The sequence below is a fragment of the Ischnura elegans genome, chromosome 5 (genome assembly GCF_921293095.1).
Source record: "Ischnura elegans chromosome 5, ioIscEleg1.1, whole genome shotgun sequence".
NCBI lineage: Eukaryota > Metazoa > Arthropoda > Insecta > Odonata > Coenagrionidae > Ischnura > Ischnura elegans.
In genome coordinates this window covers 54640254-54784432 of record NC_060250.1, presented here as the reverse complement: position 1 = coordinate 54784432, position 144179 = coordinate 54640254, and the positions used below count along the sequence as shown (strand labels likewise).

The window sequence follows — 144179 nt, the reverse complement described above, 5'->3', positions numbered from 1 at the left end:
TTGATCCAAAATTTTTGAGTGATGGCGGAATTAATCAGAATAAATGAATCCCTCTTTTTCCCCGCAAGCTATTTTCCGCGAGTTTTTTTTTCCTCCCGACTAAGCCTCCCAATCTCTCCTCGGTAAAGGATTCGCCCCTTCCCCAAAACCTCTGATCTCTCACATAGATTACCCTTCACCCTACTCATTTTTTCCATCAAAAAAAAAAGAAGACATAATTTTTATTATATCCTTTCATTTCTCTCACTCCATCTCTCCCTTCCTTCGCTGCATGAGAACACCAGTTTCCCCTTCTCGGGAGTTTATTCAACACAACACCGCTCGAATAGGAAAGAGTCAGACGATTTTCCCTCTTCAAATCCCATTTTCTCCCGAAACCATATAATACTCTTGTTTTATTGACAGATGTTCTCTCTTTTTATTCTTCTCTATCGCTCCTCCTTTCTCTTTGTTTTACTCCGCAATCTTTTTTACATATTATTTACTCTTTTACGCCATCAACACGAGTGGAGAATAGAAAAAAAGTCAACTTATTCATGCTATTATTTCCTCCGACTGCGTCGTTACAATCTACTTAACGAGACGCACTGGAATGAATACGGAGCAATAGGCATACTACATTTTTAAGTCCCAAGGGAAAGAGGTTTTCATTATAATTGCTACATAGTTCGACCCTCTTTTTCTTTTTTACTTCTCGCAAGCGTCTCCATTTCCTTTTGTGCCTCAATTTCGTTCCCTAAAATAAGTGACTCATGACTGATCTCCAGACTACCGTCAGCATTCAAATGAGGTCGTAGAGGACATTTTCTAAACACCAAAAAAAAACAGAACTTGGAAAAACTTAGAAGCCATACTAAAACGCTATTCTGACATAAAATAAAATTCTCCAAAATATTTGATTAAAATTCCAACCTCTTGGGAAATACAAAAGAAAGTTCTTCTTAAAAAATGAAGAAAAGATAATGCAAAAATAATTGTCGGTTAAATAATACCAATTATTCAAGTAAAAAAATTCTGATACGGAAAAATGACGACATGAATTCGAAGGTAAAAAATTAAGGAATAACATAAGCTTTAAAGGTGTAATAAACTCCAATGGACGCGAGGAAAGACAAGGTATAAGAACATCTTGCGCATATCAAAGAGCTAATGGATGAATAAGCCTCGGTTCTTCGATGCATAAAACTATATTCCATAAAAAAGACTATATAATTTAATGATGAGAATTTCGATGACGTAAACATATTTGCGAAAGATAATATCAAGCAAATGTATGGTTACAACTGAGGCGTTCTCCTTCTCCCCCTTTCAATACAAGGATAAAGACTCAATTTGAATTTTAAGATGATACTTCATATTCTGTATTAATTAATAATCTTAAATCTCTACATTTGGCATATCCTTGAAAACGAGACGCCAGCTCCTTTCTAAAATTGATCGTAATGGAAAACTAAATGTTAACCTTATAATAACATTTATACTCGAAAATGAAAAGGAGACTTCGTTGAGTTCCACAGATTTATTTCGTCCGTACTACATGTTTCGAACCATAGAGGTCATTATCATTTGTTGTACTTGACAATGACCTCTTCGGTTCGGAACATGTCATACGGACGAAATAAATCAGTGGAAGTCAACGAAGTCTCCTTTTCATTTTCGAATATTAACTTCCACATAGTTGAGCCTAATACCATTGAACGAACGTTTATACTTCAAAATATGCTTATTTACCAATCAAAACAAACAAACGATCCCAAAAACGAATCATCAATTAAATTATAAAAGACGTATTCGTACCGAGCACATTTGAATCATCTTTTTTCAAAATAAGTACCGTTTGATACCCAAGGAATTATATTCCTACTGTGACTTTGCTCTCCCTTGCATATGGTACCAAAATAAAATAGCCCCCTATGTGTCCTCTTTCATGTCCTCCAAGGAGTACATTGCCTAACTTAAGAGCACCGAAGTTAGACGAAAACCATTGCGCTAGGCAAATGGGAACCCAATGTTTACACGGCTCCTCCACAGTAAGTCAACAAACTGAATAAGAACGTTCTCCAATGGATGAGTAGAGAGAACATATTCTTGCCATGCCAATTGAAACCTCATGTTTAAGGTTTGCTTTAAATCATCAACGTGATTATTGCTATTATTTCTTTTTTAAGAGCGCATGACGTGAATCTAACATTTTCCTTCGAAATAAATTTATAAATTGTAATGACGGCCTCGATGGCAGCGCGTCGCGGCGGGGTAAAAATTCCCCGCCTGCCAAACAGGAGGTCGCGGGTTCGAGTCCCGCCAGGGTAGGTTCTCCCTATCTAGGGCATGGTTGTTCGCGTACGTGTAATTGCTAAATATGTTGAGTACCCCGATATGAAATGGCCAATATGAGCTGTATTCGGTAGTTTGGGAATATAATTTTTTTAAATAAATAAAAATTGCAAAACTTCGACCTTTTTATGCATGGGAAATATTGAATTGAAAGCATGAACATTTATGTTGCCCATCCGATTACACGTGGCAAGCCTATAAAGTAAAATTGATCTCAAACGAATGTTTTCCGGACTTGATAAAACAAAATAAACAAAAATAAATTCTTTTAAGGAGATGTAATTATTGAGCAAATGAGTAAAAAGTAAGAGCCATCATATTTTATCCACACCCATATTTTCAGGCATAAAATAAAAATTAAAAAAATATTATGTTAATTTTTTGAAGAAGAAGAAAAAGATAAATATTGAATCGGCCGAAGTCGGCACGAGATTTCAGGTGGCTTTGTAAGCATTCTGTATTTCTTCTGTATCTTCTGTATTTCGTTGGTTTTTTCAAACAGATGTCGCACAAAACCGGTGCACTTTTTTATCGTTTAAATAATTAATATTGTGCCTGAGATAGGTGCAGGTTAGATATTTCTTGAATTACTTTATTAAATGGCTAAGAATGGAAAAAAACCTATTGTTTCCAACATTAATATGAACATCATAATTCACATAGATGAACATTTCAAAAAAATTTAATTGGTATAATAATCGCTTGTGGACAAAATCCGGAAGTTCCCTCAATTTGCTGCATTTTTTCGGCGGTTGACAATCAGCACTGCGACCGCCTTTCACTCTCTTTCATAAATCTTGAATCTTTACACTTAATACTTGAATTAGATTTATATTTTGATGAATGTGATTATCTCAGGCTATCTCTCACTTCAAGGAATTTTCCTAATTATTGTACATAAAAGCCAAAGCTTGGTTATTCGAGATAATTTAAAAAATACAATGAAACCTGCATCAAGCGACCACCGACGGTTCAATTGAAAAATGGTCGTTTTGAGGGTTGTTCGTTTGTTAGGGGTGGGGAGGTCTGGATGGGTTTTATCATTTAATACATATAATAGCTAACATAAATGTGGCAACATTGAAAAAATGGCAAAATTACGGGGCTTAAGAATCGCTGATAATAATAATAATCGTTATTAATCGTAAGAAACGATTATGTTAAATATTTTAACGGATTCGCTGTAAATATTTATTCGTAATTTTAATTTCACCGTTTTCATTCGCTGAAAAGATGGAAATTTCATTCGAGTAAGGGGTGGTCTTTGAATATGGGTATTTTATACCGCAATCGTATAAATACCACAATGCTTCGCCCGCTATAATTGGTTCCGTGCTTCGTTGGTCATTATAGAAGTGTTCGTTGAGAGGGTGATATATCCCTGATTTATTAATAGGTGATACATATGTATGAGGAGAAATTACGAGTAATTACCAAGTCTTCGCTAATCGATCAAATAGAATTCCGATACCATAGACGCCCTAAAACCTGCAGCACTGAAAAAATATTCCCAATCAAAACTTCATTTTTCTCTTAATGCGACAATATCATACGTGCCATAGTCCTTTATGAGAAGGAATACAGGATATTGATGGCCTCCTTTCCTACCTTAAATGCCTTCGGCTACGTTCTCGTAAGGAGGACAGAAATAGCCAGATGGAGGATGAGAGAGTTCCTCCATTCAAGTCGGATGGTGGAAGAGAGCTAGAGCTTCCTCGCGCGAAGGACTGCTTTGATCCCTTGCGTAAATAAAACCCAGGGAGGCCCACCCCAACGAGTGACTCATTAAATACGCCGAGGGCAGACTGCTAATGCCTGGAAGCTGCTCAAGTGATGCTATTAATAATGCGGCGTAAGTTTTGAGCAAACACACGCTTATAGTCTTCAGTCAACCTGATCGTTAATAAAGATTTGTAGGCTGGTGATTGGGACATTACTACAGCACGATTAGGGGTGAAGACCACATTTTTTTCTTAATACTTCATTTACGCGTAAATATAACCGACTCGGTTCCAACCACGGCTGGACCAGAAAGGCTATGAGAAACAAAGAGGGTGCGGAACCTAGGGCTACGGTGTTGAAATACTTATTTATTAGACTTACTATACGACACAGAAAAAAATCATCCCTAGAAAATTAAAGCCACTTCATCGGAAAAGTATAAAGCCAACTAGCAACATAATCGCGACATTAATACATTTTGCAGAAATAAACTGGCTTTTGCATATATAATCCAAGTGAATTTTCTCCTTTATTCCCTCAAATATAACCAAGGTTATCAAGTGAAGTAAATTCTTAATGAAAATTATAGTTATACGATTCGGGTTGGTCAAACTATCACACCTAATTCCGACCGCTGGTCCAAGAACTTTTGTTTGTTGCCTTTTTCAGGATGTAACTCTTGCGTCAGCCGTATCTGGTTGAGTTATACTTCACTTTCTGACTAATATGAAACGAGTGCAGTGGTAGGTGGTTGAAATAATCTCGTCGCGTGATATGGTTCACATTTGGGAATAGCAGACGGTTTTACCGTAAAACTGTAAGTGAATAATAGTTCTATCCCCACAATAAGACTACCGCCTTACTCCCTTCGGGAGAGCCATCCGTTACAGAACCATTAAAAATAATACTTGGAAACATTCAATAAACTATAATGTAATGCATAGGTCGTTCAAGTATTACGTAAGCATCCCTACAGTAGTGGGGCCAATGCATTTGCATACAATTTCTGTCAAGTGGGAGGGGGTATATGACATTGCTACATAGGATAATACAGGAAGGTCTCACCATTGAATAGAGGATCGCTCAATGCGATGGTATTTGGAGGAGGCGGCCAACCACCAAGGTCAGTTGCGACACGAGGGACTGGTTGGGTGAGATGGATAGAGGGAAACCCGGCGTCGGTATCCTAATCCTAACGAAAGGCGCCAAGGGGACCCCGGCCTAACGTCCCATCCGACGGACGGTGTGCTGCGCTTGAACTCCTCCGGCAGCCTCTGAAAAATCTCCCCCACCACCGGGATTTTAACTCGGACCGACTGCGTAGTAAGCCTAGCCACCAAAAATAACTCAATCTCCAAGTTTGCTCGAGTGGAGCGTATTGTGGAGCATGCAGAACGACCAGATTATTTACAGCGTTACGCGTACTTACAATCATATATTAATACTCGATAATGCTACACATGTACTTTTATAGTACTATTTTTATAATAACTCAATAGATATTGCTAAAAACACTTCAGAATACTATATAATCTATAAAAAATATTTAATTTTCTTTATCAAGCAATTGTAAAGAATGGAAAAAAATTACGTAAGGAAGTGTAAGGAGTGGTGGGGTTCAGAAAATTCCTACGCCCTAAATTCGCGATGGCTGGAAAAATATGGTGAATGAGAGAATCGGACAAAAATATTTACCAAATTAGTTATTAATTTAGATTTAATCCCAAGTGACCAAGCAGCCATAGGATAAATAATTCATTGAGAGCACGTAAACCTGTTGCAGCCGCCAAAGAGATACCTGCTTTCCGAGCAATCCTCTAACCGCTTCACAAACTAAATTAAGGTTATTAATGCATCAAACTATCTCTTAGGGAGAGTCAGAACGCAGCACGTTTTACTCCCCAAGGGTTATCAAATTAACTTAATTCCCTAACCTCAAAGTCCTCGGTTTTAGACACAGGCACCACATTGCTACGAGTGAAATGGACTTACCTAATCCGAGGCAAGAAAAGGTGAAGGGAATCAAAATCGCATTACACATTTGCATTTACCGAGAAACGGTTTGTCGTCCATTGTTCCATGTCGGTCGCTTTTCGTCATCAAAAATCTATCACCCACGGTCTGGGCGGGGATATGACCTCACCTGCCATACCGAAAGTCGCGGGTTCGAGTCATGTCTAGATAGGTTGATCCTATCCAAAGGTAAAACGTGTGCGTTGGTCTATTATTAATTATTTTGAGTAAAAAGACCTCATTGAGCTGTTTTCTAGGGTGATTGAGATTTAAAAAAAAATTGTCTATAACAACCAGGGTCGAAGAAAATTGGTCGCTTTTGGAGGCGGGCTTATGTAGGTGGGCTAAAAGATGCTATGTTATCAGAAATGAGACAAAATAAGACGAGCCTTTAATTATTTTTTCTAAAAGCTACATGATTATCTGTTTCGAGCTGAAAATGTTTTCCTTAGTGAAAATATGTCGCGGGTGTAAAGCGGAAGCCAACGAATGACAATAGGGTGGTTTCCTATTATTTTTTTATTGCCTAAATCGAAAGATTATTACACCTGGAGAACGTATTTCACGCTTTTAGATTTTTATATGACGATATCTATTTTTCGCGATTAAGTGAAAAATGAAAATTTTCAAGCGCGCGAAAACGCGACGCGTAAGTAGGAATGATGGGAAAAAGTTCGTGCGACGCATTTCTGGTTCCCCCTCCCGCCTTTTGAGGTGACCTTGATCGAGGCTCTGAGCGCTGATAGGACGCAGGATGCTAGCGGGTAGCTGAGTACCTTGCTGGCTGGTAGCGCTTGGCTTAAAAAAGGTTTATTAATACCTTATCAAACGAAGAAAACTTTCCGACCTTAGCCAGTTTTAATAGGTGATTATTAAGACATGTTTCCCTGAGCTCTGTGCCTCATGCATGCATTGGTAACCTCAGACGATGTATAACTCCTATCCTATCGTGTAGAAACTAGGTCCCTGTGACGTCACGTGGAGTGGAATCGCATGGGCGCCAATCGAGCCTTTTTCAAATGAGAATAAAATTTGACCCTTGCCATTCGTCTAAACCGGTATTTCAAAAACCAAATAATTTGTGTATTATGAATACACTAATGGTGGGTAACGAATCGCAATCAATGCCTTTCGTTTTCTTTGATGACGGAAACTACCCTATTCCTTTTAACAATACATCAACGGAGTGAACCATTTTGACTATGGCATGCCGTCGTTCTCGGGAAAAATATCATTTATTTCCTGAAAACATTCGCCCGCTAAATACCTGCCTGCACAAACCTACAGATCTTTAAAGTGGATGAAAATCACAAAAGGCCAAATTCATTAATAAAAATTGGTGAATTGAGTGAAGGAATGAACTTCACTAGCTCACTCCGTCGTTCTGGCGTTAAATCTAACAAAAAGTAATAATTTCACATTGATATTTCATATTGCACCAGTGGCGTAACTATGGGGATGAATGAGAGGATAGATCCCCCCAAATCCTTAGAGAAATAAAAAAATATTTAGAGCTATCGTCTAGTTTTGGCTCAAAGTTAACGATCATTTATTAATGATGTAAAATGCATTTTCTAACATGTTATTCCTCAAACATTTTCCGCTGTCCCCCTGCTGCCTGGAGGGTGGGTGGCTCGCCCCTCGGTGACTCCTATCCCTCCCCGAAGCATATTCCTAGTTAAACCACTGTATTGCACTATGAGTATTTCATCATGCAGAATATGACTCGTGGAGGGATTGCATCAAGACTACATATAATTGAACAAAAAAAGTAAATTACAAGATCACAGTTAGGTTTGACATATCCAGCTGAGTTTTCTAAAGCATGCTTTCTCATTTTCACGTTGAAACTGGAGCTGAGGTAGAGATTAATGATTCCGACCTTCACCTCAAAAGTAGCCCGAATCCACACTCTTTTATTCCTTCGCGAAAATTTTCCGCGTGTACATAATCTTTGATATTCCATTTCGTCCAAAAAAATACCTATCCCTTCTCACTTCATTCTGAATAGTTCCTGTGCTATTGAAAAGATGCTAAAACTTTTATGGCAAGTAAGATCGGTTTTCCTGAATTGAAGTGACTATCAACGATGCGGTATTCCACAGTGTAAATAGTTTATTTCAGGAAACTACTTCTCGCTATTCAAGCGCTTCGTGAATGAACCTCACAAAAAATAGGTGGCTCGATAAAAAATCCACGAGTCACATTCAAATATTAAGCTGGAAAGCGCGTACTTCTTTCTGCGCACTAAAATCCACACTAGCTCGAGTAGTTTTTTTCGACAAGAAATTTAAGCACATGCAAGAAGCGCTGCCGTCGTTACGAACCAAATATGGAAACGGCATTAGTCGTAGAAAAGCTTTTACCTTAAATTCAAAACGTTTTCGGAGACCAAAAAGTTTTCTGGATTCCATTTATGCACAAGGGAAGCCAGACTCACAGTCGTCCTTCGCGTGACGCACTAAAAATTGCAGACGTTAGTGTTGAGAAAGATCCGCATCCACACAAAGAGACGGATCCACATGTTCATGTCTGAGACAGTGGGCTTTTGTTTTGGGGCGTTTTCAGTTATATTGATTTAGACCACCCAAACAGAGTGCGAAGAATAGACGGCACTAAAAAGATACATATAAATTACCAAATGGTGCGACACCTTAGTGGGAAGAAGTCTTGCTTTTTCAATCAGAGAGTATTTTCAAAGGTTTGAACTAAGAATTTGGTTGCATTTTTCTGGGTATTACAACCGGGTAAGTTACTTAAGGCGGCACTTCCATGTCCCTGTATATTATTGTTCCTCCGCAATTGGGTCAAAGTTATACCACTACAATGAGAAACTACTACGGTAACCATAGTTATCTCCTTCAAGAATATTTCTGCTTTGATGGCGAAGAACGATTCGTAATATGTTTAAATGGAACCTGGGTAACTGGAGTATCGAGGTCTCTCTAGTCTCCAATCTTCAGAGTTAGTATGTTATTCAGATGACGAGCAACGCTAAGGGGCTCGAAACGTGAGTTACCACATTCTTAGTCACCCCCGACCTTTGAAAACTTGAGAACGATTCATCTAGTTGATTCAAGAGTCAGACATAAGACCTTTCATCAACTTAGCATGAGTTTGGATTACATATTCCTTGAGAAATCTATTTACAGAAAACCCAAAGCCATCTCTAATATCCGCACCCGACGCCAGTAGAATTTTTTTCGCTGTACGCAGGAACACTTGTAGATTCCTGCTGTGAAATAACAAGAAGGAAAATGGCATACCATTCGGTGGAAAAGGCTCGATAGTGTGATTATTTCAAAACATGTGCTTAGATTGCCACATTTTAATTTTACTTACCCTTGCTCCAATTTTCAATATAGCCAACATTTAATAAAAGAAATATTTTTTAAAGATTTTATTCATGAAATACTGGAATCAACTATTTGGGCGTTTTAAAAGGGTTTTCAACAGTGTAATTTGGCTCATGGTAAGCGAAATAACGAGGGCCGAATTTTTCATAGTATCAGGGTTAAAATATTACTTTGATGATCTTTAGTCAGGGTAACACATTACTTCATCAGAGTAAGGTTACGGACTCCAAGCTGCCGGTGACTAGGAACCAAGACCGAGTTTGACACCTCCGTAAAATTCATATGGCTAATTTTCTGGGAAAGGAGATTTATTACGCCAAATAGGAATTGATTTGACTCGGGTAGTGACGGCACAGCTTCCATTATAGGACGCCTCAGTCCCACTCAATCAGTTTCATTTCTTTTCATGCTAAAAACTGAAACCTTGAAATTTTCAGGTTATTAGACCCTTTTCAACATCAATCTGAACCTAAAACTTAAAAAAATATTCACAGCATTTTCTCAAAGGAAAATATTTACGCATTTGATACACGGATAAATGTTGACAGGTATTTAATATAACCACCCAACAAATCACAAAAGCTTAGCATAATTAATAACGAGTAAAAATTACGAAAACAAGACTAAATACGGTTAAATACACCAAAGGATGAAGTTCGCCATGAAAAAATATTTGACTTAGCCGGGATTCGAACCCGGATCTCCCGGTCAGGCGTGCTACCAGTTACACCACCAAGCCATCTTCTCAGAGCGAACTTCGGGATGGGTTTTACCGAACAAGATGTTGACGTCACAAGTCCACACTGTGGCACATGTGGCGAGGGTCGTGCTTACTAAGCCACTGTCGGGGAGAAAAACCCTTATTTTCCGCTGGTCTGCGGCGACGATTTTCAAAGTACTGAAGGAACAAGTGACTTTGTACGCAGTCACGCGCACGGGTGCAAAGTTAAATACACCAAAGGATGAAGTTCGCCATGAAAAAATATTTGACTTAGCCGGGATTCGAACCCGGATAAGTCAAATATTTTTTCATGGCGAATTTTCATCCTTTGGTGTATTTAACTTTGCACCCGTGCGCGTGACTGCGTACAAAGTCACTTGTTCCTTCACTAAATACGGTTGTTTTGTACCACGGCCAGAAGCGCCTCCACAGAGCCCTGATCTTTATCAGTTGAAGCCTCTGCTTTGCCACTCTTAACAACGCATTTATGCGCAAATATCCAGAAAGAGAATCAATCTTTCTCATCAAAGAGTTGAGTCGATAATTTTTCACCCTATCATATTAGCCAAATTATTTTGATTGAAACGCAAATTTCGGCTCACGGAAAACGGCTTAAATATGACTCGCTACCTGGCGCCACTGCTCGTAGAAATTTCCTCTCGCTCTGCGTGAAAGAACCCTTGTAAGTTCCCGCTCGTATTGAGCCACAGTTGGGAGAGCCAAGAATTTTCTCCTGGTAATAGGGGACGCATATTGGAGGGATGTTGTTGCGGGGAGGAAGGGGGAAGGAGGGGTGTTATCGCTTGAGGGGAGAGGGTTGGAGGCTGGATGAGATTGAGATGGGTCCCTCTAGAGGGAGGGAGAAGACGCCAGGATGCTTTAAGAGGAAGCTGGGGAGAGGGGGAGCTCCCTAAGGAGGAAGATGAACGTCTTTTCTCGCTCCGGCATTGAGATCATAAGACCGCGCTCGCGCCCGCGCCTTTCCCCATTCAACACATCGTAAAACTCTGGGAGGAAACGGGCGAACATTAGGGGTCAGAGGAAAACAAATGACCTCGGAACGCTGCGTAAAGATTGAGGAGCACGAGCGAATGAATTAGTGTTGTTTCGCGAATTTGCGAAGGAGGTTGAAGGCCGAAATGCCAGTTATAGGCCCGCCAGATAGGTATATCGTGGTATCGGGAAATAAGTTCAACAGATTCAGGCTTCAATTGGTGGAAGTTAGACATATTTAAATAAATAAAAGAACGTAGCACTTTTCCAAAAGATGTTTTACTGCGTACAACGCGTTTCGGCTCACTGAGGCATCATCTGGTACAAGACACTGCAAAGCATTTGAAAATCACCTTTATACCCTTGAGAAAGGGGGAAGGTTGGGGAGAATTTGACATCTTTAAAGAAGGGGGTGGGAACAGGCGTACCGAGTAGAGACAGTGGGAAAAGATACAACTACGGGATGTGGGGAACCCACGTTGGAAGGAATGCTCTAGTCATAACTGTAAAATAAATCGGTATATATCACGATATTTAAATATACCGGAAATCTTATATTGAGTTTGAACATTTGAGGTGGATGAAATCCGTTAAACGTCTTATTAAATAATACCCGACAACAAAAGAGAAAATAAACGCGTCCCTTGATAATACCACAATAAAATATCGGATATCGGATAATAAACATGGAGTATATAGATATTGGATAATAAACATGGAATATCGGATAGTACTTATATCGTGGTACTATCTATTATAGATAGCAAATCGTGATTAGCCGATAAAGATTGTGTAATCGGTTGTTATCTGGTGATATTTTATCAGAAGGCTTAACTTTTTCGGAGGCTTTCCTTCGAATTTTATGGTGACTTTATCAGAGCCGAAATGACATTAGTGATCTGCCTGTTATTATTCGTCGTCAACTATTGATATTCAATACTATCGCACATGGATATTTAATTTCAATATCGTCGGGGCTTACCCAGTGAGAATTAAAGTGTATCAACGTAAATGGTGTTCGATCTAAATAAATTGAATTTCCACCATGTGGGTTTTTATAGCGGCCAATGGGCAAGTTTGAGTGCACTTTTACAATAGGAGGATGCGAATATATATATATAAGATTGACCGTTTTTCAATTTGAAGAGATGAAATTTTTCACGTGGTTGATAACCGAGTTTGGTCACCCATACCATTCAGTTTTAGAACTCAATCGTGGACAGATTCAGAAAATATTGAGCCTCTTTGACTGGATAATTCAAGACTGACAGAACGGAAATAAGAATCGTTTCAAATAACATTCCAATATTTATTTAATTAAGTATTCCACCGATGTAGTTATATTTCCATGGAATACTTAAGAAGCATTCTGACAGCCTCCCCTTCCTTAGCGTACTTCTCTCTTCAATTCACTGTAAGGCCTACCATTCCATCTAAAAATCCTATTCTCTTCCTTCCTCGCCCTCGTTTACCCAACATTTTACACTCTAACACTGTTACATTCCGACACCTGAACATATTTAATCCTTTCTTCCGTACATATTTTGCAAATCCCTGGATAATGACAGGTAGAACTCAAATGTAACGTAATGTGTACCTTGTTGGATTTTGAAACGGAGCCGAGTTAGCCCCAGGACCCCTACGAAACTTGGTAGATTACCGATATCATAAAGTTCTAGAACGGTGAGCTTCAATAGAGGACTAAAATTACATCCGTTAGATGGGAATCCATGAGCAGAATGCAGTCTCATCCCCTCTCTAACTCTGAGGATCTCCTGGTGCATCCTTAATTACCAAACGATTGAGGTGTCTCAGTTTGAAAGTTTTCCTTGCTTCGCTAAAAGTTGGCCTGAAGTCCCCTACCGGCGCACCAACGTTGAGATTACCTAAGTAGTTGAGGCTGCGGGATAGCATCCGTTTCATCGGATAGCGGCCAGCCGGAAGGCTATCATTTGTCGGATGCCCTCGAGGGGAGTACGGAAGTGACCATGGCCTCGCCTTATCGGTAGAGATTGAAGGTAGTTGCGGGTTCTGCTCGGGTGGATGAACATGAGGTTGGGAGCACGATAAATCGCTCATTATCAACAGCGAGGGATGCTGCATGAACCGGCAGCCTAAAATCTCAACATTCTCTTTCCTTTACAATCTACGAACCAACGCATTCTTTTGCTAATGCGCGACTCAAAATAATCAGATCATTATCATCGAAGGGTTATCTTTCAACTTTTTAGTTATAGACGCTTACCTCTTATTTAGCAATTGACAAAAAAGCACAACATCGCTTTCCTTAGTAGCTTCATCGGCCAATATGACGGGAAGAGTTCTAACAACGTCTCGGCAAACAGGTACATACTAGTTATTCTACATCCTCTTAGTAAAAAAGATTTTGCCAAAGCCCAAAAAAAGAAGACAGACTGACCTCGATATAGAATATATCTTCATCTGCATAGCCTCGAAAGCCGCCTCAATAAGTGTGTGGCAGGGGTTATTAGGACACCAGCCGTTAGAAAAATTTAATTTAATTTAAAAAAAGGTATGCGTTGGAGACATTTGACTACCGACTCCAACTTGGTATTTCTTAAAGGCTTTCACTAATCCGGAGAAAAACGAATGCCTATTCCTATCCGTTCGGAAAATATCTATCGCATTATATCTTATCGGTGGAACATAGACAAAGGGTTGAGGGAACACCTCAAGGATAGTCCTTTTTCTCACGGGAAGGTAATAAAATTCACTCACACTTCACTTAACCGCCAATATCTTCAAAATCCTTCCTTTAAGCAATAATGACAACGCCCCTAGATATTGCACAGCAACAACAGCAATGAAAAAATGGATAGGGAATAAAGCTGGGTCTCTCTCAATTTTCTACCGCAGAAAGAATTCGTTTCCCTCACTTTATTTTCCCTCCCTCTAACATCACTTGAGTTCACCTCCTCACTACAAAAGAGAATTATCAAAGAGCAAACGGCTGCATCCATCAAACACAAAATCCAGGCCAAGGATTTCCAAGAAAAAGGAAGAGTTTGGAAGAAGAGTTAGCAAGCCGGAAAATAAGAGTGAGTAGAAGACTTGAAGACAGCGTCGAGCGGAAGAAGAAGAACACCGTCGAAGAAAAAAGTAATGCAGAGGCGTGAATCGAAATTTACTGGAATATACCTGCAAAATCATTTCATAAACTGCATTGGGTTGTAAAGAAAGGCAGAATCTTCTGCAGTTTTCCACCGTGCTCGTTGTTTATAGTGACAGCAGTTTTGACTAAACAACGAACGCGGTTGGAAACCCCAGAAATGCTGGTATTCATCGAGCAACACTGTGGAGGCCTTCGCACCGACTGAATTGGGTTGTATTTTATTGAACCACAAATTCAGAACACTAAAAAGTTCAGTGGTTCCACGAATACATCTAAAATAATCTAATTACATCTCATAATTTCTTATGACAAATCAGGTGTTGTAACACTATGATTATGGATTATAATTTAAGATATCAATGTATCTCTACATATGAATTCATTCAACGACAGCACACAATGGGGTATAGCCACGAAGAACCCTTTATTCTACATGTGCTAGCGTAAGTTCAGCCTTTCCTTAAAAAATGAGCTACTGTAAAACTATGATTAAGAATCATATTTTATGATAATAATGTAATTACAACTCATGAATTCCATGCAACGATGTCAACAATAGGGCGTGGAAACAAAGAACCCTTTAAAGTAGTGTAGGCAGGCTTCATAGAATAAAGACAAATCCGTCCCATTGTGATAAAAAAGGTGAAATTAATAGGATATAAAATGAACCCTGAAATAACCTTAACCCTACAAGACTCCTTTGCCCAGAAAAAAAGGGAGGATGAAAAAATGCACATCCCCGTACCATTCTCTCGTCGAGAACTTCCTTCCATATTCGCTCGCTCCCCTAGCGTAAACCCTGCTTCATTCCCTCACTTCAACCCCTGTCTCCGCGGCCACCCCCTCTCTTTGAGGGGGAGGAGGGACCCACCCCTGAATGCGCCCTCGGCTGCAATCGATAGCAGGATCCCCCTCCGCTTCCCCCACCCCCCTTCAACAACCTACCTTCCCCACTTTACACCAGCAGATGGTGAAGCATATCGGGCGATATGCGAGAGCAAACTCAAAACCAAATGGCCGTCTCCACCTCGCGGCTAAACAAATCATCAAGCGCGATTCGCGGCCGCAAAGTGGATCAAGCGGAAACTGCCGTCGAGAAACATTTATTAATCGATGATATCAAGATAACGATGGATAAGTTCTAACAACACGTATCTCAAAAATAGCAACTTTTCAGGAGAGCAAAAAAACGATTAATTTCTCTTACTTCTACAATGAAATTAAAAACCAAAGGTTAATAAAACTGAAAAAGAAGCATTTATTTGCTAGCAAAGACTTGTTTTTTGCTCGTATTTTATTTTTTTATTGTTATTACACTTTGCTTAAGATACCTGTCTAAAACTGGCCTAATTTGAAATATGTGTTGTTAGAACTTAGCCATCGATTTAAAGGAGATAAAATAAATAGACGCGATTCACTTCCTGATGTCCCTACTGTTGTATCCGTTTGGCTCTAATGTGCTGCCCAAATAGTTGAATTGCTCTACCTGCTAACATTTATCCCCACCGACCTTTATATCTGTTTATATTTCTATTAATATATATTAATTTATATTTCTCCAAATATTGTAACTCCATGCATGTGAAAAGCTGAAAGTATCCATCATGAGTTACACAGGTGACAGCGACAAAGATGTGTGTTGATAAAGGTAAGAGAATTAAGCGTCAGCATTAACCTATCATGAGGATATAAAGAAGATAAAATGGATCGACCGAGTAAGCAATGAGGAAGTGCTGCGAAGATAGGGAGAATACGAAAAGTCTTCTAAAATAATAAGAAAACGGGACAATTTAGTTGGTCAGATAATGAGATGATAAAAAAAACGTGGAATGACAGGTGTACGGAAAGATAGGCAAGGGATGGCCTCAAATGAGATACATTACAAAGGTTATGAAGGATTTTAAAGAGAAGAAAAGGGTTACCGTGAGTAAGCATTCTAATGCGAGAGCGGAGTGGAGAGCTGTCTCAAGCAAGCATTAGGACATAAGATGAGACTAGTTGATAGCTGAAAAAAGGATTTTGAAACTTCCCGGCGAAAAACGCAAGCATAGAAAAACCGGAAAATACCAGTATTTAAATTTAAAAAACATCATACACGGCAATTTAAAAAAATAGTTAATGAGCCCATTGACTTGATTATAATTACATAAATATATTCCCTAAAATAATGATCATTGAATGCAAACCACCCATAAAGTCAGAAACTCAGCACCTCAGATCTATAGTCTTTCTACCCAAATGGTTCAACCGTTCCTTATTCTTCTTTTTTACACAAAATACTCTTTATCATGTCCATGAACTTGCTCCCTTTGTCACCATACCCTATTTACCCACATCTTTCCCTTATCATAGACTTCATCATCTTCTCTCCCTTGAGTACACGCTCCTTCTACTCCCTTTGTCGCCTTCACTTCGGCACTTCCCTTCCTCACGAAACATAAGCCATGCATTTCCTCTCGCTGCTATTCCACTCCAACTCAACTTCCTCATCTTCCTCCACGCCCACATCTCGAACGCCTCGGGTCTATACTATCCCTTTATACACTTATAAAGGATACCGCATCAGCTTTTAAAGGTAAACGTTAAAGGAATGGCCTGATAAATGAAATCTTCTTTGGCATAAATTGATGGAAAAAATAATGGCAGAAAGGATGTCATATGGAATTATTGCTATTAGCCTTATATTAACGAATGACACCAAGGGTTACATGGATTAACATCCAATTGGATTTTCAAATAAGGATGCAAGGATGAAAAGTAACATTAGTACATTCTAATCCAGAGAGAGGAGGAACAAACTGTTTTCTATTTCCAGGAAAATTTTTAAATAGTTTTAGGGAAAAGGGTAAATTTAAAATAGTAAAACAATTACCTTGGTTTTACTCAATATACCCAAGCGATTTAAGTATGATAGCGTTGAGTTTTAAATAAGACATTGACCAGGAAAATGAACAGCCAAGCAGGAGTGATGCGTCCTCTAAAGTGATTTGTTTGCAAATGATGAACCTGGTAAAAATATGAAATTTAAGGCAAGAGTGGAAAAGAATGTTATTTCCTCATATTTTCAGTCAAAGAGTCAAGGATGAAAAGTAATATTAGGGCACTCTAATCATGGATAGGAGGAACACAAGGTTTTCCATTTCCAGGGAAATTTTAACATGGTTTTACTCTATATGCCTAAGCAATGTGGGAATGGAAGCGTTGAGTTTTAAATATGACACTGACCAGGAAAATGAACAACCAAGCATGAGTAATGCGTCCTCAAAAGTGATTTGTTTGCAAATGACGAACCTGGAAAAAAAATGAATTTAAGGCTCGAATGAAAAAGTATGTTATTTCCTCATATTTCTCCACAAGGAGGTGAAGATAAAAGGCAGTGTGAGGGCACTCCAATCCACGGAGAGGAGGAAAACAATGTTTTCCATTTCCAGGGAAACTTTAACATGGTTGTACTCAATATACCCAAGCAATGCAGGAATTAAATCGTAGCAAAGCAGTAGTGATGCGTCCTCTTAAGCGATTTGTTTGCAAATTACGAACCTGGTAAAAAAAAATTGAATTTAAGACTCGAATGGAGAAGTATGTTATTTCGTCACATTTTCAAACAAGGAGGCGAGGATGAAAAGGAATATTTAGACATTCTACTACACGGAGAGGAGGAACTCATTATTTTCTATTCCCAGGGATTTTAACATGGTTTTATTCAATATACCCTAGCAATTTAAGGATGTAAGCTTAAAGTTTTAAACAATGCATTGACCAGGAGAAATTAACAGACACAAGAAGGAGTGATACGTCCTCTGATTTGATTGCAAATAACGAACCTAGTAAAAAAATTTGAATTTAAGACTCGAGTGGAAAAGTATGTTATTTCCTCATATTTTCCCGACAAGGAGGCGAAGAGGAAAAGCAATGTGAGGGCATTCTAATCCATGGCGAGGAGGAACACAATGTTTTCCAGGAGGAAGAATGGAGAGAGGTGAGAAAAGGTAGGGATGGTTTATGGAAAGACTGAGGGAGAAGGTGAGGGAAGACACGGCGGGAATGAAAAAATATTCAGCAGGATAAAAGGGAAAATAAAAAATAATACCGCTCCGGGAGAAGGAGGATGCGCTGAGCTGTTTTCCTCGAGGAGGGTTAGGATGGGAAAGCACGAGAGAGGCGAAGAAGGGCCCCGGATGGAAAGGTTTTAGGGGGAAACAGTTTAGAAGGGAAAAAGGTGTTGAAAGTGGAGAATATCGCGAGGGAGGGAGACGTAACGCTGATTTTACCTCCGCAAAAAATTTCGTTATATATAGTCCGAGAAAAAAATAGCTTAAACACGCCCATATACATATTGCTTCTGTATTTGCGTGCGTAATCTCACCTCTACTCGCAAAACGCCTTCAGCATTTTTATTAAATTAATCAAGATTGATCGGTAACCATGAATTTTATTAGCTTAGTTACATAAATATACATTTCAGAAAAGTTAAATGCACCACAATTGAATTTCGCCTTCATACTTGGTGTATTTAACTCTGCACCCGTGCGCGAGAATGCGAACAAAGTCACTTTTTTCTTGTAGTGCTTTGATTTCAGAAAGCACGAATATTGCGAAAGAGGATGGTCAAGTCGGCCTCTAAATGTGTTGCCAACCACCGCGCACTTAAATGGGTTTACAGAAGTCGCCACTCGTGTCTCTGAAGGACAAAGTGATCCGAGTGTCACGGGGGAATAAGGTATAACTTGGTGTGTTGACCAATATTTAAATGCATAATGATGTTATTTATCAAACTCATAACTCTTCAATGCCGTTCCTTGCATTTGCAAAGACCAAACTGCAAAATATTGGAAAAAAAAGTGGATCGCAATGCAGTCATCACAGCACGGCGGCCTTTTTGAAAACCGATTAAAATGCAAACGAAGTGGCAACAGAAATCAGCCTTCTATGGGATGGAATTTGGCCTCCTCTATGTTTGAGTGGAAATTCTAGTTTCTTCTTTTGTTTAATATTCAACTGAATGTTTCTCTTTTGAATATACTAATTTAAGAAACATCGTTATAACTTGTGAAACCATCGTTAAAGAGTCATAACAATGATGATTTTGAATGATAAATAAAATTAAGAGTTATAAGAAACTTTTCATTTTTTTCGTTTCAATCCCTGATGAAGCTTTAAAAATAAATCGAAGAGTCGACAGAAGTTTCATTTTAATTATTTCAAGACGTGAACTCCAAGGTACTGATTCAACGTTAAGCATTTTTCACAAAGAGCATCAAATTACGCATCTTCAGGAGGCAATCTTCTCTAAATGGGGCGTGCAACTATTAGAGTAAATCAGATTAAGGGGGCAGGGACTACTTTTCTACGTTGCGTTAATATAAAAAATTAAAACTAATAATAGAGACTAAAAATAACTTCATACGTTAAAATATTCAAAGGAAAGGAAATATTTCTACCGACAGGAAATATTTTTTCCCATCCATTAATTTTTCATGCGATCCTGAAATAGACACGAAGAATACAATTATCTCGAAATATTTTTGCACCGAAAATTGAGACTGAAAATGCCCACAATCAAATGCTGTGACCCATTATCAAAATTCCTACATCCTAAATAAACTGAAACTTCATCTCTAAATTGGGAAATCTGTGTACCCTACCATCAGTCAATATGCTCAGAAGGAAAAAAATACGATAAAAGATACTGATTCCGGCGTAATTCGACGGATTTCTTTGCATAATTGAAGTCCTAGTCTATTTCTACACGTCTGTGATTCAACCGACCCATGTTTCATCCATATCCCTGTTAACTTTCATCGTGATAAGTCTTCTTCCATGACTCACGTTTTATCGAACATGAAAGAGATTATTAACAGACTTCATTACTAACATTCCACATGCTAAAACTTAGATAGTGTCATAATATGCGATTCGGCACATTAAAGATATGAAAACCTTTTTATTTAGACACAACTTTAAATTTATATATTTTTTAAATTTATACATTTTATATCATTTAGGCAAATATTTTATCAAATATATACACAGCTTTGAAGTTTTTATTTCAAGTCATGAAAACTGCATCTTGAGCCGAAACCTGTGTTCGGTTTAAATAAATAAGTGTGGAAATACGCAAGCACTTTTATTATATCAAAGAAAAAAAACTGTTTCATATAATTTGAACTCACTTTTCGCATTCGACGATAAGGGTTAGAGGAATATGGTTACATACTCTTTTAAGTTATTTTTGTCTGTCGTTTCGAAAAACTGCTCTTTCCTCCTTTCTCGTTGACAGAGTGAGTTTCCTTTGCGCGCGAGTGCCCTCCCTGATTGATTCCCTATCATCCCTGCGAAACACAATCCCTCCTCATCTCCCTCCGACGCGCCACTGATAACCGGCAGCAATTTGTGAGAGACGCCACAAGGCCCTTCCCTTCCACGGCGCTCCGCCCGTTTCTTTTTTTCCTTCCTTTTTCACAGAAAATATTCTCCTTTTCTTCCTCTGCCTCTCGTATATGAATTCCGCGAGAGGAATTTCTCACGCACAAAAATAATAAAACGCGAAGAGCCATCTTTATGCTTTTAGTCTTTCGGAACCATATCCTTTCTCCCTGTGAATAAACACAGCAGGTGAGTATTTATTTGAACCTAATCTCCTCCACGGAGAAGCATAAAAATTAGTGACGGGTAAAAACTGATATTTCATTGAACAATTGTCTTTGTTTTTTATCCAATCAAAACGCACCAAATTATAATCCAACTCAATTTCAAAATATATATACCTCCACTGTATTAGCGGTTTATAATCCTACTCAATTTCAATACAACTCCACTTCATCAGCGATAAACTACCGCTTGAAATAGTAATAAAAGAGAGATATCAATTTCAATAAATAATAGGTCTCTCCCCATTCCATTCCTATTAATTCGTAGTTCAGCTCAGCAAGAAACAACTTAAACAGTGAATTCCAAAACAGCACAAGTCCGTTTTGACACAGCTCTTTGTACACCTTTTGAGTTATCAAAGCCATCAAATCCACGAACAGATATACGTTACTATATGAAATGTTCATTTATAGACTAAAAAAGCAAAGCAGCAGCTAGACACTAGCACCGATCACGCACAGAAAATCTCTAGGTCCCATATGACTGTGAGCTTGTGCCGTTTCGGAAATCAATACTTCAATAAGTTCTTACTCCAATTCCTTGTAAATGAACGGACTTGCCCATAGGCGGATGTAAGACGGGGGCACGTGCCCACCCCCCCAGACCCTTCAAAAGTATGCGAGATTTTTAATAAGGTCCCGTTATCATTGCGTTCGTTTTGTATCACGGGGTATCCTTGTGCCCCATCCCAGAAAGAAATCCTGGATCCACCCCTGGAGTTGTTCACCGAATATTGTTTATTTTTTGAGTGACAGATTTACAAAAATAGAGAGAGGCATACTCTCCGTATTCCGAGCCGACGTGAGTTGATGACGCAACGTACTCCTAAGAGGGAAACATTCTCAGATACTCTTCGGCCTCGCGTAGATCGTTGTTATTTACACTTTTATGAGCCGCTCCTCCCCTCTATGAGCGGTCCTCCCTGAAAAGGTAAATGAACCGGAATTCTATTGACTTCACCAACTCACGAAAAACAGGTACCACGAGTCACGTAATTTCATTTTCAACGAGAGAGAGAGAATGGCTGAATGAGGAAGATTTTATTCTTCGTGACTTATCTTTCCGTCTTCCGAGGTTTCACGTCTGAGTGAACGACCCCTTTACGCGTGACATAAATAACAATTCGTTTAACTCGAAAGCAACCAACATTTCTAGCCACACTTAAGACAAGATTCTTTCCTATTGAAATTTTGAGTTATTTGAGCATGTAGAACACTTTATAACGGAGGAAATTGCGTAGTCATTGAAGGAGGCGATCGACAACAAACCACTATTCGACTGAAGAGAGGACAGGAAAAGGAAGGAAAGGCAGGTAGAAACCAGACGTCTGCGCTAGAAACATATGATCGCATTGACTTTCCGCTCACAACGCATTATTGATTGAAGACATGGATTCCAAGAAAGGATAATGGGATATTTCAAACATCACTATTTCTCTAAGTGGATATGCTCTACAATTCTGACTTGAAATTAAAATACTATTACCTAGTCAAAATCTCCCACAAGGCAAAATATAGAGACGAATTGGCAATTACCTGAACAAAGTCTTGAAATTAAAATGTAATCTAACTAAATCAGTTCATGGTGATGCAATAATTCAACTGTGCCACAAGTTTTAGGAAGTAGAATAAACGAATTATGGCCGCGATCACTAAAGAGGCTAATACATAATTTGTTAACAAATCGTGCAGATACAATATCAGCAGCGTAGTGAGGGGAGAGGTCCGGGGGGTCCGAACCCCCCCCCCCCCCCCCCCAACCCCGCCGAAATATATAAACTCAATAACACAAAAGAGAAAGAATTCGATACGACAAAACCACCTCCTAACTGATGAGCAGAAAAAAATATTCGTCATAAAGAGATAACGTTGTTTTCACTCCGAACAGGAAGGAAAAATTCATTTTTCAAGAGCCCTGTCACGTAATCGCTCGTCCATCTGTCTATTCCGTGAAAAAACGCCATTAATAGAGAGAGGATCTCACCAATAAGGAAAAAGGCTGCCCTTATGGGCTCTTTTGGGAGGAAGACAGCCCCATCAAGAGATTATCGCATGTCGACCCGTCGTAACACCGCCGAGGTCCCATCAGGGAGAATTGATATGAGGGTCGAGAGCAAGATAAAGACAGGTATTCGAGAAAAATGAAATCAAATCAAATCCTTAGGGTCTTTATTCCTTAAGATGGTATCCAGGAAATAATTATATAGCGTACAATAATTATATAGCGTAAAATAATTATATAGCGATAATTTTAGCGATTAATTAACTTTTGGGAGCACGCGCTGAGACTCGCTAAGTAGCTGAAGGCCAAGTGTACGGGAGAATTCACTGCTGCCGAGGAGAACCCAAAGAGAGCGTGCATTGGTTCGAATGGATTGCCTTAGTGTCGCTACAATGTACATTACCTTAGCTTCGCTACGAGTACATTACAGTGGGATACTCTAATGTGTAGATAAAGGATTTTCGTTTAAAATGAATGCAAACGATTTTGGACTCCATCGTCATTCACGCCGCAGCAGGTAGATAATTTTACCGAAATTAGTGTTTTTCCGTGATCAATATTGAAGCGTGATAAATGAGAAATTAAAAATGGTGACACTTATTTTAAGTATCGATATTTATTCTTCGGAAATAAATATTAAAATGTTACAGAGATATAATAGCAGATGTCTCAGACGAATCCGCCCAGACGTCTGCAGCGTAGTTTTTGGCCGAGGTATCTGGGAGCCTTAACGTAAAGCCTGAATAACAGGATCATTTTTTTTCGTTCCTTAGTGATAGCTCCAGAGATAGATTTTCAGGGATCAAAAGAGTGATCGCTCGACCCATCATTTTCTGAATCACGCGGTTATTCCCACCGTCCCTTTTTACATTGCTTATTCCGTTTCTTTCCGTATTTACAACTACCACTCAATCAAAATGCAATCGTGGAGGTACTATGACTTTTATCGAACATACGTTGAGATTTACTGAAGGACGGTGCCAGCGATAGCATCAGTGACGGAAAAAGGGATGTGCTAATATTAAATGATGGAGAAAGGGATAGAAAACCCATCCCTCGAGGATGGAATTTCCAACCCTCGCCATAGGCCGTTACTGCTCGCAAATTCTCCTTTGGAATGGATCGTATGCGTCACATTAGCAAACATCAGTTATAGTTTTAGGCTTAAGATTGAGGAAGCTTGTCACAATGCAATGTTCCCGGCTTCACTTCGTTGAATCACGAGGGAAATAAAAATCACTCTTCACGTTTCACACTTTGTACGTATTTATTGACATCGACCATAGCTTCGATACTTCAATAATTTTCAAGGACTTTCGATTTAGATACTTATATCATTACCTTGATAATGATATAGGTATCGAAACTATTGCCAGTATCAATAAATATATAATAGTGAAAAATGTACGAAGTAATTTTTATTTCCCTGAAGCTTGTCACAATCACTATGAAAAATAACTTGATTTAAATCCTCACTCAAATAAAAAACCAACCTTGGCCATCATTACGACCCAGACCATGTCCCCAATGCTGCGTTGAAACCCGGGTTGGTTTAAAAAAAAACTCAATCATTATATTTTTCGGGTAACACAAAGTCCAGCCAAATTCGAATCCACCGCTCGTCAGGGTTTAATATTCACGTGAATCGACATTTGAAAGAAATCATTGTAATGAGATTAAATTTCACCTTCGACTTTAAGTAATGCGTATGTAGAATATACATAGATAGCTATGCCCTTGAGGCTCAACGCTAAAGCTTTGAGGATCTACCTTAGCAACTGCGCTATTCAAATCAAATACTTATCGCAAAAACTATGTGGCGCATTAGCTGCCACAACATAGAGTAGGACTGGTGGATAGGTGTTCAAATCCCGGAGCCGGCCAAAATGTTTTGTCTCTCTCCAGAGAAAGTCCAGAATATATTCGAGGAAATTCCGGTGCGGCGTTCAAGACAGTTCGCCGCCAATATACAAGCAAGCCATCTCGGCTACCAAATCAGTCCGTATTATGAAGTGGTGAAAAACGCTCCTCAACGGCAATTTCATAAGAATTTCATTCAGCGTAGCAATTGCAACAACTATTTTATCATCATATACGATGTCTGTCGGTTTAAAACGCTGGCGGAGGCTCGGCACGCCGTCCACTCTTATCGCATCTTCCAACGCCATGATCCTGACCCTATCCTTCACCTTTAACCCATTTCGCCCGCTCACCCTCATTTCCTTTCAACCTTCCTGGCTCTTCCCGCACCCTTCCGCGCGATAAATAGAAGGCGCGGTTTACAGGGCACACGCATGAATGTAGAAGACTCGATATTTCCCAGAGTATGTGATTTACTACTGGCTGGAGAGTGGAAAGGGGGTAGGGAACCCCTTGAGCGGCAAAAGTGAAAGGAGGCTTTTCATCCCCCCGACCACTCGCAATGAATTCATGATTTCACGCACCGCCGCCGGGTTTCGTGGAGGCGCTGCTAGCGGTCTTCCCCACCCGCTGCTCCATTTTTAGGGGGCAGGCTCGCGACTGCTCCACTCAAAACAAATACTCTTTGTGTTTGTTTTTCAAAAAAATATATTCGCATCAAATGACGATATCCGTCGCGGTTATAAACACAAATTACCCCACACAGAACGCGGATAACTCAATAGTTATACTTTTAAGGTAATGCCTTGTCCAGTCCAATACAATTCCACCGCTTGGAAGGAGTTAATATTTACGTTAATCGATATAGGAAAGACATCATTACACTGCGATTGAATGTCACCTTCGACTTTACATGATGCGTACGTATAATAAAATACGTAGTTATCCTACTAATGCCCAGTTCTAGTTTAGCGATTCAATACTTATCGCGTATACTAACTTGAAACTGTTTTACCATCATGAACGATATCTGTCGAGGTCAAACAGCAATATTAGACTATAAATATTCTGATAATATATTCCATGTGTTTTTAAGTTTTTAATCTGCCCGAAAACATTTTTGTGCTTTGCATTATTAAGTCATAAGAGTATAGACTATTTAACCTATTTATGTGAGCAACCTATTTAGTGTCCCGTTTATGCATCCACATGGTCCATCGAAATGTTCCACATGGCCCAAAGTAGAAGACTTATGTGAATTGCCATTGAAAAAGACTCAGTGCAAATTGCGACTCATTCACCGTTTCCAGCCAGTAGCAGTGGGTGTTTGCACACATTGGATGCCATGGAAGTAAACAAGATTGAACTTGCTTTCAGTCAATAGATGTAACCAATCATCCAGATATGATCTTTTCACTGTTATGAATGCTAAGTAGAATGAAACTTCATTTTTTTTCCCCTTGAAGGTATGCAATCTTGGTGTGAAATAGTCGAAAACATGCTTAACTTTGTCATGCCTTAAAACAAAAAGAATAAAAATATTACCTTTATTATTTTAATTGAAAGCAGAACATTTAAACTACCCACTGAGAAATTTTAAAGAAAATAAAATGTGGCCTTTTTTAGTAATAAATTGTTAAATAATGACTAATTGTTATTGTTTAAACAAGTCCTATTTGTTTATTATTGCTTCAAATGACTTGCAAGTTATGCCAGAATGTGCATAAATGAATTTTCTTTAAAATGAAATAACAACCACTGCTTTACGGGCCATGGTTCCTTAGTAATCAGCATTTATGTGATTTTTCATTTTTTACTCTGAGGCCTGACTCTGCAATGTTCAAAGGATGGTAACTTTATAACGTTTCAGTTCCGAGCTGAAATGAAGTCATCATTATTCATCATAAGGATACTGCTTTCACATACGTAAATTTCAGAGAAATCGGTGATGGTCACCTGACATGATTTTGCACTATCTGCCTGATTTGAGATGAAATGGCCCTCGTACGAATTAAATTATTGCAGAAAAGTGCAACCACATTTCATATTAATATCTCCTTTCCGAAGAATATGCTGATAATTTTAAGTACACTAGTGCCGACGTTAAGCTACGGAAAGAGAAATTGAGATGGTCTACAGCAACGCTTTGCCACCCAACATAAAGACAGCCTCGTTCGCTCACATCCAATAGGGGGACGAGGGATCGGAGAGGAGTCCGGGAAGGAGGAAGGGCGCCCTTCTGAAGAGGGGAGCCACCCCACCGCACCCTCAGGCAGCGCGAAACTAAAGCTCATTTAAAGGAGACGTCATTCTGTCAGGGACGGAAATTTATTCGAAACGATCCGCCTTCCCGCCGGAGCAGGCCATGTTTCCGAAGACTGGGCTGGATTTCGTACCCAAATACATTGATACGCGAGTAATTGAGTCGGAAAATGAGGCAATACAGTTTAGGACAAGAATGACCACAACTTTCAAACTGATGTCAGAAATGGTTTCACACTCTCACTCACTCGGTGATTCAACCAGAAGGTTAGCTAAAATGGGTGAGAGATACGTAGAGCTCACCCCGAATTAAGACACAGGCATGATAATTCCACATTTCCCTTAGCTGTTCAATCACCCCAGAAAGCAACACGGAAGTTTTCTTCGTCGAATATACCGTCTTAATAAACGGTCCCATATAATTTAATAAAAAAATAAATATAAATAAATAAGCGAATAAATGTATCATGAAGGGCACCAAAGTAGGTGAGCACCAAATTATAAATATCTTATCATTAGAAATATACAAAATACGCAACTTACTGAATTGGCAACCTTCGCATTGAACGTTACCGACACTATAGACAATATTCTTGAATTCTACATTTTAAATAGCTAAATATTGAAACTAAGTGCAGGCTGATTTTTCACATCCAAATATAATTCAGCAACTATGACTTGTGAGCACGGACAGTTTCGAAATGGCCAGTACAAAATTATGTAAATCATAATTTGGAATATTTGAAATGGTTTGAAACAGAAAAAATAAAATTTTATTCCAAAAAAACTGTGTTTTATCAAAGAAATGGAATAGTTTTAGCAACTCAACAAGACAAATAGAGGAAAATGTGTATAAAGCAGATAACTATGGCAGAGTTTACACCGAGCCGATTGATAGAAGCTCCACTTTTCGTTTCCGAACAGAAAGAAAATGAGGAAAAAACCTAAAGGTCACTGCCGTCAACAGCATCGCCAGTCGACTGGTATTCATGAGGAAAATGGAGGCGAATAGGTGGGGTCAGATCGGTCGGTTCTGTCCCCTCCAATAAAGCATTCAAAATAAAAGATACAATACCACCGATGTGCTCTCTGAGGCACTCTCGCAGCAAATTTCTGGAAAAGAAATACCATGACGTTTCTCTGACAAATATGGGGAGGTTCACGAAGACCCGACGTACAGTGGTCCGAAATCGGAAAAAGCCGGACAAAAGTCTAGAATTGCTTTTTTTTTTAGGTAGGGACTTGAAACTTAGTATATATGCTCAAAAATAATTGGTGATCATGAAACAATCATTTTTCATAAATCCCATCCGTTGCTAAGATGACCAAACATGACCAAATTTTCAAAATCACGCCCGATATTGTATTTCTTCGAAAAAATTAAAGAGTTAAACTGCTGGTAGAGTTTTGGAAGGATTTGGTGAAATAAAAAACATTATATTCCAATAATACGGTACTTTATCTACATTTTCCATCATTTTTGAATAATTGGGTTAATATTGGTGGTGTCAAAAATGGCGAACCCTTTTTTTCTGGCAAAACATGTGAGCATTGCCAATTGCCAATTATTTATGAGAATATACCAAGTTTCGTCCCTGCCTCAAAAAATGCTATTTCGTACTTTTGTCCGGCTTTTACCGATTTCGGACCACTGTGCGACGCTGAGGGTTATGAATGAAATGGCAGATGAATGGAAATATGAGTAACTACGAAAAGAACCTTCCTCATTCAGCCATTCACTCACAACTTAAAAATGGGAAGATGCAACATTGCCACCCATTTTCCATGAGCTGGTGACGTCATTAGAGATCCGATACGGCACTCAAGACTAAAACACGAACGAACCACGCGAGAACGAGAAGTGACTAAGAAGCGGTGATCCGCTCGGCAGGAGCGCGTGACGTCTTCAACTTATCTGAGAAAGGGTCAAGGCCGCCGATTTTCCGCCGGAGACAGCACGTGAAATAGGCGAAAGATCGAACATCGGAAAAATAAGCGTCTATTATTTTTTCAAATTCGACTTCGGCCACTGATCGATTTGTCGACCCCTAATCCAATTTTTTCATGACAGCTCGACGCTTACTCCCGATAATTCCATCACGGATCTTAAATTCCCACAGATTTCAAAATTTCCCGCATAGCATCTCCCATCATCTAATATTTCAAAAAACTTCTTCATTTTTGCGAATACATACAACATAATAATATAATATTAAATTTATTTATCAGTGGAATCAAAATTTCAGGTATATTTTACATTTAAAATAAACAAGGATACATTAGGTATTCCTTTAAGGCATTTTCTGTATTAGGATTGCTCAAATTACAATACTAATTGAAAAAATGAGTCAACTGAGACCTTTATGATATGTACAAATAATAATATCGAAGTCAGAAGGAAAGGAAAGCGGGTAAGATTTAAAATTGTAAGCAGCATATGATGAGTTTATAATAGGCTAGTGGTGGCATCGAATCAATATTTTCATCGATGAATCTTTGAAAACAAGATAATATGACCGCTAATCAAATTATCGTATCAGCCTCGTTTGCAAAAAAACGACTTACACCAATGCAAATGGCGGGATGAGTTTAACCCGTGTATTCTATGTTTTTCCTCTCTTTCGCTAAATTTTAGAATCTCGGTGACATCAACAGTGGCTCCGTGATTACAAGCAAAGAGTACAAAATGATAAAAGAGAAAATACAGGGTTAATTTGGGTCTTTTTTCTCTCCTTGCGGAGATCTCGTCGAAGTGAACGATTAATTACGAAGAAAAGGTGAAGCATGTGCTGGGACAGTAGCAGACACGAAAGAAAAAGCTCATTGGCCACCGAGTCTCCTTTGTGCAGAGGGATCTGTGAGAGAAAGGAAATGTTTGTACACAGGGCCCACCTTTGAAAACGACCCCTTAAAGTCCCTTTCTCGCGGTAACTCCAGCCCACCGACGGACGATGCGGCAATAGGAAACAACTCTGCAAATCGGAAAGCACTATAAACAGCCGAAAGGAAGCCAGCGCGCAAACACAGACGATGGTGCGAATCTACGAGATAGCTGCGCCCTCTGTGGTGGGGCGAGTGGAGTTACGAGGAGAGGATGATCAAACAGATACGCAGGAAGGACTGAGATGGGATCAGTCGACGGAACATCAACTTCAACTTCCGACGCAAGAAATGTAAGATAGATTTATATTCGCATTCTCTTGTCAAGGTCGATACAATTTACATTAGCGAAGTTGAACTAGGAAGATGCATTTTACCTGCAGAGTGGAGAAAAATTGTATCACGAAATTTAAACCTTAAATAGCTGATACCAATGACATATAAGCGAAAACGCACAATTTTTAAACTACAGAAACTTTGCGCCAAGTAAATCATGAGTTGTCCAGATCCTCCGACAAAAGGGCAAACCCGCTGCAAATGGGAGCACTCGGTACAAAGTTTCTGTAGTTTTCGACCTAAACGCCATCAGCAATTTTGGTTCCTTCTGACACCAGCGGTTCAGGGTTGAAATTTCGTGACAGAATTTTTCTCCACCCTCTATGCACACACAAATTTACTTTCTCTAACTATGCCAGAAAGATGAGACTCTATGTGTGCGCCATTATCTGCAGGATCGAACTTATTATATAACGGATGCAGCTTCATGGATGGGCGAGTGGATGTATAGCTCGACTGAGTTACCGGAAGCCTCGTGAAAGCTTTGATAAGATGACGAAATAACCCAATCGGTCATACATTGAGGCGTGATGATGGGTCGATGAAGGCAATCGGCGAGGGACAAGTGGATGGGAAGAACGGAAAAGGAAGACCTCGAACAAAATATATTGAACACGTAAAGAAGCATGCGAAAGAGAAGAAATACGTAGGTGTGAAAATATTAGCTGATGAGAGAGTTGAGTGGAGAGCTGCGTCAAACCAATCTTAGGATTGTTGACTAGTGATGGTCATGATGAGACCGGTGACGCGCCTGCATTTTGTATTTTTCGGATTTCATGCGTTTGAGCAAACGTTTCTTCACTATGCCGAAACGTCTAATATGCATCCTAACACCAACCTTTGACCAATGAACTTAAATTAAAATGGAATTGCAGATTTCCTAATGCAATATCTGAAAATGCAGTACGGAAAGACTATTTTTCATTGCCGCCAGTAGGGTAAGAACAATTAGAAGGGTATATTTTGAAATATGCGAAAACGTGGATGTTCATATACTCCTACTTTCTTACCCACATGTCTCCATTAACAGGCGAGTGGCGGTTATTTTTTCAAATTCTGTCATAATCGACAATAAAAGAAAATAGGTGAACGAGCCCACTGTAGATTCATACATCCGTTTATTCATATAGCCTCTCCACCACGATTTTTGCTTGGCTAAAACCCTGTAGAGATTGAAAAATGGATTTCGATTAAAATCCATGATCAAGTTTCAAAGATCGAGGGCATCGAGATAGAACCATTAAATTAGAAAAGATTAGTCGACTAGAAAATTGAACGTAGAGCGGTGTCAAGTAGATCAATGATGATGCAGCTCCATTTGCACATCGCGTTCCAGGGTCCAACTCCATGTTGAGTATGTACATTAAGTTATATTCTTTTAAAAAAATAAACAAATCATTTAATTCATTGCAATCCGTGGAGTCAATATTCAGAGAGATCGCAGAGCTTACAGAAAAATTGACAATTGAATAAAATATTGGGATGAGGGCGATGAGTTGGTCAGCGACCAACGCAACCCATTTATTCGATAAGATGTGTTCCTTTCCATTTGTCTATTTCCATAACTTCCTTAGTAAATTTTACTATTAAAAATAAATAAACTGTGTTTTTCAGTTTTCGTATGGATATAAAAAAATTCCCTCTTCACGAAACGCCAATTACTGCGTATGGAAAACGATAAATTTGATCAGATACTCGTGAGGGCATTGCCAGGGTATTCCTTTTCCAGAAATACGCAAAAAAAAACGTATAAGACGACAATTACCATCTGTGCTAAAGATTCAAGATGGGTTAAGAAAACCTTTTTAATAAAAGCTTCATTAATCAATGTGCGTCGCTCAAGTATCAATGTTCATTATCTCCTTCCCCTGGAAAACCTGGGAAGCCATGGAATTCATAGTCTCGTATGTAGTGTATATACCATGGTGCGCCGAAAACGCTCATTTTTTATTTCGAAGTATGACTGCGAAGACTGAGGAGCACCGCAATCATCAAAATTTTCGACGGAGGATTCGACTTTTATCTGGGTAAAATTCATAGTACTTCAGAGCTACGAGGGACGCAATCCTGTCGAAATATTTTTCGCGCCACATCCCTTTCCACCGAGAGGAGACCGACTCCTATGGATTTGGGGAACTCGGCCTAGCATATTCATCTGCACCGCAGGCAATTGGTGGGGTGGCAGAATTTATCCTCGGGCGGGCGCGCGTGGGAGGGGTGGTTGGTTTCATGGAAGCAAGTCGGGCGGTGGCCGTCCGAATGAACCGAGGAAATGAAATAACCCGAAAAAGACGTGATTTCGGGGAGAGAGTGGCAATTTTTCCCTTTCCGTAGAACCACAGTCATTTCCCCGCACAACTTCCATCAAGTCCCTTGTCCTCTTTGGCGACCCTCGACTCGGCTCGACAAAAGGAACCTAATCATGTGGACGCTTGTTGGTTGGTTGGTTGGTTAGTTGTGACTGCGGGAGAAGTTCGACGACTAGAGGTAAATACAGGCCCGAAACTAGGGCGGGGCAGAGAGGGCACGCGCCCAGGGTGGCAGATTTCAGGGGCGGCATAATTTTAAAAGTTATTTAATTTTTATAATTGATTTATCAATAATTATCACTTAATAATTTATTAAACAATAATATTAATAAAACTTCTTAATAGCAAACGTACGGTGTGTAATTTCAACTATATGCATCTAAAAAAAATAGCTTAAGGATGAATTATTTTAGAGTTGGGGGTGGAGTAAAGGGGGATTAGGAAAGTAGGGGTGGCAAACTAATCTTTACCCCCCCTGACAAAACTCCTAGTTCCGCCCCTGAAAAATATACACCTATCGTAGGGAACATATTTAGGAAACGTTTTTGGTAGGAAGTAAGGAAGTTAGGATTCGTCAAGCGAGTTACGAGAAGGTCTCCGGACAAAAAAGAAACAAGTGCTACATCGCATCATTTACGCCGCACCTCGAATATACTACAAGCACATTGGATCCATTGCAGAAAGATTTGATTAGTAGGCTAATTAAAATAGAAAGGATAAAGGCGCGATTGGCCCATAACTGCCAGATCGAAAAGAGACCGTCTCACCGTTTATTAAAGTCCTTTACTGTTCCGCGAAAGAAAGAATCCCTATACCTCTAAGTCGGGAAATATATCTCTAATCTCTTGATTAATCAATTCTGTCGGACTTGGTAATATAGAGTGACTCTAAGATGTTCACCGTGACGCTCTGAAAGGTATCTGATCCCAATTAATCCAACGACAATTCGCGTAAATGCTGCGGAGTCAAAAGAAGAGAACGTAGCATTGACTCTGATAAAAAACAGCAACTTAAATACCCTTTCAAGGGCTATTAACTGCTTTAAGTTCTTTGTTTTGGGGAGGCGGTTCATTATTTTCCGTGGCGCCTACCTCGCAGCGACAGTGCACCTGGAAAAGAAAACTTTCCAATAAAGTGATACAGATTTCTGTGAAAATTAGAACAAAATATAATAAAAATACTGCATTGATTCGGGGTGCCTTGCGGGACCCCGGGGCGAACGAACCAGTACCACAGTCGTTGTGCCAGTACCACTATCTCCAGGAACCACTCCACTTGATTGAAATAGTTTTGACAGTATGATCTGCTGATTACAAAAAGTAATCTTGATCGTTCGCTCGGCGTACTCAAGTACCTACTAATACCATTCCAATGCCTCGTACGGATAGGGTAGATTTTCGCTGGGACTGCACGCGATAAAAGCTGACTTTTCCCGGAAAATCGCCAGATTCCCTGAGTTTCCACTCAGTTTTTACAGAAGACGGCAATTCTGAGAGTACTTCAGGTTTTCCTAGTTTTCTAGGCCAGCAGGCACTCTACGTAGGATTTTAGACATTCATCGATTGTTTTTAAATATTTTAAAGGCTAGTGAAATAAAAACATTCATTGAAGGGGCACCTTAGAGATCAGGGGCGGACACAGGATTTCTTTATGGGGGGGCTCAAGCAAGGCCGTATCCAGGATTTTGTTCTGGGGGGGGGGGGATACCTCGCAATACAAAACGAGCGCAATGATAATGGGACCGTATTAAAAATCTTGCATATTTTTTTAGGGTGGGGAGGGCACGTGCCCCCGTGATCCCCCCCCCCCTAGATCCGCCTATGTTAGAAATTACCATCTTTTACATTTTTCCAGGTACAAGGGGAGTGGCCATTCCCCCCTTAATCCACACTTACCATTAAGAAGAGAATGCTATACAAGATCACAAATAAGTATAAATGCCAGAACCAAGGTATTTTTCCACACCCTCTTTCATTACAGACTAATTGGAAGAACTAAAGGAGGATCCTAAAGAAACAACATAACACCAAGCAGAGAAGAAAATTAGAGACCATCAGCCAATACGTATACACGAAATTCTAGATCAACAATTCGAAGGTTTGTGTGAGATAGCAGCAGCAGTGTCACAAATGTGGGTCTAACCTAGAGAGTTATTTTCACTTATTTGTCTGAGCACCACAGAGCTCTCCAACACAAACACTCCTGGCAGTCAGTTGTTGTAGAGCAAGCCTCCTGCAATCCGGAACATCATAAAATAATAAATTACACATGGATCATTGCCTAGGATAAATTTTATTTCCCTTGGCTCAACTAGGGGGTTGTTGTAGTGAATAAAAGTAAAATAAAATCTCACTCAGTAGCGATGATGGGAACTGAATACACAAAAACTAGAAGAGACCTCTAAGAGGAAACAAGCCAAACTCAAGGATCCTGACACTGATTAGCGATACAACAGGAGGGGCAAACAGAGAACAATATAAATACTGACTAACTTCAATCAGTTGGCATTCAGATATTATCAGAAGATGGCAACAAATTTTCACATTCACCAATGATGCAGGAATAACCTCAGAACATGGATACACCACACATGGATACATAAGTTGTTTATTCGTTAGGTTTGAATGGTTCAATACTGTTATTGTGGAGTTTCTCTGGCATCTAACACCTGCTTGTCCTAGAAAATCAGGTTTATGACTACCATTTTTAAATTTCCCAAACATTTTGAGGAAAGAGGAGAATCAAATAACAGATGATCTTACTGAGAAATCACCTGAAGATAGATGGAAAAACAGAGGACCACTGGAGGCCACAAATAAATTTCAAGGGGAATAAAAGCTCCCAAAATAAATCCATGGATCACTGATGATGTGAAAGAACTCATTGAGGAAATGAGGGAGTCCACGAGTGCCAAAACAGAAGAAACGAATCAACAACAAGAAAATAAGGTATGAAGTAAGTCATGAAGCATGGAGAGCCTGAGAAATGTGGATGATGAATATCAGCAAAGATGTTCCAAATTTCCTTTCACTCATTAAATTGAAAGCTGCCTAAAGAATAGCAAGGAACCATTTCAAGGAAAATGTGTCGCACGCATCGCCATTAACAGCAATAGAACGGATTGCTTCTGACTGAAAATGAAGAGGTTGAAGGAATACCTGAAAGAGTTAGGCAATGGAAATAAATAGCCTTGCATTGAAAATAATTGAAAAAGAATGACAAGTACATCAAAGATATTAACATGGATCATCTACAGAAGGTAACTAAAATTGTAAAAAAAATAGCACAGCCAAGATTAAAAAAGGAGACAAATATCCTCATGAATTTACTATGAATAAAGGACTGACAAGAGAGGGCTGCTGTATAACCCCAACACTTAAAAAAATATATTTAGATGAAGTGCTTAAGGAGTGGAAAAGGAAATATATCTCTATAAGAATACCTTTAGGTGAAAGTATTATATATAAGTCAAGCTAAGCAGACTATAAAGTTTTTCTATTACAGGACCATAAGGAATCAGAATTCATGACATGAAAAATAATGAAAGAATCGAAAAATAAGGATCTGGATATCAGTACTGGCAATACAAAATATATTATGTATGTGTAAAGGTGGAATACACCAGTGGTGCAGCGAGATTTGGGGGGATAAACCCCTCACCCCCAGAGCTCAGAGAAAATTGTAAGTTTAATCCATTTTACTTAATTGGATTAATATTACTTATAGAATAGTGTAAGGCTTAATAAAATATTCCTCTGAAAGTCATAAAACTCACAATTTTTAACCATTCATCTTAAAAATATTCTGGGGGTGGGCCCCCACACCTACCGCTTACCCTGGTAGGTTTTATATACCCCCATATCCCCGGTATTAGTTGTGCCTAAATAGCTGTGCCAGTACTGATATCCAGATCCTTATTTTTCGATTCTTTCATTATTTTTCATGTCATGGATTCTGATTCCTTATGGTCCTGTAATAGAAAAACTTTATAGTCTGTTTAGCTTGACTTATATATAATAATTTCACCTACCCCCCCTTGCCTTGATTCCTATCTGTGCCCCTGGAATACACCAATATCATATTTTAGCAGGCAGGCAAGAAATAGTGCACAGTAAAGAGTTAAACACCAAGGGATTCAAACTGCGGAAGACAAAATGATGAAAGTAGCCAGGAAGACAAATAAACAAAACATACTATAAAGTCTTCACTTTGAAAAAAGAGGCAAAAAATTAGATGCTGTGATAAACCTGGAAATGCATGGACACAAAATTCAGAACATGCCCCAGATGAATGAAAATAGGTATCTTCCCCTCTCCCTCACAATTATTCATGATATAATTCTAAGAAGCGAGGCCCAAATACACCAACAGCTGTATCCATTGAGAGCAGTGACGTCATGGCAAAATTAGCAGTGCCGGAACGCACTTTCCTTAACTATCTTTAGAAGTGAAATATTACTGTGTTTTATTAATTACAAATCATTAGTTACATTTTATTACTATTTTTTTGTTTTGGTTAGAAATGTATAAATTAGAAATTTTGAAGCAACAAAATTGATAAAGGTGTTATTCGATTATTATGTTTTTTGTTAACCAGTGCCGCACATCTCCAATTTAGAGTTTAGACACCATCCCCTGTCCACCCATATTCCCCCACGCAAGAAGCTGGACTCAAAATTTGTAGCCTCCCACACTGACACCCAAAAATTCAGGCTTGGGATTCAAATTTATTCACTGCTACCAACCCTTCATGCACAACCCAGCCTAACCACCATTCTCCCCACCTCCCACAGAAGAACAATTGAAGACAGTCACGGGGTCAAACGAACGAGGAACAAGGACTCCATCTTGATGGCCAATTTCACAGCTCAAGACAAGAGTGAAGATGCAAGATGCACATTGTATCCACATCCTGGAATCTTTTCACCTCCCTCAAAGATACTAAAACATGACCCTTACTCCCACAAAAGACAATCCTCCTACTCTCTTACAACCCACACCAACTCTTCCCCTTAACCCTTCTCTTATAGCAAAGGAAAATAGCACTCTTATTTAAGGTCAAACTTTGTAAAGTATGATACCCTTGAGAATGTTGCCGTAACAATGAAATGCATCATGCTGGAAAAATTTCTGTGGAAATATTGTACAAACATAATTTAATTAAGTTGATGGTTTCTGGAGATACTTTATGGAATTTACTCATTTTGAATGAAAAATTAAATGGTTTTTCCACAGAGTTTGTTTACTCTACCATTCTAACCATGAATCCTATTCTTTTACTACCCCTTTCTTGCTTGCACAACATTTATCCCTGTAACTTGACTTTCAACAACCCCTCTAATTTAGCACACACTCCATCCAAAACCAGTCTCCTCCTTATCTCATCTAAAAGTTTCCTCAACTCGTCCACCATTACTTCATTATTTCTCTTCCTCTCCGTCCACTTTACCTTCTCCATCCTTCTCCCCACCCACACCTCAAATTCCTCCAGTCCTTTCTTGCCTTCCTCCCTCAACATTCATATTTCACAGTGAAAAGTACTACATGCTATCAAGTTCAGACTCTTCTCTAGCCTTTTGTTTAAATTCTAACATAAAGATCCTGTAAATAATGGAAATGGTTATTTCCAATTCATAAGTGCCTTCTTTCCTGAAACTATTCTTTCCCAGATATCCTAACTACTGGGTCTTTTATTTTTTAATGTACTATCCAAATAATTCAACTGCTGACCAGTGGCGGATCTATGTGGGGGTTAACATCATCAAGGAGGTAACCCCCCCCCCCTTGGGCATATAATTTGCACTAGATAGAATGGTAATTTTTTTCGCGCCACCACTACTGCTGGGAGATTACCCCCCCTAGTCCCTATCCTGGATCCGCTACTGTTGCTGACCAAGGGTTGAGGTTTTATAAAGAGATCTACTTTGAAAAGCAAATTGTTCAACACAAGGTGAAAATTAATGACAGAAACTTGGGCATGTAACTCTTTTCAGCCCTACATCAGACTTATCTAACCCTCCATGACATTCCCATACTGCTCCTACTACCTCACACATCCATTATTTTATTTTGCCAATCCATCTCTTCTTGCTGTCCTTTAAATCAGAGTAGATTTATCTCATCTAGTTTGATTGTAAGAAACTGTTTCTACCATTTAAGTTAACTTGTGGTCACACATTGTGTTTGAATGTAAATGGCAGGGAGGAGAGATTTTGAGATGATGACATCACATCATTTACTTTCAAGGACAGCAAATTAAAAGGTGAATTTTAATGAAGAAAGTAAGCATGAAGACACTTATTCTTGATGAAATGACATAAATTCAGTGAAACTAAGCAAAATGATGTAGATAAAGCGATGATGCAATTGGAAGATTTTTTGTTTAGGCAATGAAGATCTGAGAAAATTCTTGTAAGCAACGGAGAGATTAACCCTTCCTTCATTTACTTGGCCTTAGACACTTGAATGCTTCCAGCAATAAATTTTTCACAGACAATCTCAAAGACATATTGCTTTGATAAACGATTAAAAATCAAAAGAAAATATATAGGAGCTACCAGGGGCATAACATCAAATGAGGCCCTCATGAAAAAATGCATATTGTGATATAATTGAATTATTATGTACTTCGTTTTGAACCAAAATTGGCCCTGAACTTTAAAAAAGAAGCAGGATGAATACTACTCAAGAAAGGCAAGATTCCACACCATTTTTAAAGATGTTTACTCACTTCCACATATTTTCCATACATTTTAGATTCTCCATTCAGTTCCTCCTCTCACTACATATTCAAGTAGTAAATATGTATAAGCTTTAGAGAGGGAAAGCATAGTAATTTCTAAAAGTTTTAGGGCAATAAAATGAAATAATTGTGAAGGAGGGTACAATTGTGGCTAGAAATGAGTACACATAAGTTTCAAATTCAAAATTCAAGTGTGCTACTGAGACCAAGTGGTGGACAAGTTTAGTGGTGCCTATGGGCACAAACCACAAATTTTCTTGTTGAGTGATTCAGGAAATAGATACATATTTCATCTCTCACATTCCCTATTATGGCAAACAATCAACAGAAAGTCTTATTCGTCCTGATTCATCATTCACATCTAAAACAATTATCCCTAAAGACTCTTAATGATTTCTTAAATTTAAGATAGGTATTACACCTCTTTCTTAGTCTAGAACATTGTCTTGGCGGAGAGGCTTGCACGTTATATGACTACTAGAGCTACAGTGGCAGGATTAATTCTGAATCACTCCTGGTAGAGTTACCCATACTGGATAGGTTGAAGGGTTGGAGCCAGACAACAGGTAGTCCACATGATAGTTTCATGTAAAAAAACACGGTTCAAATGGATGAGGGAAACCCTACCAAATATCTCTACCCTGAAGCGTAAGAGTACAATCAAATGAGCCCCAGAAACTCATCAAACGGGACAGTGTTGCCCACACTAAAGTCCGGCCGCCGAGAGTTGTCCGTTGACAGCTCAGAAGAAGGGGTGGAGAACCCTTTGCCTAAACGGTTTGCAGCCAATCGCTGTCCCCCAAACGCACCTCACACCCTCGCCTAGTCATGCAACGTTGTCACATGCATATGAAGCACTGAAACAAGCCTGAATCACCAAAACAAAACTTTCCATAGATTGTCTCTCTGCTCTTGCGTGCGTTCTTAGTTCACTGTACTGTAGGTGTTGCTGTGTGTGGTGGTGTTCTGGATTGTCACTTGTGCTTTTTCCAACGCTTTTCACGAAAACTTCTCAGCGCTTTCGATGCAAGTACTTCATTAAAGTGGTTAAGGAAGGCTTCGAGTTTCTTTGTTTAACATAGTATTTCTGATTGATTTCATATTCTGTCATCATGAGCGGGAAGAAACGTGGTCATGGTGTGACACTGTCACACCATGACCACGTTTCCCAAAAAATTTCAAGTAGGTCAGCAAAGCCCTTGTGGTCATCATAATGCAAAAACCTTGCCGACACTCATCATCAACAGCATCATCAACAGGACAAAGCATGAAAAGACCAAGAAAGCAGAGAAGAAGACGGCAGTAATTAATGTAGGAACAACGAATGTGAGGACTTTGAGGATGGCCAAGCTAGAAAATATCAGAAGGGAAATGGAGAAAGGATGAATATATCTCTTGAAACTGTGCGAGGTGAGGTGGAAGTAAAGTGGGGACTATTGGTGTGATGGGAATAGGTTTTTATGCAGTGATGGGCAGGAAAGTCAGCAAGGGGTAGCTTTGGCATTGAAAGGGAAACTCAGTCAAATAATAGTAGGTATAGAACAAGTAAGCAAGAGGATTCTGGAGGTAGAAACTGAAGCATGACCCACCAACCTTGAGATGGCTGAAGAGTACATGCCCACTAGTAAGCACACAGAGGAAGAGGTGTATGGCGTAAATAAATAGCTTGAGGAAATAAATAATTAAGGAAATCCCTGGTAAGAAAAATCCGATAGTGATGGGGGACTGGAGTGCCTAAGTCAGAGAAGGTATGGATGGAAATGAAATAGGAACATTCGGATTAGGAATTCCAAACAACTGAGGAGGTGTAAATTACTCATCACAAACACATGGTAATTGTAACACCTGTAACAGAGGGCAGGCGATGGCAGACATTACCAAAAAGATGAAAGGATTCCAACCAAACAAGACAAGGTTCACAGTTGATGGACGGAATATATGGAGGATCTGTGAGACAGCAGGATGAGACCAGCGTTATTAAACACAGGGGAGGGAAGTGTGGTGGAGGAGGATAATCTTGGGCTGGGGATCATAGACCATGATATTGAGGGAACCCTTCAAGAAATGAAGGCTACAAAAGCAGTGGGTGTGGACAATGCCCTGAGTGAGCTATTAAAAATCTAGGGGTGGGTGGTAAGTGAAGGTTTTTTCAAACTAATATGGAAGATCTATGAGGAGGGGCTTTGGCCGGAGGAATTGCATGAAAACTGTTCTTACCCCACAATTGAAAAAGAAGAAAGCTTTCAAACGTTGAGGCTGTAAGACTATTTGGCTAATATTGCACACAGCAAAGGTGGTGCCAAGGACTTTAAACAGGCGAATGGAGGTGAGAGCAAATGTATATTCGGGCAATGATCAGTTTAGCTTCAGAAAAGGAAAGTCAACTTGAGATGCAAAGCGGAAATGAGGTCCCTAGTCAAGAGAAACCTAGAATATGACCAGCACGAGTAGGATAAATTGAAAGCTGAAGTAAAAGTGGGGGAAATGATGTTTAAATCGATGAGGTTCCCAGATGATCAGGCGTTGATTAGCTAGTCAGTGAGGGGGCTCCAGGCTCTGGTAGATGTGTTAGACAAGTGCTGCAAGGAGTATGGCATGAGGATTAATCACAAGAAGACCAAGGTAATGCAGTTTTGTAAAGCATCGGGAGCTAGGAATGCGAGACTAAAAGTAAAACTAGAAAGCCACAAACCTGAGTAGGTCGCAATGGTGTCATGGTAAAATTGGCAGAGCTGGAACGCACTTTCCTTTACTTTTTATGCAAGTGAAATATTACCCTGTGCGTTTCAATTATTTCAGCAAATATAGAATCAACAAATCGAAAAAAAAATTTGATTTGGTTACAAATACATGTGCTTTGAGGTACCATGACACTTCTGGCAGGTAGAGCATTCAACTATTTGGGCAGCTCATTCGACAAAAAGAGATACAGCAGTAAAGACATCAGGAAGAGATTAGTAAAAGGAGACGTTCATGAAAAGGAAATAGTTTCTGAGAGAATCATTATGTAAGAGTTAAAAGAAAAATTTAGTGAAAAGTCTCATCTGTAGTGTAGTGCTTTATGGTGTGGAAGCATAGACACTTGATAAGGATGATGAGAGAAGATTGGACGCATTCAAAATGTGGATGTGGAGAAGAATGAAGAAGGTGAAGTGGACGGAGAGGAAGAGAAATAATGAAGTAATGGTGGACAAGGAGAGGGAAATTTTAGATGACATAAGGAGGAGACTGGTTTTGGATGGAGTGTGTGCTAAACTAGAGAGGTTGTTGAAAGAGGAGGAACAACAAAGTGCTAGAGGGTAAGGAGAGGCAGCTTCTAGATGACATGTGAAGAAGACAGAAGCTATGAATGGAGTGAGTGCGGAGTAGGGAATATTATTTTTAGGCAGGATGAAAGGTGGTGGCTCACATTGCAAATTTAAGGGGAAAATCTAAGTTGGAAGGGAAGAAAGGTTGGGGAGATCACCATTATGCCTCAATTGAACCTAACTGGGCCAGCAGAATACTTTAATAATAAAATAAGTTATTGGAGGCTCATACAATTCTGGCCATCAAATGTCCACTAAAACTTACACAAAAGACCAACTTACCCAGCCCTTTCACACATCATTAAATGATGATACTGCTCATGGAATACAAAGAGTAAAAATAACGGGGGAAAAGGTTTTGAGAATATTTTAGTCAAATTTTTAAGCAATGCCATTTTTTTGACAATTCACACAAAGAGTCCACATTATGTAAATAATTAAAGCTTAATTTATTCTCTTTTAAAATTATGTACATTTAAATGCTGTATTTAGGTTATAAATAGGGTAGCAGTTGTTAATTAATACATAGATATGCTCTAATTTCATGAAATTTCCCTCTTCTGGTATCCTTTAACTTTCTCATTTATTATTTTAAACCTGTGCACAGTGGTTCCCTGCAATTCTTTCATTACTTTAAGGAGTTGCGTTGTTCAATGCGGTTGAATAGTGTAAAAGTAAATAAAAATATGGTGAAACATCTAATCTGCAGAAAAGAAATTTATGGCATGGAAATGTTGTTACTGAGAACATAGTTTGATAATGGGTTGCTGTTATTCAAGGTGGATCATAGAGAAGGTTCAGGAAGGAAGTGATGAGGGCATAGTGAGGAGAGGAAGCTACTAGAGGAGAGAAGGAGAGAGAGAGAGAGAGGGGGGGATTGATAAAGCAGGTGCTGCAGGGAGAAGGGATGCTGACAATCATATTTTGAACAAAGAAAGGAATAACCTGAGTGCTCACAGCACAGTTATTACTGTAACACAAAATGGAATTAGTTCTGATGCTGATATATAGGTGACTTATTGGCGAACCTGCTCCCGACAGTGGCAAACAGGAATAAATATGGTGTAGATATATAATGGAGAGTTTCGACATGAGATCTAGGCCTATTGCACCCTAATCTTCAGCATGGCCATAGCCAGAAATATTTTGGGGGAATACATTTGGCAAGTGGGAACATTTGACATGGTTCTTTTAGAAAGAGGATTACTTAAAACCATGGCACAAAAAATTTGGCGGCTATGTACTCCCACCCATTAAATATGTTGGCTATGGCCTTCACCCTCAAAGGCCTGGCCATTTGTGGACTAAAATGAAATAGCTAAGCATAAAATCAAAGTGCATACCTCACCATCCATATTATCCTGCCTCCCCTATTAACATTCCTCTGAAGGAGATCCACCTCAGTGTAGCCAATTATCTGTCACAAAGATATTAGTTAGGTCTTCCATGAGCAACAATTGAGAGTTGTCAACGGATCAAATTTTGATTTACACAATGAGAATGATGATTTCATCACTGAGTAACAAAAGTAGAACCAATCAGTATCATTCCAAGTGAATGTGCCATTAGCTTCATTCCTGTGAATGCTTGAGTCGTTTGAGATTCAGATGTTTTAAATGCTTTCAGCGGACAGTGCACACAGAACTATTATTTTTGAGGTAAAAATGTTATTGGACGCGGATAGCTTAAAGAGAAGTTAAAGTGAGGCTGGAAAGAGTTTCTTAAACCGAAATACATGACTACCAAACTCCATGGGCTGATAAGATAATGCCGACTGATAAGATTCTCAAATAAATGTAAGGATTATGATGAATCAAAACCAAATTGTCAAGTAAGAAGTAGGTGGATTTGATAAGAAGAAGACTTGAGAAAATTAGTTGGCTTCTAATCACATTTCTGGCAATAATGATCTTGACAGTAAGGCCCTGAAAAACGAATGTTTTTTGTATTCTATATAACTTTTACAGCAATCTAATTTTCTATAGGTTTGTTATATGGAAATATATGCAAACACTTAGGAACATATGCAAAACCTTAGGCAAATGGATATCACAATGGTGACCAACAGCACACAGCAAGTGGTGAAAGATTTTCATGGAATTTTTTTCATTTCATGGCCATTAAGTCCAACAGGGCATGAAGGGAATACCTCCATTACTGTCATTAAGGTCAAAGTGATATAGAAAATGCTATAAAAAATAAAGTTTAAATAAAATTTCTAAGCTCCTAGTTCCACGGTGACGTACAAAAATTTCATATGTTAAAGAGAATGCCTGGTATGCAGCAATTTCCAGTATGCAACAGTGCTGGGCCAATAAAGTTGTGACCCTGTAGGCCAGGGGTGAACAATTTTTTTTCAACTACTGGAGGTAGACTCTCTGTCACTAGTAAACCTAACAAGGAAAAATTCTAACCAACCACAAAGAAAGGTAAAGAATCAAATTCTAGCAGATAAAAGCTGTAGTAATCATAACTTTTCATGACACTCAATTTTGAATTATGGTCAGTATAAATTCAAATATTCCATCTCTCCCCTTCATCCCACAAGCATTGGTATTTATTATTGAGCTAATTTTTTGGGCTACTTCATTTATTTTACCCTTTCACCGCTTCTCACTCTCTGGTAACCTACCCTTTCACGTGCAGCAATGCCCTGAGCACACGGCAGGGAAGAAGCAAAGGTATGTAAGACCGAGCGAACGTATCAGGTACATTCATATCTAATCACTTTAGTGTACCACTTCTCTTTAGCATACTGCCGTGAATAATTTTTTATCACCTATTGCAGCAAAGGGACAGTTTTTCCTTTAAAAGTAGTTCAGTTACATTTTCTAGCCTTTATGACTGTGAAGGACGGGGGTGGATTCAGTAGATTCCGGGAAGTAAGGAATACTCTCAGGGAGAGGGACGATCTACTGCATAGCATTTTTTGCGGGGAATGCTAAGCTCTATAGATACAACTGAAATTTCTCTCACGTTTGGCATTTATAGCCATGCATTTGTATACACACTCCCTGTAAACATTCACAAGGATATAAAAACTATTCAACCAATAAAAATTTAAAATATTTGATAAAATTTGGGGAGGAGTCATGACCCCTGAGACCTCCCCTAAAGCAATTGATGAAGCAATACCTCACATCAATTCAAATGTTGCGAGGTTGAATTCTTCCTGAGATGGTTATTACCACAGTTAGCATCAGAGGAGGAGTTAAGTTTTATGTTGGGGGGCCGGCAATCCTGTAGGGGTTTAGGGGATATGGAAAACTCCCCAGTGGCACAAGTGGTATTCCATAACCCCACAACTGTTCTTGGGAAAATTTGTTTAAAATAGCCTCTGAAAACAGCATTCAAAGTACTATGTAATAAACGATTTTAATTTTTCCTCGTGAATACTTCTGACGAATATTTCTCGCGTTTGCAGCCAGGTTAATGCTTTTATACAAGCCGACATTTCTGGAGTTGACTTGTCTCCCATCCTCAAGGCTGTGTTACTTTATGGAAGTCCAATTTCACACACTTGTGATGTGTGTGTGAAATTGGACTTCCATAAAGTAACACAGCCTTGAGAATGGGAGACAAGTCGTCTCCCGAAACGTTGGCTTGTATAAAAGCATTAAACTGGCTGCAAACCTGAGAAATATTCGTCAGTACTATATAATACTCAAATTTATTTAAACTTTAAATGTTTTGTTTTCATTGTACTTGAATGTACAGAGTTCGCACTTTTTTTAGGACAAATTACATTTAAGTTAGGAGGGCCAGGCTCCTCCTAACCCTCCAAAACTCATCCCATGGTTGGCATCGATTTATGGGCTATTCTTTGAATATACATCTTAATTATTACAGACCAACCACATACAGACATGATAAAAATAAGCATCCTCATTACTTTTTGCTGTTAAATATGGAGCAAGAATTGCACAAGTACCTGAATTATTTCCAGGGAGTTGAATGTAATTTCTTACTAAACGGCACCACTCTGGATGAATTTCTTGCTCCAAGCACAAGGAAGAAATGCCTGCAGCCAAATGCAACTTCAAGATTATAACAAAATTCCTTTTTAGCATGGGAGCAGGACTCCATTCTCGCTACACGTTTCTGCGGGAATTTTTAGTCTTTGGTTTCTTGAAAAGGAATTATTCGGTCTACGAGGGCGTATATGTCTCCTTACATTTCGCGGTAAATGTTAAACTCAAATTTGAGTTCTAGGTGAATACTACTGCAGTGATAAATCTTCATTATTATTTCCGCATTTCGAGGACCTGTCGGCGCGCAGAATTATCACTGTCGACGCAATGAAGTTAACAGTGACTCACACTTAACAATATTAATTTCCGACAGTCGCACTAAAGTTTTCTCACTCAACAAATGCTACGTTGAAGCCTTCAAGAATTCTGCTAATAACTTATGCTAACAATTAATTCAACGATATCTACCAAGATGACAACATGTTAACCATGATGACATTAATCAACTCCCCGTCGTCACAACTATTCACCGCCACTTTTGAAGAATTTGAAAATGGCAGAAAATTACAGCCTTCAGTTGTTTCTGTCGGAATTCAATAGGCGCTTAAATGAACTACCAATATTTAAGGGCGTAATACATTTTTAAAATTATCAATGACATGGAGAATAACCTTCAAAGCGATACGCAAAAATATATCTTCTTTCTAGTCAAATCTCTCCAAGTTACATGCAATCTCTTCTGTACAGCGACGTCAAGAAATAAAATTTCAAGTTTGTCAAGTCAGGTACGCTATTAATAATATTCTATTATTTGCACACAGCTTGATCAAATTTTAGCCAGAAAGAGGAAACAGACTTGCTAAGTTATTATTATTTAATGATAGATACATTTTTCTTATTTCCTCATTATAAATATAACAAATAGCGCTGTTCCGATTATGTGCTCTAGAAGCGCTTATACGCAGATACGGCCTCCTTAGCTAGAGCCTCTACAGATGTCGTATCTTTTCCAAATAGTTTTTTGTGTGTCCGGAATTATTTTCTGCTATGCTTAAATATCCTATTATGTTCGGCTTTTAAATGTATGTTTTTACTAAGGTAAACTAGTGTTATGGAATTAACCCACATTCAAAACTATGGTGGTATATTTTCTTGGGAGGTCGAGATAGCTCGACTAAAATATTAGGTTTTGCAACCATTATCTTTTTTCAGTCCCGGCCTCTATAGCAAATTAACATACGCCCACCTGTCAAGTCTCCAAGCTGCCTCACCAGGGCCGGATTTAGGATGTGGGTGGCCCGTGGCTCATTCTGATGGGAGGCCCACTGTTTCGATGTGTTGCAATTTGTAACGCAATAACACGAAATGCAAGTTTAAAAAAATCCATTTATTAACGTCCATTTTGACGATTACGTGTTAACAAAAAGGCAACTCATTTTCACTTCGAATCTCCTCTTACGTGATTTTTTTCTGTTTTCCGTTTATTTTAGATTTACCTCTATATTGGCGGAAGCCTCATGCTTGGTGGGTGGGCCAGGGCCCTTTGCGCCCCCCTTCTTTGATCCGGCCCTGTGCCTAACCATCTTTCCCAAGGATTGGCGGCTTCCAAAAGCAGGAACAGTACATGTCTTCCCCGATTGCTTCCCTTTCACGGGCCATTTTTCGTCTTTGGTTTTGTATAAGAAATTTGCGTAAGTACCCCACCCTGATTTCTGCATTTCTTTTCCGTCACGCTTCCATAGATATGGAGATGTAGCCACAGTTTTGCGTTGGCGGTTGTTATTAGTAACCTTTCTTCTTCGACTTTTAATCGCAATTTTGCAGAGGCAACCCTTATCAAGAAGTAAAACTCACACCACGTTTTTCTTCCCTCCAGATGGAACATTGCGAGCTTTTTTCGTAACTACTTTGGATTGCTTTAACCTTGCATGGATCATCACCATCATCAGTCTGATCTGGAGTGTAGCGCTTTATGATGAGGAAATATGGACACTTAGGAAGGGGGAGGAGGAAAGATTTGATGCGTTCGAGAGGAGGGCGTGAAGGATGATGGAGACGGTGAAGTCAACAGAGAGGAAAAGGAACTATGAAGAGCTCGGAAAAGTGAGAAAGGAGATCGTATCTGAAAAACTTATGTATTTGTGTACGTGGAAAGGAAACTTCAATGCGAGATACGGCGGAGACAAAGGGTCTGGATTGAGAGAGTAATGAGCGGGGAGGGAATGTTAAAAAACCTTATCAGACGGAAGAATGTTAGGAAAGCAGGTTGAAGGGAACAGAATAGGTTTTATGAACAGAATGAAAGAGAGTAGGCCTTCGTGAGAAGTAAAACTTGGTAGGGAAGGCAAGTCTGGGTTATTTGCAAAATGCCATATACCATAGCCGGTAAGACACGGTCATAATCCGTAATTCGGTACCTTGTTCTACTTCCCTCCTGTATCTCCTTTTCGCACTCATGTGCTTTATTAATTTCATAATCATTCATTCATTTCATCATCATCATAAGTCAACAATCCCAAGATTGGTTTGACGCAGCTCTCCATTCCTCCCTCTTATTCGCTAGCCTTTTCATACCGACGTTTTCCTTCTCTTTTACATCCAGAGATGGGCAGTATCGAAAATACTTGTATTTGAAATACGTATTTTCGATACTTTTGTATTTTGTAATTTGTATCGGAAATACATTTTCTGAGAGTATTTTGTATTTTGTAATGAAAATACATCTAAAGAGTAGTTTGTATTTTTAAAATACATTCAAAATAAAAATACATGCAATGTTTTTTGTGCATAAGTAGAAAGAGCGTGCGACGAGATGGCAGGGATCCCGAATGAGTCTGTATTAGCCTGTCATCTATGGGACAATATACTGCCCCTTAATTTACTTCTGTAACACCCGTAGGCCCTTGTATACTTGCAAAACGTAGTCGCGTGTGGAGTATTTTGCGAAACGAAGTTTTGCATTGAGTAATTTGTGGAGGGGACTTCTAGAATCTGACGCTGTTCCCAAAGGTGCAGGAGACATTTTTCTCCATTTTATGTAAGACATTTCGCCATGGATAATGGTCAAATTGCCAGTTTCCTATAGATACGTTGCCAGAATGTTTGAGCCTCTCATTATAAAAATAGTTCATATTTGAATTTATTTTAATTTTTTATTAGGTAAGAACTTCGGTGAAGGCATGTATTTCGTATTTTAATAGAGTATTTTGAAATTACATTTGTATTTAGTATCGAAAATACAATTTTTAGAAGTAATTTGTATTTTGTATTTGAAATACAAATTTTAAAAGTAATTTGTATTTTGTATCTAAAATACATTTGACATGTATTTTGCCCATCTCTGTTTACATCCTTTATAACCTGTTCCATGTAGCTCATTGGTGGCCGTCCCTTGCCCTTCTTCACTTCTACCTGTCCTTCTATGACTGTTTTCATGAGGCCATCATGTCTCATAATGTGGCCAACTAAGTTGTCGCGTCTTCTCCTTAATGTTTTTAGAAGACTTCTCTTTTCTCCCATTCTTCTTAGCACTTCCTCATTACTTACACGGCTGATCCATTTTATCTTCATCATTCTTCGGTAGCACCACATTTCGAATGCTTCCACTCTTGATCTCTCTGCTGCTGTCATTGTCCAAGCGTCGCTTCCAAAGAGAAACATACTCCATATGTAGCATCTCATGAATTGCTTCATTACTTCCATGTTTGTACTCTCAGCGGTGGCGTAACTATGGGGGGGATGAGGGAACATATCCCCCCCAAAGCCCCGGAAAATTTTAAAGCATACCATTGTTTTCCCTGCTGTGATGATTTCCCGCAGAATTACGAGCGAAACCCAAATTTTAAGTGCCAAAATGGTGTAAAATGTGTTTCCAGGCATGCCAATTTCAAAAATTTTCCCGTTGCCTGAATGGGGAGGAGTCGTCCCCCAGACTCCCCCTTCCCCTCCCAAAGCAACTTCTAGTTCGCCAAAATAATTCGCCGGGAAAATATTACGTCACATTTGAAGGATGCCCCTATGTCTTTATAAGGATGATTGTCAAGGAGAGTTGAAGAGGTCGTTCTTAAAATCCTCGGCATTTAGCCAAAGGAGTGGGAGGTAAGGCTTTCACGGACCAGAGGAGTTTGCTTCGGGATTCGAGAGAGGAGGAAATGTGTGCACACATATTTACCGTGATTGAATATCCCAGCACCCTTTCTTTCCTCGCGAGCGCGATGTTTGTCAAAATGACTTCATCCGCACTCAAAGCATTCCATACGCAATGAAAGACGCAGATGAGCCCAAATTCGACGAGATGGGAAATGGAGATGAAATGCAAAGATCCACTCACGGGGCCGGATTTACCATAAGGCAAAATAGACACGTGCTCAGGGGTGTCGCAGTCCAAGGGGCGCCTTCTGTTAGGCAACCGACAATGATCTGTACTGGAGGCGCCTCGAAGTGCACCGCCGTCGGCAGGCTTTATATGTCGGTTCCGTTTGCCTGCAGGTGCCCTCTTTGCTAGGGCTTTAAATGTGCTAAGTTAGGATTATAGCAGAACTTGAACTGCGATGCCATAATTAATGAATTTGCCGAAAAGAAGACAAGAAGGAAACTTTTATAGTAGTTCTCGTTGTGCTTTAGGCAGGCTCCGCTGTGTCTTCATTCATGTTTTTAATCTGCACACTTATTTCTCTAGAAGATATAGCAGGAAGATATGCAGTTGGCCGTATTTGTATTTTTGAAGCTTTGCTCAATTGAAAATGTAGTTCGTACCACTGCTCTTCGTGCGTTTTAAAATTAATTAATTTATACCCACTATATTTCGTGCTACCGCAGTTCATTCGGTTACAGCAGTACGTAATGTTTTTATTTTTGTATTTACTCTTCTTTTTTGTTGCATGAATTAAGGCAAGACATTATTTTTGGGAAGGGTTTTCATATAGTGTTTCAATTGCATACAAGTTGAACTGTTTCATATAGTTTTACTCCGAGCTGTATTTTTTATATTGAATTCTTTGCTTTCCCTGCGTAAACATTCAAGCATAAACTTATGCTGTCAGCCATATATCCGTTTATTCCTTTTTCCGAACCTTACCTCATGCGAGTGGCTGTGCCTTATCATAAAAATCGGGGAGGGGGGGAACCTCAAGTGAGGAGGGGCGCTCAATGGAGAGGTGCCTATAGAGTAACTTTGGGTAAATCCGGCCCTGTCCACTCACTATGGTTGAGCGCGAGCCATTCTTCCCTTACGCAATTCCGAAAAAATCGAGATCTTCGATATTACCGCATAAACTTGCTCAAGTGACGCACCCCTCCTTTTAGTGTCGAAGTTGGCGAGATTGATTTGTTTTTCGTTTGTGAAACCTCATCACGAGGTGAAAGGGGAGCGTGTTAGCCCCCTTAAGTAGCATTCAACTACCACCGTGTGTAAAAAATTCATGAGTGAAATTTACAGATTGTATGGAAAAGTATTGTATCAAAATCATTACAGTTTGGTTTCAATGAAATGGCCTTTTTCTAGTTACAGGTTACTTAAGTTGATGCTTCGCTTAAGCGCCTTCAAAAACGGATAATTAATGGTAAAATGCGTTTCTAAAGCTATGCTTTTGCCTAAAACAACGCAGAAATAGACAAGAAAAATCATGGAGCCATTGGTTTTTCAATGTCCCTCTTCGTTATTTATTTACTGGCATTCCAGCTTGAGAGCATATGATTACTGTGCACGCAGTAAAGGGTATGGTGCTTGGTTCTTGATTGAAGGATTTCAGGGTAAATCCAGAGACGAATTTAATTTAAGAGGGAGGCAAGGGTATCTGACTGCCCCCATAATAAGTGGAAAATTTTATATTTTTAAGATTGCTCTTCAGTGAATGTTTTTATTTCATCAGTTTAACGGACAATGTTTAAGGAAAATTTATGATTGCCTGAAAGCCACTGGTCCAGGCATATCAGATCTCAGACATATTATTGCTGAGCAGTGTTGCATCCCACCAAAGCACCAAGGAAATTACTAATGCCAGATGATGACGCAGTGCATCGAAACCACGGTCGCATGTAAATAAATATATGTGGAAAAACAAAGTACAATTTTCGTTCATCATGAGCAACTTCCATAATGTAATGCCTCAAACCATCAACTATACTAATGGCTCTCCTAGCTGAATGAGTGAAAGCACACTTATGGCTTAATATGGGTTGACCTCTAACCTCACACATCCAATCAAACGTGCTGTTAAATCAATGAAAGAGAGTTCACAGCATACTGGGATCTTTTTCTGTAATTCAAATCCATATCTAAGCCTTTCTCTGGCAAATAAGGTTTTTTTAGGAGAATATATCCCCCACCCACAAAGAGGCAATTATTCCCATTCCCGTGATAACTCTTGCAGAGCATTTAGGTCACTCATCCATACCTGAGGCTTATGATCAGGGCACACAGGTTATAAATATTTATGATGGATCCCATATCATTTTTGGCTGAGATCTGTAGAAGAATAAAGGGGTGCCTCTAAGACAAGTTAATAATATGGTGCTTGTTGTAATCACTTTTATGATGGTCAAAGTATTCTAAAGTTCACTGAAAGGATTGTGAGCTCCATGTATGCATCCATCTCCAGTCAGGGAGCAGCTAGGAATTAAGGCTGGGGAGGGGTTTATGTGCAACAAATACCGGGGTGTGTGGGGGGTATGGTATACCCACCAGGATAAGCGGTAGGTGCGAGATTAATTAATTCCGAAATTTTAAGATGAATGGTTCAAAATGGTGAGTTTTACGGCTTTCTGAGGGATAATTTATTAAAGCTTACAATATTCTATTAATAACATCAATTCAATTAAGTAAAATGGATTAAACTTAAAAATTTTCTCTGAGTTCTGGGAGGGTTTTATCCCCCAAAACCCTCCCTCGCAGCACCTCGCTATCTCCAGTGATGGCCAGTAAGAATACATAATCGAACCACTGGCAAAAATTACTTATTGGGTTGGCATTTTCCTTTGAGTACTTTTTCCTTGCAGTCGCAGTCAATTTTCTTCAATACGGTAATTTTACCATCAATCTGTTCCTTAATACAAAGCCTTTACTGGAAAAGTTTTTTGGGTGGGTTTCACCCGGGAAGGAGGTACATTTGGGGAACAGGGGTTTAGTGGAAGATTATATGCTGAAGACTGTCTCTTAAGCCTTTTGGATGAATTTAATCCCTTACACCTGGCTTGCAATGGCAAATTCGAGGGCGGATCACATGGGTCCCCCCCACCCAAATTAAATAAAAAATTCTAATATTCATTAGTTTAATAGTTTTTGTATCCTTAACCCTTAACCTGCTCCCATTGTCTATAAGCGATCACCTTAGCAGACTGCTGCCATCGTCTGTTGACGATTTGAGCTATGCTTCTACTCTCCAAGTCCATAGGTGCTTAGAAGTTCTTCCTATGACAAGCAGATGTCATGCGGGCATCTTTTACTCCTCTTTTTATTTTTATTGCCCTTCAGTAGCCGCCAGAAACCCTCAGTAGCATTTATTTGAGCAGTCAAAGGGTTAAATGTCTAAAACTATTCCATTTCATCTGTTTTAAAGAATAAAAATGAAATTTTAGGCTCCAAAATGCATACTTTATGGGTATTACTAAATGGGTATTTGTAAAAATTTTACTCGGGAGAACGCCCCTCTCTCCAAGGGGGTATTCCATAATCCCCTGACCCAGGTCACCATCCCCCCACAAATTTGATGATGTATCTGCCCCTGTAGCCTAGTCTCAATACCTTTGCGTAATCAATCACTTTAATTGAATACGGTATATAATTGAATACATCAGGTGGACAGCCCCCGTGAAAGCTTACCATATTTAGATGACCAGAACAGAAGTGACGAAATCTGTATGACTGGGACAAGAATGGAGGCGGAAGTGGGAGACAGGGCAGCCAACATAGCACCTTCTCCTCGTAAAAATAGACGGGCATTATTCATTTTAAAAATATCCTGTTATGGTAATACATATTTGAAAAATAAAGAGACAATAGTTTTCAATTCTTCAATCTGTAGTCAACTCCTTGAGGTGTTTGCAGATAAAAATCTCCTTATTTACCCTTTCACAGATACATAGTTACCGCTTCTCAGGCAGGGCCGGCTCAAGGGAAAATGTTTACCCAGGCAAACTGCTGTTGTATTGCCCCCCCTCCTGGTTTGGAACACTCCCCAATTATATGGGGATTTTAGGTGTTTGGTCGCCTCCCTAGCTACGTTGCCCGGCTGTTGAGCTGGTCCTGGTCTCAGGTATTCCTCAGCCTCATGAATGAACCCCACGTCGTCTGTGGTTGCTAACACTCTTGATAGCGTTCGCTTCCCTCAATGAAAGGTATGAAATTCATTTACCGTTTCCCTGAATGAGTAAATGAACAGAATGCTCACAACAAGCTTTAACTCATGATAAGTGGATGGCTACTTTCAGGTTTTCTTACTTTAGACTTGCAAAAGAATGGCTGAACGGGGAAGGTTTTATTTTTGTCATAACTTATATTTTCTTTCCATTTTTCAATGAATTGTGAATTTGGGCATGAGTAAACAACCCCATTCCCAGCTGCATTGCACAATTTTAGTCATCTTGGAGATGGAGAGAGAAGCTAACCCTCACCTGCTCACCCTTAATTAAGGAAGGACCAAAGATCCCTCCTTTACCCACTGCAGCATTTGGCAGTGGAGGGGAACAAATTCATTGAAGGATCATGATAAATTTCAAAGCTGCAGATGAAAATTGTAAACATTAGCCAACCCACCCAAGGATTGCTCTTGTGACACCATGTTTCAACTTGAGCTGCCACCCTTATGACAGGAGCACAGCATTAAGTTTGTCATTAAAAACTTGTGAAAGAACCCACACAGTGGCACATACATAGGGGGGCTAATGGGCTGGCTTTGTTGCCGAAAATTGCAGAACCACAATTGTAACTTTTTATGTCATAAGATTTTAAGTCTTGCATATGTGTGTAATCACTTTAAATTAAACTTTCTTAAACTCTACATATAACTTGATTATTTTTCATTACGATAAAAGTATGGGTAGATCAAAATATCTTATGTGCCTCCCCCTTGTGTGTTTTCTGTATCCGCACTGAGCAAGACGATATGCAGAGTAGAAACATGTGTACAGAGGAAGTAGATGAGGAAAGAGTGAAGGCATTTGAAATGTGGGTATGGCTAAGGTGTAGAGGATGAAGAGGAAAAAAAATGAGGAAAAGCAATAGTTTGGTGTGCCCTTTTACATGCTTCACTTGGGAATTGTGGTGACCCAGCGGGTAGAGTATGTATTGGGTTTTTGATCAATGGTCTCATTTCAAATCCTGGGTCAAGCCCTTGATGGCATCTCAACAAAAGCTCTTCAAAGAACGAAGTGGCTAAGCACTGGTCCTCCTACTCTGAATGTATACATTTTCACACGGCTAAGGCTAAGTCTGGGATGAGCTCTACTCTCACCCATTCAAACCCATTCCGGTAGAATCACTGAGAGACTATGTTTTTAGAAAATTATTTGATTCTTTCAGTACCAAAATCGTCCACTGCACAGCACATACCTTTTACATTCCTACATAACATAACCTTACATTACCTACCTACATAACCTTTTGCTAGGACTGTCCACTGTAACTCAACAAGACTGAATAAAACATTAAAAGAATGCTATAGTAATGAAAAGATGTGACAAGGGCATGGGGTCAGGAACTCAAGTGTATCCAGAGGACATAACAGTGATGACATGCTGATATATGGAGAAGTAATGAAAATTCTACTAAATACCACCTCTTAGGTACTCAATCTGGATGATACCACAACATGCCTTGGCCTTTTGAAAGGTCTTAGTACACTACTTCCAAGACGTTAACTATTTTGTTTTCAGATATTGGTACTTGCTTAACCTACAGGTTGGTTTTTTTTGCATGAAATAGAGTCATGACGTACAATACTAGAATCTAGAATACATTAACATACACAGCCATTGAAAAATCAAGTACATATAAGGTTTTATTTGGGATATACAAGAATTTTACTGGCAAGCAGTGATTAAGATATTCTTGGTATAACATTGTCAATACAATAAAAAATAAAAATACTGAATTCATTATTCACTTATCACAATATATAAACAGAAAACACCTTCTAAGCTGAAAGGACTGAAACCTACAACAGGAGGTTTTCCAGGCACATGCTCATCACTAACCCCTCTGAAATGCTAACCACCTTCAACAGGCACAGTGGAAGGGAACATACAACAGGAGGTTTTCCAGGAAATGATGCATGAACATCAGCTTCCACCAGAATCAGGATGGAATGTTATAAGAAGTCCAGAATAACATAGTTAAAAGCAGCCATTGCTGAGTTTCACTTTAGCAACCATCAAGAAAAGGATCACTGTTAACACAATCTGATGAGTGAAGCTGATGTGAAAGCATTAAAACAATTTTCAGTTTTGCTTGAAACAAATGCTATTAATGAAACAATAAATTACCTGAGATACTGAAGAAACAAGCTGACATTTTTCATTCAAATATTCACCATAGAAATTTTACAGTTTAGAAAACCAGAAGAGCAATACAATCTGATCCTCCCCAGTTATGAAGCTGCCCTCATTTCAGCTACCTTTCAGACAGTTCCAATGGTGCAATGATTTACAGGCTCTAGAATCATCATCCCTTTAGAAACTAAAAGGAAGAGTAAATTTAAAAATATTGCCACCACAATGAACCTCACAATATAACTAGCAAAACAAATTGCCATCCACTTGAGCCATACACAACTTTCAAGATTCTTCCTAGACTGAAAAATTTAGCCAGAATATTTCTTGACCAACATCATCGGAAAATTAAATGCGGCAAATGCAAATTATGGTCCTTCAGGGCTGACAGAATCATTCTGGTGACTGAAACATCTTTTGGCCACAAAAAAATACATATATTGGGAGGATATGTCACCCATCCCAAAGGATTGTACACAGAATGGCCACCTGAGTGGCAGGACTCAATTTTCCAGGCTGTCCACCGAAACTGAGGCTCAAGTGACTGTGGTCACTTCTCCCGACGGTGCCGTCTCAGAAACCCTAGAAGACACAGTGTCTAGCTTGAATTTGCTGTCATCAATGCATGAGCTGACCAAGTTAGAAGAGACAGTGGAGGCAGATGTGCCACGATCCAAGTTGAGGGTGGTATTCGGCACCATGAACTTTAGCTTGGCTGCCAACCTGGGACACAAAGTCTTGGTGAGCTTCCGGCGTATTTTAATCTTCCAAACGAAGATGTAGAACACAAAAACTCCCTGCAAGGTGTTCAGGAGATCAAATGGAAGCCAGATGCACCCACCGCCGACAATCCAAGAAATGATCTCCAAGGCCCAGTTTACACCCATGACGATGAAGAGTTTCAGATAAAGCATGAATCTGTAAAGGAAACACATATTTAAAAATAGGAACACTTTCCATTCGACCAGCAATAGCTTTAGCATGTGTAACATGGGTGGGCCAGATTATAAAATGGGTTGGCTTTCGTCATCATAAAATCCACTTCAATTGTATTTGTTTTATTTTGCGAAGTTAATATGGGCAATACAAAATTGTTTAGCAAATTAACAGAGTGGTTTTCCATAGACCCATAACTGTACTATCTATTTATTTAATTTTATAAAATAAAATTTAACTTAGGACTTCGATTCTGAAATTTGTCCATCTTGTTTGGATGCGTAGAAAAAAACCAAACTTGAATTTTAGAATAGCTAATCACAAAAACTCTTATATTATTATATATTCAATGAAAAATGGGTACATAAGTACCATTTCTCATACCTTTGATTGCTGTCATCTCCATCTGACTGATGTCGTCTGCTGTCACCTTTCTTCAGCACCCTTGTGTCACGCTTCAGAGTATAGATTTTGCGGGCTGTCAGCATGAATAGTACAATGTTGCAGGCAATAATTAAACCCACAGGGGCAATGAAGTAGACAATTCTGCTGCTGTCACCTGATAGAATATGTCATGAAAGGAAAATTAATTTTCATAAAATTTACAAATACATCTAATGAAAAAGATCTCTAAGTACTGGAGCTTACAGAAGGATACCTCGGTTAAAAATACTTTTTATTTTTATTTAAAAAAAATTTATTCTCAAACCACTGGATACCACTCATATTGGCCATTTTACATTGGGGTATTCAACAAATTTAACAACTAAACATGCACAAACAACCATGTCCTGGACAGAGGAAATCTACCTAGGCGGGACTCGAACCCGTGACCTCTTGTCTGGCAGGCAAGAACGTTACCCCGCCGCCACCGAGGCTGGAAAACCTGTGTTACCTGTATTTCACAAAAAGCTCCAGCAAAGGAGCAATATAACTTCAAAAAATTATCTGTATTGTGACATATGTCCGACATACCGACCATATGTCACGTATTTTCTCTCGTTATGTAATGACCCGAGTAGGGGATGATCACATATGTGTGGATGAGCGTGGGTATGTCTGAGTGTGTGCGTAATAGTGTGTCATGCCCCGGGCATGAGGTAAAAGTGACTCACAAATGTTCAGTGTTTGGTCAGCTCGGACCGGTGGTTGCCCCACCCAACAGTGAGGCCCAAGAGTAACCCCTCTTCTCCCAAAAAACCCATCCCCTGTGTATCATCCCCCTACAATATCACTATAAAACGGCGGACGGAGAGAGCCTCCGGGCGAGAAAGGCTAGTTTGGTCGACGGGCGAGAAACGCTATCCTGATCGACGCAGAAAGGGATTGATGACGTGCCAGATTGGTCGTCATTTTTCTGGGTGTACCCAAAGAGTGCTGTTAGCGGGATGAGATTGTCTACGGAGGTAGCCAGCAGCGGAGAGCAAGATTGCAGACGAGCGACAGGCAGGACCAACGCCCAGAGGTCGGGAGGAAAACAGCCCCCGATCCCACGGACATTTGGGGTCCAACGTGTCGCATCATCGACGGCTCCTACTGCTCAAGGCTCCGACGAAACCGTAAGAACGTCGCAGTCAGCGACCCGTCCCCGTGCTCGTTCTCCCAGACCCGATTTAATCCCCAAACTGTGTATCCAAAATATTTGGGTTTTTTCTCTCTATCCCGGTGCGCCGTATGTAATCATCAAACTGTTGACTCCTTGTCAGAAATCTGATTCAGTGTTACCACGAGAGCAGCCTAAAAACTTAATTTGGGCAAATTGTAAACTCGGCCCACGAATTCTACCAATCACAAATTGTTGCTTTTTTGTATTTCTTTTGGAGGGGGGGCAATAGAACCATATCATCTTGTGCACTTTTCGATTCACCTCATTCTCATCAGGGTATTTAATTTCAATAAGTGTGTGTGTATGCTATGTCTGAAGTGGAAAATATATTTTTTTTATGTTTCAAAGTACTCAATAATCGTTCGATCATTCCGTACTCGGGACCATTGATGCCCTCCCCACCCAGTAAAATAGGTGGCGTTTTCATGTTCCGCCACAGTATATTCTCAAATTTCATTTTTTTATGATAAATGGTCAATATTCCCTGCACGAGCTACAAGAATGATGTCAAGTTACATGTCATCGAACTTCTTCCCCATACTCTATAAAAGCACATCTGCATTTACTGCCTCACACCATGTGATTTATTTGATGACCAAAGTCAAGTCTTCTTGCTATCATAACCTGCTAACTACAATGAATTATAGCACACATAACTTTCATTACAAATAATACTTGACTTATGTTGGCTACTTTGGTTCAATTTAAAATTCATTCTTGGACACTAATCTGTGGTAGCCCCAATAGCAGCAAGTGCTTTGTTCTGTATGACGGTGGTGTGAGGCACTTCTTTCTCCACCTTTAGCAGAGACCATCTCCATATTCTACTTGTTTGGCTATGATTTGAGTAAGGACCAGAAACATCTTCAGTTCCCTATGTAAAGAACGTTGTTATCATGACGCATTTACAGAGCAAGGAAACTCACTTTTAAACCAGCAGGTGACTTTGAATTCGGGCTTCAGGAAGTAATCTGGAACGGGACCAAACTCCATAATGCAGGTGATCATCAAGATGATGAATGGGATACCCCAGGAGTACAGAGCATACATGGCAAACTTTCTATTTTCTGTCTCCTGGTTGCTGCCAGCCATAGACCGCATACCACTGTTGAGGCAAAGAAGCGAGTTAAAAAAACAAAGGGCATCAAAATTTTCACCAGGGAAACATCTTTGAGGGATATTTTAAATTCATGAATGAGCAATACGATTTTTCATCATTTCTTCCATGCATATAAGCAGAAAATTTTGTAGATGGGGGGTAGTTACCACTAGTGGATACAGAAAAACTCAAGGGGAGTGCAAAAGATATCTTGCACTACCTTTACTTTAGTCATAATGGCAAATAATTAAGTCTCATGAAAAGTTTAAGATCTTTTCACTTAAACTTATAATACACATTTATGTGTGTCCCGCACCCCCTATATGTATCCACCACTGTACCAACATATGTAAGTAGAATATAACTAATATGGTAGGTAAAAACTTTTTAAGCTATGTCGTGGTGTGGAAGTTCAGGTGGCCCCAATGTTTCCCTACTAATGCGTGTTACTTTATCATGGTAATCTGATGAAAGAGAATATAGGAGGGTTCCTATCCCCCCACCCCACACCTTGCCACAGATTCCCAAATATTGCATATATAAAATTTCCTACCTCATCAGATTCCATTAGCAATCAGCATCGCTCGGAAAACGTTGGGGCCAACCGAACATTGACATGGCAACAAAACTCAAAAAGTTTTTAACTAGGTATATATATGTACCATGACAGGCACCCACAAAAATTTTAATGAAGAAAAACCTATTCTAGCGATTCCCATCTCTTTTCACTTATGAAGTTCACTGCCTGCCTTCTTATAAAGCAATTCATTAACCAAGTATTATTCGTATTCATTAACCCAAAAAAAATTCAATACATAAGTAAAAAGAATATTAAAAACAACAGCTATTAACCTCATGCATGATGTTCAAAGACACTGAGAAATTTAATTACAAATGGTATAATTCAATTAAAGGAACGACGAAGTGCTGGATATGATTGGCGAGGAGAGGCAGCTTTTAGGTGAGATACGTAGAAGACAGAAGTTATGGATGAGAGCAGGGAGGGATGTAGAAAATTGTGTTGGATGGTAGAATATTCGGGAAATGAGGGAGGGGAAGGAAAAGAATAGGATTTTTAGATAGATTGAAAGGGAGGAGACCTTATAGTGAATTGAAGAAGGCAGTGCTGGAAGGAAAGGGAGGCTCTCAGATCACTTCTTTAGTACCCCATGGAAACCTACCTTAATTGGTAGAATACCATAATGAATGAATGAATAATTCAATTATCTGAGTGAATGAATCAAAGACATGGAGGTGCATTTAGGGGAGGGTGAAATGCCCAGAGTTCCCATGTTTACACATTTAGTTTTTACAATACAAAAAATATACAATAACACAATCAATTATGACAAGACCTTAAAAATATTTGCATATATTATTAAAATATCTCAATGAATTAAAGCAATTCCATAAAAGCATAGGTTAGAATTACATAACTGAGTTAATGCACTTGAGGTCATTCACAGAGAAAAGGTTGTTACACCATGACCTAGTTAAAAGTATTGATGTGAATAAGGAGAATCGAGAGATTATCCGTAATGCATAGTTTGTAGTTATCAAGCAATTTAACAGTCCCTCCCAAAGAATTCCAGTCACTTACCTGAATGTAATAAACATGTCAATACACATGATGTTCAGCCACAAGAACGTGGAGAGAAATGAGAAGTACACAATTAATCCTGGAAACAAATGAGTAATGGATCAGTTTTCATACAGATTCTCAAGAGCACTCATAATTAACCTGGCACAAGTTTTATGATGTAGGCAGAGGTGTCATGGTGCCGAAACGCTTCGGAACCCCGTTCCGGCACTGGTTAGCAAAAGACAACAGTGAAATAACACTTGTATCAATGTTGCTGCCTCAAAATTTCTAATTTATAAATTTGTAACCAAAACAAACAGTTTAGTAGGAAAATTTAACTAATGGACTTGTAATAAAAAAACACTCAGAAAAATATTTCACTTCTAAAGAAAGTTTAGAAAAGTGCGTTTCGGCACTGCTAATTTTCCCATGACGTCACTGGATGTAGACTAGCCATTCATAATTAAAGATTATGCTGGCTTAAACAAGAATTATTATATTACCTATTCTCTTTAATCATGGAACTTTTTTGTTTTATTAATTTCTGAATAAACCTAAAAGCTAACCTTGTTCCTACAAATATCAGCTGCTTGTTGCTAGCAACAACCTCATGTTGTTGAACAATCCCATTGGCCTCGGTATATAAATTCTAAATCTTTTAAAGTGATAGAAATAGCTTTTGGGTCACTTGGGAATTCCTTTTCAAAGTGTTTAATACTTAAATGGACATATTTTCACAAAAGTATAATGTGGAGGCAACTTTTCAATATAATATTAGTTTCTAGAAAGCAGAATGCATATGAAATGCTGATCATGTTGCATGCTACAAATGTTGTATTAGCCGCATAGGTAAATGTACAGTGGGTGTTGCGGCACTCACGCATGATCTCCAATGGCTGCAAAAACCTTGTAAACCCAAACAATCTCAAATATAAATTAAACTTTAAGCTTGAAAACCCAAGATAAGGTAGTGATAAAAGGTTTGACTGAAGAAAAACAACAGGAAAAATGGTTTCATTGATATTAATTGGCAAACTTGCTTTAGAATCGCTCATAAAAGAGATAAATTTATTGAGAGGGTGGAGGGAACTCTTTAGCACTCTTGGAACCTAGGGTATGCAAAAAGAGCCCAATATATTTCTCTGGTCAGCCAGTGTAGTAGATTGTGCACCAACTCACCTGCGGCTGTGCAGGAGTTGTCATCCAAGAACTTTCCGAAAATCTGCACGATTGAGAGGAAGATGTAGGCTGTGAGGAGACTGGATATGTGGCACATGAGGCATTTGCCGTGGAGGTTCCTCAACTCACGGATGTAGGCATGGACGAAGAGGGAGATTGAGAGAAAAATTATACTTATGATCATCCCCATCGGATACAGGATGTACATTGCTTCCTCACATGTGTCCCTGACATGTTTTGCTGACGAGTTTGTTGCCCCTGTCACAGCCTGTGCATGGAATGGACAAAAGAGCAAGATTGAAATACTCCAGCAGTTTTTACAAACTTAATTGACAAAAAACATTTTTCATTCACTGACTCATCCTCTAGTGCAAGGCAATGTTAACATGGAAGAAAAACTAATTTAAGTAGGTAGAGATCAAAGGATCGTGAATTCAAATCTCAGGAGAAGCTTCTGGACACTCCCAAACAAAAATCCTTCAGTTCAAACTTCAAGGTGGCTAAGAATCCCTAACCTTATATCTAATGTAACTTTCATAAACGGTTGACTTAGTCTAGGTTGATCTGTATTCTGACCTATCCCTGAGTGAGTAAATTGGGGATTCAACATGGTTTTTGAAAATCATTCCATCATTAAAAAACATAAATAAAGTCTCATGATCTCATTGGAGTTCCAAAAAACAGGTGAAAGCCTGACGGAAAAAAACTGACGTTAGGGTAATCTTAGCGAAACTGACACAGAATTAGCTGGTAGGTGATTGTTTTATAATGCCATTTCTTACATCATTGTCACTTAACGGTTCAACCTAAATACAGGTGAATATTACATGTATAAGACTAGAGCTCAACTTGGTCCAAACCACAATAAAATTTTGGTGTCCAAGGGCCTGTTCCTTTTCATGGGCCATCTTGCACTTCGAGGTTATGATTTATTGGGAGGTCTGATGGCTTCACCTGGGGTTTGAACCCGAGACCCTTGGCCTGAAGCCATGGCAATGATGAGAGAAATTGCATTTCTACAATAGCAGGTGTTTTTATCAAGAGAGTGAATTTATTTATTATTCCATTGAAGAATAAACAAATTTGGATCAAATTATGCAATTCAGCAATAAAGTATGAATCAGAGCTACCTATATTCTCGATTTAAGACCTAAAATGGAATGTATTTTTTTCATAAAAGTCACCAATTTAGAGAGAAAATAGCCTAATCATTTTCTTCACCAAGAATAATTGATCAGGAAAATTCAAATCAAGCCAATTTAAAACTTTATTTCCCATCCTGATATCCAGGGTTCAAATCTTGACAGTGGCCGAGATATTCGGGAACATCGGCATCCCTTCTTTGGCTCTGCACTTAATGTATACCTCAACCTCAAATCGGAAATTAACATATGGTCCCGACAGTGCTTCCTGTAAACTGCACGCTAACATGTTTTTCACTCTCCATCCTTTACTCAGGGGTGAATTTAGGGAGGGGAGTCACAGGGGTCATGACCCCCCCTCCCAAAATTTTATAAAAAAATTATGATTTTTATTTTCTAAACAGTTTATTTTTATAAACGATCTTAATTTCTCTTGGTGAATTGTATTGATGAATTCTACTCGGGTTCTCAATCAGGTTAACTCAGTCGTATAGGCCGACGTTTTGGAAGACGACTTGTCTCCCATTTTCAAGGCATGTTACTCAATGAAAGTCCAATAGGAGAAAAATTGAAGACAATTCGTCTTTCGAAACATTGGCCTATATGACTGAGTTAACCTGGTTGAAACCCAAGAAGAATTTATCAAATTTTTTTTAAAATCCTTGTAAGGGAGTCAATGGAATACGTATGTATATATGCAAATGCATGGCTACAAGTTTCAAACATGAGAATAGTTTGAGTTGTATTTATCGTAGAGCGTAGCACTCCCTACTGTAAAAGCGGGGTATTCCATACTCCCAGGACCTAGGTCATGATCCCCCCTACAAAATAGAATGCTGAATCCGGCCCTGCCTTCTCTATCCTAATCACCTGTCTGCCGTCTCTTCCAATAGGGTGGTTTCCTATTATTTTTTTATTGCCTAAATCGAAAGATTATTACTCCTGGAGTACGAATTTCAAGCTTTTAGATTTTTAAATGACGATATCTATTTTTCGCGATGAAATGAAAAGTGAAAAATTTCAAGCGCGCGAAAACGCGACGCGTAAGTGGGAATGATGGGAAAAAGTCCGTGCGACGCATTTCTGGTTCCCCCTCCCGCCTTGTGAGGTGACCTTGATCGAGGCTCTGAGCGCTGATAGGACGCAGCATGCTAGCGGGTAGCTGAGTACCTTGCTGGCTGGTAGCGCTTGGCTTAAAAAAGGTTTATTAGTACCTTATCAAACGAAGAAAACTTTCCGACCGTAGCCAGTTTTAATAGGTGATTATTAAGACGTGTTTCCCTGAGCTCTGTGCCTCATGCATGCATTGGTAACCTCAGACGATGTATAACTCCTATCCTCTCGTGTAGAAACTAGGTCCCTGTGACGTCACGAGGAGTGGAATCGCATGGGCGCCAATCTGGCCTTTTTCAAATGAGGATAAAATTTGACCCTTGCCATTCGTCTAAACCGGTATTTCAAAAACCAAATAATTTGTGTATTATGAATACACGGGTCGGTAACGAATCGCAATCAATGCCTTTCGTTTTCTTTGATGAAGGAAACTACCCTATTACTACCCCGTAGGTACTTTGTGTAACGGTGGCGTCACTAGGAATATGCTTTGGGGGGGATGGGATGGCCTGGAACGGAAAATTTTTTGAAAAATGACATGCCTGGATGTACATTTTACATCATTTTGGCATTAAAAATTCAAATTTAAGCAGATGCAGTTATTATGTTTCAAAACTAGGCAATAACTTTTTTATTTTTCTGATGCTTTGGGGGGAGGGGATCTATCCCCTCATCCCCCCCCCCATAGTTACACCACTTTCGTGAAACATATGCATGAACAGGGGCGGTCTGATCAGGTCGGCTGATCGGCGATCACCAAGGGCCCCGAACTTAGGGGCCCCCACAACGCTTGTGACAGCCATGAAGCGTATATATGGAAAATGTAGCAAAAAAGACTCACATTACTTGGACCAAAGTTTTTTTTGTTATTATAAAATCCTACATTTTCATTAATTGCTTTAATCACATCATACTCAGCGTAAAAAATATTATATAAAAATATAAACAAAAAAAAGGTGCCAGGAAATAAAAGAGAACCTGATACTTTTTTGAAAATATATTCAAAAAGGCTATTTTAGAGGTTTTTTATTATTTCAGTGCAGTTTCAAAGAAAAAATTCACTAAATATGTAATAGAACCATAATACATTATTAAATTAACTATAAGGTGTGCAATTCTTATTTTTCGTAGTATTTTTTCTTGCAAAATTGCTGTTTTTTAATTAATTTTTAAATAGGTTTTAAGAGCCAGAATAGTGGAAAAACCAATTCCGGTCCTGCAATTTCCTAAAATTTTCCCATACCTCCTGGTAACATGGGTCCCTTCATAAGCCTCAGAAGAGGGGCCACAATCATCCGAAACCACAACTGAGAATGAACTTTAAATGTACTCTTTTTTTCATTGGCCCGCACCTTATGTATATGAATGTTCTATATAGATGCTTTGGGACATAAATATTTGGGGAGAATTGTACGCACCGTTGGATCCATTGTTTCCCCGTCTACAGCAGCATCCACAGTCTCCACCACGTAGCAAAGTATCGGCATATACTTGTCCTCGTCGACGAAGTAATCAATGCAGAAGCTTCCCGGTTCGTCCATTTTGGTGCCGTTCTCAGTCACAAGGGATCCATCTTTGGAACTCAAAAAGAAATCTTCACCTTCGAGAAGCATTCTTCCGCTAAATGTGTAAGAAATAGAGGCTATATTAATCAATTTGTATTCTTGAGCAAAAAACGGAGTAAAGTAGGCACTGTCAGTCAGGGGCACAGCTAGGAATTAAGGCTGGGGGGGTTTTGGTGCAACTAATACCGGGGTGTGTGGGGGTATGGAAAACCCACCAGGATAAGCGGCAGGTGCGAGATTAATAAATTGCGGAATTTTAAGATAAATGGTTCAAAATGGTGAGTTTTACGGCTTTATGAGGGATATTTTATAAATCCTTACACTATTTTATTAGTAACATCAATCCAATTAAGTAAAATAGGTTAAACTTAAAAATTTCTCTGATCTCTGGGAGGGGGTTTTATCCCCCAAACTCCCCCCCCCTTGCTGCGCCACTGTTGTCAGTGAAACAGTGGATACAAGGCCATCACTTCGTAACACATCCTACCGGGGCCGTTTACATGTAAGGAAGGCGAAGCCCCTTTTCCCCATAATGAGAAATTAGGAGAAATATCAAGTATTGTAATCTGAGTTAGTTTTTGAATCGTGCGCGAGGGCATGGCTTTATCAGGCAATGATACTCAATTACGTGTATCGTACTTACAATGCATAATTTTATTTATTTAATTACGTATATTCATGCATACGTAAAATATTTCGGGGTTTATTAACTTTAAATAAGTTTACCTAACCTTACATTTCTCTCACCCTTCCAATAATATTATTGACCCACCGTCTTAAGGTGTAGCTAACCACTATTGGCTAGAATCCCCAGGAGAGATATGGAGAGGAAAACCTGAACGACAATATCGCCTGACGGAACTAGAGCATTATTCCTGAAGTGTTCAGGCAGACGAGATCGCCTCTCGTCACCGAGGTTACGCTCTGCATCTGTAGCCAAACAAATGTTTGTAGTTTAATAATAAGGGGTGAATGTAAGCAAAGGGAGCCGCCGCCCTCCGAAATGTATATGTATACGCATCTTCTTCCTCCCTCGGAACAGGATAATAAGGGCTGAAGAGAGAAAGAAGATATTTGTAAAAGTGGTAAAGGAAGGCAAGGTGTCTTCGAGATAAAGCGTGAGAAAGAGAGTATGATGGACTAAAAAGAAATATATTACATATGGAAGTGATGCAAGGGTCCAGTGTAAACTGCTGCATGGTGAATACACCGAAAATTCGGGAGATAATTGTAGACTTATCTAAAGCAAAACAAAAATCTGTGTTAAACAGCCGAAAATAAACCGCCACGGAGATATTTCTTTGAACAGAAGTGTCTCAAAATGGGAAGCTTTTCGTCAATTAGAGTCTTTCTCTCGGTGAAAGTTGCGCTGCTTTTCCTATCTGCGTTTGGCTTATTTCATTTTCTTGTTTCAAACTCCTTATTTTTCATTTTTTTACCTTCCCTATCCTTATTTTCAATAAAGTACAAGCATTTAAATATTTATCACATCCTAAAATAGTTAATCGGGAGTATTGATCATCTTTACTTCAGAAACTATAGGACTGGAAACGATATCTCCGGTCTTAAGTGGAATAGAATAACATCATTTCCTGGCTAAAACAACACAGGACTTGCATCACCCACCTTTATATTTACTAAAATTAGTAAGTTAATTTTCACATCCGATATAAGTAGATATATTTTGGGAATCCATAGTTTTCATTCATTTTAAAGTTTTCTGCGGCTATTTAAATGTCAGAGTGACCCAGAGGTGAGTATCTTACAGAATTGCTCTTTATGTCCATGTCCCAGGCTGTTACACCAGAAACAATAAAATAAGACTGATACTTTACCGAGAGGATGAGAGCATCAACTTTGTATTTTCGTGGACAATAAAGAATTTTAATAAAGCTTGGTCATAAAACGCTCAGAGTCCACCCCTAATGCCTGTCATTGGCTAAGGCAAGGAGCATAAAAATAACTATGTTTTTGCACAAAGGGTGGTGTTCTAAAAAAAACCTCGTCACACGTCCTAAGCAGAGAGCAATATAGTGAAGTACTATGTCCCTTGAATGAGACATTCGAAGCTTGTTATGGGCGTTTCTTCCATATCTTTGAAATCGGTGCTACTAGCCGTAACCTTCTCCTGTTTTTATCCTCCCCCAGCAGTGGCAGGGAAAAGAATCTGTGAAATTTCCAGGGAAGGCACCAGTAAGGGCTCACTTCAAAGGTTCATGAATTGGGTCATCAAACGCGGAATGCGACCTTATCGTTCAGGTGTTTTTCTAACAAGGGAAGTCCCTCAAGTGTCTTCACCAGATCTCGCTCAAATTTTAATTGGTTATGGGAAATGGATATCCATGAGGTATAGTTTTTCTCTCAGCTGCCAATGCTCAATACTTTTCGAGATACCTGTTTAGCGACAGACAAAAACAGGAAAACGCCTAACTTTATGCCATCCACAGCACAATAATTCACAGTCGGTGCTCTTTGTCCTAGCAAGACATTGTAAGGGGGTGTTGTTGCGCTGCAGACATTTTGGTTGCATAAATTTAGGTATTTTATGTTACTTTCCGTCGTTAACATCTCGAGAAGCATTTAGAGTTGGCGGGTGAAACAAAAATTACACCTCTCGGCTATCTATTTCCTATCACCTAGCCAAATTTGAACGAGATCTGGTGGTACACATAGAAGAGTAAGACAAAGAATTTATTCATTATAAGAAGTATCGCAAATTATGGGAAAAATCCGTTGATAATCACCGGTGAAACACTAGAGATTATGATAGCATTTTTCACTTAATGCAGTGCATTTTCAGAAAAAAATTTAGCAACCGCAAATATTATTTCTGTTTGGGTTCCAGTAGGCGGGATCCCCAATCAAGGATATTGACCGCAGATGCCAATATCTCCTGAAGTTAAGAGTTATGGCGGCAGTGGTCAACCCTTTCTAACCTAGAGCTACTTCTGGCAGAAATCAAATTTCACGATTTTTCATTTTGAAAACTTGAAAATTTTGCACTCAATCATAATTATCGTGACAGCTAAACATTTCTCTATTAAAATTTACGCCACAAAATAATGCGTAGTTTAGATATTTCCTAAGTAGAGCTGAAAATATATACATTTTTGATGCTGCTAAGGACAACATTGGGTTATAATGGGTTAATACAGTCCGGTTTTGAAAAAAAATTCGCATATAGGATAAACAACTTCCGCGCAGGCCATATTAAATCTCGGAAAAAGATATTTTCGGCCCACCCTTCTATTCACCCATTGAAATCACCGGCAAAAGATTGGTCGAATCATCAATTTTGAAGGGTCTTCGCATAAACATTCTTGTACATGCGTGAAAAATAATTTCTAACTTAAACTTAGAGTGCGGGAACGTTTTTATACGTTTTGCAAGAAACGGAGTAGAAAGGAGTGTGGTTGCGCTGCATATATTTGGGTTGCATAAATTTAGGCATTTTCCTGTTACTTTCCGACACCAATATCTAGATATGTTGAGCGTTGGCGGCTGAAACAAAAACTACACCTTATGGCTATCCATTTCCCATCACCTAGCCTAATTTGAACGACATCTGGTGGTAACACTGGAGCCAGGAGGTTGGAAATATACTGGAGGGAGCACCAATGCTCATTATATACATTATATATATGTTGTCCATTATATACATTAATGATCTCTGCTCCCGCATTAAAAAATGTTTCCCGTAAAATACGCTTATTTGCTGACGACGCTGTCATCTATCGCGAAATTAGTGATCACTCTGACTATGAAATTCTATCATCTGACTTAAACAACGTTCATTTGTGGAGCCAAGAGTGGGGACTCGAACTCAATCTGAGCAAATGCATGGCGTTACATTCCTTGCGGAATTCGTCCAACTCTAACCATGTTTATACAGTGGATGGTATTAACATAAAGGCAACAGACAAAGTGAAGTACCTGGGAGTTACGATAACCTCGAATCTCACGTGGGGAACACATATAAAGAATATTTGCGGCATAGCCCTGAAGAAATTAGGATTCGTCAAGCGTATTGTGGGAAGATTTTCGGATGAGAAAGTGAAAGAAAGGTGCTATTTCGCTCTCGTCCGACCGCACCTTGAATATGCAGCGAGCGTATGGGATCCGGTGCAGAAAGACATAATCCGCGAACTGAATAAAATACAAAGGAAGGCTGCGCGTTTCTTCAAAAACTGCTACGGGCGCACAGACAGTGTTACCCAGATGTTAAGCGCATTAGACTGGGAGCCGTTGGAGACTCGGAGGCTGCGCGCTAGGCTTAGATTGCTTGAACAATTGAGAATGGATATCTTTAAGAGCGACACAGAGAACATATTATTAGAGCCACACTATATTTCCAGGTCCGATAGAAGCGATAAATGAAGAGAGATGGTTTGCCGAACGGATAGATATGGGAATTCGTTTTTCCCCCGAACCATAAAGGACTTTAATAAACGCTAGTCCCAACCTCGTTAGAGCACTTCATTTTTTTTAGAGTTAAACGGCTGCTGTCCTAACACCCCCTGCCACACGCCTTTTAGGCGGCTCGCGGGGTATTATGTAGATGTAGATGAATGCTTCCGAGCGTGGATCGCAGTGTGGCAGGAATGGGGGTGCTTGGGTAGGATTAGCTCCGCCTACTTCGACCAAAACATTGACGATCACGTAAGGGTCAATGCTTACTATTTGGTGAAATTTTTGGTCTTAACTCGTCAATACATCAAAGCAAACTATGGAACACACACTGTAAATCTTTTTTTTCTTACTTCATCGGTAGGCTTCGCGAAGTTATGTCTCAAACATCTTTTCCCAAGAAAAAATATTTTATCAATCACCGCGGTTACGTTCTACAACCAGCTCAACTGAAAATAAAATTTTACGAGAATAAACTAGTCATTTCCCTGCGCTTATACTGGTATTTAATTTTATTACAGCCAATGGAAATCTAACAATTACAGTACAAAAGTATATTTTCAAGGACATCCCCACCAGTAAAGTGGCTAACAGGCACAGAATTCATTCATTAAAAGAAGTATCGCGAATTATGGGAAAAATCCGTTGATAATCACCGGCGAAACACTAAGAGATTACGTTAGCTTTTTCACTAAATACATAGCATTTTCAGGACAAAACTTAGCCACCTCAAACAATCAGTCGGAGACTAAGTCCAAAAGTTGTCAAACCAAGATGGCAGAACTTTGACCACGCTAAAAACTCGGAAACAGCGCCTCCAGATATTTACAACCTCCTAGCACTATAGGGACTTCCCTTGATAAAATAAAATAGAAACACTTTGTACTTTACACACAATTTTTTATATTTAGCGGCCGGTTTCGACGTGTTCTAAGTCATTTTCAAGCTAGACTGCCAGACGGGAATTTAGACGGAAACGCATCAGTGGCGTAGCCAGGAATTTCTTTCGGGGGGATCCAAAACCAGGGAAGAAAATGTTTGAAAAACAGGGTACGAATTAACCCTTTCTAACCCAGAGCTGCTTCTGGTAGCAATCAAATTTCAAGATTTTTCATTTTGAAATCCTGAAAATTTTGCTCTCAATCACTATTATTGTGGTAGCTAAATATATCGTCATTGCAATTTACGCCACAAAATTATGCAAAGTTTAGATATTTCCGAAAGAGAGCAGAAAATTTATGCTTTTTTGATGTTGCTTAGAATCAATATTGGGTAATAATGGGATAATGGGTTTTAAACTAATTTTAACGCTTATCATAATCCAAAAAAACTTCATTTTTCAAATAAATCTATTGTAAATTCACGAATTTTCAATATTTTGCTTACTTTTATGATGCAAAGTAACTTTGTTTTATATGTCGGCGGGGGTGGGGGGGTTCGGACCCCCCGGGCCCCCCCAGGTTACGCTACTGAAACGCACTACTGTGACATTTAACCTTCTAAAGGCGTTCCCTTTCCGGTTAAGTAAGTAAAGAGAATTGCGTCCGTGGAGTGAGAACTTTTCAGGGTGGATACAAAAGAAAGCGTTGTTCGCTCAGGGTTGCCCTTCACTGACAAGGCCTCTGAGGAATGCACTCAAAAAAGAGTGACCATCCAAGTGATGAGCGCCTAGAAGATGACCTTTTAAACAATCGGTTAAGTTGAGAGCTGGGTAGGAGTGCTGCGGCAAACAAGGCTTTCGATGGCTTTGATGTAAAAAGCAAACAAGTAGTCTCTTCACACGCGCTAAATGGGTTATTTCCTCGATAGGATGACTAAGGAATATACAAACTGATGGTATACGGTATTGAAGACTTCTCATCGGGATAAGTCACCGTCAGTGTTTTTAAATATGGCTCTCGCACAAATCGGCGCCCCAGGTCTGGAAATTAGTCTGTGATAGACACACATAAGGGAGTAGACTCACCGATATGGTGTGCTCTTAAGCAGATACGGAGAAGGAAAAAGGCCCCAAACCTTGCCGCAATATAGCACTACAGCTCTTTTTTGAGTGCATCAGGCAGCGCATAATAGGGCTGTTTATGCTCTTCTCCAAGGAAGATTGGAATACATTGCTTCAAAGAAATACATAATTCAGATGCCCTAAAAATGGCTTAAAATATGTGCTTTAGCGGAGATGCTTATCAATTTAAAAAATGTACACTCGTGTTTTAGAAAAATACTTTTGTCCTGAGTTGGCGCCAATGTGATAACGCAGCCAAGCCCCGCCATAAAGGGTGGTAAACGCTCAACAGGCACCCTGCAGAACTAGAGCCATTCAATGCACTGTGTTTGGAAAATTAAAAACACAGGAGGGGCAGAAAGCGTTTGAGCTGTTAAGTTGCTGTTTCAGGGACAGCCGTTTTCAAGTTCGGAAGGTAAATTTCCAGCCACCAGCGCTCTCTTGCATGTTATATTACCAGTGGTGTAAATAATTTATTCACGTCAAGACGCCAATATATTGTAATTTGTGAATAGTTCCCGAGTTCCTGCATATGATTAAATGATTATAAAAATAGGGCTATCAATTTGGCGTTTTCTGCTGCATCGCGGCATTGTTGCAAATAATATTTCTGTTCGGATTCCACCAGGCAAGAATCCAAATGAAGGAATTTTTTTATCGCGGATGCCAATTTCTCCAGACGTTCAATGTTCTGGCGGCAGTGGTTAGTACAATCGGGTTTTGAAAAAATTCGGATATAGGACCTTGACATTAGTTGACAACTTTCTGCACTGGCCATATTTAATCTCGAGAAAAAGATATTTTCGGCCACCCTACTGCTCACCCATTGAAATCTCCGGCAAAATGTTTCGTCAATTTTGAAGGGGCTTTGTAGAAACATTCTTCTACATGTGTAAATTATACAATTTACCATCCCGTCAATGACCTTCCACATAAAAGCGATTTGTTTGTTGTATAAATAAGTTTGCTGTATAAAACCCAATATTTTTTATTATTTTACTTGTAGGTAATAAGAATTAATAATCACTTGAAATAACAAAAAATTCCATTTTTGAGCCTTCACGGAAAAAAATTAAATTAATGTTGAAAACCCTATTCGAAAATAATATTCGAAGTAAATTTAAATAAAGTAACAAAAATAATTATATAAATATAATATGATAAAATAACTACTATATGAATAATATAATAAAAATGATTCGAAAATGAATTTAAAATAATTTGTAAACCTATTCGAAAGAAAAACTTCCTGCCACATTTTCCATGCTAAAATGTCACAACTGGGCTTGCCCCTTCCTAGACCATGGCTTGCCCCTCCCTCTAGTTATGATCCTGGGTACTCCCTTGCAACAACCAGCTACTAACATTCAAAGCAAGCATCTGCAGAATGAAAAGGAACATCGTCCTTTGGTTTTGGTTCAATCCATCCTATAATGTTCCATTTGATGCTTGCTAAGCGCGGACCTGGATTTTCACCATATACATTGCAATGATTCAAAACTGTCTCCAAGCTGAAGAATGATCGCAGGCTTTCCCGGCGTAGAGAGTCGAGGAAGGTTACTCGGGAATTCCACCGGGTCAGGTTCTCCAACTCCATCTCGGCCGACGTTTCGATGCATGAGTTTTCCATCGTGTCCTGATGACGGTGGACAACTCGTATATCGAAACGTCGGTCGTAGTAACCTTCCACTGTCGTAGTAGTAGTAGCAGTAGAATTGAGCGAAAGGGTGCGTCGACGGCAGGGTCATTTTGCACCACTACTCAATCGTATGATTCCCTCCACTGTCTTCCAGCTATTCGATGCTAAACGAATGTATACAATCAAGTTTAGCAATAAAACTACAATAGATGAAAAAGTAAAAACCCACGTTGCATCTTGCAATTCAAATGTAACTCTCTTCCCGATTAGCTATCGACTTTGTATTTCTATTGCAGATCCGAACGAGACGAAGATGCATTCTAAAACTATTTCTACGTCATCAGAGTCAGTATGATCCCCTTTTTCGACATTTCGATTTTACAGCTTGCGTCAATTAGACATTAGTTTCGCAAGTAGAACTGTTAATCGATGGCAGTTATGAGATTCTACGTCTCGGAAATACCTAGAATTCATCGAGTTAAAATACGTTTCAACTGCAGCATTCACATGACTCCGAGCCGCGCTAAATATTTTTCAGAATTCTTCGTCCATTCCAATTTGAACCATTTGGGATTCACGGCAAAGGGCGGCGCGCGGAAAAAAAAGTCGAATCGTCCAGAAGCGGTTTTACATACACCCACATCGAGTTGTTATTTTCTTAATTTTCAGCTTCCCTCTTTTAATTAATGTAAGTAATCTTATCTTTACTCTGACTTTAAAGTCAGAAAAAAAATTTTCCCCCAAAACCCCTGAGATCTACGTGACCCCCCATACTTGTTTCACATTTTTCAGCTCTAATTTTAGTCTTATTTCTTAGTCCGCCTTAAATAAGTATCCCAGTATTTTTATCATAAATCTTGCATCAATAGTTGAAATCATTTATGAATCAACCCATGAATACGGCTACAAAGATTTTCAGCCTATTTTCTTCAGTATAAGCTCACTCTGCGTCTCCCCTGTGTAATTTCTACTGTCGACGGCGGTGATTTCCATACCCTGGCATCAAGGGGACACATTACTTCCAATCAGCCTGTCATTTTTTGACCAATTGAATGTTTAGATCTGTAATAATCATTAACCTTCTCCTCTAATTTCATAGCATTTCAGCAATTCAAAGGGGGTCGAAGCCATGGTACGGAGGTGGTGGAGTGTGGAATTTGGGGAGCAGTTTTTTTTTCGATAATTCAATGACAGATGTTCCCAAAGTGGGCGCTACTGACCCTTGGGGGCGGTGATCTAGTTTATGAAGGCTAGAAGAACCAAGAGGGGGTCAGGGTGGCGCTGGAGAGCTTCCGCAGCCTTCTGGATATACTTCGCATTTTCACAGTAAATGGTGATTTTTTTTCTCGTTTACTTGCATTCATGACACTAAAAAACAACAAAAATTGTCCTATGCATCGGGGGGCTTGACTAAATAACAAAAGACAATCATTTTCTTCTTTTCTCCTGATTGAGGTAACATTGAGGCGGGACTCCAACCCGCGACCTTCAGTTTGGAAGGAAATGATTGTAATCCGCCGTCACCTAAGAGAATGTTTGGTACATTATTTGCATCCTTTTGGATTCCTTTTCTACTTGAATGTATAGAGGAAAATATACAAAAAAGACAGTAAAAAGTTTAAAAATAGAATAAAATCCGAATATTCAAGCATGATGGAGTGTAAGTTTTCCTTACTGCAATAAATACTTGCAATTATGCACGATTATAAGTTTCATTATGACCTAGGTTTTAACGTTACTACATCCTTGAAGATGATGATGTAGTAACAGTGAAATCTACGTCCTAATAAATTCTATAATCGTGGAAAATTGCAAGTATTTATTTCAATACTTGAAAACAGCACGAGAGAAAATAACAGCATAAGCTACTGTTGCTTTTCGAGTTTAAAACTCTCTGGTGATGTAGTGTGCCCCCATAAGTAATTTTTCTCACCTACTCTCACACTCGTCCTCAGCTGCGTGAAAGATGAAGAAGGGCTTCTCGAAGCCTTCGCCGGAGACGTCGCGCATGACCGACGGCTTGAACCACGGCTCCCCCGGCTCCGCCTTGTGCGAGACGCACCCCAGGCTCGACTTGCTCATCGCTTGGTGCAATGGACAGCACTTTCGGAGGCAGGGCCGGGAACCAGGGCCGGCCGCGTTGCAGGGGCATACGACGTAGGCCTCCGGAGAGTCCTCCTTGAGCACCGTCTCGCCCTCGACCTCGAAGTAAGCCTCTCGGGGCCACAGAACTCCATTCTCTGGGTCCCAGGCGCTGCCGTTGATCATAGGCGCTAGCAGGGGAACGTCTAACCTCATCCAGGCGGGGCAGGGAGCGTCCCCCGGCCGGGGAGAGGCGAGCGCGATTGTCGACGAAGCCAAGATCATCAGGAGCGCGACCGTGGCCCGCCGCCTCCAGTGTACAGAGGGAGGCACGTGATGGTCCCCCATGGCTGCAGAAAAAAATTGGGAAATTTAGTTAACGTAGTTCACTGGAAGTACCATGTAAATATTTTTGTCGTGAAAGTTTCCGTTAAATAAGAATGTTATTCTTTTGCTTTCTTTGGTGCATTTTCAGCATAGACTTTCTACTAAGCGAATATTTTCTATAGGTCCTGAGTGACACCATATGGATTACTCGGCAAAGAGCATTGAGGACATTGATATTTAAAAGCCATTTTTCAAATAATTGAAGAACGATAAATGATTTCCCCTTAATTAATCAGCGATAAATGTTTTCCCCTAATTGTTCCTAAATTTTAAACTAACAAAGTCTCTAACATCAGTGCTATAATTTGTTTTTCAAGGAAGACTAGTTTGAAAATCGTGTGCCCCGTAATTCTAGGTAATCCACATATCATTATCTAAGCTTTTGTGCGCAAAATACGCAACAAAACGAATCAGCGATTCTAGGTCCTGGGACAACTCTTTTTCGCCGTTAGCTGCCCAACACAGCAATCTAAGCTGTTGGTTACGTTTTTCGGGGGCGCCCCACGTACTTATTGAGTTTGTTTCCCGACGTTTCGTGGCCGTTGGTGGTCACTTTTTCGAAGGGAATCAGGACAATCAAGGAAGATATTTGTAAGGTTTCGTGAGTACAAAAAGTACATGGGGCACAACCGAACAACATTATCAACAGCTGCAACGACTCGCGAAGACCTCAACGAAGAAATACATCAGTCTAACATCCCATTAGGGTGGCTGTCAGGGTGAAGCTCAAAATAAGATCACTGTATGAAATAAAAGACAAATCACGGGTAAAACTCCGAGGGAAACGTCAATTGCAATCAATGCATCGATCAGTCAATGAAAAGCAAGCAAGGAAGAACGAGTGTGGGGAAAAATACACAGAAGGGGGAAGCGAACATTCGAGATTCCTATCCGCTGGTGATGGTGCAAAATTGCGTATCGAATTCGTGGAAGAGGTCAACATTGGCATGCGAAAAGGCACCGCGGCCCCAGTGAGCATGGGATTTCTTTCCAATGCTATCATCTCCGATAAGGTGGTGGAACCATCTCTCTGCACATGCTCAAAGCCACAACCGGCTAAAGTTATTTCCCGGAACTCGTCCAAATACTATAGAACCCACTTTCAACCGCTTACTGATAGATTCATAAAAATGTTTGGGGTGAACAGGACGAGATACAACAAAAAGACATAGAATCGACCTCATCAAAAATCGTCTGAAAATCAAGCAAAACTTGTCGAAATACTATTTTTTTATTTCAGTGTTTCCAGCTGCCTCCATTCCTTTATTTTTGGGGCCATTAGGGAGTCAAAAAATCAGTTTTTCAAAAATGACATTTTTCAAATCAAGCGCACATGATACGTTGAGTAATCAGCGAGACATTTTTTTCGCGATAGCTAGTTTCGTCCTTGAAAGTCGAAAGCTATAACGAATAGAAAATAAGAACGCCGAATTGCGGATAAGGAAAAATTTTCGGCATGCGTTAGCTATAAAAGGTCTAAACATTCAATGGAAATGGTAGAATTTGAAGAGCTGTGCAAGCACTTCGAAATGGAATCGACTATATTGGACCTAATTTTATTCAAATAGACAATAAATGATCGCACTTGTAAATTATCCCGTACCGAAATGTATCCCAATCTGCAACACACAGATTTAAGACTAACGAGAATATATTTACTATTCCAGGCCATAGATCTATGGAAGTCACATCGTTAGTAAAAAGACATTCTGGGGTGAAGTAGAAAAAATAAAGCATAAAAAATAAAGACATTGAAAAATGAATTAGGGGAATCTTTACACCGTCGACTGTAAAATTTTCCAGCGTCACAAATATAAAAGTTTTAAATGTTAGGAAATATGGAGGTAAAATTTTCAAATTTTATATTAAGAAAAAGTTTGAAAAGAGTTAACTCAATAAAACAGAAAATTTTCGAGATAATGGCATTAAGTCTTAATGATAAATACGTAACCAAAAGGAATTTGGCACTGAAGTGATGACTCTTATTAAAATCGCGGAATAAGCTAGCCTTTTTTATTTTAAGTCACTGCGTGGAATAGAACGTAGGCTTACATGGAACATATTACCAATCACCCAGCAAATTTCTCCCTCCCACGTTCAATATCCATGTTCAGTTTCGCTTGAGACCGATTACTCTTCTTAATGTCCCTATTATATTGTTCTCCTTCCCTCTCTTCCCTTTCTTACCCAATAACCATCCCTGTATTAATTTTTACCTCTCCTAACCAGCGAAACAATCTAAAAGCACGCAACTCAGTGCTACGATGAGCTATTTGGTCCCATGAGGTGAATCCTAACCTTAGAAACGCCACGTATAATCCATCACGCCAAAAGTGTCAGGCCCCTGAGAAAGAATGAGTCAGTCACGATGAAGGTTCATTTTTAAAATAAATAATACCACATAAGCACTTAATGACGGGTACTCTCCACCCAATTTTTACGCAGTTTGTCAAATTACTTTGTGACCTAAAATCCACCACGAGGCATCATACCCACTTTCATTTCCACAGTTTCTTTTTATTTAAATGACCTTCACCTGATAATAGCCTTGACCTAACCACCAAAGAACGACTATCACATCAAGGTGCTTAGGAATGAACAGATTATGAATATTTCAAAGATTTAATTTTTTTTACCAATTGACGCAATTGGAGCGTCCTACATTCAAAGAAATTTATTTGAAACGTACCCGTAGACGTCATTAGTAATAAAATTAAGAAATAAAAAAATGCATTATGACGAGGAAAAGAAATAACTCAGTGCTAAGCCATGAAATATGAAGACAAAAGATAATATAATGAAGCTGAAGGAAAAAACGTGAGAGCTACATTAAAAAATGAACTGCTATGTTATCTCAAAGATAATTTTAAACTCGGACAATTCATATTTTTTCAGATATTTTTTGTCACATTTTTTATTCGTCGGCATTCATTAGGGTTTACTTATGAAGACACCCGCTGTCAAGCTCAGGATCCTTTCGTATGTTTTTAATGTTGATTTATAAAATGCCTAAATGGAACATTACCACCGATTAAATCATTTTTCATGCCAGATAATTTTTATTTTTATTTTATTTTACTCTCAAGCCATCAAATACAGCTCATATTGGCCATTTTAAATCGAGGTATTCAACAAATTTAATAAGTAAACGTACACGAACAACCACACCCTTGGCCGGGGAAACCTTCCCAGGCGGGACTAGAACCCGCGACCTCTTGTTTCACGGGCGAGGACGTTACCCCGCCGCCACCGAGGCCGGCATTATGATCAACAATGGCGCTCATCTTGTAAAATTTCAACGGCATAAATTTAATTACATTTCACTCGTTATTTCTTGCTATGATATGTTGGTTTGTAGCAATAAACTATTGCCTAATAACGGCTGGCGAGTTTAATTCAAATAACGAAGAACTTACGACTTCATTTGATCACGTCTTAGATCAGTTAGATCCAGCCTGACACCAGTGCGAGACTTCCAAACATGCCCTTTAACCATGTATTTTAAAAGCGTGAATGCGCAGAAACTGAATGTAAGGATCGTGAATTCTGTGGTGAAAAAGATGTCCTATGCGATCATAGTAATTAATATTTCGAGTGGCAATCTCATCCGAGTTATGCGAGATAAAAACAGAGGCCGAGGAAAAAAACACAGTCACGTGATTAAGTTACTCACGGTTTTCTTCTCCATAATGACTCCAAGTTAATTCAAGTTTAGTAGTAGTGGATAAGGATTAAAAGGGTTAGGAAAATACAATCGGGGCCATTCCTTACGCATATCTAGGCCTTCACCGAGGGTCAGTCTTTGATATCTAGGGACGATTCATACCAAATTCCACCAAACCCGTTTTCTTCTCTGTTCTTTTCCCGCTTTTGATCAAATTCTCTCATCTAGAACAATGCCAATGGTACTAAAAACTACCTCAAACATCTCAAGTACAAGAAGGACACCAACAAAAACGGAACCACCGCGGAATACCGTCCATGGACATTTGTGACACTAGGAAAATGGAGCCGCGGATGGCAGAAAACCAGCCAGCGCGTTCTACGATGCATCAGTTTTTGCTCTATCTTCATTTTAATTGTGCTAGAGAAGAAAAAATTCAGAACAGGCACGTCATTCGGTTTTCCTTATTCAGTTGCGCTCATCAGGCCTGCATGTATACTAAGAAGCTAGTTTTTTTGTTAACTTGCCAGTAAGCTGATCTAATTTTTTCCGGCAACCTAATTATCTATTGAGCAACCTTGGAGTGCCCTAAGACAGATGTCGCGAAAAGCTTTCCACGAACAAGGATAGGTTTCTTGCAAAACGCGAGACTTTCTTTTGCATTTGATTCAATTCACGAATTTCAGTTCTTCCTCGTTTGATCACAAATTCAGGAAGCGTACGAGACATGTGGCCCAAATCACGCCGTGAAGTCGTATCCTTCGATGCATTCACGGTATAAAACGCCATTTCGCTTGCGTTCTCATTCTCGAAAAACACAATTTTTATAAATACGGAACTGCAGCCTTAATCCTCAAGTTTGCCTTGCCTCATTTCCTTTACCGCTAAAATGCGCAAAGCGTATGGCTTTTCTTCGCTTTAGAAGCCGCCGCAGATTTCCAAGCCGGCATGAAGATAAAAACCAGTTCAATGTACTTCAGCATCACGTTTAGACGACGTGGGTATCATCCAAGTCACAATTAAAAGAAATAGCTTACTACCGAGTTAGATCCATGTGCTCAATCCACCCAGTGGAAGTTTTTAAATGCAACTCTCTACACTGGGAAGAACTCAAACTAAGTCATTGACGCAGCTCATCGTTATTACTTACAAATATCAAGTCTATTTTTTAGTATAATGTAGCGTATACACAGTCATCAAATTAATACTTACTCAACGACTACATAAATAAGAAAATACGAATACGAATTCAATCCAAGGCCAAGCTGAGAGTAAACTTAAAATTAAATAAGCATAAGCATAAAACAGTAGAAGACTTCCTGCAAATCAATCTACACAAATTGTAAATTTTTATCTTTCAGATAATTCATGAAAATTTTTATACATAAGAAATAATGAAGTCGTATTTGATATTTTCCTGACTTGATGGAGGCCATTTGATGATAAATAAGTTCATTAATGATACCTTTGCCGCAACATATCACTACTACTCACAGATATGAAAATTTTACTTCCAGGCGTAAGGGAAATCAAAAATTATTTATTAGTAGTATCGAATGCCCGGGTCTTCAATAAAATGTAATACTTATGAGATTCCATTCAAGATATGTCATTGAATCCTAAATACAAATTCACTGCTAGTAAGGTATGGCTGCAAAACCAAAAACTAAATAATAATAATAACATCATGCATCAAATCACTTCCCCTCGATCTGCCGAAATATCTCTGGCGTAAAAATAGATCGAGTCATCCAAATACTTGCAAACTGATTGAAATCCACCAGGCAATACATGAACAAACTTTATGAAAGTAAACATAATATTCAGTTCCTCCCATTCTATGTCAACTCCGTCTCTTTATTCCGGGTTTCTTCATCAGAAAAAAGGTAATTACCTATTTTCGGTCGAGAAAACGTGCTTAAAAGCTAATAAAATTTCTCGTTGTTGAGCTGACTAAAACAATAACTTACTTAGATTTTGACATTAGTGCTTTAGTAATGTTTCGCGGAAAAACAAAACGGCTCATCGATAGATGCCAGATTTTTACCTCCAACCATTTTCTTTCGCCAAAAAGTGGAGAAAAGTGAAAGCCTCTTAAAACAACACGCGCAAAAAATGCGGAAATGGATATTAGTGAGTTTGGGAAGAAGAGACAGGAAATGGCGCGGATACAACATTTCTCAACTCTAGTTGGCACACTTACGTGTGGTGGATAGACAAAAATACGGTAGAAGATATATTATATTCAACTAAAAGCGTAGGAGTCTTTAATTTACGCGGTTCCACGGACCCCTTGGACAAGATATTTTCAGACACAAGATGACTATGATGATACTGATATGGCTGTCATTTTCGGAGAGACAAACGCTCCATTTCTGCAGCTTGAAACTAGATTAGTGGCTCTATTTCTTACAACACCTCAACGCCCAAATGTTTCTCAGCCACCAAACTCAAGGTTGTTGGACTCGATAAAATCTACTTGGCTTCATGATAGATTGCCTAAGATACTGTATCATTTCAGGTGAATTGAGTCTAAGTCAAGAAATTTTGATAAGTCACCGACTTAGATTCGAATAAATAAATCATCATCATGGGGATAGCGGTCCATGTGACCGTATAATTACAATAAATTCAAGGTTAAAAATCCAAAGGTGTTTTAGTCGTGGTGCTACAACAATTACCTAAAGTCAAGCACATATGGCGCGATTCAGCTCTCACGAATTATACATCATTTATTCTATCATACAAGTAGTTGAAATGTAGACATTTAGAAATTTTGAAAAGAAGATAAATAATTCGCAACAAAGGTCAAGCAGTACTTAGTACCTAAAACCTATGGAGTAATCACAGGGTCAGAAATTAACTACACATCACCGCCCTAAAACCAGCGGGTTAACGATGTGAAAGTAAAAGGCAACAAAGTTGCTGAAGAAACGACGCAGCTGTTCGATGAATTGACGAATTACGGCCATAAATTGACAATAGATGTTGATGATTCCCATGTAATTGATCCGCAGGTTTCAATTTGCGGTGAGAGCTGTAACGGCTTTCTTATCGTTCGCATGACATAGGAAGTCATCTACATCTTCTTTTTTTAATATTCTTTTTCTTCAATTGTTTGGCTAATAGCTAAGATCATTCATAGTATAACTGATAAGCGGTTATGTTTGCAAGGGTTCTGGTTGACGACTTACCCGGTAGGAAATGGAGCAAGTGTATAAAGAAACCAGATGCAGCCATAAGCCGGGACGTAATAAGACTGTTGAGCGTCCTATCCAAGGAACGAATTACTTAGTCCTTCCTTGAAAGTTCCATTCACACAGTACTCATAGTATATACCAGAGTTTCTGCTGAAAAATCATTTTTTTAAACCGAAATAATTTATCGAAACATAGGAAAATGGCGATTTATATAAATAAATGATGACCACAAAATTAGAAAGATAACTCGCTTTCACTCGTTCTCTTCCTCCCCCCTCCTAGACCCCCCAAAAAAAGTGGTTACTCTGTCAGTTCTGACAGTTTTTGTCTGCCGTTTGATCCTCATAGATCGTGCTTTCCGGTGATATCCAACCTACTTAAATTGAATCCTAGGAATACCAAACAGTTTTTGGCTTCCTGGGTTTCTGACTTTTAAAAGGTATGGACTAATGGCTATCACAACGACTTCGTCGCCATTAACAAGCTTCTCCGCGATGTTCAAACTCCTCAGTAACATCGACTTTGTGACCCTCAAATTTCCCCAAAAATTAGAGGTATAGAGGCAGTTGGAAAAACTGTGATATACAGAAAATTTAGTGCTTCGAAAATTTTTCCTAGGGTTTCAGAAGATTTTAGAGGGGGTCGATTCTATGACTTTTCGTAGTATCTCGTCTAGTTCAACCCAAAAATTTATATGAGTGAGTGAGTCAGTCAGTGGTCAGACGTGGGTTGTATAGTATATATTTTCATATAGTAAAACTTAAACATTATGCTCTCTCCTAGTTAACCCTAACCCTAAAAAAATAAGGAGTTTATTCTTAAAAGGAACGACACGGTAAATGCGGAGAAGGAAAGATATGGGTGTGTGGATGAAGAACGATATCGGCTTAAGTTCATTATGAACAAGGAGGCTGTAAATATCTGGAGGCGCTGTAATCGAGATTTAAGCATGGTCAGAATTCCGCCATCTTGGTTTGACAATTTTCGGACTTAGTCTCAAACAGTGTACGTATATAATCAAGTATTCTATTCCTTATATCGCCTCTGATTTATGAAATGAAAATGCAACAATTACTTCTTGATCGTCGTGAGAGTTTTCCGATCGTTCGTCATACTAATGTGTATATTAAACTGTCCATATACTTAGTCATATCGTGGTGATAATATATCGTCGTGAACATACTATCGTACTATTATTGCGACCGGTCCGCTGCTGTAAGATTTCCATTGTCTGTAATCTTATTTATTACCAGTATAAGGGTAGGGGAATGGATATTTTCACTTGTAAAATGTTATTTTCGCTTAGCTAGTTGCACAGCGGAACCGTGGTGATTGACAATAATTTTTCCTTGGGAAAAGATATTTGAGGCATATTTTCACGAAGCCTTCCCATAATGATGGAAAAAAGGTTTACTGTGCTCGTTTGCGATAGTTTATTTTAACGTAACCATGATCATGACCGAATATTTCACCAAATAGTTAGCATTGACTCTAATGGGATTATCAATGTTTTGGTCAAATCAGGCGCGGCTATCCTACCCAAGCACCCCCATTCCTGCCACACTGCGTTCAACGCTCGGAACCAGTGGTGCCCCCTTCAGTATATTTACAACCTTCTTGATTATGAAAATCGAGAGAAAACTATTTACTGAGTGAAAGTTCTGTTGCTGGGTAGTGAATGAAGAACTGCCAAGACACGTGAGGTGTACAAGGCTGCGTTGCCATGACGACGAGCGATAAAGCGGACGCCGCTTCTCTTTCGTTTTTAATAAAATGCCCCCACGTAATGACGATAACGCGTCGGATCTTCACCGTTGGGGAGGCACCCTCTCGAGCGTCACTTGGACAAGCATCAGAATCACGGACAGCCGCCATCTTTGTATTTCTTGAGCAAACACAATGACGTTATATCCTTGATGACCAGCGAGAACATTTGATGAGCCTGGTGGGAATGATCGAACTCGGAGCTACTTCCACCTGCATCACGGACTAAAAGAAACCTCCAACGCAACTACGACGCTTTCTATATGAAGAAGTTCGACCATTCTTCATAGAGCATCATTTTTATGAAGAGGCTGTACTTACATAATGTACTCTTTCATCAAATGTTTGATTTATAGAGTCACCAATAATAACAAAATATTTATTCCCTCATCTCTTAAAGGGCTGGTAGATCGGTTTGGCGTGGTGGCTCCAGAGTTGACTTCGAGTCCCGTGAGCCGGGGTTCCAATCCCGGTGGTATTAATATTTTCAGAGGCCACCCGAGCCCTGCTTGAGTGCTTTGCGGGGGACATTAAAAGTGCAACATTCCGTCCGACGGATGGGACGTTGAGCCGTGGTGCTCTTGGCGCCCTTCGTTAAGAGCAAGCTAATGTCGACGCCGGGTTTCTCTCCAGTTTTCATTACATTTCCATCCGCATTGTGCAGATGGCTTAATCCGTCGGTCGCCTCCGAATACCAATCCACTCACTTGATTTTTGGATTTTCAAATTCTTCGTTTGCGGGACGTGAATCGCTTATGTAGAGGTGTTTCCGTCGCGGCGAGCTAGCTGATTTACGTATTTTTGAACAATTTACATGGCGCACACCGCGATATTATTACGGCGATATTTCGTTGAAAACACTCGCAAGTATTGTTAAAGCAAGCCAATCATACCAAATACCATCGTCATTTTCACTTATTAAGTCAACCAGCCTGAGACTACAAAATTTTGTTCATATAGGTTATACATGAGCATCATCGATTTGTGTGCTTGGATTGAATCCCAAGAATTATCGCGATATTATGACGGTTACCATTTTTCGGGAAGTTAAACTGTGGTACTCTTGGCGCCTTTAATTAAGAGCATGCTTATGCCGACGCTGAGTTTTTCTTCCCCCTTCATTCACCTACCGTGCCCATGGCGCGCAGTCGCTCGCTTCCTCCAAATTCCCACCCATGTTTAATAGATTCCTTCATGATAAGTCAAAAAGGGATAGGCTAGGCAATCCATTCCACGCGCATTTCATGGTTTATACGGAATATTGCCGCAAGGTCTGATGATATTGCAAATAATTTAGGCCCTCACCTGCATTTACCATTAAATACACCAACGGATGAAGTTCGTCATGAAATGGCAAACTTTCTTTCTTTGGCGAACTTCATCCGTTGGTGTATTTAACTTTGCACCCGTGCGCGTGACTGCGTACAAAGTCACTTGCTCCTACAGTGATTTACCACTAAATGTATCTTAGAGATAACCAGGGACGGATGAAGTTCTTTTCTTTGAGTGGGTGGTTGATTACGCTTTTGGGAACCAGTAGGGTAAGCAATACCTTTCAACGAAACAAGTTCAGGAGGATAAACGTTAACATGAAAGCATATGCTAAGCGCATTGGCACTATGCAGTATACTAAAAATAAAGAGGTCCGAAGGAAAACCAACTCAACCATATATTTCCTCATCGGCTTGATCATCAAACCGGTCGCATCAATGAATTATTGAGGAACCGGCCATTGGCTTTTCTTTCTGAGCTACCAACCACACACTTAAAATTTCTCAGGAATTACTGGGGTTAACAGGCGCCTCCCCCGCTTGGATGACCAAGGTTTTTTTTTTGTTTTAAGTTGCAAGTGATGTCGAATTTTTCTGATTAATTTCATCAAAAAATGCCCCGCAGGAAAAATCATTTCGATCGCACAATATCATCATATACAACATCATCATATACATAATATGCACAATATCATCATATACATAATATACAACAACCACCTTGATCCCGCCAAAATTCTATAAGAAAATTTCAATTTCATAATGTCATCTAAAAATAAGCCATAAGGTCGGACCTCTGGTGTTTCTGGTTTCCACAGCAGACATTGCAGTTACCACTAACAAAAACAAATTTTGGGGATAAGATAACTTAGATCCTATTAAACTCATTGAGTTTCTTGGGCTTTTAAAATTTCATTCAGTAGCTTTCACCTGACCTCAACCACATTATTCCCATACTTAAGAAAAAAATTGCGTTAGTTCGACTGTCTCTCCATTAGTAACTATTGTCCTCGTGTTAATTATGAGTAAATTGTTACCTTAAGAATTCAGTTTCTGACAAGGGACTCACCCTTTTAGGCATTATAATTACTTATAGTTGCATGTTTCAAGAACCTTTTAACCATACAGGTTGATCTAACCTTTCGTCGTTGTGATACCACTTTTCTGATCTTTTGACAAAAGACATGGCTTTAACGTTCGCAATGTCAAGGAATCATTGAGTAATACTGTTAAAAATTTCTTGGGAAGGTGAAATTATTTCAAGATATCTCAGATCTTAGGTACTGAACGGCATCCGCTGAATGTAAAAAAAACGGTGAATAAATGCTTCACAACAATTTCTACGAAGAGAGCGAAAGCATTTTTTTTAATCCCTTTGAATTTGATGAACTTTTTACATTCTAATTTCAAGATAATCAATGAAGATTAATCCAGAAATGATAATATATTAATGCATTTTATTCTTTAGGCATGAGAGGAACGATGACCTTTAAGAAGCAACTATGGCTGCTGTTTCTTTAGGTCAACGGACGATGATTTTCCATCGCTCTGAAAATCGGTCATTTTTTATCCGAGCGGCACTCCTTTGTCGGAGTGTGAGTTCGTTGGAAGTTCAAACACGAGACATCAATACGATGGAAAGCCTGACTCGATTCTCGAATGATCTTAGAGACGATTTCTACAGCAGTGCCTTCATTAATTTGATATCGCCTCTGCGGTCAGTAGTTGAGGAAAATGGACAATCCGTATGCAATATCCTATTGGAGTGGAGCGTGAATAAAAAGTAGTGATAAAGTCTATGAGGATATAAGCATATATTTTTTCATTGATTAGTTTAAAACGATCATATTTTAGATTGTGACTCATTACCACGTACGCCATGTTATTTAAAGAGTTAATACCTTGTCCATTGCATAAATTTATACGTACCGTTTTATGGCCTTGATCAGAATCCTATTTACGAGACTACCGAGACTCCATAGACTTTGCACTAACGTTTGTGGATATTCTTCACAGTTTCTTTCCCTGAAGTGAGAAATTCAATGACTGCAAGCTGCTTGTAACGTACATTACATAAAGACGCCATTTTGAAACGTTCTTGCAACTAGAGCAGCATGGTTGTTTGTGATCGTCCTCCGATGTCGATTGTTGTAAAAACTTCCCTGGTGTAGAGGCTTGTGTGCTGTTTTCAAGTCGATGAAAAATAAATAAATAAATATACCATCTGCCGGAAAAGCCAGAAATTTTGCGTGTGCAGTATGCAGTGTGCACCCATGAAACTTCAAGTAATGCATACGTAAAGTTTCACGTTCGCACCATTGCTGTCGGCTGAGAAAAAATTGTGGTGCACTACTTCTTGGGCAACCCTTGAAGTTGTTTAAAGTTGTACAATATGCGGCATGATGTGGTGCGGAAGTCATTAATAATTGGCAAATGAGAATTTGTAATATTGCCACTGGATTTATTAGAACATGACGCGTTTCGTTGTCACAAACAACATTATCAAGTGCATCTTGTGCCTTAGAGTTCTTCCTTATATATGTACTTATTGGTGCTTAGGGGAGGGGGTAAAACGGAGGATGGGGTTTTTGGGTGTCGAAAAGTGGGGATATTGAAGGTTGTGGATCCAACCTTTACACCCACAACCTTCAATATCCCCACTTTTTGACGCCCAAAACCCATCCTCCGTCTTACTTCCTCCCCTTAAGCACCAATACGTACAATATAAAGAATAACCAGCATAAGATGCAATTGATAATGTTGTTTGATACAACAAAACGCATCGTGTTAAAATAAAGCCAGTGGAAATATTGCTACGTCTCATTTTTCTGATAGTTGCTTTAATTTTAATTTTAGGTTCCGTCAGATACACGAGAATCAAAAAAGTACTTGATTCCAAATTTTTCGATAAACTTTTTTCCAACAAAATACGTCTCATTGATAACATTATTAAGGCCTGTTTACACGGTACATTAACCCGTATGAGTTAATGTCTAAATGTATGAACGCATGAATGAACACGAAAATGCACCGTGTAACCACCCAACTTGTGCAAATGCATGAACGGAAAATAGAACCTTTTCTAATTCGGTTCATGCATTCGCACATGTTTCGTTCCGGTCCACAAAAACCATTCATGCAAACAGACATTAACTCGTACGTGTTAATGTACCAAACATTTTCTTTTAGGGTCTTAAGGCCTGTTTACATGATACATTAAAACGTACGAGTTAATGTATCGAGTAAACAGGCCTTAAGACCCTAAAAGAAAATGTTTGGTACAGCCCTCAGAATGAGCGGAATTGAGGGACTGAAATATGTACGAGGGAACGGAATTAGCGAAGGAACGAAGGAGAAAGTGAACTCATGGCAAGCAGAATCGGCAGCATTTGTATTAGCAAAAAAATAGAGCTCTGGACCCTGGGTGAACAACTCAACTCCGTGAAGAGCTGGTGGAGGGGTTGGAAATTTAGTCAAAGTCTTAGGCTGGATGAACGACGCCGTGAACCTGGTTTTTCAGAATCTATTCTAGGGTTTCAAAGCAAATAATTTTAATGAAAATTCAATTTGTATTCTCACTTGCCCTACAAATTTAATCAGAGTCAGATCCAGGATTTTTCTGGGAGGGAAAAGGGTCTGACAGGCAAACGATCTTCTCATACTTGAGATTTAAGACAAGATACAACAATTACTGACCGAAATATTCTCTTTATTTTAATATGAAAGTTATTATAATTATATTACAAGATTGAGGGTCCGTAATACACAAAACAAAACGAAGATATTGATAACTGTTTCAAAAATATTGTCTATTTTTTTAAGCGTCTGGGGGGCACGTTCCCCTGTGCTCCACCCGTAAACCCGCCTATGAATCCCATGGCGGCGACCAAAATCGTAACTGAACAACATTTAAACCAAATTTTTAGAAAGGATAAAAGTCATCAAAAGTACTTGGAATGATAGGGTTGTTTTATCCGGCATTTAAATACATGAAAATCAGCAAGCTCTGAGGCAAACACATTGAAATATGCTATTCAAACGCCGACAACGGAGAATTCCGTACTTAGCACGTTTTTTCTCATCTGAGATGCGATGCGAACCATTTCCCAGAGTATTTCGATTCCTACTGAATACTTCTCGAGTTATTGATAGTGTTGCCGATTTCAAAATTCAAAAGTCTAACGAAAAAAACAATTTGGGATTCAAACCATGCACAGCTATGGATCATATCCATCAAAAACCTATCAAAAAAAAATTTCATTCAAAGTCTCAGGCTGGACCAATTAATAATCGAGCCAATAGCGATTGGATTTGGTATGATTGGCTGGCTTTAACAGTACAGTGTTTTCAACGAAAGATGTCGACCGTCATAATGTCACGATACATTTTAGGCCATGCAAATAGTTTAAAAAACGCGAAAATTCGACACAGTGCCAACACTTCGACATAAGCGTTTTACAAGCCGAAAACGAAGAACTTAAGATTTCATAAATCAGGTAGGTGGGTAAGTACCTATTCGGAGGAGGCGACGGAAAGCTTAAGCCATTTGCACCATATGGATGGTTACGGAATGAAGGGTGTAGAGGAACCCGGGTACGGCATTAGCCTGCTCCATCAGGCTAATGCCGACCGAAGGGGCAAAGAGTACCACGGCTTAACGTCATATCCGACATACGGAGTGTTGCACTTGTAACCTCCTTCACAAAGCAGTGGGGCTGGGGTCGGAATATCTCACAAAATCATTCGAAGACGCCTTGTTGGATCTGGATTTGAACCCAGGCCAACGGGTTGAGAAAACAACAAATAAGCTACCATAGCAACCCCATTCCCTTTAATATATATTAACACGCAGCTTCTAGATGAGATACGGAGGAGACAGAAGGTAAAGATGGAGCGAGTACTGAGCGGGGAGATAATGTTGAAATCAGTGTTAGAGGGTAGATTGTTGGGTAAACGAGGAAGAAGAAGGAATAGAATATGGTTTTTAGATAGATATAAAGGAGTAGGCCTAATTGTGAATTGAAGAGGGAAGCGCATGAAGGAAGGGGAGGCTGCCTACCTACTCCATGGATACCTACCTTAATACGAGGTTGTATTGAAAAGTAAGGTCTCCAAAGACGCCGTTTCCGAATGCCAGCCGCTTGGCGAAATTTGACTACAGCATCGCATTCCTTGTTTCCTACGATAAAATTTAGAACCACTCACGTTACCTCAGTCGCTGTGTAGTAGTCGTTAAGGATGAAGCTCTCGCTTAGCGCGCCCGCCAAGTGCGAACTACGCTAAGTCATTCGACTTTTGAAACCAAAAAGGTTTTTTTCGATAGAAATTCGTCACTAGTCAGTGGAAGTATATGATGAGAAGTGTATGGGCATCAAAAACGTGCGGAAATGGTGTTGGGAGTTTTCTAATGGACGGGAAAACGTCCATGATGACCAGCGGTCGGGGAGACCGAGTTTGCCGGAATCAACTGTGGCTCGAATTGACGAGATGATGCACAATAACCGAAAAATAACCCTTCATGAGATAAAGGAAGGTCTTAATGAAGGGTGTGGCAACTTCTCCATGCAGAATATTGTGTCGGAGGTCCTCCGTTACAACATAGTGTCTGCCAGGTGGCTCCCTAAGCATCTCACCGATGAACACAAGAAAAAGTACGTCCACATGTGTCACATCAAACGATCGCCATACTCAATGAATTTGGCTGGGATATCATCGATCACACTCCTTACAGCCCAAAAGTTTCCCCGAGTGACTAATACCTTATTTCCGCTTTCAAAACACTCCTTGGAGGACAGACATTCAAGTCAGACGAGGAAATACAAGACGCAGTCGACAGTTGGCTGCGAGACGCGGCGGGAGAATGGTACGACGCCGGTATTAAAAGCTAGTTAAAAGGATACAAAAAGTAATTGATCATCAAGGCGACTATGTAGAAATATAGCAAAATTATAGCCTTTTCAATGATATACGCAAAGTTGAGAATAAATTTAGTTTCCATTTTAAAAAAATAGGAGACCTTACTTTTCAATACTTTCAATACGTAGGTAGAATACTATAACCATAGTATAATAACACAAACCGCCAGTGTTTTCCCACAGGAAATAATGGACACCACCTCTTCCAGAACGGATGGTGGGCTCTCGCCAGTTGAGAGATTTTCGCATACCTTCCCGATATGATTCGCGGATGGAGCCTCTCACGTCGACCTTGGAGCAGTCATAACAACGTGGTATAAACAAGTTGCCGGGCAGGAGTAAGTATCAGCTAACGGATACACTGCTAGAGGTGAGGTGTCGGGAGGAGGGAGGAATTTCATCATCCCTAAAGCATCTCCGAGAGGGTAATTGTGTGTTCGCACGCTCGGCCTCACCAGTTTTGTTTTTTATTTATTTTTTCATTTCTCGGAACTCAACGTGGCTGTGACTATAATGTGATGGAGAGAGCAAAGAGAATGTGTGACCCATCTGGAATTATTTCCCAATCACAAAGGACAAACTTAAAGCGGTTCTCCTTCTAGTACAGGACTGGAACGACGTACAAACAAAAATATTTGAGCCCTTCCCGAAAAAGTTATGCATTTTCAACAATCGGTTAAAGAATGAGGCTTCACAAGTTTGTTATGAAGTTTTCAATTGTTTTACTCGTATTTTCATGTTACCACTAGGCCAATGGCCTACTAGCAATAATTAAATTATAATAATAATCGCCATGTCCGACACAGTTCAGAAATAGACCCAGGCACGCTTAAGGTGGAAACGATGATTCTGTAAGAATTACGAGTTCCTTGCATTAATTGGCATACGAAATTTTTTCCCTTTGTCGGAAATCGAACCGTGGAATTTTAAGCTTTCCGTTTCAGCGCAGTTCCTAGAGATTCCGTCTTTGTAAACTGTAAATCACAATAAAGCTTTCTGTTCACTAGTCGCCGTCTATCGAATGGCGGCGGAAGCATTGCGTGCACAATCATTTGATGAATGATTATAACTGTATGTTAAGTAATTAAGCAGTAGTCAAAGTAAATAAAGTAAAAGTAAGTAAGTAATAAATATTATAAAACGTTAAAACCCAGCTATTCATTGTGAAATAACCATAATTTCTTTCTCCCTTGCATTGCCATCCTTGATGGACCACGATTGAATTACTGTACTTTAATGACAAAATTTGGTTGATTGTAGAGGAAATGAATGAACCATATTATCTCACTGGTATGCACAGTGGCTCAAGAATTCAAAGGCACTCAGTTCGATTCCGGTATATGGCAATTTTTCCAAAGAATTTTTTCTGATTTCAACACCGGCAGTACAAAATTAATCAAATTGCGTAACGATAACGTTGTGTCGAACGGATTTTTAGGAATCAATGTACATTGTACATGGTACATTTTGACCTTTGTAAGGTGTGCAAAAGGACAATATATCGTTGCTGTCATGAGTGAGTTCTCTTTATGCATCTTTAAATCAAGTTTTAATGCAACATCTGGCGCTTTGCCAGGGCTTGCGACGATCGCTTATATTTCTAGGTATTTGAACCAGATGAGTTGGCCGCTGATTCCTCAAAAGGAATATGATGGATATTCTTGAGCCCTTTGCCGTCCATCGTCGAATTGAGCTCGACATCTCAAGGCGCTGCGGTAATACGAGGGCAATGTTCTGGGAGATGCGGCACATTGAAAAATTTCAAAGAATAAAATCTTTGACTGAACATGTGTAATATTACAACCAACGGATTTTTACTTTATACATACAAATAATAAAATAAGAACAATGAAAAAGTCAACAATCAATCCATTTAATTATTTCTTCTTTCCTAAAATATAATTTGGAGTGGACTATTTTGATATTAAATATTGGACCGCAAAGGGTTGTCTTGATAGACGCGTTCGCCTCTCGTCACCGATGCTAAGCTCTGCATTTGGGAAAAACCTACATTCTGAGTTGCTTATGGTAGTCTTCTCAAGACAGAGTATAAGGGAAGAAACCAAACCCTCCCCACACCCTCCCCCCGAAATGAGGATCTCTATACCACAGTGATTTGATATAAGAATAGTAAATTATCATAACAAACAAACCTCGGAGAACCGTTGTCTATTAGAAATAGGCAAATTAAAAAAAACATTAAGCAAACTCCACTTTTGCACCATCTTAAATGCGGACTTTATAAATTCGCAAAATCATTCGCTAAAACCGGCAATGAAATGCTCTCTAATCTCTGAGACTATGACCCCAAACCAAACCTTAAACACAAAGTTCCCAAAATTTCCCTTAACCCCACCCATATACCTTCCCCATAATACCTCTACCTGATACTGTATCATGGCATTACCGTAATTGTTTGACAGAAACCATCAGTACAGAATCACCCAAAAGACAGCTATAATCTGGGAATCGGGAACAAATAAGACAAAATAAATCCGTTGCGAGCGTGCAAGGGTAATTTAACGACAATAGAACGATAACTATCCATAAAGGCTTTTTTAATTAGAGCTTATATACTACCCCTAATATACAAACTACCCCAAAAGCAGCCTCAATAGGCGTAGATATAGAACAATAGTTCGCATCGATCACATATGGAACATTCTTCCCTCACGTCCACTAATTTCGTCTGCTCGTACCAAGCTAGACGCTAATGAGCGGGGGGGGACCCGAGATTATAACTGTCGGGTGACATAATACCTCCAGGAAAGTAGCTGAGAAACGTTTTGGAAGAGAGCTGCATTTAAAGTAGCGGCACTTGGGCTCTCAAACTAGTTACAAAGACCTTTATATTCTCCAAATAGAAAGCGGAGGGCCTCCCAGGGAACAGTTACTTGGATCATTTTCTTCACAAAAGGGAATAGCGTAAAACCCAGCAGTCACTAGAAATTTTTGACGTTGGTACGTACAATAGAATGAGATGTCAAGTTGGAAATGTGATAAAATATTACGAGTCTTACGAAGATTGCTCCTCATGCTACTTGATAATTAGACGTTTGTAAAATAAATTATTTGCATAAGTACATTAGTTCCACACCTAATAGCATTTGTCTCAGCCCCCAAGAATTTTGCTCACTAAAATGTTCAAAATCCATTATGCTTACAAAAGCAAATGAAACAAATCGTCAAAATTGCCTTTGCAAATGCTACATACATTATTGCTATACCTTTATATACTTCAAATATAACGCGGAGGGCCTCCCAGGGAACAGTTACTTGGAGCATTTTCTTCACAAAGGGAATAGCGCAAAACCCAGCAGTCACTAGAATGACTAGGATTATGAGGTTTACACAAAGGTCAAAAAATAAAGCGCATTCCTTCCCTTTGTTCACGAAAATTAACATCGTATCATTGAGGCATTAATTTGTCTATTATGCCCTAAGGGTATTCTATAATCGAAGTGGTGAAATAAATGTACTTAGAGTGCATGACCTCTGTTGTTATATCATTGTAGGTGTACCTGGATCTAGAATATAAATATGTAGGCAAAGTTTCCAATTCCTGGGACCCAAAATATATTGCGCGTTGCTTAAATTTATAATTGGAGCAAATAATGAATGTAAATATTGTAGATGAGTTAGAATTTGGTTGTTCTCTTTTAATGATTTATATAATTTGATTAGATAATGTCCGAAATGAGGCAGTGCAATGTCCAATATCATAGTTTAGTGATTTCATCTATTGCACTTATTATTCACATGAAAATTCAAATTTGTTTGTTCAACACGTGATTTCATCTTGTAACTGTAACAGCATTGATACAGTTTTGTTCAAATATGTAGCAACACATACAAAAATTCTAAATGTAAAACGAGTGGTGTTCTACTTAAAAATGTTACTTAAACCCCAAAACAAAGTCTTAATTCCGATGAAGTACCTACCTATGTTCCTAAATACATGATAATAAATAATTTAATATAATGTTATTTACTACTTAAAAATGCAATTGTGTGTGGGATAAACATATCACTATAAATTTCAAGAAAACAGCGTGAGTATTGTACGAAAAATGCGCAGGCCGTAGCCAGGGGTGGGGGGTTAATCAAGGGAGTTTGTTCCCCCCCCAAAATGAAAAAAATTAAATAGATACTTTATGCTCGCTTGGTGCTCACACGACGATATTATATAACGGCACAGTGACATCTAGTAGTCCAATGCGACTTAAGTCAATTATTATCTAACCGAATTTGTAGGTGCAGTGTGTGTAGTTGTAGTCCAGTGTGTGAAATAATAGTGCTGTGAATTAGTAGAGAGGTGAGTAACTTATGAGCCTCCTGAGGGACCGCAGAATTGACATCGACACCGAGGAGTTAATTCATTTGGTCGCTGCAAAAGAAAGCTACAAGGCTAAATTCAATTTTATAATAACATTTTTATACTTTCCTTTAAGGGTTTATAATAAATATGTATATTTAACCGTATACGCTATTTTATTTATCTTATAAAAATAATTTTATGTTTGTCTACTATTCCATAAACCCCCCCGAAAATATTTTCTGGCTACGGCCTTGCGGTGGAGCGAGAGTGATGCGACCTCTTCAGCGAGACTTGACGATCGCTAATGAGTGCTAAGACATAATCTATTGCGGGGTCGTACACCTTAAATTCAACCGGTTATGAAACGAAAGCTTTAATTATCCTCGTGAGATCAATTACGGTGCATAATTGATGCAATGACGCTATATCAAGAGAGGTATTGCTCAATGAGTCGTTTATACCCATAGGTCAGATATATTTTATGCATGCATCAAAGTTAGAGGCGAAAAAACTAACTATAGAAGAATGCGAATGAACTGTAAAAGAGCTATGAATAAATTCACTAAGGAAAAGGTTCGCTAGTTTTCATATTTTGCACGCACTGATGGGATACCTTAATTATCATGCCGTAGTACACACTGGGAAGGTACACGAAAGAATAGGATGGTTTCCTATTATTTTTTTATCGTCTAAATCGAAGGATTATTACTCCTTGAGTATGCATTTCACGCTTTTAGATTTTGAAATGACGATATCTATTTTTCGCGATTAAATGAAAAGTGAAAATTTTCAAGCGCGCGAAAACGCGACGGCTAAGTATGAATGCTGGTAAAAGCCCGTGTGACGTCATTCTGGTTCCTGCTACCGCCGTGTAAGGTGACCTTGGAGCGAGGATATGTGCGCCGCTTCGATGCAGGCTGCTAGCAGGTAGCAGAGTACCCTGCTATCAGGTAGGGCTCAGCTTAAATAAGGATTAATACCTTATCAAACGAAGGAAACTTTCCGACCGTAGGCAGTTTTAATAGGTGATTATTAAGAGATGTTTCCCTGAGATCTGTGCCTCATACATGCATTGGTAATCTCAAACGATGTAAAACTGCTATCTACTCGTACAGAAAATAGCTCCCTGTGACATCACGTGGAGTGGCATCGCGTGGGCGCCAATCTGACCGTTTTCAAATGAGGTTAAATTGACCATTGCCATTCGTCTAAACCGGTACTTCTAAAACCAAATAATTTGTATATTATGAATACACTAATGGTGGGTAACGAATCGCAATCAATGCCTTTCGTTTTCTTTGATGAAGGAAACTACCCTATTCTACTTGCCAGGTAGATCGCCAGGTAGGTAGCTCACCACACTATTTTCATCCAGAATATAGTAGCTATAAAAAGTTTTCCACCATTCCCATGTTGTGATGTGCACGCGTAAGTATACCGTGGGTGATATTGCATTAGTGTAAAGGCCGTATCACACTAGCGACTGCGGCCGGCGCTGCGGCTGCGACCGCGACTGCGACTGGCCCGTCGACCAATCAGAGCGAGGCAGTCGACGCTGCGACTGCGACTCCGAAGAATAGCCGACCGGCTATTCTTCTGAGTCGCAGTCGCAGTCGCAGCCAATCAGAGAGCTCCATTTCAATCTCGCACGCTTGCGGCAAACGTGTTTGTTTGTTTTGGTTACCGTAGCGAGGGAAGTTCAAGAAGGTTATAAGATAACGCTGAGATAATTTCGGATTTTTAAAGTGAAGATGGAAGCCCAGTATATTGGATATTGCACCCGAGTACACAGGTGAATGAAAATGAAGTACGTTTTAACATATTTTAGGAACATTTTCAACAATTGCTGCTCTCTATCTATTCTTTGGGCTTTCGTAAACAAACAAGCCACAAGCAGAAACGTTCATACGTGCGCATGCGCGATCGTGGCGTCGGCCGCAATGTGTGATGGGGTGTAGTCGCAGCCGCAGTCGCGGTCGCAGCGGCGGTCGCAGTCGCTAGTGTGATACGGCCTTAACAATGCTCATACTATGATTAACCAAGCAGTGGGCGAATTTTGTTGCCAGGTAATGTAATATGAGTTGGTGGGTTGTGAGATGGACCAGGCCACGCATTGAGGGTTGATGCAATGCCTGACATTTGCTGCAGCATCAACTGTTGCTGCTCCGCCATCTTGTGGAATCTTGCTTTGCTTTTCTCATCGTACTTGCGAAGTATCTTCAGAAGATCTTTCTTTGCTATTCTGCTCTTTTTCCGTCTTTTTCTAGGCTTAGCAGAGGGTATCGAAAATGGCCTACTGAATTTCCTTGGGCCCTTAGTGTCACCACTTCTTGGTCCGTTTAGTGAGGTATCCTCCGCGTGAGTTGGTGTGACTGACAAACAAAATATAACCTATGTTTCGCGCTGCTTTATAAGCTGCACGCTGCTGCTTAATAGCGGGGATGAAATTATATCAGCGATTATGCTTATACGGGTAAAAGCATGTTACATGGAGAAAAAGAAAATTCTAGCTTAAATCCTGAGCTAATTACGATAAGGTATGACGTATGTGGAGTGCATCCAGCCTTGAGACGTGAAGATGACGTCATTAAATGCGCACGTGAAAATGGTGACCTCAAATCAGATGAGGCTAACGAGCCGCATAACCGGTGGTAGCGAAGCTCCATCCACGCCATTGAATGATTAGACCTCGGAGTGACTTGGCGTTAGGGCAATATCATAACCTATCAGACGATTATATTGAACTGTTTCCAAAATATTTTCAATCGTGAAACTGAGGAGCTCAATTAATTTCGCCGGTAAATACACATGAGACTCATTTTCATAAATAACACCGAATGTTATATTTTTGGACCCACATCTATTTACGCCATACCGGCGAAACTAGAAGTACCTCAGGTTTTTTTTAGGAAAAAGATGGTGGTCATTAAAAAATGTAATTATTTATTGTTTTAAGCCACGGGGTGAGTTGGAATTCCACAAGCGGCCTACGGGCATTTAGTTGTCTTAATACCTGGTTATTAAGGTCAGAAGTTACCGCTTGATCTGATCGTAGTTGTGAGTTGAAAACTGATTCCCGTACCACACGGTATAATAATCAAGCACTTACCTTCCCCAAGTGATGCTTCTTCAAATTGGAAGTCTCATAACTTGACATGCTTTTCCATATCATTATTTTCCTGAACCCACAAGGTTATAACATAATGTACCTAATTGCGAACGTCAGGAAATATTAACATATCCTTGCCAAAATTAAATCCCTGGAAAATTTTCGACGCAGTATTTCGATCAATAAAACTACCGGTTATTCACATAGATATAAATAAATCCTATAAAATTTAGCCTAATATGCTACTCTAAGATATTTATACCTAATTTATTATCGACAATATTTAAAAAAAATACCATGTCACGAATACGCTTGACATAATATCAAAACTCAATCAATGTTCAACCGGAAATTATTAAGTTCTGCGAAAAATAGTCATTAATGGATTATCTGATAATCATGAGTAGGAGATATATACTTCAAAGGTTTGTGGAAATTACTGGAAGCGCGTTACGCTGAAAGAATTACGGTGGCAAATGAGACCCTCATCAACCGGAAAGAGTTGACGAAAAGAACGTTGAAAAAAGTCTGACGAAAAGAGAAGATTTTTGCAAAAATTCCACAGAGAGAAAAAAATCATTCGATCCCAGAATTCGAATCGATTCGAACCCAGATCCCCCGATTACCGGTCGAGTGCCTGGGCCATTTAAGTTTTACTAGCTAAACCACTCGACCAGAACTCGGGGGATCCGGGTTCGAATCCCGGTGAAAGTGAATGGTTTTTTTCTCAGAGGTATTTTCGCACAATTTTTCTATTGCGGGTGACTCCGTAAAAGTTATCATCATGGCTAGGCCAGGTATATTTAAATTAGAAAAGAGAAGATTTGAACAGGGTTGGAAGCGTATAAAATGACGAAGGGGATAAAGATTGAGTGAAGGCGTTCGAGATGAGGGCATGGAGGAGAATGGTGAAGGTGAATAAGGACCGATAAGTACAAGGGAGTGCCACCAGTTGATATGGTTGAGTATTGGTTACTCCACTGCTTAAATTACCATGTCTACTGGTGGTAGGAGAGGATAATTATATAGGAGATAAGGTGGAGAGAAGGATTTCATAGAAGCGAGTACTAACAAGCAAAGGGAACTGTGGTGGAAGAAAGACTAGCGATCAGCAGAAATTTGGATAGAAGAGAATAAGATATTTATTCCATTTGTTAGTAACGGTGGCTAACCCAATTAAATAGAAGAATTAAGCGTCTCTCGCAGATATTATTATATTATCTCCTTATAAGTAACTAATATTAGTGGTGGCAAATCCTTGTCGACATAAGGATTGGAATTAACACTCTGGTTGTACGGGTAGAATGAAAGGGGATTGGCACTTCGTCTCAAGACCAAAATCCAAAGTGAAATGGGGATAGCCCGGAGTAATTATTAATATAATTACCTCGTGTAAGACTATCCTAACCAGTAGAACAAACAATTTAAATCAAGTAACACTTTCATCTCATCGCCTCTTTCCAGTTAATGATTTGCTACCGTAATTCTCTCCGCATAATGCGTTTCCAGTAATTGCCTCGACCCTTCGAAGTATCTACTTCATATTTAAGATTATCAGCATAATAATACAGATAATCTGTTGATAATTGTTTTGCCTGAATACCTCTAACGACCATAATTATATGAAAGCTGCTGACTCGGAGGATAGCGCACCACGGGGTACACGCTAAAGGCGTCCGCGTTCACATCAAAATAACAGAGGAACGGAGGGAAAATAATTCGATTTTAATGGCGAGTGAAAGTGAACAAATGCATGAAAAATCTGGACCGTTCGCTAACTTTTCCGCGAACGAACCATCGTTGGAGGCCCTTCAAATCGCAAAGCCGTATAAGGCGGGGAAGGAAAAGGTTGGGGTAGATTATGAGGTCGTCAACCCGCTCCGAGTTGAATTCATTTATACTTGACGAAGGCCTTTCACTCGCGGTGTGTACGGGGCAATTGAGCTCGCTGTAGGTGTCAACAAATCATGCGGCATTAAGGCGCACCGCAAAAAAATGCACTAGCGAGTCGGAACGCGGCAAGTTGCCAGTAGGGTTGGAGTCTTAGATGGAATAATGAACGGAAAATAATTCAAATATTTCCAACTAGTCGGGAATTATAAAATTCCTGTCAATTTTCCAAATCATATCGGAAACTCAAACGAAAGAAACACCAAGCTTACTTTAATTACTACTTAATTTAGAGAAAAATTATATCGTAATCGGAAAGCGGAAAAGATCGTGATAATAAAGAGTTTCGTTTCATTTATAAATATCCGTTTCTTAATTTTTCATATTTATATTCTCCGGTAAAATAAATAATAAAACTTTAGATTTTCACAATAAAAGAATCAAAATAACCATTTACCGCAGCAATCATAGAGTTCAAATAAGGATAACACAACTAGCGAATACGCAGTAGCAGATGACATCTTCCCAAGCGATGGACCTCAGTCGCTGAGAAATTCAATGGATAAATATTTAACAATGGATAAAACGGGCGTTTTCTGAAAGAAAATTATTTCAGTGAGCAATATTAATCTAAACGATGAAAAAATATTTCATAGAGTTTAACCTTTAAATGTTTGACTATAAGCTATAAGCTTTATTGCGACTGAATTAGAGCCCACCAAAAGTAACTTTATAGGTAATCCTCCTCATCCGGCCAGCTGGAGTTATTTTCTATTTTTTTTACAGAGTGACATTCCCTTAATCTGGCGGAGTTATTAGAATCAGGGACTATACGGATACTGTACACGATGGCCGTCGCTGAGTGCATTCATCACGGAGACTACATAGTAGAGACTCCGGTCCGTCATCAAGAAGCTTGATTTATGCTATCACAGAATGGAAAGTTGGTGTAAACGAAGTAATTCAAACATGAAATTGAAACACCCTATCAAATATTTAAAAAATAATCTTAAACCTTAAATTTAAGAAATTAACGATCGAATTGCAAATAATAAAATAATAATAGGGTTAAACCTATAACGAGCAGACATGATTGATTGACTGGAAGCAAGAATGAAAACCAGGTCAACACTCATAATGAGAATTAGTAATTTCCACATACATTTTTATTCCCCGTCATAACAAGGCTTCGGCACCTAGAACTAATATCTTCTGATCATATCCTCAGTAAGAGAGGAAGATTATTTAAACAAAGACTGGGGAACGGGGTAAGGAGTTAGATGGAAATCCTCTTCCCATTTTTTAACCCACCCCATTTCCACAGTCTCTATCGCAATACCCCACATATCTGGGCATATAAGGCGGAGTTTTATTTGGAAAAAGTTTCTCTTGATAATGGTTGTAGGTGACACATACAATAGCAAGCATAATAGCCATGATACTAGCGATGATTCAGTATTCCCAGTATGCTAGCTCTGAATCGCACGATACTGGAAACCCTACATGTGATGCTAACTCGCTAGTGAACTCGTGTTGGATGAATGATCGCATGATTAAGAATTAAGCATAGAATCAGAAGAAGTTGTAAACCCTATATTTGGTACAATGCCTGCTAGTGTATTTGTGCTGGGTCAAAGCTCGCGTAATTAAGAATTAAGCATAGAAATCCCATCACACCAGTCACTATCTGAAGTGAGGGCTATACTTTATAACATATTAAAAATCAATTGTAGGAACCCACACCTGTTTTTAATAGATCCCAAGAAAAATAATGACTCACGACCATAAATAGGGAATTTTCATCAAGTGAAAGCGTCCTTGATTTTAGCGGGTCGTTGGCATAAGAAATCCGGCTGTATAAAACTGGTAATCTTCTAGGCATGAAAAAATGTCTTGAGTGCTACCCGAATGAAACTGAATTGATTCCTCCGATGAATGTGCAAAAATTAAGAGTTTAGGCAAAACAATTTGACCCCGAATTTGTCAACAATCTATTGTTGTAGGCTCGAGGGTATCGTTCTTTGACCAGGCGTTAATGAACAAAATAATTCAAAGAATTTAATTGCATACTCAGAATTAAATTACATAATTACATACTCCGAAGATAGAATTTGACTTTTTTCAGGTAAAGTGTTTGAAGGAATAAATAAAATACCGACAAGAATTTGGCTCCAAATTCTACCCCTTAAAATGATGGCACACTCAGACTTCGGAATGTGGGCTCCAATGACCCTAATTCTCACCCGGTGGAACACCCGAGGATTATTCCTTCATACTACGACTGTGATGGTTAACTTTTCACTTTCAAATGGTACTGTCTGTATTTTAGTTCCACCATCACGAATTAATAACTCTACTGCGGTTGCCTAGAACGAATTTACATTATTCTTCAATAATACTTGATAATTATTTTGCCGCATTTGAAATGTAGTATAATGGATACGAAATAATGTGAATAAAAATCTTTGCAGTCGTCGAAAAAAACATTCTCCAATCAAAATGAGCTCCACGATGTAAAACAGAGGGCTCGATGGCAACTCCATGGTATGGACTCCATTTAATAGAACGTGTTGCCCACCTTAAATGTATATAACAGATTGTAATGAAAAATTGTCCTTTGACGTGAAAATGTTATTTTTGGGGAGGTATTAAAAATTATAGTCATGTCTGCATTTCCAGGGCTCAAAAGTCTTCACTAATTTCTACTCCGCCTAATTTATTAAAATTTTAATACAATATCCGTGTTTCATAGGGAGAAATTTTATACCTAGTTCCCACCATCACAAAATATGACCTCAATATCAAGGCTCATAAAGATTCTAACGCCAACGACCCATTGCCCACTGAGCTATTTAATGAGGTTCTCGACGCATTCCCCTGAAATCATAAAGGGTTAACACAAATTTCTTGGGAACACACAGAGGTAATTTGATTCCTTAGATAAAATCGAGTGGTTACAAAATTAATCTCGACGCATATAAGCAGAGATAAAACATGTATAAGACCTACATTATTGAGGTTAAACACGTCTGGGCTACCGAAACCTCTTTGTAGAGAAAATAAAGATTTATTAGAGGCCTTATTAGCTTCATCGACTGGCCCTATATCAGCCTGAAGCTCTTCGCCATTCGCTTATCTGTTATTTCCCCAAAACTCGATTGAACGCCAGCGGTAAATCAAAGCAAACACGGTCACTCCAACGTATGAACAAAAACAGCGAGATAGGATCCCTGGAATAACATCACATTATTGAAGCCATTGGCTGAAAAGTCATTCTCTTCTCGACGATGGCACAGTGTTGACGCAGCGAGATTTGAAAGAGGATATTCCTCGGCTAGTATGAGAAATATAGTGGTTCTCCGCGTAGGTGACATAAGGGAATGCATCGTTCTCGCTCGGCCGGCCATTTTCATAATATTTTACTTACTTCAAACAAATACAACTTTGTTGAAACGCACTTGCTTCTGGCGTGGCTCGCAAGGCATTATGTTGATTAAGATGCATTTAGGTGTAGATTGATTTAAAATAAAATCCAAATCAACTCAGCTACCCCACTTTTCCCTCGGGACACCCTCGTATTATGCGGGACCAATGGAGCTCACTCTATCACGTATGATGTCTGACTTCATCCGTCGTAAATAAACTGTGCGTAAATAGATCACAACGCTCCATTCCACCGAAGTAATGGGTGATGCCAACTCCGGATTCATCCCTTTTCCATTCACCGAGGAATCCTTCCCTCAGTTAAACAAACTGTCAGTCAAGTAACGTAAACTACTTCAGGTGACGGTCACTGCCTAAATTAACCGACCAAGAAATCCACGAAGGAAATATAGGTGCAGAACGGAGAGGGTCGCGAGTGTCTAATCATAGAAATAGGATGAGAGAGGAGTGACCAAAAATAAACGCGTCAAGAACAGATGAATGTACGAACATTTTCAACCACAATCATTGAATAAATTAGAAATAAAATGGTACTAATATCATGAAAATAGCTTACAATTAGAGGGAATGGTTTTGATAATCGTTCAAACTCGAATCTCTACACTTTTAGCATCATGGGCGGATCCAGGATTTCTTAGGGGTTGGGGGAAGAACAACGGTCTCACACGCAAACGGTCTTCTCATATTTGTAATACAACATGCAAAAATTGCTGTACGAAGTACCTATACTATTAATTACAGTATGAAAGTAATTAATATGGTATTAAAAGATTGATGCTCCATAATACCCTAAACCCAACGAATTTAATGATAACCGTATTAAAAATGTCTCTTTTTTAAGTGTCTGGCGACGGGGGAGCACGGGCCTCCGTGCCCCCCTCCCCTTAAACCCGCCTATGTTTGGGCGTGCAGTAGCATGTAGCCTCCGAGTCTCTAGCGGCCCCTAAGCCATTCGTATTAAAGCAGTGTAACGCTATCTGTTGGTAGCATTTTTTGACGTATCTCTCTTTTTCGCTGTAATTTATTTGATTCACCACCAGATACCATGCACTCGCCGCGTCTCCAAGGTGCGGCCTGACGATTGCGAAGTAGCTCTTTACTTTTCCTCACCAAAACCTCACAACACGCTTGACGAATCCACATACCTCTGCACGAGTTCTTTCGGACTCTGCCCCAAGGCATGGTATGGTGTTTGGAGGAGGCGACCGACAGCTTAGGTCATTCGCACCATGAAATGGTGTGGAAGGAAAGGTGGAGAGAAACCCGGCGTCGGCATTAGCCTGCTCTAACCAAAGGCGCCAAGGAGACCGTCCGTTATGGTTATCGTCCGACGGACGTAGTGTTGCGCTTGAAATGTTCTCCACACAACAGCCAATCATGGATCGGGTAGTTTCTGAAAATTCGCTGCCATTGCCGAGAAATGTACCCGAGCCCACAGGGTGGGAAGCCAACACTATAAGTACCACACCAACCCGATCCCCTCTCTGCCACAAATATTTCCTTAGTGTATTTCCCAGGGTTAGTTTGAAGTTATCCTAACTCCTGATATTTGGCTTACTCTGTCGCCTTTAAGTTAATTCCATTGGTAACTTTGAGATCATGAAAGAAAAGAGAATTTAATTTTTATTCTTAATAACAGATGAAATTGAACTATTTGAGACATTTAAGGATAGAAAAATATTAAACTAACAAAAAGTTTTTTGAAAAAATGACACAGTGACGTAAAACCACGGTATTGTCCCAGGTTAATGACACGGAATATTACGGTGCTCATTTTATTTTAACTCTCCAGGTCAACAAATAACATTTGCACGATGACCGACACAAGCAAAAGTGTGACCCAAAACAAGCTTCGAAGTTTCAACGCAATATGGAACACCGGAAGAGATAAAGAAAACGGATAAGTTTCTGGATACACCCACACTTGCAACTCACTGTCCCTTTTACGGAAAGGAAACCATCACATAAATCATCAAATCAGAGAATGGTATGCAGGAAGAGAGTTACAATTGTCTTGTAAATGACGCTCGCTCTTTAAACCTCTGATTAAATCTAAACAAGAGTGTCCGGAGTGGTTGCGCAGTAGACAAAACTTGAGGACGAAACTGAAATCCCCATATACATTATTATTACAAAATAAAAACAGAAAAAATAGTAAATGAAATACTTAAATGTACCGTATATTAAAATCTTGATTTTCTTCCTCCTTTGTGAGTGCTAACTTTGATTGAAAGAAATATTTCACGCTATATAAACCAATATAAGATTCGAAGTTTCAACACAATATTGAACACCGAAAGAGATGAAGAAAATACGTTTCTGGATACATGCAGGGGCGGATTCTGAATCCAATTTGGGGAGGGGTCATGACATGGGGTCCAGGGGGAAATGGAATACTCCCAGGAAAGCGGGGCGTTCTCCCGTGTAAACATTTTTAAAAAATCCCCATTTTTTATGCATTTTGGAGCCTAAAATTGCCTTTTTATTCTTAAATATAGATGAAGTTGAACAAGTTTACACATTTAAGAATACACAAACTATTAAACTAATAAGAACTAAAAGTTTTTTTAAATGAAATTTGGGGGGAGGGTCGTGACCCTATGCCAACCCCCCTACCCCCTAAATCCGCCACTGGAGACTCCCACACTTCCAATTTATTCTCCTGCTCGTGCAACGGAATAGATCACGTAACTCAACAAATTATAATATAGCGGGAGCAATATGTAGCGCAAATTCTAGCGTTTAAATAAGCCTATCAGCAAATCATGCATCTCGCGATATGGAAATATGCCATTTCGATCTCGGTCGCATGCGCAGAAGCCGAAAACCCTTTCGTTAATATTTACTCTGAGCTTTGAAATATGTTTGCGAAATAAACAGTGTGCCCGGGAAAGAAGAGTGCAAGCAATTCGCGTCGAAGGAGAGAAGGGCAGAGGGAGACACGTATCGCCAATCCTTGCGGGAAGGATCGAATATGCGAGAATGAGTTTAATATATGCGAAAACTCGTGCCGGAGTGCCGCGGATATGAAAAAGAATGTACAGGAAAAACAGCAACGGTGACGGGAATCATTACAATTCCGAGAACTATTTCCATTCCAGGTATGATCTAGAGTAGTCCGGCGGGTTTTGCGCTAAAATTAACAGCAGCCACACGCCGAACGTGATGCTGTTTGTATTTTTGAGAACTCTCTTTATAACGGACGTTCTCTTTGCGACCACTCGGAGAAGAATAAAAATGTAGCGTTCTAAGTTAAAATATGATGGAATTTGAACCGTCTTCGAGGGATAGTGAGGAGAGTCTAACGGATTAAAGGGAAAAATTAAGATAAAAATTTTTGCGGAAATGTCAAGTAGAAAAATTTTTGTCAGATATTTTGTGAGAGCCTAATTATAATGTTAAATCTAAGGTTTCCGCGGCGTTTCTCCATTTGAGTCTCGGTTTTCGGGCGCTCCTCCGCGTTATACATGTACATATATATAAGAGGGAGTGTATCAACTACAATGCTCCTGTGGTAAATGTTACAATAGGACAGACCGGACGTATTATCTAAACCACATAAGATAAGGGAACCAGATAAGGGAACATGAACGTGCCACGGAGAAGAAGCAGTTCCGCCTTTCCGCCGTCTCCGAGCACGTGTGGTCGGAACCTGGCCACACTGTGGATTTCGATAAGCCGCATTCGTCCTGTGTAATCAAAGCCGTTAATATCCTAGGCTAATCCGAGAAACTAAAGAGATGAATAAGCATCCTGAGAACTGCAACAGAGAAGACGGCTACATATTGGCCAACACATGGAAAAGGATCTTCAAAATCAATGACCAATCAGAGCCCTGAGAACCGACCAATCAGAACCGACCTCCGATCCCCAAAGACCCTATATAAGACGGCCAAATTTTATGCATTTTGACCTGAACAGTGCCAATGACTAAGTGGAGACCTTCCAACCACCTGGAACTTCCGGATTACATCGTTCGGAAGATACGACAGCGAAATCGGCTCCGACGAAAGTTCCAGAGAACAAGAACACCCATGGATGGCCAGAGATTTAGACTGGCCAGAGCTCAACTGAGACTTCTCATCGACGAGCATCGCCAGAAGGAATGGGACCGGAAGGTGGCCCAACTGGATGCTGACAATGGAACCCTTTGGAGGATGGCGTCCAGTCTGAAGAGTCGCGGAGCCGTAGAGGACTCTCCACTCACATCCCCTGACGGACTACTCAACACCGAGGCTGAAAAGGCTACGTTTGCAGCGGAGTACCTCGAAGGAACGTTTACCTCGGACATCCACCCGCTGGCTCCTGATGGACCCGAACCTCAGCCAGGCGATACCGATGTCGAACAACCGGATGAGGAACCGCCAAAACTGCGACCGGAGGACCTGCGGACTGCTCTCGGAAAGCTGCAGAAGAGGAAGGCCCCTGGAGAAGACGGGATCCCCAACGAGGCGCTGCTGCAGATGCCGACCTCCCTTGCCACCATCCTGCTGCTGCTTTTCACCGCTTGCTTCAGCATCGGCTATTTTCCCCAGAAGTGGAAATCAGCCAGAGTCCTTCTCATTCCAAAACCGGGCAAACCGAAGAAGGAAATCACCAATTATCGACCAATTGCACTCCTTGCAACACTTGGGAAGCTGCTGGAGAGGACGCTGCTACCCTACATCCACCAATTTCTCCAGCGCCGAGACCTTCTTCCGCCGGAGCAATATGGATTCCGAGACCACCATTCCACAACTCACCAACTTGTGCGAATGGTAGACTACATCACGGATGGGTTCAACAGGAACTGCTGCGCTGCTGCCTCCTTTTTCGATGTGCAGAAGGCGTTTGACAGCGTTTGGCACTGTGGACTTCTACTGAAACTGAAGCGGTTCGGATTTCCATTCTGGCAGAGAAGGATGATAGAATCCTATCTTCGGCAGCGGACCTTCACCGTCACCTGGGGGAGAGCGGTATCCGGAAAGAAGATCATACGGGCAGGAGTCCCTCAAGGATCCGTCCTTGGACCAACGCTGTTCAACATCTACACGGCAGACATTCCACGGCAATTCGGATGGAACACCATCGTCACACTTTTCGCCGATGATGCAGCGATCGTAGCGCGTTCATGGAAGCCTCACATGGCGGCGACATACCTGCAGCGTACCATTGACATACTCCTACCGTGGTACGCGCAATGGCGAATTACCATCAACGCCAAGAAAACTAATGCAGTTTTCTTCTCAACATCGCCGAAAACACCAACACCAGGGGAAGTGCTGATCGACACGGAAGAAACACCGTGGAAAACGGAAGCCCTCTATCTCGGCGTGATGCTGGACAGGCACCTCTCCTTCCGTCAGCATGCCAGATACGTGACGAACAAGGCAAGACACAGAAGATTCCTGCTGTCACCGCTTCTACGGTCAAAACATCTCTCTTTAGAGAACAAGCTGAAAATCTACAAGATGGCCATCCGACCCATACTCACATACGCTGCACCTGCATGGAGCGGCCGGATGCAGAAGACCTGGAGTCAACCTATTCGGGTGACGGAGAACATTTCCCTAAGGACGATCCTAGCACTCGGATGGACATACCATCGTGAAATTATGTATGCACTGACAGGAATGGAGCCCATCGAAGACTTCCTTCGCCGGACATCAAAGGAGTTCTTCACAAAGGCGAAGGAGTCCGAAATTGAAGAAATTCGACGCATCGCAGCAGCAAAACCAACGGTCTACGAACGGTTCAAGCGACCATGCTCATCAACAGGCGAGGAGGAGGACCTCCCGCCATTGAAGAGACGGAGGTGAAAGGACCCTCACTGAAGATGACGACGGGAGTTACACTCCAAGGACTCATCTGCTGAAAGACTCAACGTTGGTCAGCAAAGAAGATCTGGCAAGAAGGACTGCCAGACCTAAACACATCCCTGTTAGGTTTTGACCTGAAGACGCTATCAGGATGGCAGGAGAAACTGTCGTCACCTATTATGGACAACTCAACACGGAGGAACGCCCGAAAGCCGAGACTCACATACCTAATTATAATGGTAGAAACGGTGACATGGATTACATTATGAAAATAGACTGCAGAACCGATAGATTTAAGATGTCGTTTTATTCCAATTACAATATGGAACATAATACTTGCGATAGTTTAGTTCTAGGATAGCTTGATTCGGACTACGTAAATAGGATCTGCACGTGTCGTTAATAACTTACTATATTCGCAAAAGTTAACTATCTGTACCATTTTTTATCATGTTTTAATTCATGCATGAATCAGTTACCACGCTAACTGTCCGTTTTTCTATTAATAACTAGAAGTTTTATTTGCATGGTAGCATGTTCGTGTCCTAAACACTATCTTATTTTCTGGCGTGACCACGTGTTGGTGTCCTCAGTTGTGCTTGGACTGTGTTCGGCAATTGACCGCGTTTCTGATTAATTAAGCTAAGGATGAGAGCTGCATGCCTGGTGTAGAATCACCCTGTACCACTTACCCTGGTGGTGGCTTGCACAGTACCTCATAGATGTAAATAGCCATGGTGAACAGTGGCGCAGCGAGGGGGGGTTTTGGGGGATAAACCCCCCCCCCAGAGCTCAAAGAAGTTTTTAAGTTTAATCCATTTTACTTATTTGGATCAGTATTACTTATAAAATAGTGCTAGGATTTATCAAATATCCCTCAGAAAGCAGTAAAACTCGCCATTTTGAACCATTATTCTTAAAAGTTTTCTGGAGAAGGGCCGCCGCAACGTCTGCTTACCCTGGTGGGTATGCAATACCCCCACACCCGCAAGTATTAGTTGCGGCTAAAACCCCCCCTAGCCTTAATTCCTAGCTGCGCCCCTGATGGTGAATAGGTCTTTCTTTTTATGTTGAGACGAAAAAGGGTAATATGTATGCGCGCAACATACATCTTCAAAAATCGATGGCAAAATTCAAATTATTAGATGACCGTCCTGCAATGAGACAGTGACTTCCAAATTTTTTCGATGACTCCCCGCTCCAAACGATTAGCCCACTAGTCCATTAACAAAAATGTGATTCTATAGACAATTAGGAGCTATCAATATGCTATTTTGTCAGGCTTTAAACCAATTACCGCCATTGATAGATTTAGTTCGCGTGAAAAACACGTAATAATACAACCGACTTTTAATACGACTGATTCAAGCCAAGTAAATAACAAACACATTTAACTAATAGCGTTTAAGAATCAGTATTTACTTCATGGAGGTCGCTTAAATTCGTAATGCAAATAAATTATATCGTACTCTTAGACAATACACACTCATTTTTATACTTTCAAGAAGAGATCAGCCATGGAAAATTTGCAGAAATAATTAATCATACTGAAAAATCTAATATCATCCAGAACTTGGCAATGTGAATAGAAAGTAAACTCGTTACGATAGAATGAATATTATCCTTTATTCTTCCATGAAGGCAATGGCACTATCCAAAATTTCCTAATTAAAATTCAAGGTGTGCGCGTTGTTATGAGATATGTGTGCTGCGCCATCACCTGGATCGTTTGACTGAAAGTATAGAAGCGACAGAGATGGATCGAATGCCCAGCCTTTCATCTCACTCCAGTAATTTTCCAGCCATCGCATAAAAACCGGCTGGAAGGGAGTGACTAGAAGTCAGAATGGAAGGAAAGTAGGGAGACGATGGAAGCTGGTGACCCAGTCGGAGTTTCCACGCCCCTCCCCCCCTCAAAGATTTCTCTTATCCAGCGGTAAAGCTCTTCCACGCGGAGCCAAAAACATTTGCAAACCCGGTCCGGTGCGCAAATCCTCAGAGTAAATATAAACCTTCATAGCGATATTTGGCTTCTGGGCGTGCGACCAAGATGGATACGGGAAAATCCGATGACAAGTGATGAGTGTAGTGATTGTAGAAGAAAGTTCAACTGATTGAGATGCATTCTTGATGATCGAGGACGTGGGCGTGTCTTTCCAATTTGACCGATCTTGCACTCGGGACAGATGACATTATCATAGAGGTCACGGGAGTCACGCTGCTGAGATCAAACGAAATGGTCAAGATCGAAGTCGAAAAGTCGAGTTCGGATCAAAAGTCGAAGACCGATCTCGATATCGATTTCCTCGATCTTTGACTATTAAAACTCGATTTTCGAATTTAATCGAAATTTATTTTTCCTTGACTAAATTGGTGTGTTTGGAAGATTACGGCGATATCGTTGCCTTTCACGTTGGAAATCATTTTCTTCAGATATTTTCTTTCTCAATAATTTAATATTATTAATGCCAACTGCAAGGATTTAAAGAAAAAATATTTATTAGCATTTCATCTCTAACTTTTTCATTTCTTATATGATACTAAAAATGAGATTTTCAAGGCCTTACCTTTAGATTCTTGTCCAGCCATCATTTTTTTACATACATTAAGAGGCCTAATGCTTAAGATCCTTTGCTTTAAGTTTGAGCAGCGAAAATCCGCTTCATTCCGATTACACTCTCCTACGGCTATTGGGAATCAATTATTTGATGTGAGAGTCTGTATGGACTATGTATGGGATGGTTTGAGAAAAGGGTAAACGAAGAACAAGAAGGTATAAAGATTTAGAAAAGTAGTCGGATCAAGACGGAGTTAGATGGAGGAAAAGGCTACAGAGGACCTAAAAATCAGCAGATGACAAGAAGAAAAATATTGGTGAATTACAATGATACTCAAAGTCTGGAGGAATGCCTTTCCATCGGCGGACAAAAAATAAGCGTAAAACAAGTGGGTCGTAATTAAAATAGTCTTGCGGTCAAGATGGCGACAAAACGCACAGCGAATAAAGCGTAAATATAGATCTAGATGTGCAAAGAAAGCGCGCAACGACCAATGTGACAGGTTAGGGTAGGGCTACTTTACAAGGAAATGAATACTTGGAGCTGTTTGGAGGTGAGTCATCACGCGATACAATAGCTCAGGTGCATTCCCTCCTACATTTAAAAAAATGCATTGACAAAGCTAAACTTTTTCTGGTTTTGAATAAGCCTCTAATGAGACGTTAAATATATTTTAAAAGTTAAAATTTGACGAAGCCTGGATAAAATGTGATGGGAATCATAAATTATTAAATTCAGCGATTAATTAATTGTACAAAAGTCCAGAGAAATAACCACAAACAACGTGAACTCTTCATTTTTTGTGTACGTAACGTTCCTTATTTCTAAGAAGATAGGGGACGTATTCATTTTGTAACTGCGAAAGGGTTAAATGTGCGCTTTCTCCGCACTGCTCTTTTTTTCGCTGCGCGCATTTGTTTTTTTCGCGACACCGCATCCTTACTCTGAGCACCGCATCAACTAGCCTCAATTCCTTCCATCAAGCAAACAATAGGTTCGGAATTCTCCAGAGATTCCGCGGGAATACACTCTTGACGACGGGTTTAAGTCAGATTTTTTTTGCATCCTGTACTTCGAGGAGGAACAGGCAGGGAATGAAGAAATAGAAGGAGACCCCGCGCAACCGCCGCGAAATGATCCTGATGATGCCTCCAGGGTATGGATTGCAAAAGAAGGAAGGGGAATGGAAGAATTGAGGCAACGCGAGCTTCCATCAGCGAAGCGAATTTAGATGTTCCAAGAGAGAGGGAAATTCATTCTATGAGAAGCGTGATCAAGAGATTTTTCGCAAAATTATCATGAATATTTTTTACTCTGAAACGTAAAAAAGGCTCCAAAATATAATATTTCGTCCTTTCCCGTTGAATTATATTAATAAATTATTCTCGCTTTACTAGCAGAATAAGAAAAATTTTGGCTGACGTTTCAATCAAGTGACTCTTCCATCGTACACTCTTGCTGCTCTGAGGACGATGGAAGATTTTTCCACTGAAATGTCAGCCAAAAAATTTCTTTTTACACTAGAAACCCGGTAATTAATAATTAAGCCTCCCAAAGTTTGAGCTTAGAGCAAACTATCCCACATGTTTTTGCATAAGGCCCATGTTTTTATTTTTTTCATTTCTAACTAACTGTTTTTCCGTGCCCACCTTGACATGTGATTTTACAGACGCCACATATCCATTGAAAACATCTTCCGTAATAATGTCACATTTTACATTTCCATGTTATAAGTAACCGTTTGGAATGATAACATGCCAGTGTATATTCCACGGGAATAATGTAAATTAAATGCTCAAAGGACATGCCTTTCCAGGTGAACATTCAATAAAAGAATGGAAAAATGAAAAAAAAAAGGTTTTTCCCAAATTACTTTTAAAAGCTTTAAACCGTTCATGGAAAAAAAATATTTTTCCCATCTCTGGGAACAACGCATCAACCGACCGGAACAGCGCGTGAGAGAACTTCCGCGCCCTTTTCATTTCTACGCCGACGGCTCCAATATATGTTTCGGCGGATGCGAAATTTCCGAACACAGACCTCTAGTAACTTATGCAAAGGACGACGGGGAAGAGAAGAAAGGCAATATCCAATAATGGACATTAAAACTTAAAATTCCATACCACGTACACAAAATTCAAGACGTGAGGATTCCTGATGGGTCATGGTATGACTTGCTGATTCCGAATAGCCTTCATTCACATGTTGTTCATCGAGATTGACAATTTTGTTTGCATAAAATTTTACCCTCACGAAGCGGAAGAGGTTTACGGATTTAAAAACATATTTATAAGCACGTTTTTAGCCGGCACCACAAATTGAATATACCTATGCAAGGTCGCGTATAATGGATGCGCAGCAACCATAAATAACCATAAAAACAACATTAAAACGCCAACCTCATTATTGTAAAGGGAAATGGAGACAGTTAGCATAGTAAATACTCATAAATACATATATTTTATAAAAATTATGATATTTCTCCTCCTTCGTGTGTATGAAATTTATAGTAACTACGAGACAGGTAAATATAAACTAGAGAGCTACAAGTGGTTGCTTGGTAACCAAAATGTGAGTCCACCATGGAATTCATAAACTTCGGTATCATAATGGGAAATAGAAAAAAGGTTGGTAAATGAAATACTTGAGGGCGGATTTAACTAAAATCATACTCACTTCTTCATTATGAGTAAATGTAATAGAAATACAACTCCAATCGAAATGAACAGTATGGTACCAAACGATACCGCCACAGACACAGCCAATCAGTTCCATCCGATTCCATCACGTGATATCAGATTTTGTCATCACAATCTTGGTCCCGTGCGAAGAACCCGACACGCACTCTTGTATACTATATTTCCTCTGAGATCGGCACACGCCGCAGCCGCCGCGGTTTGATGGGAGTTACCCAGCAGAAGTATCTGGGCGACGACAGACACGTGACCTCAAATGAGGAAAAGGTTTTTCCCCCGGCGCGAAACTTTTCACTCGCGGTCCGGAGAAATCGTCCCGAGTAGCGCGACGCGCGTGTATTCGCCCGCTGCGATTGGCATGACTTGGCGCGGAAAGGCAAAATAAAAAACGAATACCGATGAAACGAGGCATCGATAAATATACCGGTACCTCTTTTATACTCGCACTTCCAAACGCTGACCGCATGATTGTAGGAACATCAAAAAAAGTGTGCTAAGGATACTGAAATACCTGAAATACTATCTATTTACACAACATTTAAAATCAAGGTAAGGTTCACGCCAAGATAAGAGGAATAGCCATTTCAACTCATTAAATGCGTTTTGATTATTTCTACCTTATTTTTCAATAGAGATCATATCTCTGGGAAAGGGCACTGATAAGGCGCATGCCCTATCATACAAGTACTACGATTGCTTTGACATTCTGATGCGAGTGTTCCTAAAATCGCGTGACAGCTAAAACTCCTGGTCAATTTAGTGAAGGCAAGTCCGATGTCTCTCACATAATCATTATACAGGTATTACAAGAGCAGTAAAGGCCATTCATTCTCAAAGAGACAGACTATTAGGCCACTAGTATGATCATAACGTGTGTCGGTACCCGATGTCTATCACCAAGGATGGAAGGATCGATAAAATCGGAAGAGAGGAAAGAAGCAATATAACTATCGAGACTGGGACAACAATCAGTATCATAAAAACTTTATAAATTTTAGCCGAGTCATTTCAACTGTGGGTTTTTTCGTTGATTTCAATGACCAAGGATGACTCACCGCCGCGCCGGTTCAATAATATAATGGGGAATGAAATGGGCTTCAAAAAGATTTCAGATATTGACATATACTGCTAAAAGGTAAATCTAATCAAAGTAAAGGATGATATCTGTGATATAGATGTCATCCTAGCCCCTGTCACATAGTTTCATCAACGCGGAGTCATGCGCACATTGAACGTTTTCCCTATCAATGCGACATTTTTTATCCGCTGAGTCTTAGAAAAATCAATCTCGTGTGGTTGTGTTTGAACCGATCCTGATTATTCAAAGCGAGATAAAATCAACCTAGGAGGACTGAATTATTCAAGGAATAACCGAAAATCCGCGTGCCTTAACGGAGTCTCCCAAAGAGCGATTTAAGTGCGATAATTCTACATAAGGAGTAATCATTTGCCTTGACCGGGATTCGACCACGGCACCTCTTTTACAACGAAAAATAGTGAGAATATGAAAATGAAGACGCGCCCCATTTATCGCTAGCAAAAAATCTCTGCGCAGTTGGCAGGTAAGATGAAAACATGGCTTTTGAGATAAGGAATCCAATATAAATCTTATGGACATGAATCGGCACTCGTGCGTGTGTAGGGGAAACGTTTCTAGATGAAACTATGACCAAAGATTGATGCCAATGATGGCCAATCTCGCTACTGTTTTTAAATAGTAAACATGATTTTTATAATTTTATTAAAACTATTAGAGCGTGAAGCTACATGGAACCCTGGAAAATACTGAAAGTTTAAGTTTATAAATGAAATATTTCACTCGTGAAATATTTTTTTTCTTATCAGGCTGGTAGTAAGAAATCTGTTACATTAGAGGGATAGAATTGACGACTTGGTCTAAGTTAGCATCGTTATTACCAGAGTATTATGAATATTTTCTCCTTAAAGTATCAGCAATTGGTTCTTATTTTACAGAGCCCATGATCGCCTCTTATCAACAGTTAAGTCCTCTAAGTCTTGTTATGGAGTCGTTAATTTGTCTGGCCCCCGAGTAGATTCATACGAATCGCATTGCAAAGAAAAATAGTAAGTGACCACGTGTATCAAATCATCACGTTTCAAGGCACTTATAAAAATAATCGTATCCTCTGTATTTTAAATAGGCAAGTGATTGATTCAAATACTCAGAGGAAAAAATTCCGGGGTTCTTTCACTCTAAGCCCTCCCCCCAACTACGTGCGTGACTATGTCATAAAATGTGGCAATGAAATCCTATAATATTACTTAACAAGAGGTTTGGATAAAAAAACCTTGAAACCTTCTCCGCGTGTGCCACTATTAACATTGATGCAAATTCACTCCCTATTTTATTTCCTGATGACTATTGAAGCGCCACATGGTAGTATTTTGATAAATAAAATCCTGGAATAGCGACAGCCCTGAGGCTCCACGCACTGATCCGAAAAATCTTCATTTAAATAACGGGAAAAAAAGCCACGAACAACTTGAAAAAACTAAATGAGATATTCAAAATTAAATAAATGAAATAAAAAGAGAAATGCTTTCACTTATGAAGTTTCTCGATATTAATTGGCATCCTAAGGGATTTTTACATTATTTGAACGGCGACAGATAGTAACTTTACAACATCCACGGTTTTTAAAGTTTTATGTCAATGATTTTAAAATGCTTAGTTTCTGAAGCATTGCAATGTATATAAGCTCTTTGGAGATTAAAAAGCGTTATTACTCATTTAACAGATTTCAAAGCGCTGAGTATGAAAAAAGATTTTAGAGGGGCGTCGGCAGGATATGAGGAGTAAATTTTAAAAGAAAGTCACAGGAAATAATAACCATCTCTTTTTAAGCGGTAAAGATATTCAGAATAACGCAGTTAGATGAAAACTTTAAGTTTTACCTGGCGTATGATCTGTAGAAATAGTTCTCGGGTTTCCCACCGGTTATTGTTTTCGGGAGATGGTCCTAATGTTTCAACAGCCAAGTCTGACATCGTCTTCAGGTAGATTCCATCCCTGACGACGATGGCAGTCCTTGAAACTTTGGGACCATATACCGAAAACATTAGCCCATGGGAAACCCGAGAACTATTTCTGAACACTATTAGATTTACTCCACAATACACTCTGCACAAAATTCATTCCGGATACCATCGCATGAAATATTTTCTGGTCACAGAAAATCATTCTCTCAGCAGAAGCGAGGTAAGCACCACCGTAATGGACCACCTTCCAATGTTTGATTTTTCCACATGTTAAGAGAACATATCGTTCCCCCTCAATCGGCCTTTCTCCCTGTCTGGAAACTCAAGCTATTATCACGATATTTCACCGACACAATGCCCTTGTCAACATTTGCCTGCATCCTAAACATGAACCGTTTATCTCAGCATTTTCTCACAGGTTAAACGTAAATTTTATAATTGAGACACAGGTAAATCTTGAAAAGGGTTCACTGGGCACATTTGCTGAAAATTTCATAGTGATTGCGTAATAATAAAAACAGATGTCTTTATTCGGATGAGGTTGAGACTAAAAAGTCCCCTCTTCCACCAAATCCCCAAATATGTGTTAAACAAGTATAAACAAAATTCACTAACTCTTGCTTTACTTTGTGGTATTCCACTATAAGTATTCCTGGATATAAAACAATTACTTATAAATTACAAGTAGTAATTGTTTATATCCAGGAATACAAGTATAAACAGCTTATGAGTTAAACAAGGGATAGTTCAGCAAGAGAGACAAAATATGTGCAGTCTAGCGGGCACGATGAGGCTTCTTGATGATCACGATGTAAAACTAATAGAACAAAATAAAACACTTAAAGAAGGATTCGAAGCCTCAGGGAACCATAATGGATCGTTAACTCCGGAAAGGGTTTGTTAAATGAGAGCGAAAATACAAAAGGAGGAGGAATTATTTCAAAATTCTGACCTTTCAAACTTGAGACGATGCTCTTCCGAGTTTGCAACGACGAGCTACACCTTGTCCTGGCCTGGCGTAAGGTATCCCAACCGAGCAGCGACCACAAACCCAGAGGTATGCCAGACCGGTCTCACAAAGAGTCGCGTCCGCTGCCCGCTCGGGCGAGAGTAGCGCCGCGGTGCGGCCAGCAGGACCGACTACAAAGCCCTACCCTAGTGTTAACATTTTTTTCTCCATTCTGTTTTTTTTTAACCGGGCGAAGAGAAAATATGTATATAAAAAACGCATGATGCGTGACCGCTACGGGGAGAAGCGGCCAGTTCCACGGGGGTTGGTTGGTAAATGGTTTTGTTACTCCTTTCACTGGCGTGGCAAACGATTTCTCAGAAGATAAGGATCTGGCGCTAAAATAATGAGATATTCGAGTGTGGGTGAGGGACTGGAATCATATGGCTGCTTAAAAAATCCAGAGTTTTAAAGATGAAGGAAATGAAGAGAAAAAATATGTAACAGAAATTTTTCAGGACTGAAAAAAGCTATAATTATGCTCAAAAACAGCTCCACTAACCGAAATCCATTGAATGATAAGCAAATATGGGTTAATTTGTAAAAAAAATACGGGACTGAGTCACAATTTCTTTTCATAACCAATTACAAAGCCAAAAAAAGTTATTAATGGAATGGCTTCAGCTACTTCTCACATAAACTTGTTCGAGTTGTTCCATAGAGGCCCATAAGTTATTTTTTTCTCCATCCACTCCTATGGAGAGTGATTTATCAACAGTATAATCTGGCCCTAAAGTATGACTAACTCATAACTACATAATGACACCAAACATCCGTCTATTTTGTAAGCCAGTTCTCGTAGGTCCTTAAAGTCACCTTGATAACCAACTGAGAATTTTTCATGGCCCTTTCAGTTTATATTGAATGTTCGGGGACCAAACTGCGGTATATTCCTACACAAATACCATCAGCCGATGCATCAAGTACTTTCATTTTCAATTTTGTGTGTAATTTTGTGTGGTTGTCTTTCAACGAAGGGATTTTGAATATGAAGTCCTAGATCGACAAATTACCGAGCACTCCCTGGCTTCCCCAACCATACTTTCCCCAAAAAGTGGAGGTAAAGATATGAAGCCCGATTGGAGATTACTGAAGGAACTGAAGATAATATCGATGTCATCACCGCCCGGGAGGTATCGTAGTGCTACCAGGGTGCGACGTCATCATCATTGTTTATTTATTTTGTAAATAAAAATTGAAGATCTTTCGCGAGAGATTGGAGGGAAATTATTTAGTCCAAAATGAAAATTAACAAGTAATTAGTACCGCACTGCAGTTTGATGGCTTTGGCTGTTTTCAAAGGTTAGTAAGCTTTTTATAATTATACTGATCTAAATGATAACTTGAGTACGGATTTCCCTAAAAGAAAAACATAATGACTCTAATAATCTTTTCGCAGCCTCCCTTATCTTCTTTCTGTTAGGTATGTTGGTTTTAACTTCTATTTCGGAACATTTTTACAGGAAAATATTCTTTCAGATTTACGTTCAAAAATTGATTTGATTTTGTTGCACTCATATTTACTTTGACTTACGATTCAAATGTATTCCATACTTAGAGTAAAATTTGAATTATATGTCAACAGGAAATGAGAAGTAAATTATCATCTAGTTATTTTTTAGCGTAGTGCCCTGACATAAGCAGCAAAAAAGTATTTTAGAACTTCTGGCTGGACAAGTTACATATTTTATCCTGGTTGCTTATTTTGAGACCTGTTATAAATCTGTTGAGTCATACATAAGTGATATTCGGTTTTAAAGTTTTAAATTATTCGCTCCATAAAAAGAAACTTCATCTCCCAGATTGAGGTAGAGGGATTTTCTTCTTTTCCTCCCTCTGGTTAATCATCAATGGTTTTGAAAAAAGTCACCATGATATTTTATGGAATCTTTACGAAAAAAGTAAGATAAAAAGTACAGGATACGAATTCTTAGGGAAATGTTTTCAAAGCCACGATTTATTAATTAATAATAAAAAATCAAAAGTTATGCATATAGTAAGCAAAATGGGTAGATATAAATCCATCAATTTAAAAATACATAATCATGATTGCATGCATAACAATTACTTAGTGACAATGTGTAGATGTTGCAAAATGACCCAGGTTGAAAAATACAAGTACTTAGGATTAATTATTGATTGCAATTTTAAATTTGGTGAACAAATATATAAAGTAAATAATAAGTTAAAAAAAATATCTTACCAAATGTACCATATCAAACCATATGTTAATTCTAATATTCTATTAAATATTTATTATGCTCTGGTAGAATCACTAATAAGATATGGTCTGACAGTCTGGGGTAATACTGCAAATGTTCATAAAATCCCTCTTATTAATTCCCAAAATAGAATAGTCAAAACAATCTACAGATGTAAACATAATTTAGAAAACTATACAGAGGTACCTGATATTAAACGTGTATAAGGACATAGGTGTTCTACCCTTAAATCAACTTTATGAGTACATACTAATTACAGCAAATTACTTTAGTAATAAATATAAAATTAAGAAAGTAAACAAATTTGAAATGATTCTGAGAGGTAAAGAGCTGTATGAAATTCCTAAATCCTACACCAACTATGGAATGAGAATGTTAAAAGTAAAAGTACCAACACTGATCAATTATGTAAACCACAAAATACAAAATATAACAACCTATTCCCAATTAAAACGAAATTGTAAGAAAATGTTACTTGAAAAATAATACAAAAAACTAATGTAAAATCATTATTTTCTACTTACAAATTTTGTAAATATGTATAATTAGTGTAAAATAATTTCTTAGTTATTTTTCTAGTTATAAGTTTAATGATCAATTGTCATGATGAGTTTAATTTGCCCTCTATATGTTTGTTTACATAAGCACCTCCTGACGAGCCAGTGGCTCAGGAGGACTTAAAATGTAGTTATTCACTTGCTATATGAATATATATACAAGATTGTATTATTGTTCGGATTATTTTTCCACTTGTGTATTTATGATTTAATTGTAAAAAAATGGTAAAAAAACCATTTTAACAGAAAATTCTTGGAGATACTAATATTAAAAAAAAAATTTTAAAAAATACAAAAAAAAAAGCAAATATTTTCATTTTCCGTTAGTTTATGCCAACTCATTTGCAATTCTGTTTTCAAAACTAAAATATTGAGTCGATTTTAAAATGCTCTTCAAAGTATCGTAAGTAACTCAAGTTTTTCATCGATATAAATCAACGTATACTAGCAACATTAAATTAATATATCATGCCACGGCCGTCTCGACGAAGTATTTCGTTAGTTGTATCGTTTCAGATGGAGCCACCGCGAAGCTAATAAGGAATACTTGTAAAATTATCGAATAGCCGAATTATCTCCTATTCTTATTGCGTTTATCTTTAAAATTTCACTAGGTTATATTTGTAGTGGCTCTTAATTTAAAGACTTGAATTCACTTGAGGTAACTTCCAACGCGATGCATCTTACCCGTAGATTAGACAAACTATAGAGGGAAAATGTACCTACATCATACCGAAAGGCATTAAGTCAAACAACAATTAATGGAGAGTAAGCCTAAAGTTTCTGCAGGCGGAGAAAACAATAATATCAGTAAACAATAGTAGCGGGCGTAACTTGGTGGAAATTCTTAATCGAAGGAATTGGAGAAAGAAAAACTTGGCTTCTTCCATATGGTGATTTATTGAGACCGACCATGGCGTCGTCACAGTGCAACATTGTCTCTGCTGCTGTACTGCCCTGGTACTGCTCACCGTGCTAATGTTACGCTGTAATGAAACCATGGTCGGTCAGAATAATTCATCGTGTGGAAAAAGCCACGGTTTTATTTCTCCAATGCCTATTAATTTCACATTTCAATGATTCACGATTCATCTTTGTACTAAAAGTGATGGTTGAGTGCTCGGAGAAGGGAGCTGATGGCTGTTATCTAAAAATGGTCATTCAACCATGTTCTAAGTGCATCAAGTCTGACGATGACATACCTCGTCATCGAAACATCGATTCTATTAAAATACATCATCCTTAGAATGAAAAAAAACTTTTTAAGTTCAGTATTAACAATAAAGAAGGGAGAACCAGGGACTCAAGTTAATTTATCGATATAAATCAACTTATACTAGCAAAATTAAATTAATATATCATGCCACGGCCGTCTCGACGAAGTATTTCGTTAGTTGTATCGTTTCAGATCGAGCCACCGCGAAGCTAATAAGGAATGCACGTAAAATTATCGAATTGCCGAATTATCTCCTATTCTCATTGCGTTTATCTTTAAAATTTTACTCAGGTTATATTTGTAGTGGCAAACATTCCAGTGACAAGGGATCAATTAATTCACCAGCACACATGACCTTTTTGAGGGACTGGCGAAAACAAGAAGAAAATAAGATCACTACAGAAAAACTTAAGGCATCTCAATCACAAACGTTCACCCTGATTACTGAATTGGAACGACTGACGCTAGATGATGAAAGAAGAAAAGGATCATAAGCGATATTGGGAACCAGCAGGCACAAATCAATTGTAATAGGAACATTTATTGATCACAAACGATCAGGAGCACGGACCTCTCATTGAGTCACGCGGAAAGAGAAACTTTCGGGGCTGAATGTCCTCCAAGAGTTGATGAGGAAGAAATTTTTCTTAGGGGGACGCGCTCCAGGGGTGTTCATCAGCCCAGGGAGCCAATATGTTTCCGACCGCCTCTGGCGTGGATTAGGAGATGGAATTAAGATGGCGAAGTGGGCGGAACGGAGAAATGTACGAGGAAGATCTACCACGACATGGATTCAGAGAAAGGGTGACGATCATGGATTAAGGGAGTATTCAGTGGGCGCGGAAGATTGAGATTCAAGGCCAGTTTAAAAAAATTGGGAAAACTAAAATTAATTTCTAGACGAAAAATTTCTAGACGACCCTGGGGTGTTTATGTAAAATATTACAATGGTACATCATCTCCTGAGAACTTTGAGAAATGCTCATAAATTCCACATAGAAAAATTAATCGCCTTGACTGGGATTCGAGCTCGGATCCCCCGTGTCTAGGTCGATTCGTTTATCCTGTTAAGCTACAGAGGCATCAATCCCCCTGTGGAAATTTCTGTGGTAAACACAGAAAAAGGGACACTTACAAAATGTTTCTCAGACGTTTCGGTAGGGTGACCCACAACTCTCAAAGAGTGAGACGGAACTGTTGAATGTTGATGTCTTCTGCGGAGGTGGGGGTGTGCTGTCACTCAACGCAGATTTTATCTGCTTTACCAAAGTCGCCTCTCGCAGCGCGACGACGACTGAGCGATACGAATATCACTGGAAAGTGAGCTTTAATTAGAGCTATTAATTCTTTAAAAAATTATTATTGAAAAAAAATAATATTAAAAAAAATTGTATTGTAATTGTACAAAACTCATTGAAACTTTTAAAACGGTACTTATCCTATCTACACTCGATAGTACAGAGAGGACGAAGGGAGCTAAAGGCTGTTATCTAAAAATGGCCATTCAACCATCTTCTACGTGCATCAAGTCTGACGATGACATACCTTGTCATCGAAACATCGGTTCAATTAAAATATATCATGTTTAAAATGAAAAAACTTTTTAAGTTCAGTAAAAATAGTAAGTAATATGGAATAGTAAAAAAGGTAACTGTATGGACCAGAACACCCCTCGTAAGTAATACTCTGTCGCGATCATAGGATTTTCATATTTGAGTGAAGCTAAAATGATTGGAAACAGGCAGTTTAGAAGTGTATTACTCTAACAGAGACACAGCGAACATTAACCAACGTCCGGATAGTTTAATTAGAGACGTTTATTATTACAAACTATAAAAAGTGTAGTAATGTAGGTAAGCTTGGGCCTAAACAAACCGTAACATACGGCAGTCTTTAATTCATCAATAACCGTATGAAGTGTCAACGTTGACGTCATAACGTTACACTCGCCAAAAACATATAGATATGTGGGAAAATATAAATCAATAAAAACGCATTCCTTGAAATCATGAAAATTTCGGGGCGGCTAAATGGCTCGTAAAATAATCTCTAGGATCCATTGGCGTACCCAGCGAGGGGCAGCTGCCCTCCACCCCCTTAGAAGCGTAAATCGCAGATGTCTTTAAGGGAAACATTATTTTTTTCCAGCAAATAATTTTCAAAACTAATAAAGAGCTGTTAGAGTTTCCTTAAAATGTTGGTTTCAATCACCTTTTCCATGCTTAAATCTTACCGATAACTTACTGAGCAACCATGGATTGCCCTCCCCCCCCAGTTTTGATCCTGGGTACGCCCATGCTAGGATCTTGAATTTTGGTACTCGTTTGAAAGAAAAATTTTCAATTGATTACAAGGGATATTCGGCAGTTAATCGGCTAAAATTTAAGAAGTCTTACTTTTTACTCTCTAAGGTCCTAATCTAGCTTTTAGATGAGGTACGGCGGAGACAGAATGTATGGATGGAGCGAATCCTTAGCGGGTACGGGATGTTGAAAATGGTGTCTGAGGGTAGAATGTAAGGGAAACGAGGGAGGGGAAGGAAAAGAATAGGATTTTTAGATAGATTGAAAAGGAGTACGCCTTACAGTGAATTGAAGAAGGTAGCGCTGGAAGGAAAGGGAGGCTCCCAGATCACTTCTTGAATACTCCATGGAAACCTACCTTAATCGGTAGAATACTGTAGTAATAATAAAAGGTCATAATCCGTGTATCCTGAACGTAGAAAATAAAACACGCATTCTCTTGAAATTCCAAATGAAACCAAATCCAATATGTAAGATACTATAGGGTAAGTCGGGGCCGGAACTCGGTATTTTGTCTGGGAGGCAAAGATCAGTTTGCCACTTCGGCTTACACTGATCCGCCCCCACCCTTTGAGTAGCCTGGATAGCTCGGTGGTCTGAGCATCTGTCCGGAAAGCAAAAGGTCCGTCCGTGGTTCGATTCCCGGTCGAGGTGAAATTTTTCCGTGTGTTTCCGACTTTCATTCCATCTCCACGCCACGCTGTGCCATCGCCCTGTGTTTATGTATCTGTCTCTTTGTTTCTATTTATAATTATGTTTGTGTGTACATATATAATTGACTTTTTCTCCGAAATCGGCCGCCCGGTGCAAGTGCCCCGTCCTACTGTCGGCGTCAAAATGATGCGCCGCTTCACTTTGCAAATTTATGTCTGGGCTTAAGTGCATGCTGTAGTAATGAATAATACGTCATTTTAAAGAAAATATTACCTACTCTAAATTCAGATTTTTTTGTTTTACGAAAAGTTCAAAAAAATATAGACACGCCGGAGCAATAAATAACTCCGCGCACCGTAACATTAGCCGTTTTGTCAACTTCATGAACTTCGTAACTCAACTTTGAAAAAGAAAAAGTATTACGTAGTACGTCAACTTTGTAAAGTAAAAGTATTCATCTTCCACAATAAGTTGCAAGCATTAAGTTAAATAAATAAAAGATAAAGTTAATATAAATAAAATGGCTTTAGCGTATTTTTAGAACGCATCATTTGTTTTTAATTAACTAATATGTTTAAACATTATCTAGTAGTTTCGGGCCGCAGGTAAGTGCACCCTTTAAATGACCCTCATGCAGAATGCTGGAGAGAACGGCGTGCGTGTCGTCCGCACGAAGGTAAAAAAAGATGAAAGTGTATATTGTAGATGCTTTTTCTCATTTATGGGACACAGAAAATTAATAATGGACGTTTTTTTCAATTTTTTTTACGTTTTCATTAATTACGGAGAGCTGTGTGTATGAATTTAGACATGCAAGTATTGCGTGTTCTGAGCCACAGGACGAGGGAATGAATCATAAACCAGAGCCACGAATTTTAAGACGCCCGAGTCACCTCTGACCTATTTTCATATGACTCTTGTGACGGTGCATTAGCACCAAAAAGATTCATAGCACACGACAGTTGAGAGGTTAGCGGTTATGGAGGAGGGTGCCATGGGTAGAGGTCATGCGTCACATCTCCATGACCATCAAGTTCTGCGTTACACAAGCTGAAAAATTACGCCTTAGCGTCGAAACGCGTCGTACCCAATAAAAATCTGTGAAAATTTAAAAAGTTTGTGCACCTTCATTCAGCATACATTTTCGCCACTTAAAAACCGAATCGATCGATTTGATAGGGTGGTTTCCTATTAATTTTTTATTGACTAAATCGAAAGATTGTTACCCCTGGAGCACGTATTTCACGCTTTTAGATTATTAAATCACGATGTTTATTTTTAGCGATTAAATGAAAAGTGAACATTTTCAAGCGCGCGGAAACGCGACGTCTGAGTATGAATGCTGGGAAAAGCCCGTGCGACGTCTGGCTTCTGCTGTGTGAGGTCACCTGGTTGTGAAGCTTGGAACGCCACTACGATGCAGGCTGCTTGCTTCCGAGCATGGCGTTAGTGTAGAGTACCCTCTAGCATGTAGCGCTTGACTTAAATAGGGATCATTAATACACTATCAAACGAAGGAAACTTTCCGACCATGGGCATTTTAATAGGTGATTATTAAAAGATGTTTCCCTGAGCTCTGTGCCTCATGCATGCATTGGTAATCTCAGACGATGTAAAACTCCTATCTACTCGTATAGAATCTAGGTCCCTGTTACACCACGTGGAGTGGTATCGCATGGGCGCCAATCTGGCCTTTTTCAAATTAGGATAAAATTGACCATTAACATTCGTTTAAACTGGGATTCCTAAAACCAACTTCCGACTCGGACTACCGACGTTAGGCCCTCCATTTCTGCAGACTATTCTATGGAAAATGTAATGTAATTGAGAAGAGCAACCGCAGGTACATATTTTATATTTCAAAGAATTTTCACATGGTTATGGCCAAGGCCGGTTTAAGCGGTATGCAAAGTATGTGGCTCCGTAGGGCGCCAAACAAAAAGCGACGCCTAAGCGCTCAGTCCACTGTTCAGTGCTAATCAATCAAGGAGACTAAAGGTTGAGGTTTTTTTTACTCCACTAATTACTAGGTTTTATTTATTTCTTGAAAGTCTACTTGCGTTGAATTAAAGCTTACGCTGATATTTGAGTCTCAACCCCTATTCCTAAATTATTTGTATCCATTTTAAAATTTCTCCAGAGAGAATCCCAACTACCTCGCAGGTCTCTTTTGAGAGGGGGGGATGGAGTGCTTGCACGAGATGAATGTCTTGAACCGGACCCGGTTAGGGAGCTTCCATTGATATGTGGCGACTTTGGCGAATTTCGGACCCTCCCCGACCCCCTTAGCGAGATATAGTTCAACTCCCCCTCTATTCTCGCCTAGGATTGTTCAAAATGCTAATTTTCGGTGAAAATACGGTAATCTATGCTTCATTGGGTTGGATTTATATAAAAAACAATTTCTTTTTATTGCTATTATTATAGTATTCTACCGATTAAGGTTGGTTTCTATGGATTTCAAAAGAAGTGATCTGGGATCCTCCCTTTCCTCCCAGCACTGCCTTCTTCAATTCACTGTAAGGCCTACTCCCTTTCAATCCATCTAAAAAACCTATTCTTTTCCTTCCCCTCCCTCGTTTCCCTTACATTCTACCCTCTAACACCATTTTCAACATTCCCTCCCCGCTAAGTACTCCTCCCATCCATAACTTCTGTCTTCTCCGTATCTCACCTAAAAGCTGCCTCTCCTCGCCAACCACATCCAGGACTTCGTCGTTCCTTTTCCTATCCGTCCATTTCACCTTCTCCATTCTTCTCCATACCCACTTCTCGAATGCCTTCTCTTCGATCTTCTCTCGTCTTCTTTCCTCAGTATCCACGTTTCCGCACCGTAGGGAGCTACACTCCAGATCAAACTCTTCACTAACCTTTCCTATAAACTCTTGCATAACGAGCCTCTCAGAAGATCCGTCCTGTTCATGAACGCCTCCTTTGCCAGTGCAATTCGCTTCATTGCGTCCTTACTACTGTGTCCGTTATAATTTCTTTAATTAATTTTATTGAAGATTAGTTAATCTCTATTATATACAGCCCTTGAGGTAACTGACTCACTGATGGATACAAATTCCCGACCACTTCCAGAAATGCTGGAGAGCTGAAATTTGGCACGCGTGCGGGGAATCCGAAATGATGCGGAGGAAAAATCCGAAAACCGGAAGTTTCCGCCACGTGTCGTCGCCAGGACGACAAAATGGCCGAAATCGGGCTTTTTCCGGGGACCGTCTTTCGGTTTTTATTTTACTGCGCGCGAACCGTTCGTGCCACATGGATGTTTAATGCATTTTTTGAAAGCTAATAAACGTGGACACGTAAATATGTAATGCTGTTAGTTTCAATTGAAGACAATTGTAGCCAAAATGGCGCCCAAAAATTGGTTTTTCGGAAATAATTTCATCCCTTCTGCTCCCCTCGACTTAGTTTCAAGTGTATGATAACAAAAATGATTATTATATATGCTCACTTGATTCTCCATTTAACTTAGGCAGCAATTTTTTTTGTCACCATTGGCTGCCGAGGAAAAAATTAAAATATGCCGAAAATCGCCAAAAAGTACAATTTCCAAAAGATTAACACGACATTTCGTCCAGTTTTACACGACCGATATCGTTTAGACTTAGTATATGCATAAAAATATTCATTTTGTATTAGAAAATTTAAACATTTTCACAATTTTGCCATCGATAAACCAGCAAAAAATTAAAAATGGCGGACACTTCCCATTTTTTCCCGGGAGTCCGTTTACTATTTATCGTTATACAGGCGATACATTTCTGTCACACAAACCGTTGATGCATATTATGAAAGCCAAAAATGTTGCCTCCTACTTATGTAATTTTTTAAGTTAATTTCCAAGTTAAACGCTTTCAAAATGGCGTCAAAAAATTGATTTCTCGGAAAATATTTCATACTTTCCACTGCCGTCGGCCTTATTTTGTGAGTTGGGCAACGAAAATGATTATTATATATGTTCATTACATCCTCTACGAAATATAGGTAACAATTTTCTTTCGTCGTTCTTGGTTGCTCTGAAAAAAAGTAAAATATTCCGAAAATCACCAAAAATTACGATTTCCAAAAGATGAACACAGGATTTGTCAACTTTTACCTCTCCGATTTCTTTGAAATTTAATAGTTACATACAGCTATGCATTATCTTTTAGAAAGCATAAATATTTAATAAATGATTTAATTAATATAACCGCGAAAAGATAGAAATGGCGGGCACTACTGATTTTTTCCGGGGAGAGATTTACTTTTTATTGTATTACTCTCGAAATATGGATGTCATAGGGGCAACTTCTCTTAGATATGATAGTAAATGAATGTGACCATATAATGTTGTCATCTTTAAACCCCCTGAAAACCCCTAAAAAATTAAAATTTTCATATATGTAGCCTTTTCGGGTACTTTTCGTCAGAATTCCGCCGCATTTCCAAGCCTTACCACTCATCGCTACGGAATTGATGTAGACGATTGATGACCCCTGGCTGTACAAACCTATAAACCCCCGGTAAACCCACATACACCCCCCAAATAATAAAATTTTTCATATAAGTCTACTTTTTGTGTACTTTCCGTGACTATTCCACCGCTGGTTCTTACCCCAACGACTAATACCTACGTAATTTATGTGAACGGATGGTGACCGCCAGGAGTACACTCATATAAACCCCCGGTATCCCCCTAAAATCCCATCCCTGAAATGCCATTAAGTCTACTATTTGAGAACAAAACAATCATCTTTACCTTCATAATCACTGTGGAGGATTGGTGACCGCATGCATAACACATTAAAACCCCGAATCCCCCGGGGCACCCCTCTCGGTGGAGAAGACCATTTATGAGGACTAAGCGGAGCAGCCGCGGGGGGCTCTTCATCCCCAAGGCGGCGAAACCATTCCGAGGAGTAACTGGCGTAGGCAAGGGGAGCTTCAGTAACCCCCGGGCGGCGAAGCCGCCCCGATGTTTAAAGCGGCGCAGCCGCTGTGGGCTCCCTCCGCCCTTTGGCGGCGAAGCCGCCCCTTAATCGAATACCGGTGAAACAGTTCCGAAATGCCCTTGCCCTCTGGGCGGCTATGCAGACGCCAGACGATGAACGGCGAAGTACTTTTTGGGTAATTTTCGTGACTATTCCACTGCTGGTTCTTACCCCAACGACTCATCCCCACGGAGTTTATGTGAACGAATGGTGAGCGCCAGGAGTACACACATATAAACCCCCGGTATCCCCCTGAAATCCCATCCCTGAAATGCCATTAAGTCTACTATTTGAGAACTTAAAACGAGCATTACGCCGCACTACCCGTCCCCTCTGAGATCTTGATCCCTAATATTTGGTGAGGGCGAGCCACCGTAAACCATACGGGAAAAATACCAGAAAACTTATGAAACCTACTTGAATATCGCCGAAAATAAAATTATAGTCGCCTTTCCGAGTAGTTTTCGTCACAATTTAACCGATGCCCCTAACACTTATTAAAACCTCGGTAACCCCGTGAAACCTCCCAAAAACATTTCTAATAAATCGCCTCTCCAGGTAAAAGAATCGTCAGACCACTGTTCCGGACCCCTAGGACTTGTCGTCACAGAATTTATGAGAACGATTTGTGACCACTGGTTTGACACAAGTAAAAAACCCCGGTATTCCGGTGGGAACCTCCCGCAAAAAAATGAAAATCATGCCATTAAGTCCTCTTTTATGGGTTCTTGTAGCTACTATTATTCCGCATTGCACTACCCTTTACAATCATCGCTACGTAATCACTGTGGACGGTTGGTGATCGCATGCATAACACATTAAAACCCCCGAATCCCCCTGGGCACCCCTCTCGGTGGATAAGACCATTTATGAGTAATAAGCGGAGCAGCCGCGGGGGGGCTCCTCAACCCCAAGGCGGCGAAGCCGCCCCACAACGAGGAACGGCGAAGCCGTTCCGAGGAGTAACTGGCGTAGGCGAGGTGGAGCTTCAATAACCCCCGGGCGGCGATGCCGCTCCGACGTTCAAGCGGTGCAGCCGCTGTGGGCTCCCCCCACCTCTTGGCAGTGAAGCCGCCCCTTAAACGAATAACGGTGAAACAGTTCCGAAATGCCCTCGCCCTCTGGACGGCTATGCCGACCCCAGACGAGGAACGGCGAAGCCGTTCCGAGGAAGGAGTGCGGCGCTTTCCTACCCCCTGGCCGGCGAAGCCGGCCCCTAGCTTAGGTGAGATTATTTGAAATAAAATTCTTCGAACGACCACAAATGTAGACGGCGAAGCCGGAACCGGGGTTTTAAGGGGCGGAGCCCCTTAACGAGCGCGCGCAGCGCAGCGAGTGCAAGTATATAAGACTACTTAGATCGCAATTGCTGTTTCTTGTGAAAAAAAATTATGTGACACTTGCTAGAACCCCCTCTCCCTCAAGTGAGCCTGGGTGAGAATTGGCTTGACCCCTCACCCCCTAAGCACCTCTCGTAATTAATGAATGCGCCCTTATCACCAAAGTTATTCAATTTTTTGAGGGTTCCTTCTTTTCTCGGTCGGACCTGCTTGAAGGCCAAGGCCTCCACCGGACCCGGCGTCCTCTCGCGCCGCCATGGAGACGTGGGAGAAGGCGGAGGGCGTTTGCTCGGCGGCTTGGACGGGCGACCACGAGGCTGAGGTGGGCTCGGAGTGGCTGCGGCAGGCGGAGGAGCTGAGCCGGTATCCGAGGCGCAAGGACTGCGAAGGGGCCTGCACCTCCCGAGAGAGGGAACGCATTGCCGACGCCAAACTGATGGCGCTCATGATCCAGGCCAGTCAAATAATACACAGTAAGGGGCGGTCTGGCCAGGTCGGCCGGTCTGCAACTGCCGAGGGCCACAACGCCCGCGACTATTGTGAAGCATGCATAAAAGGTGTGAAAAAAAGACTCAGATTAGTTGAACCAAAGTTTTTTTGAAAGTATAAAATTCTACGTCTTCATTAGTTGCTTTATTTACTACATACTCAGTATAAAAAGATGATATAAAAAATAAAGTAATCGGAGGATAAAAAAAACCGATGCTTTTTTGAAAGGTTCATTCGAAAAGATTGTTTTCGAGGATTTTAAGATTTCGGCGCAGTTTTAAGGAAAATATTCCCTAAATACATAATAGAACCATCAAGAGAGTACCCTGGATCAAAACTATGGGGGTGGGAGTCATGGATGTTCAAGTTGAAGGTGAGATTTAAGCATAGAAAAGATGAATGCTTCAACATTTTAAGGAAACTGCAACAGCTTTATAAGTTTTAAAAATTATTTGCTTAAAAAAATATTATTTTCCTTAAAGATATTTGCGATTTTTGCTTCTAGAGGGGGCAGCTGCCCCCTCCTGCCCCTCGCTGGGTACGCCCATGAGAACCATGAGACATATTTAATTCTATAATATGTTAAATTCTCACTTTTTATAATATTTTTTCTGATGAAATTACTATTTTTTATTATATCTGGCTTTTAAGACCCCGAATAGCGTCAAAATCAAATTCCGGGGATGCGACTTCCTAAAATTTTCCAGTGGGTGGGAAAGGGGACCAAGGACCAATCCATGTAGATGACGTCCCCCATTCTCCAGGCGCTAAGGAAACCGTTTTCTGGCGTTAGTCATGACTGTTACCAGCATATCAGAGGTTATCCTGGCAAATTCATCCAAAATTTTGGTATACAAAGCTTGCAGGGTCCTTGGACTGTGCACATAAACATGAGATATCAAAACATTCCATGGAAAAAATCAAAAGGGGCCAAATCAGGAGGGGGGTGCGGCGTCATCAAATCGCACCTAGTTGAGATTAAGCACTCAGGGATGTGTTCTTTCGAAACAGCCATCTATGCTTTTGAAGAGTATTAAGCCGACTGAACGACGCACAGTGGGGTGAAATCGAAAAAAAGCTGGCCAATAATCATATCTTCCATATTTTTATAAGTAGCTCGATGAAATATTTCCAACTATTTTTGTTTTCGCTGTATAAACATGAATCTAATGACATTTGCCGAAAAGTTGACCTCGGGAGTTTTTTTTAAACAAATTCGCGGAGACTGAACAAATCCAAAAATCGACTATTCGGACCGCTTCAGTAGAGATAGAGCACTTCATTGAAAATAATATTTAGCAGTTAAAAAAGTAAGGAGTTTATCATTAAATTTACTTATTTAAATATGGGAAAAGATTTTTGACACTATCTTATGTTAAATTGACAGACGTCTCCTTGTTTAAAAAAATTACTTACAATTTGAAATGAAATTATTGTAGCATTTTGGTCACTGATCTATTTGTCCAAATTTAAAAGTGAAAAAAATCATTATCGGCCAGCTTTTTTCGATTTCAGCCCACTCTGCGACGAACGATAGCGACTAAATTTTGCAGAAACAAAACTCTAAAAGGCACGCCTCTCGAAAGAGATCACAAGCGCTACGCTACTACATCAACCGACAGAATGGCGCCCAGTTTAAAAAAGTAAGTTCTGTTGCCGCACCCTTTATTTAAGAGGATGTCTGTTTGTCTGTCCGCTATGGGTTTCCATAAGGCTGCACGGATTGAAAGTGAGGGCATAGGTGCATCCGATGCTCGCGAACCCCGTCGTGCTACTTTCGATTGGGTCCGACGAGTCCTTTGGATCGTTTTATCAATACCGAACCCCGCAAGTGCGCTCAGCCACCGAGAGAGACTACCACTACCTTCCCCTCGTCGGAAGTGGACGTCAAAATGGCGGCAATGGAAAACTCGGAAATCTTGAACTGGAGTTGTAAGTAATTTTTTGTTTATTATGTGAAGAGAGAGCGTCCAATCGGTGCCAGAAAAGTCAAAATACTAAGCAGTCTAAATTACAAACGTAAATAAACCGAGTAGTAGGGTGAAATTAATTCTTAAATCAACCAAAAGATGTCCTAACCCGACCCTGCGCTTCACATTTCGTAACTGCCAATAGTTCGCATTATTTCCGTTCACACTTTATGGCGCCAGTAGAGCATTTGAAAGGGAGCAGGGTGCAAGGGAGAAAGGGAGCGAGGGAATGAGTGCATACTACGTGGATTGGAAAACGGCCTTAGTCCTCACTTTCAATCCGTGCAGCCTTATGGAAACGAATAGCGGATAGACAGAGAGAATGAGGGCTCAAGGGGAGCCCTTCGAGGATACAACACACCGGGGTCGGGAACCTAGCCAGTGGCTTATACGCCCGATCACTCGGGGAGGGGGAGGAGAGGAAGGGAAAAGTAAAAAGGAGCCGCCGCGATAGGAGCCCGACGACGCCTCTGGGAGAGTAAAGTTGCGGAAGGGACGGGAGAGGGAAAAACACCCCAACGCTATAAAAGCGAAGAGGGCCCTACTAATTAGCGAAACCAGGCAAAGCCATTAATATGCCGGCGATTTTAGAGGATTTTCCTATGAGGAAGAAAAATCCATCGATCAAATCACAGCGGATAGACAAACAGACATATTTTAATAAAGGGTGCGGCAACAGAACTTCCTTTTTTAAACTGGGCGCCATTCTCTCGGTGGTCGTGGCTCAGCGCCATCTAGCAACCATTCCCCACCCTCTGCTTACACTCCCACCTTCCGACAACATCCTCATTCACTTAGCCATGTTTGTACATCTTTGTGCGACAAGGGCGTACCCAGGATCATAACTAGGGGGGTCAAGCCATTGTGTAGGTTTGTTTTTAACGAATCGCGCCAATATTTTGAGAATGAAGAGAACGAAAGCTTTTGAAAACTCAGAGGTGCTTATACGTGGAATAAGCACCTATGAGTTTAGCAAGAACATTACTGAGAGTAAAAGAAGGTTACTGACAGCATCAGAGAGTGGGTGTAACGAACTGGTGACTCACGGCCTATACAATACTGTATTGCTAAATCTCACCGATAGTTTTATACTCCCCCTCATTTCAGGCCCAGCTATCCCATCATCAATTAAAGTTTACGTCACTTTGATTAGTTACCTCAGAAATTCCTTGCAATAACCTCACTGGATCAACAGAAAAACAATCAAGGGCGTACCCAGGATCAAATGCTAGCCATGGTTATTCAAGTAGTAGGTAATATTTAAGCATGGAAAAGATGAATGAAATCAACATTTTAAGGAAACTGCAACAGCTCTTTATTAGTTTTTTTTTAATTATTTGCTTGAAAAAATATTATTTTCCTATAGAAATTTACGATTTTTGCTTCCTCCTGTCCCTCGCTGGGTACGCCCATGAAAACAATCCTTTATTTGGTTAGTTACTGCAGTTATTTCAAATTCGATTATGATTTGCGTGTTTCCTAACCAATATAATAATAGGGGAAAGGTCGTTTGAAACCCCTGCTCTTAGATAACAAGCGGTATTAATCGGCCTATATTTTGGGAAGGAGTCTTCTAGGTTGCCTTATACGCTTGGCGTGCCATTAGTGCTGAGAATGACCGTCCAAAGAACCTTGTCTTGGGGAACTCTGTAATGAAGTTGATGACTATGTTGTGAATTCACTTTGTGGAAGTTATGCATAGCAATAATAAAAGGCACAGTGTACTTTCCACATTGTTTTTAATACTCGGCAAACCTGTTTCAACTTACTCTACGTCATTATCAAGCACAACTTCTATGCAAACTACACTGCACAATGAAATCCCCAATTATTGAAGCTTTAAAGTCAGATACCACCATTACCATAACATAATCGTCTCTTTACCGAACAATATGGACTCACTGGTCGATGGAAATAACTTATGATTTTGCTGCAATTGCGTCTTTTATTTCGAGGCAAAAGCTTTGATGAAAGACATAGAAAGCGGCTGGGAAAAACCGCATCTTTAGCATGGATTCAGATTGGCAACTTTTTCTGGGCATCGTGATTCGCCCCAAGGAAGAAGTGACAAAACGACGCACCGCAAAGCCCACTGCACTAAAGCAACCGAGAACGGACCAAGCAGCCTCCTAAAAATATCCGCAAGCGGCAGTATGTACACATTATTATCAAAGGTTTAACAAACATACACACTGAAATCAGAGCTTATCTCGCTAAACTAAATGCCAGACTTATGGGATTAAATCTGAAGATAATACATGTAGAGTATGGAAACCGGTTAGCAAAATGAAACTGAAAGGAAAATTATCAGGTGTTATCGTTCAGCGTATCAAGATTCCAGGATCGATTCTCCTTCCTTCGTTTTTTTACCCCATACCACTCTTCTAACTTACTTACTTACTGTGACCACTCAAATATAAGCAGACTGTTGACCTAGCCAATAAGTAGCCTCCAGATTCCTCTGTCCTCCGCCATGTCAACCTCTCCCCCAAGTATTCTAATGCCTTCGACCACTTGGTCATTCCATCTTAGTCTTGGTCTTCCCCGAGGCCGCCTTTCTTCTGGATGACCTCTCCTTACACTTCTTAAAGCCGTTTTACACGGGGTACGTACTTGCAAAATCTGAAGTGTGCACGAAGGCGCAGTCAAAATTGCGTCGAGTAAAACGGTGAATTGCTAGAACACATGCGAGAATGCTTGGGCGTGAGAATAGCCCCTGTTCTAATTAATGCAGTTCTAACCTGCGCAATTCCGTGCCCCGTGTAAAACATTCTTTATCATTGCATGTATTGCATTGCATCTCCTCCTTCCCATGACCAAGTCACTTAATTCTCCTGCTTCTTATCACAGCCACAATATCTGGTCTTCTTTACAGCATGGACGTACCCAGTGGGGGGGTAGGAGGGAGCAGCTGCTCTCCCTGAGCGAAAATAAACTTAGCTCGATACGAATGTTTCGAACAAATTTTCTTTTAAAGAAAAATGATATCTGCAGAAGGCATGGAACTAAAATAAAAATCATTATTGTTTTCAAGCACATGACTTTATAAACTAATAATGCGTTGATATAAATTTCTTAAAATTTTGTTCTTATTTCGCTCTTGAACCTTTTCTTTGCTAAAATATTACAACTTGAACGACCAAGGCTTGCCCTCCCCCTAGTTTTGTTCCTAGGTACGCCCATGCTGCACTGGTTTCTGAGCTCTCTGTTTTTCAGTATTCTTCATTATCCTTACTCAAATATCAGCCCAATTTTCCCTCCCAATTCCCTCTAACTTCTTCTGGGTCTGTGTTAAGTAAGCTTAAACATAGGGATGGTTGAACCTAAACAAGCAAATTATGGTACTCGGGAATTCGAAGATATCAGTTGGCCTCGGTAAACCTATCAAATTGGTAAAGAAATCATCGATTGCGAGCGAAGAACGATAACAGTGAGAGTAATTATTTCTCTTTCACCGTAAGGAGTAGCGTGTAGCGTTGATAGTGCGAGAGCGAGCTCCCCGAACGCACCGCAACACTGATCGTTACAAGTTTCGTTGGATACACATATACTTAAAAGCCCTGCTGGAGCTTTCGATTCTCAAACGTAATTTCAGGAAAGTATAGCACGCAAAGCTTAATTTTTTCATCTCCAGTCCATGATTTTCAAATAATGAAGCATATTTAGGCATTTTAAAGATAGTTATATTTTAACCCAAGAATTCCAATACAATACAATTCCACCGAGTAATAATTTGATATGTACATTTCCCATGCTATTAAAGGACTGCTAAAGCCGTAGTTACTTATTTTTTCGTTGAATGGATATTGCATTTTGTAAAATTTCATTCTGGGACAATTCATGATGTAAAGTCGAAGTGTTGGGTATAATAGCTCTGAAAAATATTGTTAAGAGACAGTGACCACTCTGAGTGGACTACTGAATGGCATTATAATTCACGTATTCATATCCTCCGTTTCACGGTGGAATTTCCTCCTCGTAGGTGATGACGGATGAGGTGAGAAGTAGAGATGGGTAAAAAAGAACCGAACTGCCAAAACGAACTGTTCACTGTTATGAACTCGTTATAAAATGAACACTTCCCTAAAACACCCAGTTCACTGTTCATGACTGCACTGCGCTCATGCGGCGTATTCGGTACACAGGTATGCGAGGTACTTTGAACTGCAGCTTACTCCATCAAGTGCGTGAGGTATTTTTAACTGCAGCTTACTCCAGTGGCGGATAGAGATGGGGGGCGCAGGGGGCGCGCGCCCCTCCCTTGCGGGTCCGGCCGTATTGCCAAAACATTGCAGAACCACAATTGTGACTTTTTTATATCATAAGATGGCATTGTCTTAATTATGTGTATAATTACTTTAATTAAAATTTTATTTTACTCTACCTGTGGCATGATTATTTTTTATCATGATAAAAGTAAAGGCAACTCAATATATCTTTTGCGCCGCCCCCCCTTTAGTGTTTTCTGTATCCGCCACTGGCTTACTCCATCAAGTGCGTGAGGTATTTTTAACTGCAGCTTACTCCATCAAGTGCGTGCTGGCTACAACAAATGGCGGGTAAGATGTAGACGATGCAGAGTCCTCTGGATGGCAGTTCTCTACACTACTCCCTCATAGGGTCTCAACTTTGTAGTGTATTATCAACAATCCAGAGGACTCTGAGACGATGTAGACCATCCATAGAGCTTCTCTAAGCTCAATGTGACCATCCAAGGCCACCGAAGTCCGCCATAGACGACCGAGCCCCTCCTCTTCTTTCTCCCCTCCGTCCACGAAAAAGAACAGGATAGTTGCTAAAAGGTTCGAATGGGTGTTCAAAATATTAGGTTCGTTATAGCCGTTCTTTTTCTCACGGTATTCATCTTGCGGAGACCCTTCTTTTCCCAACGGTGTTCTTATTGCGGAGGGTATTCTTTTCTCGGAGGGCGTTCTTTTTCGGATGGCGTTCTTTTTCGGGGGGTAATCATTCTACGGAGGGCGTTCTTTTTTTGGAGGCCGTTCGTTTCCTCTGACTAATCATTTGGGGTCTCGCGTTCATTCTGATTTCGTGTTCATTTAAACACTTGCGTTCGATGAACAGGATACGATGGTTCTGGTTCGCGGTCAATTTACGGGTCGGTAATCTGTTTGTAATTTGTGCTATGGTTCAAATTTAATTTAAACATTAGGTTAAAACTTTATTTTGATTAGTTATATTAATGCAAAAATCTATTTCAGCAAACGGAAAAGTTAAACATAAATTGTTTAACTATATTATATCCACTATATATTTTTTATTGAATTACTCGTAAAGGAATTAACTTTTAACTGGGTTTATCTGTATTTTACCCTGCGTTGCTTTAAGAGGTCTGAACTGATGATTTTGGGAAACTAAAATTTGGCTTCAACTTTCCTCAAATTACTTGTGTGTAGTTTAATTAGACATCGAAGGGGATGGACTTCATACTCTTCCGGAGGAAGCCTAAAGAGGCATATATGGATAATTTTCGAAGGAATGAAAAAGATATGTTATCTTCGGCGATTTCATTTGATGATGAAGTTTTTTCACGTCGCGATATTTTATGTACTATATTGTGACCGCTTAGCTTAATTGCACATAAATACACCTCAAAGCGGCTAAATGCGCGAATATAATATCAGACGCTGGGTTGATAAATATTAATTCTGGCTTATTCTAGATACCAGTGGACAGTAGATATATTGTCCTGCTCACGGATAGCCAAGTAAAGGCCCTGGACAGAATTTGCTTCAAATTACTATGATAAGCTGCACAAACCATACGATACCACACCAAGCTTTCATTTACTCTAAACGTCCGAAAAAGAGTATTTGATGCCTTAATGACCGTGACTGTTCGCCATGAGAAGATATTTTGAACTGTTCTTTTTACTGAACAGGTTCAAAGTGAACGGTTCATCAAAATGAACAGTTTAATCCACCTCTTGTGAGAACTCACGAAACATCACGTAAGAAAATCAATTTCCTCTCGTGAATCACAAGAACATTCATCTTCCGCTGAATCCGTTTGTGAGTGCGTGTGTGTGTGTCGTTCTAACCGGCAACAAACCTTCTCTTTGCTCTTTTTGAAAAAAATACTCAATTAAATTTTATCATTATGCCAAATGGCAATCAATGTCTCATAAACATCAAGACAACATTGTCTGCGTTAAAATATTACATCCTTGCCATATCCATGTTAATCCAATGTCTAAACACAGTCTAAACATATATGTTTAGACTGTGGCCATAGTAGAGGTTGCATACTTATACATGCGACGGCGTGGTTATGATTCATTTATTGAAGTGCAGACGTATCGCAGTTGTTCATTGTGACTTCAGGGATATTATTTGATCTATTTTTTCTTCATTGAAAGCGATAGATTGCGTAAAGATGAAGGAATATGGTTATTCTTAGGCTGATCCTAGCAAGCTTCCTGTTACTGATTCCATCATGATAACAGGGTATTTTAGTGAAACTGTAGACTTCGTCGGCGCGGAAAGTCGATGCCGAGAAATGGAAAGGTAGCTGATGTGCATCTGAAATGTTTTATAGTTCATAACAAAGTGACTCTTGCGTATAATATTGGCGAAAGCGTATACTCATTTGAAATGTGTATTCTTTTGGCAGTCCGGTAGTCTTATGGTGAACTTATTTCCACCTCGAAGCTGTCGATGATACTTTCAACTCAAAAATACCTTGCCTGGAGGGCGACAGGAAGCTCTGAAGAAGCCAGACTATTAATTTTTCAATTTGGTAGCGATAATATAGACGAACTTCCAACACAATCTACCATCTTGTGACTCAAAACCCCGAAGCCACTTCCTATTCTGCAGAAAGAATCGGTCAATCGCTCTTCGATCAATATAATAAACACAACGTCTTTAGGTGTTAATAAGTTACTTTTGTAAAATGTAAATCCTTCCTAATTTAGCATTAAAATGTGAATGTTTTCCAAACAGAGTCTAATACATTTTGGGAGCTTTTCTCACGAT

General features: G+C 39.6%; 1 protein-coding gene across 1 annotated transcript; it reads right to left on the bottom strand.

The window, feature by feature from the left end:
• Positions 1 to 56560: 56560 nt before the first annotated feature.
• Positions 56561 to 121552, bottom strand: LOC124158901 (probable G-protein coupled receptor Mth-like 3). The gene is made up of 8 exons (XM_046534311.1): positions 121395 to 121552; positions 77280 to 77778; positions 67152 to 67353; positions 63479 to 63746; positions 62318 to 62396; positions 60545 to 60723; positions 58397 to 58571; positions 56561 to 57994 (listed from the first exon to the last, which is right to left on the bottom strand). The coding sequence occupies exons 2-8, from the start codon at positions 77774 to 77776 to the stop codon at positions 57613 to 57615; spliced, it is 1782 nt and encodes a 593-aa protein (XP_046390267.1). The 5' UTR covers positions 77777 to 77778; positions 121395 to 121552; the 3' UTR covers positions 56561 to 57612.
• Between the last annotated feature and the right edge of the window lie 22627 nt (positions 121553 to 144179).

Excerpts from the sequence above, each read along its gene's own strand:
- LOC124158901 (XM_046534311.1), bottom strand. The coding sequence starts at position 77,776 with ATGGGGGACCATCACGTGCCTCCCTCTGTACACTGGAGGCGGCGGGCC. Across the intron at positions 62,397-63,478 it reads CAACTCCTGCACAGCCGCAG|GATTAATTGTGTACTTCTCA; the intron begins GTGAGTTGGTGC and ends ATTTGTTTCCAG. Across the intron at positions 58,572-60,544 it reads AGTCACCTGCTGGTTTAAAA|GTGACAGCAGCAGAATTGTC; the intron begins GTGAGTTTCCTT and ends ATATTCTATCAG.